A 144,179-nucleotide genomic window follows, 5' to 3' on the forward strand; every position below is an offset into this window, starting at 1 on the left:
CAGGAAAGGTGGTGGTGGAGGGGAGGATCGAGATAGTCCAGTTTGTGAAGTAGCCATTGAAATCAAGCATGTTATGTTCAGTCGCATGTTGTTCCACAGCACAGGCATCCATACTCGAGAGCAAGAGGGGGCCGTGGCTGCCACCTAGCTCTCGGGGAAAGGAAAAAATATGGAGTTATCAGATGTTTTCGTTCAAGAAAAGACTTAAAAGTTGGTATTATGCAGGTTTATAACATGGTTGGAACAGGAATTTTTTATGGCTACTTACAAGTTGCCACTCATCTTCCAAAGTACTAAAAGTACTCCACACCACTGGGTCTAACCCCTCTCACCCCCCTCCCCCACACGTACACACAAACTATCATATGGGCACCCCTGTGCCACAGTGTTTTCCACTTTGCTCTTGGCCACAGTTTGATGGGGGCCAGCCATTCATCTTGATGGACAGCTTGTTGGTAGATATATATATATATATAATGCAATGATTGTAGGAGAACTGGTGTATGACATGGCTGCTTTCACAGATAGCCTGACCTCTGATGGGGTAGGATTGGCCTGTAACAGGACTAGAACAGGACGTGCTGGGTAGGTGGAATGGGTAAGTCTTGCACCTGGGCCTTCATTGGGATATGATCCCAAGGGCTTGGTATTGGGAGTAGCATAGGGATGGACTAGGGTGCTCTGGAGGCGGGCAACGGAATACAATTTTAGAAGTGTTTGGAGGGGTCTTGGGTAAAAATGTCCCTCACTTCAGGGCATGACGATAGATAATCCTGGTGAAGGATATGGTTCAGTTGTTCCAGTTCGGGGTGGCATTGGTAACGAAAAAGGGAGCACCTTTGTATCAGGTTCTTTGGGCTGGTGGGAGGATTGGGGGAGGGGGGGGGGGGATATGGCATGGGAAATCTGTTTGTGGACTAGGTCTCGGGCAAGGGAGTTGTTCTCACCGCAGATATACCAGGCCCCAGGTGACTAGGCTGTACAGGAGTAATTTTTTGGTGTGGAAGGGATGACAGTTGTCAAAATGCAGGTACTGTTGGCAGTTGGTGGGTTTAATATGGACAGAGATGTGGATGCAGCCATCGGAGAGGAAGTGGTCAATGTCCAGAAAGGTTGCACGCTGGATTGGTTGGTTGTTGGATTAACAGGGAGAGGAGACCAAACAGCAAGGTCATTGGTCCCATCGGATTAAGGTAGGATGGGGACGGATATCAGCTGTGGCCTTTCAAGGGGACCATCCCAGCATTTGCCTGAAGCAATTTAAGGAAATCACAGAAAACCTAAATCAGGTTGGTCGGATACGAGTTTGAACTGTTGTCCTCCCAAATGCGAGTCCAGCGTGCTATGCACACTGGGTTGAGGAGGGCGAGGTGAAGTGGATGGGAGAGAAGGTGTTGAGGTTGTGAAGGAATGAGAGTAGGGTGTCTTTGCCCTGAGTCCAGATCATAAAAATATCATTAATGAGTGTGAAACAGACCATGGGTTTGAGCTTTTGAGAGGCTAGGAAGGTTTGCTCTAGATGCCCCATTAACAGTTCGGCATACAAGGGTGTCATTTGGGTGTCCATGGCTGTGTCAGGGATTTGTTTGTATACCCTCCCTTCAAAGAAGTATTTGTGATTTATGCTGACATTAGTAAGGTGTAGGAAGAATGAGGTAGTGGTTTTGGAGTCTTCAGGATGGTAGGAGAGCCAGTGTTCCATAGTGACAAGACAATGGGCATGAGGGATGTTGGTGTTAGGGAAGTGGCATCAAAAGTGACGAGCAAGTGTCCAGGAAGTGAAGGAAGTAGTTGGTATGTTCAATATGGGAGGCTAAATTTTGGGCAATAGATTGGAGGAGTTAGCCAATGAGGGCTGAAATGCTTTCAGTGAGGGCACAATAACCAGCTGCATTGGGTTGTCCACAATTGTTGAGTTTGTAGATTTTTGGGAGCATGTAGAAGGTGGGTGTATGTGGTGCCATAGGGGTGAGGAGGGAAATGTATTCAGTGCACAGGTTCTACGAAGGGTTTGAGGCATTAAGCAGGGACTAGAGGTTATGTTGGTCTACTAGGGTAAGATCATTGGCACAATTTATAGGTGAAGGAGTCAGACACTTGGCAGAGGCCTTCTGCCAGATGGTCGTGGAACCTGTGTCTGCAGGTAGGATGCTTAGTTCAGGATTGTTTTGAGGCTGTGTGTGGCTGTCCTTTCTCCTGCTGAAAGGATGGTGTGCTTAGGAATGGGTGTGCGGAAGGATGATAAGGCCACACTGGAGGTAAGGAATTCCTGGAAGGTGATCAGGGGTGCTTAGGTGGGATGGGGAGAGGATCATGGTTGGATGATGGTATGAACTGAAAGAGGCAATGTTCCATGTTGGGATTAGGTCGGTTTTGGTTGGAGAGACTGGTGGTAAAATAAGTGTTTCCATTGCAAGGATCAGGAGAAACAGAGTAGGTATTTGACAAGTCCAACATGGCTAAGAGCTGCCCGAGATTGTGGTCATGTGTGCGTGAGGTGGGCTTGCATGTGTGAAGGTGTGCACGTTTTCTTTTCTAAAGAAAGCACTGGCTGAGAGCTAAAAGTATAGCAGTAACTTCATTGTGCATGTCTGCCACTAAACATCTCATCTTTACCTATGTAGCAATCCATTCTTTCCTTACTCTTTGTCAGATAGGACCTGTGGTTTTAAAATTCAGGCCTTGCTTCAGGAGTTATTTAGTATTTACTTTGTTACTATTTAATTAATAAAGTGCCTTCAGTGCTGCATTGTCTATGCCTTCTAATAAGTATTTTCCATTCATATTTCTTAATATGAATATATCACTTGTCTGTCTGACTTCTCTTTATTAATAAAATACCATAAAACACTTACACAGCATGAATTTATGAAGAAAAAAGAACTTTTTTAAATTTATTTTTCAAGAAGCCTAGTACAGTCTTTTCTCTCAAGTTCTGTTAAAAATGTTCTTACTTTTTATTGGAACATTAGTAGCTATTAACAATAATAATCATTATGTCATAATAGATTTTGCTTGAGGAACTATTCAGTTGGTCAGTACTGAATAGTTACAAATAAATGTTATAACATAAGAAAAACAAAACACTGACATTTACAGTTGCAGTGTGTAACCCTCTTCAAATAAATCTAGCAGCCATTCTTAGGAACACCACACACTTTTCTCTTTGCAACCTATAATAAATTGGACTCCACATTGATACATAATTACAAAATAAATATTTTACAATCGCAAATGCTATTTACAGTTCAGACACATTATTTGAAAAAAAAAAAAAATGCTTCAAATAATTCTACAGTTAAATGGCAAATATCAGTCATCAATCATACTGCTATGCCTTGATCGTACCAAATTGAAACTTCCAGAGCGACTAGCTAATGCTTCTGTCCGAACAGTAACATTTTCAAACATGTTGTCAACAAGTGCAGTTTCTCCAACCACAGGACAAGCTTCGTTCAATGAAATGCCATTTTCTGACCTTTCAGAATCTAGTCTTTCATTAATAACAGAAACAGCTTTAATGTCAGCAAGGGGACACACTGTTGTGGACAAGATACTTACATCATCTGACAGAGATGCACTGTGTGAATACATACTATTCTCGCACATCCCTGGACCAGGGACTCCAGGTGTTCTGTTCTGTTCCAAAGTTAATACAGTATTTGGACAAGAGACATCATATTTTTCAGTCATATCCACTTCAACATGGTTGCTGCCTTCATTGGCTGTTAAACTGTTACACAAACTGTCTACACAGATAGATTTCAACACTGGTGATACAAGGATACTACTAACAACATCACCATTCACAGTTTCTTCTTTTAAATCTTCATCGTGTTGTGTGCTGTGCCTTTCTCTCATTACTTCACCTGCTAAGTTTCCAGTACTCAGCTCTGATGGTAACTGAATTGCTTGTAGAACATCAGCATCATCATCAGAACAGATAGGAGCAGGACCACGAGCTTGCCAATTCTGTAAGAATTTCTTCTGGCCTTCATCAGCTGAACTGGTTGCTTCAGGCTCTTGCACCATAGCATTATGATATTTATTCTTATTAGAAAGGATGGGTTCAGAGCCAACATGGCCTAAGTTTCCACAGACTCTTTCCTCACGGAAATCTGAAACTGTTTTCCTGCCATCCTCTGACTTCTTCATCTCATGGTATTCATCTAAGCCTTTATCTAAGGAATAACTGAGAGTACTGGGTGTAGTTGACGATCCACCAACATGAGTATCACTTCTGGCAGTAGTGCCATTCTGGTGGACGGAACAAATTACTTTTGACTGCGCAGGAACCTGAAAATGAAGTTCTGTGCTGCCCATTGATTTTGATACCCTATGCCCTTTTCGAAAAACTGTTTGGACACTTCCAGGTGAACTTATATTTTGGGAGGAGCTACGAAGATCCAATGAGGAACTTGACACTGCATGATGGGTTATGTCAAAGCTGAAAAGAAACGAAACATATTTTAAGAAACCTGAAATGCCGACATCTCATTTATTATATTTATTTAAATATAAAATGAAAACCAGTTAGCACATTTTACACAAACAAAAAGGTATCAGCACACTAAAATACAGTTACTCTGTTTCAAAATCCAATTAACAATAAACATTAGCTTACTGACCTATTTGTTCTAATGTAACATCCTAAAAATTTTAGCAGGTTCATATAGTTTAATCTAATGGTACTCAAAAATTAAATTTAAATCTAACCTATTTCAGGATCTAGTGGTCAATATTTGAATCTATCAAATATCGGAGTCTTTGTAACAACTCGTAATGTAAGGGCATATACATTTTAAAGTTTTCAAAAGAGCAATATTAGCAACTGTTTTCTGGAAAAGTACCTAGGCTACAGATTTGAATCACTTCTCCCACAATATAACTAACAAAGTGTCCACCATAAAAAAAGATATTTTTGTGTCCTCAGTCCATGGCTGAAGGCATCACTACCAAGACATCAAAAAGCCTGAGCACTTTCATCAGCTCAAACTTCAGACTACTCATGAAAAATCAAGAAAGACAACCAACCACCAACATCCAGGTCCTAGAAAGGGATAATACCAGTGCATGGTCAACAGTTGAGATGGTCAGGACAAGTTTCCTACTTGAGGCTGCTTCCCCCAGTGCATTACAGAAAATGGTTCACAGTACAAAACACCTGTCGGGCACCTATGTGGTACTACAAGATGCAGGTTAAATATATTTGAAATGACTAATGTATAGAGGACAAAGTGAACAGGAAGGTTCCATCAAGTAATAGGTTTGTTTATAAATAACTCATCTGCTACCAGTCACGATTTTCTTTATTTTTATTTTTCGCACGACGCGTTTCGGGAAATGATTCCCATTCTCAAGTGCATTTTTTGTGTTTGTTATGCCATGTTGTCAATGTGTGAGAGTCTGCTGTATTTAGTTGATTTTAAGTTTCAGAACCATTTATAATAAATTAAATCAGGTTCCACCAAGATTACCATGACTGTCTTCTACAACCAAGTACTCTGTCATCTCTCATTCATTACCAAATTGGAATTTATCTCCACCTACATCTACATGGATACGCTGCAAATCACACTTAAGTGGCTAGCAGAGGGTTCATCGAACCACCTTTACAATCATTCTCTATTATTCCAATTGCGAACTGCACACAGAAAAAACGAACACCTATATCTTTCTGTGCAAGCTGTGGTTTCCCGTATTTTATTATTATGATTGTTGCCCCATATGCAGGTTAGCATCAACAAAGTATTTTCACATTCGGAGGAGAAAGTTGGCGATTGAGATTTCATGAGAATATTCTGCTGCAACAAAAAACGCCTTTGTTTTATTGATGTCCACCCCAAATCCTGTATCATGTCAGTGACACTCTCTCCTCTATTTTGTGATAATACAAAATGTACTGCCCTTCTTTGAACTCTTTCAATGTACTCTGTCAGTCCTATCTGGTAAGGATCCCACACCATGCAACAGTATTCTAAAAGAGGACGGACAAGCATAGTGTAGGAAGTCTCTTCAGCAGTTCTGTTACATTTTCTAAATGTCCTGCCAATAAAACACAGTCTTTGGTTAGCCTTTCTTCCCCACAACATTTCCTGTGTGTTCCTTCCAATTTAAGTTGTTTGTAACTGTAATTCCTAACTGTAATTTACAGCCTTTAGATTTGACTGATTTATCGTGTAACTGAAGTTTAACAGATTCCTTTTAGCATTCATGTGGATGACCTCACACTTTTCATTATTTAGGATCAATTGCCAATTTTTGCACCACACAGATATCTTTTCAAAATTGTTTTGAAATTTGTTTTAATATTCTGATGACTTGACTGGACAATAAATGGCTGCATCATCTACAAACAACCTAAGATGGCTGCTCAGATTATTTCCTAAACCATTTATATAGATTAGGAAAAACAGAGTGTTCTCACAATACCTTGGGGAATGCCAGAAATCACTTGTTTCACTTGATGACTTTCTGTCAGTTACTATAAACTGTGACCTCTCAGACAGGAAATCATGAATCCAGTCACATAACTGAGATGATATTCCATAAGCTTGCAGTTTCACTACAAGCCACTTGTGTGGTACAGTGTCGAAAGCCCTCAGGAAATCTAAAAATATGGAATCTATCTGAAATCCCTTGTCAATAGCACTCAACACTTTGTGTGACTAAAGAGCTAGTTGTGTTTCACAAGAACTGTGTTTTATAAACCCGTATCGACTTCCAAATATGCATCTTCATGTTCTCTTCGAGGTAATTCATAATGTTTGAACACAATATATGTTCCAAAAGACTGCTGCATATCGACACTAATGATATGGGTCTGTGATTTAATGGATTACTCCTACTACTTTTCTTGACTGTTGGTGTGGCCTGTGCAACTTTCCACTCTGTGTGTACAGATCTTTCACCAAGTGAGTGGTTGTATATGATAACTAAGTATGGGGGTATTCCATTAGCATAGTCTGAAAGGAATTTAACTGGTATGCAGTCTGGACTGAAAGACTTGCTTTATTTAAGTTGCTTCACTACTCCAAGGATATCTACTTCTAAGTTACTCATGTTGGCAGTATAGTAAGTTAAACAAAAAAGACAAGATGTTAAAAACTTGGAAGGTATGTATATTTTGATATAAGGCACAGGCCATGACAAACTGCTCCATTCCCATTAAATGTCCCACTATTACTGCCTTTACTTTCAATGTCCTGTTTCCAAGACACCCATATTGCTTAAGTCCTTTAAAATTAGTGTGTTCTGGAGATAGGTTTACAAGGTTTCCATCAACTTCCAAATATGCATCTTCATGTTTTCGTGCTACTACACTGCAGCTAATGATGATTACATCCTTATCCAAGCAACGATTGACTGCACAGTCACAGATACAATATATGCGTACTATTTGCCGCTGATTGTCATCTGTGGCATTCATGTATCAGTGGTTTCAATTGATGGAACATATACTGTAGCTTCAGTCTGTCAGCTCACTTTGAAGATAGCTGAAAGGCATGCAGCTAAAGTATTATAAAAAGAAGAAGAAGAAGAAGAAGAAGAAATGGAGCTGCACTCCTGAAATTTGAAGGATCAACTTTCAAATGTTCCTTTTTTTTAATATTTGCAACTAGACCCTAACTTGAATATTCCTTCAATAGTTTATTCATTATTCTGTTTATACCTGTTTCATTTGAGGTGACTGAATTCATATGTCTGCAAATGAGAGAATATATGGATAATTTTGCTTATTTACATAGCCCCTTTTTCAGTTTTCTTTCAAGAGTTTCTTGAACATAAATTTGAATCAAGAGGGATGACTAATGAAATTTTTATTTTGTATAGCTTGTATAGTTCTTTCACATATATTTTTTAACTTCAGATTCATCCAAAACTTTTGGCAATTATACGGTGGTACAATGTTGTTAGCTACTTTCCCTTTAAATGGGAATCCACATCATTTCTAATTGTTTCTCAACTTGCCGCCTCAAGACAAACATATTATGTAGGCATGACCTGCTGGCTCATAAATCACTTTATTCTTCAGTATCTTATTTTTCTTTCCAATCCTCTTTTTTTATTACCCTGTGATCCAACTTCACTATAGAGTTACTGGCACAACTAACAAGTTCTACTACGTACAGTTATCACAACCTTCCTCGTAGTAAATAATTTATTCCAATTTTCTGGAATGTCACTGTTTACTGTCAAAGACTTATTAGAAATTCATAAGAGTACATCTGCTTCAGTCTCTACTAACTCGATAAGCATATCAACAAACAACTTTCCTGCTTTTATTTTCTTTTACAGTTTTTGTTATACCTTCATGCCAACCATATGGAAGTAATGCATGTCATAAACAATCCTTTTCATGTTGTTATCTTTAAACTGAGCAAACTGGCCACTTTCATAAACAGTTACTTCACTATCATTTCAACAGAACTTTCCAGAATCTTACACATTGCATTCCAGAAGCTATTCATTGAACTCATTGGTAGTGTTACCTGCTACAGAGCAGGAAGTAAGAAATGTAGTGCACAAGTTAAAAAAATAAAAAATCTCCAGGCTTAGGTGAAGTTCCATTGTGTGCACTCAAGCATGCATAGACAGCATAAAAAGAGCCTTAACATACATTACAAATGAATCATTCAGCTGAGTACTTTACGCAAGCCAGGGTTCTGTCATTACACAAGAAAGGTCATATCAAAACAGGAAACTATGACCACTTTCATTATCACATTTTCAAATGTAACAGAGAAAGTAACGATAGACTTATGGGCCAACATAATAAATACAATGAAGAGCCAAAGAAACTGGTACGCCTGTCTAATATCGTGTAGGACTCTGCAAGCATGCAGAAGTGCTGCAGCATGGCATGGCATGGACTCAACTAACGTCTGAAGTAGTGCTGGAAGGAACTGACACCAGAAAACTTGCAGGGCTGTCCATAAATCCGTAAGAGTACAAGGGGCTGGAGATCGCTTCTAAGCAGCATGTTGCAAGGCATCCCAGATATTGTCAGTAATGTTCATATCTGGCAAATCTGGTGGCCAGCAGAAGTGTTTAAACTCAGAAGGGCATTTGTGGAGCCACTCTGTAGCAATTCTGGACATATCGGGTGTCACACTGTCCTGCTGGAATTTCCCAAATCCGTTGTAATGCACAATGCACATGAGCGAATGCAGGTGATCAGACAGGATGCTTACGTATGTGTCACCTACGAGAGTCATATCTAGACTCATCAGGGGTCTCACATCACTCCAACTGCACAACCCCACACCATTACAGGGCCTCCACCAGCTCAAACAGTCCCCTGCTGACATGCAGGCTCCATGGATGCATGAGGTTGTCTCCATACCTGTACATGTACATCGTCTCCGTACCTGTACATGTACATCCGCTCAATACAATTTGAAACGAGACTCGTCTGACCACGCAACGTGTTTCCAGTCATTAACAGTCCAATGCCAGTCTTGATGGGCCCCGGTGAGGCGTAAAGCTTTGTGTTGTGCAGTCATCAAGGGTACACAAGTGGGCTTCTGAAATCCCACATTGATGATGTTTCAATAAATGGTTCGCACAATGACACCTGCTGATGGCCCAGCATTGATACTGCAGCAATTTGTGGAAGGGTTGCACTTCTGTCATGTTGAACGATTCTCTTCAGTCATCGTTAGTCCCATTCTTGCAGGATCTTTATCCGGCCACAGCGATGTCTGAGATTTGATGTTTTACTGAATTGCTGATATTCATGGTACACTCTTGAAATGGACATATGGGAAATCCCCACTTCATCATTACCTTGGAGATGGTGTGTCCCATCACTTGTGTGCCAACTATGACACTCACTTAAATCTTGATAACCTGCCATTGTAGCAGCAGTAACTGATCTAACAACTGCGGCAGATGCTTGTCGTCTTATATAAGTGTTGCCAACTGCAGCACCATATTCTGACTGTTTACATATCTTCGTATTTGAATACGCATGCCTATAACGGTTTCTTTGGCATTTCAGTGTATAAATTAGTAACGAAATCACAACTTGGATTCAGACAAGGCAGTAAGTAGTACACAATCAGCAATAGCGGAAATTTCTAAAAACATAATAGAGACACTGGATAGAGGTGGCAGATTTGATCAAGGGGATCAACATGATAGACTACAAAATACTTATTCATGAATTAGAGGAACTAGGAATATGAGGGGTAGTAAACGAGCGATCCCAGTTCTTTCTCATGAAACACAGAGATATAGAAATATCACAGACTTATAGAAAACTTGAATGCGAAAAGAAACATTCTTCAGATGCTAAACATAGGAGTCCCAAGGGGAGTATTGGCCCAATTGTATTTTTTTATCCTATATTTATGAATTCCCAGAACATGTCATGCAGGGAGAAAATTGCAACATTGGGTGCATTCCCTATTTTGCTGCAAGTGAATAATCTGGCATTACCTAATACATCAGGAAATTTTAGATCCTACAATACTGTCGCTCTTCCAGATAAAAGCCATATTTCAGCACAACAATGTTCAGTCACAAAAGTGAGCAACATGCAACATCTTATTCTGAGAAGGTCAGGTGTACCACTGCTTCCTTAGTCTGCACATATCCTGACACATTCCCCATTCAAAGTCTGATATACTAATGAATCCATTAATGGTGGTTGTGGTTCATTGCTATGGATTATATTTCTTTAAGAAATATAGCAATCAGCCACTTTTTATATAACTTTATTTATGCAAAGAGGCATTTCGGGTTTTTGTCCAACTGCAGTTTGCATAATACTTTGTTGAAGATGTAAATGTATTATGCCTACTGAATGAAGGTAGGTGAAAACCAAAAACACATGTTGGCATAAATAAAGTTATACAGGGTGTTACAAAAAGATACAGCCAAACTTTCAGGAAACATTCCTCACACACAAAGAAAGAAAAGATGTTATGTGGACATGTGTCCGGAAATGCTTACTTTCCATGTTAGAGCTCATATTATTACTTCTCTTCAAATCACATTAATCATGGAATGGAAACACACAGCAACAGAATGTACCAGTGTGACTTCAAACACTTTGTTACAGGAAATGTTCAAAATGTCCTCCGTTTGTGAGGATACATGCATCCACGCTCCGTTGCATGGAATCCCTGATGCGCTGATGCAGCCCTGGAGAATGGCGTATTGTATCACAGCCGTCCACAATACAAGCACGAAGAGTCTCTACATTTGGTACCGGGGTTGCGTAGACAAGAGCTTTCAAATGCCCCCATAAATGAAAGTCAAGAGGGTTGAGGTCAGGAGAGCGTGGAGGTCATGGAATTGGTCCGCCTCTACCAATTCATCAGTCACCGAATCTGTTGCTGAGAAGCACACGAACACTTCGACTGAAATGTGCAGGAGCTCCATCGTGCATGAACCACATGTTGTGTTGTACTTGTAAAGCCACATGTTCTAGCAGCACAGGTAGAGTATCCTGTACGAAACCATGATAATGTGCTCCACTGAGCATAGGTGGAAGAACATGGGGCCCAATCAAGACAATGCCTGCCCAAACGTTCACAGAAAATCTGTTGCATGTCAACACAAGCACCGAAGTCAACATTACCTTCCTTCAATTGGGCCAACTGGCGGTGAATCGAGGAAGTACAGTACATACTGACGAAACTAAAATGAGCTCTAACATGGAAATTAAGCATTTCCGGACACATTTCCACATAACTACTTCTCTTTATTTGTGTGTGAGGAATGTTTCCTGAAAGTTTGGCCATACCTTTTTGTAACACCCTGTATAAAAAGTGGCTGGTTATACAGGGTGTACCATGAAAGATGCCTGGGAGGGGTCTATGGGTCACGCTGTGTGTTTACCGGCTGTTGCTGCTGCGTCTGCTGGTAGGCAGTATGCATAGTTATCAGACACCAGTACCTTGCGCATGGCCCCTGCACTGTGCGACTGAGTGTACTGGTGTTTTCTTTCTCTCTCTCTCTCTCTCTCTCTCTCTCTCTCTCTCTCTCTCTCTTTTGTGAAGTTTAATCCCTTCAAATATTCTTGCTGGACATCGCTGGGCCCAGCCTCACACAAAAACACTGCGCAAATGTCTTCTACACTGTGCGACGGAGTGTTCGGGTGTTTTGTTTTGAGTTTGTTATCATGTTTCCATTTGGTATCGTATACACAAAGGATCAATGAATATTTCTTGTGTTGAACTACACAAAAACTGAATTGTATGTGGTATGTTGGCATGAATTCATATGAAAATTTCCTGGTGTGAATGTTTCCAATGATCTGATGATACGCATATTAGTGAAGAAATTTCAAGAGACTGGATCTGTGTTACACAAATGAAGGCTAGAAAATGTAGTGTTTTAACTGAAAATAAATTACACGAGATAGGGGAAGCCTTGGAAAGAGGCTAGTGAAAATCCCTACACCATTTGGCACTTCAGATTGGTGTGTCAAGAGCAGCTACTCACATACCTGTGCACAAACTGAAACTGAAACCATACAAAATTACAGTAGTGCATCAACTGAGGAACTCAGACACTATTGCTTGACATTATTACAGCAGCTGGCTGTTACAGTCTATGCACGAGGAGAAAGCTGATCCTGAGATGCCTCTTTTTTATTTTTTATGGAGCACAGCTGCATTTGTCAGGGTACATAAATTCTTAGAACAATTGACAATGGAGCTCCGAAAATCCTCATGAATTACATCAACAACTTCTGCACGAGGTGAAAACAGGAGTGTGGTGAACAATTAGTGCAAGACAAATTATTGGAGCAATCTCTTTTCACAAAAAAATACATTCTGACAGGTATGTGAGCAATATACTGCAGCCTTTTTTCCAAGAACTAACACCTTACAAATAGATGTATGGTTGTTTCATGCAGGACAATGTAAGACCACATGTTGCCAATGTTTTTATGCCATCACTACAAAGTATTTTTGATGACAGGATAGTTGACTGGCCTCTTCATTCTCAACATCTAAATCTGTGCGATTTTTACCTTTGGGGAATGTTAAAATGCAAGGTGTATGCAACCAACCCCCACACACTTGAAGAGTTGGAAGACAAGGTTCGGCTAGCCATTTCCATGATTTCGGCAGCTGAAATTTGAGAAGTGTTTGTTACTATGTTTAGGAGATGTCAAGATGTTCTTACCAAAGAGGATCATCATTTGAGCACCTACTGTAAATAAAGGTAACCTTAAGTTAATTAGACAGCAACATTGTTTAAGTTTAACTCAGGGGAAGCACACAGGCAGCCGCCTACTGGCAGATTAGTGTATGAGAGTCGGGCATGGCGGCAGCCAGAGGCCATGCCGCGTGACCTGTGGACCCCTTCCTGTCGTCTTTCGTGAGGCACCATGTGTATTTCTTCATGTGACATTTGTCCAAGATATGAAAAATGATGATGCTTTGCAGATGAGCATACAAAATTCAGTGAGGTGAGGGAGATTCACCAGGGACATATAACTATATTATTAACTTCCATGTTATGATGTTTATGGACTGATTGCAGCTCATAGAGTTCCACAGTTATAAATCATGTACAGTTCTGTGATTGTATTTTACAATCATGTTCCATGAGATAATTTATGGTGTATGTTCCATTTCAGCCACATAAATACATTTCAGTGTATGTCTGGACAGTCAATAATGGCCATAAGCATTTTGTACATTTATCTGACATTTACGTGTAATTTGCAGCAAAATTTACATTGGGCCTGCTTTTTAAAGAGTTTCAGGACAGTCTTTATACATTTCGGATCAGAATACATGATGCTGCAATGTTAATACTTCAAAATTATACACAATCGCAGCTCAATTAAAACTTCCAAGTATCTTAAAGTCACAAAATGTCACCATACCTTGACAGCCATGTGTTGACAAGGTTTATTCAAAATAATATGCTCTTTTTCACTATAAGCATATGCACTGTAAAGTCAGTGATGGTGAAAATGCAGACCATTGTGATAAATCAACTGTTTTACATATATAATTTTTTGACAAATATACAAAGTGAAGATAATAATAACTGGACACTTCAGTTTCATATCCGCTGTCTACTGAGAAATGTAAAAAGCCTGAATTTTGCATAAAAGACTTAAGCACATTAATTATTACTATTCTTGAAGCCTAAGCTAAGACTAACAGCAGGAATTTAAAACTATCAGCTGATGCACGGCACATTTCATAAATGTGACATATGATAGAAAACACACACACACACACACACACACACACACACACATACACAGAGAGAGAGAGAGAGAGAGACAGAGACAGAGAGAGAGAGAGAGAGAGAGAGAGAGATATCTTACAGCAAGTTATTTCCCTGACTGTCATTTAATTTCTTGGATATCCAGAGTTGGCCTCTGTTCACAAAACAGTACAGATCTACGTTGCACTATTTGGTAAGTGAAGCTAAGTTTCATACAAAAAGAAGAAAACTTAAATTAAATAGTAAAACAATTATAAACAATTACTTGTTAGCTCCTGGACCAAGCTGAAGAAGTGCTGCCATGTTTGGTAGTGTGGCTCTAAGATCCTGTGTTGGTAAGCCAAAATACCATCTAAGTTGAGCAATGTTCTTATTTAATAAATAAACACCATAATTGAACTGAAGTTTGTCCTTTCCTCTTGAAAATAATGGGAACCTATGACATGGAGAAATTTTACTGTTACTGCTTGAGGCAGGCTACAAATACTGCATAACTTACTATCTACATCTCTTAAAAACATCATAGCTGCAGTTCTTTTACAATTAAGGGTAAGATATTATAAAGTTCCTCAAAATTACTCAGATACGATGTCAACAACAAAATTATACTCCAGAAATTATCTATGAAGAGTAAAACGCGTGCGCGCACCTACACACACACACACACACACACACACACACACACACACACACACACACGTATGTTTGGGCAAGGCTGGTTCCAAGTATGAATGCTCTTAGGCCACTGTCAGATTTTGTACCACATTGTCAACATGATTAACCTGTACCGTTTCTGTTCTAGACTGCCAAAAACAAAACCAAAATATACCATGCAGGAAAAAAGGAGGAAATGGAACAAAATAAATATGACCAAGGCAATTCATGCCATCAGAAATAGAACTATATACATACACTGAAGTCTGCTAAAATATTTAACATGCCACAGTCGGTGTTGCAAGCATTTAGGAAAAAATTTCACAGAAAATTGAGAGAAAACTTGTATGCAGTGCAGAACTGGGAAAGGAACAAGTGTCTTTCCAACTTCACATAGAAGAGAAATTTTATGTCTTCACATGTGATGCCCTACATTGATTGGCTTACCAGTTGGCGACAAGTAGTAGTCTACAAGGTCCATTAACAAAGAGAGGCAGGAAGGGCTTGGGTCGATCTGTTTTTGCAACATTATAAGAAATGGACAAGAATCAATTGCTTCTATGATATAATGTTTGGGCTATTATATGACTAGTAGAGAATCCTCTAGTGTAATCAGCCATTGTTGAGGGAAAAATTTGAATATATTTGAAGTTTTCTGAACATGGATGATTAAAATCATATGAGGGTCCAATACTAAGCCTGCAATGAATGCTAGTAATTTGTTTTCCTCTCTTGCAGGGTTTGACATTACACTAAACTTATGTGAACTCAGTCAGTTTGTGATTGCTGCATTGGCGCAGCTTAATAACTCACGTCTACTTCTGAAAGATGATAAATCAGTGTCACTACCATTTCAAAAACTTCTTTGTACTTTTATCTATATTTCACTTGCCAGAATGTGTGGCCTGGGACATAGCAATTGGTAAGCTGCACGTTATCACACTTTTTCAACACAAATTTGTAAATCAGGTTTATATGCTACATAAATAGCATTATTTCACAAAGACTACAAAGGTAAATGGTTTGCTAAGAGGCTAAGATTTCACACTAGCATGTGCAAAAAATTTAACTATTTACATTCTTCAAAATAGATTGTGAAAAATTACCGTACTAAAAGGCACGTGAAATAAAATTTAGCAGTTTTCTATTTTCACAAAGCAATTAAAGCTTTTGATGAAGGAATAAGTTCATAAAATGAAGTGGCTTAGTTTTACATACCTTCAAGTGCTTTTACAGAGTGAATATCGGAGAATTTTTCCCCTCTTCCCCAGAGTTGACTGTCGAGTCATACAAGCATGAAGCAAGTCAAACACAGCTGCTCCCAGCATGCCAAGGGACTACACTAAACTATGTGCACCAAAAAATTTGAGCATGCACACACATGCTGCTGTATTAATCTGAAGCACTTTTCACTATGGTAAGTGATGTCCCTACTAACACTTTAACTCAGGGTAGTCAACCTGGTCCATACCACCCACTCGTGGGTTTTCAAGTTTTCATACAATTTTCACGTGAATTATTTGGTATGTAATTACTATTATATGCTTTAACTTGTTGCAACTCTGCTTTATAAATTTTATAATGTAAATATACTTCTCTATTTTATAAATCGCCATTACTGCGGAACTAGTGAGTGGTTAGAAAATTTTACTAGAAACTGAGTGGACGGCAGGGGAAAAGGTTGACTACCCCTGCTGTAACTTGTTTCTAACAAGGGAACCTCCCCATCGCACCCCCCTCAGATTTAGTTATAAGTTGGCACGGGGATAGGCCTTGAAAAACTGAACACAGATCAATCGAGGAAACAGGAAGAAGTTGTGTGGAACTATGAAAAAAATAAGCAAAATATACAAACTGAGTAGGCCATGCACAAGGTATGCAACATCTAGGAGAGTACCAGCTTGCGAGCGCCATGGTCCCGTGGTTAGCGTGAGCAACTGCGGAACGAGAGGTCTTTGGTTCAAATCTTCTCACGAGTGAAAAGTTTAATTTTTTATTTTCAGACAATTATTAAAGTTCAGGCACTCACACATAATCAACTTCGCTCTCCAAAATTCCAGGACATGTTTAGATTTGCTTGGACATATGCAGGATTTGACGGTCTACACACGGAAACATTTGAAAACGTAAAAAACATATGTTTCGACAGAGCACAGGGAAAACTGTGCGACTGTGAAACTATTGCATTCATTTGTTGCAGTTTATGTGACAAACTCTTATGTTTTCATCACTTTTTTGGGAGTGATTATCACATCCACAAGAAAACCTAAATCGGGCAAGGTAGAAGAATCTTTTTACCCATTCGACAAGTGTGCAAGTTAGGTGGGTCGACAATATATTCCTGTCATGTGACGCACATGCCGTCACCAGTGTCGTATAGAATATATCAGACATGTTTTCCTGTGGAGGAATCGGTTGACCTATGACCGTGCGATCAAATGTTTTCGGTTCCTATTGGAGAGGCACGTCCTTCCGTCTACTAATCGCACGGTTTTGCGGTGCGGTCGCAAAACACAGACACTTAACTTATTACAGTGAACAGAGACGTCAATGAATGAACGGACAGATCGTAACTTTGCGAAAATAAAGAAAGTAAAATTTTCACCCGAGGGTGGATTCAAACCAAGGACCTCTCGCTCCGCAGCTGCTTACTCTAACCACGAGACCACGGCGCTCCTGAGCTGAGATTGTCCTTGATGTTGCCTATCTTACACATGGACTACTCATTTTGTATATTTTGCTTATTTTTTCATAGTTTCACACAACTTCTTCCTGTTTTCTCAATTGATCTGTGTTCAGTTTTTCAAGGCCTATCCACTGCGTCAATTTATAACTAAATCTGAGGGGGGTGCGATGGGGAGATTCCCTTGTAAGGAGGGGGGTGGGGTATAAGTTACTCACTCTCTGTCTTTATCTGGTATTTTATCTGATATATGATCCACAATTTTGCTTCTTGATCCAAAATGTATAATGGGGTATCGTAACGGAACTTGCAGAAATACTGAAATCATCTGCACAACATGGGCAACATATCCCAGAGCAACAGAAATGGTGTTTTCTTCATGCCCTGCGAAGTCCTCAGAATTAGGCAAATGGACACCAGCAATTGTGAACTTGTCTGTTGATTCCTGTTAGGATAAAATGGAATTAAGTTTTTCTTTAAAATGACCATGAAGTATTTAGAAGTACTAAATCAAAGTCACAAAAGAATAAACAATAACATTTTTTTGAGCTCTTTTGTGTTGATTTGCATAAAAGTAACATTTAATACTAGATTTCTGAGATCTTCATAGACACATTTCGGAAACACAGGCAAGTAGACCAAGTGAAGTTTACAAGTATATGCTAAAAACCTGATAATGACCCATCAATTTCACTATATAAAATTTAAATTCATGTGAAAATTTTTTATCGTGTAATACCTATAAAAGGAAGGACACAAATTTGCATTTTTCAGAGTGTTAATAGTACTTGATTTGAACTCATTTACTTTTAGAATTACAGCAATAACAATTGCCTTTTATAACGAATGGCATCTACATGAAGGAAGACAGACAAGCCTATATCCACAAGCAATGAAAACTGCAACCAAGCCAATAGCAACATTCTCCCTTTGTTAAAAGTTTACATACTGCTTTGTCAATTGTTAATGCAATTTCATTTAACAAGATTTGTTGCTGAAAGATTTCGTTGTGTATCTTCCACAAAAGCCAGCAAAGAAAAAGAATGAAAGAACTGACACTATTACATGCTGGTAAAAAAAAGAAACAGACCTGCTTAACACAGTATGTAATTAAGGACATACATTTCTCTGTGTGACAGGGCCATTTATCAGTATTTACTCAACAATGGCTGATGCAGATGAACAGTACAGTCTTAAAGTGTACTGGATCTGCAATAATGTGGTTGCTTCATAGAGCAAGATTTCATATTTTTGCTTGTTAGTAGATGAACACATCACAAAAACCAGAAGTTCATTGCCTAATCATTTGTGTACTTATTACACAACATTAATTATTCATCAGTGATTAAAAGCAGAGCACTAATTCTACACAGGCACTTATTTGTAGTAATTTTCTTGAGCCAAAATTCATATATACACTCCTGGAAATGGAAAAAAGAACACATTGACACCGGTGTGTCAGACCCACCATACTTGCTCCGGACACTGCGAGAGGGCTGTACAAGCAATGATCACACGCACGGCACAGCGGACACACCAGGAACCGCGGTGTTGGCCGTCGAATGGCGCTAGCTGCGCAGCATTTGTGCACCGCCGCCGTCAGTGTCAGCTAGTTTGCCGTGGCATACGGAGCTCCATCGCAGTCTTTAACACTGGTAGCATGCCGCGACAGCGTGGACGTGAACCGTATGTGCAGTTGACGGACTTTGAGCGAGGGCGTATAGTGGGCATGCGGGAGGCCGAGTGGACGTACCGCCGAATTGCTCAACACGTGGGGCGTGAGGTCTCCACAGTACATCGATGTTGTCGCCAGTGGTCGGCGGAAGGTGCACGTGCCCGTCGACCTGGGACTGGACCGCAGCGACGCACGGATGCACGCCAAGACCGTAGGATCCTACGCAGTGCCGTAGGGGACCGCACCGCCACTTCCCAGCAAATTAGGGACACTGTTGCTCCTGGGGTATCGGCGAGGACCATTCGCAACCGTCTCCATGAAGCTGGGCTACGGTCCCGCACACCATTAGGCCGTCTTCCGCTCACGCCCCAACATCGTGCAGCCCGCCTCCAGTGGTGTCGCGACAGGCGTGAATGGAGGGACGAATGGAGACGTGTCGTCTTCAGCGATGAGAGTCGCTTCTGCCTTGGTGCCAATGATGGTCGTATGCGTGTTTGGCGCCGTGCAGGTGAGCGCCACAATCAGGACTGCATACGACCGAGGCACACAGGGCCAACACCCGGCATCATGGTGTGGGGAGCGATCTCCTACGCTGGCCGTACACTACTGGTGATCGTCGAGGGGACACTGAATAGTGCACGGTACATCCAAACCGTCATCGAACCCATCGTTCTACCATTCCTAGACCTGCAAGGGAACTTGCTGTTCCAACAGGACAATGCACGTCCGCATGTATCCCGTGCCACCCAACGTGCTCTAGAAGGTGTAAGTCAACTACCCTGGCCAGCAAGATCTCCGGATCTGTCCCCCATTGAGCATGTTTGGGACTGGATGAAGCGTCGTCTCACGCGGTCTGCACATCCAGCACGAACGCTGGTCCAACTGAGGCGCCAGGTGGAAATGGCATGGCAAGCCGTTCCACAGGACTACATCCAGCATCTCTACGATCGTCTCCATGGGAGAATAGCAGCCTGCATTGCTGCGAAAGGTGGATATACACTGTACTAGTGCCGACATTGTGCATGCTCTGTTGCCTGTGTCTATGTGCCTGTGGTTCTGTCAGTGTGATCATGTGATGTATCTGACCCCAGGAATGTGTCAATAAAGTTTCCCCTTCCTGGGACAATGAATTCACGGTGTTCTTATTTCAATTTCCAGGAGTGTATAAATCAAACAAATGTCTCTCTGTTTAGAAAAATGGAAGCAACAATATTCTGTGATGTATGAGCAATTAAATACTCAATCACTATGTTATTACTCATTACCTCCATTCCATTAAAAGTGGAAAAAATGGGTCTTGAAGCAGTGTCCCATTGAGGTGATATGATGGTCATCTCATGCTCCATTAACAGAGAATTAGAAGAGAAACAATTTCCAATTGAGGTAGTCATGAACTTGTATTTACCCACATTTTAATTTCGAAAATGTATACATTTAAAATGTTTAAAAATCAGTTTTACTGATATCCATTTATTAAAATAGTGTAGAATTGTGTTTATTAAATATCAGGTAAAGCCCTCAGCCAAAGAAGTGATTATTCCACAAAATCATCACGAAACAAAATGGCCTGAAAGAAAAATGAAGATTTACTTTATTGCTATGGATGTTTTGAAGCTTTGAGGTGAGTATTCTTTGTCAATACACGAAGAAATTTAACTGAAAAAAGTACTGTCACAAATAAAACAAAAATGTAATCCCAAAATGGAAACCTTCATTCTTTAAGAGTAACGTCTGTGAGGTAAGCATGACAATCACAAATTATAAGTCAGTCAACCAGCTACAGTGTCAACATACAAGTCTATTTTATACAGTTACCTTTATAGACAATAAGTTATTAAATGGAGTATCTCTAATTGACATTTCTCTATACAAAAATCCACGCAAATATGTAAAAATAAGTGTAACTGTGGAGTTAACAATGGGAGTAGCTACAAAGAGCTGTGTTGTCATCCCACCCAATTTTTTTCTTTTTTTCCTGTCAAAGGTACAAGAGACCAAGATGAGTCAAATGGGTGAAGAGCAGGCTTAAGTCTCTAAGTACATTAAGAAGACAAACAAAAATTTTATTAACCTGGACCAGCTAATTTGAAGACTAAATTTTGAACACTGATACTGAAAGCTGTTGCATACACATGATCAGTAATTAATGATATTGTAGGATTTCATTATGGTCCATGATTTTTTAAAATATATTATTAATGTTCCACATGCTAGCTGTCTATAAATTTCAACCTGTAACGGCTTTCAATAGAGGTTTGTTACCAACAAAAGTGATCTGTGTATTTAAAACTTGGTGTCTAACAACATTCATGAAATCTTAACGAAGGTACGCAATGAAAACCTCATAACTCCATTTTGTTAAATTTTATAGGAGGATCAAAAGCAGTTTCTTCAAAAATATATAAAGTGACACAGAAAATGTTTCTATATGTCTAGCTACATAGTAGAAGTCTAGTTATTGCTGGATTAAAGAAATCCATGCTCTTTCAAATCTGTCTTTGATAATGGAGTTACTGCTTACTGGAATTACAAGTTTTTCAGACAGATGGAGTTACAAGGTTTTCATAGCTTACCATTGATAAGTAAGATTTGTAACTATGAAATAAAAACTTCAATAAGGTTTCAGTCTAGTGAGATTAGCATACAGTTCGTGAAACACATAATAACAAGTCCCACACGAACTGTGCAGTGGAGTAGCTCAAATGCTTCAACCATGCAGATAGCCACATCAGATGGCTATCTACAGAGAGGCTAGCTTAATGTATGGTCCCTGACAAGAAGCAGCAGCTTTTTCAGAAGTTGCAGAGGCAACAGTCTAGACAATTTGACTGATTTGGCCTTGTAATATGGTCATGTCATTTTCATACTGCGAAGAGCTGAAAACAAGGGGAAACTTCAGCCACAATATTTTCTGAGGACATGCAGCTCTGCTCTACTCTACTGTTTAATGACAATGACATCTTGTTGGATAAAATGTACCAGAGGTAAAATAGTTCGCCCTTTTAGTCTCCACATCGAGACTACTCACGAGGATGCTGCCATTGGGAAAAAAATGTATCTGCTACATTACAGGCAAGCATATGGAATATTACATCTCTATAACACTGTATATGCTAGAAAATATGAAAATAAAAATGGATAGATAAAGTTAGACAGGTGAGGAAGACATGTGAGCTACTATGAACAGCACAAGAATGCCCTATCATAGCCAAGATAAATACAAAGCCAACACTCTTCATAATAGTACTAATTCATATTCGTACTATCTCCCACAGCTGAAAGACTGGATTGAAAGAATGTGTGATGAGATACAGGAAATTATTCAGTTCATAAGGGAGGTGATAATGTAATTGTATTGGGGGACTGGCATTTGATAGTGGGATAATAAGAAAAGGAGAAATGTAGTAGGGTAACATGGAGCAGAGAAAAGGAATGAAATGGAAGGTCACTAGGTAAAATTATGTGTTGAGTATAATTTAGTCGCTGGTAATAATCACAAATGATGGTTATGTACGTGCAAGAATCCTGGAAACACTTGAAAGTTTAAGATGGGTTGTGCTAGGGTCATTCTGAAAATAATGCCTTCTATTTATTTTCATAGACAATATAATAGATACAGAAAGGACAATAACAATGTTGAATACTTCAAGTTTTCAGCTACATTCTGTTCTTTCTACATGGAGTCACCAGTCTTATTTATGCACTTTTGGGCTAGTGTGGCACATAAAGCTGCATGTCTTCCGTAAGCCAAACAACACAGAAACTGGACTGTAGTCGACTCAAAGCATGTATTTTTGTCCGAAAAGTTGCAATTTTGCCTGTTTTAAAAAACTGCAAGATGTCAGTTTCACTTAATACCCAGTGAGGCCTTTAATCCACAGTTTGTATGGAGTGTGTGGTTCATGCCAGAGGAGTTACTGTTATGTTCTGGTTTATTTTTCACACTATGACTAGAGCCCACTCATTCAGGTTACCACAATCGTGGACCACATTGTTTATTTCAACATTCCTGGTGACAAAGTTTACACTTTCTTCAACATCTTGCTGATGAATATACTATGTAAATTTCAACATTCGAAACTGAGAACTATCTCGAACACCGCATGAAACATACTGATCAGTATACCAAAAATTTGGTAGCTCCAGTCATCAATGAAGGGCTTCAGCTGAATATGGCATATGTGAGGAAACTTGTGTATTTTCTTCCTTGCTGAAATGAGGCCATTATAGAGGTTAGAGATCGTCTCACACAGTATTAGCATGATTTATTCTTGGGGGGGGCAGGTGCGACCTCTTGTAAGACAAGAACTAAATGTTTATCCCTGCATCAAAGTACTACAAATTGGTCGTGGCATCTATATTCTACACTATATTTATTATGTTCAGCGTTGTTCACAATTTAACAGTAATGCACTATATGAAACAACACAGAACCATCCAATAATACTAAAAGTCTCTAGCAATAAGCAACATTAACACGATAACATACCTGTACGATTGGGTATATGAAACTTAACTCCGAAATCAGTTGCCTTCTGCGAAAATTAAGCTGGGCATTTATATGCACAAAAGATTCCCGAGCATCTAAATAGCTCTTTCTCCATTCTTTTAACTGCTCTGTTTCTTTGTACAGGTGTTCATATTTGGCCATTAAGTTAATTCCTTGAAAGTGCAACAGCAAACATCATTTATAAACACTCGAAAACAGAATAAAACTGATCAGGAATTTAAAAATAATTCATCAGTGGTGACACAAACAAGAAAATTTTGAAAATATTCTGAAAATTAATAAATAAGCTGTGAATCAGTTATTGATTGCCAACAATGTAGTTCCCTGGAACTCTGTGAACTGTATCTTTTGATACTGTAATACCACATAGTAATTCAGCTGATATCATTACTACAGGCACAAAATGGTAGACAATAAGAAAAACTATTTTTCTTACAGGTATCTTTCTATGGGCAAAAAATGAACATTCTAGAATAACAACAGGAATATTTAAGAAGACAAGCCTTTTCTGTAAAATGGCATAGTGATATCACTGCTCATCTGTAGTTATTGGCTACCCTTTAATTCACTCAAATGAAAACTACATAGCATTGTAAATCCTATTTACTGCTGGTTGTATCACATCTGTACTGACCTCATCATTCTAGGCATTTTTCAGTTAACATCACTCTTTTAACAATAATGACAGAAAATGGCATTATATTGTAGTATAACTGTTGTTTGTTCTGATGTGGACTGCAATAACTTCTTGCAAACATCTCCAGTCAGTTTTCCTCCTATGTTTATAATAGAATTAAGATGTTACAATAGTATACTATAATCTTTAGGCCATTCTGAAATACATTGTCATAAGTTTCTCTGTTTTCTTCACATTTATATATGACAATTCCTTAGAATGTCTTACAGTTTTAAGCCTTTGATTATGTTTCTATGATAAAGCAAACATAAAACAGCTTTCTTAGATAAGAAGGAACAAAGGTGAAGACGGAGTAGAAGCTTGAAATGGAGAAGGATGGAAAGGAAATCAGCGATGTGTTTTTTAAAGGAGACATACCATCATTTGCCTTAAACAATATAGAGAAACCACTGACAGTTAGTCTGGATGGCCAGACAGGAATCAGAACACTACTTTCATGAATGTGAGTCTATTGATGACTTTTTAGTGTTACTGTATCAACTGAAATAATGCAATGTCATTATTTTTTGCATACTCTTCTATTATCAGAGATATTTTTGTCCATCACTCTGGCCTTGTCTCTGCTTAAGAATGAAGGGAAAAAATGTGTTATATTCAAAGCTAGTTGTACATAATTTCTAATGCTGAATACGCTTTGGTTCACTATGTTCCCAGTCAATCTTAGAAAAAATTAAGGGTAATAAATCTGAATTGAAAGGAGGGCATTCAAGTGGTGATTAATGAATATCACCCATTGTAACAGATTTAAAATCAATGGTAAAGTTATGGAAAAACAAGAATGGAATAAATTCATGAGGGCAGACCACTCCGCACCAAACAGAACAGGGAGTGAGCAACACACAGGTGTATAAAAATGGAAATGTTGTTAATCTTTTGGACAAAGTCTTATCACACACGCACATACTAAGCAGCTCAAAGGCATGCATAATTTCAGTTCTCTTTTTGTAACATTCTATACACTCTTTCATTTGTGATAATAACAATATCTTTATAATACAAGGAACACAACTACTTTAAACCATTATTTTAAGTTAAAAAAGGAAATAAAACAGTTTTTACCCCGATCTTGATTTTCTTCAGTTACGGCAATACTCGTTTTTTCAATTTGTACAACTTGTTCCTGCTTTCTCCTTTTCTCTTGGCTGAGTAATGAGACTTTAAACTTCAATTTTTCTATTTCCTGCTTAAGTTTTAAAATCTCCTGTCGACGGTTTTTGGACTGGCTAACATTCAGTAGCCTAAAGAGTGACTCGCCTTCATTTGATCTGAGAGGTACCAGACCACCAAGAGTAATTTTTTCTCTCAAACTTTGTGCTGAGAGCATTTGTTTCTTTATTGCTTGTTGAACAGTATGTAGCCTGGAATAAAAACACTACGTTATTCCTTTTTATTATTAAGCTAGTACAAATAAATTATTGTAAGCAGTAAATACCAGGAAGGAAACAAGAAGACAATGATGTTCCCCATCCAATATTTGCAAAGAGGTCACAAAATTACATTTCTGAACAATTATCACTTCAACAAGCAAGCCATGTCCATACTTTCATATACCCTAGACCACACAGGAAATATGTACATGAGTGGACTTCAACTACAGAACCACAACTATGGATGTTGTGTGTAGAAAGGCTCACTTTTCTGGAAATGGCAGCACAAGGAAATTTCACTGGCATTGGACCTTATTATAGATGCAATCGCTGCATTGTAGGCCAGATGATGATATGTACACTACAATAATGACCTACTAAATTATTAATATATACAGCCACAGCAATGCCTACACACACCTGTACTGCAGATTTCTGTGTTTATGTGCCTATCAATTGAAGAGAATATAGGAGCTACCATAAACATCTTCTGTTAATGTAACTGATGTCTGAAAATGACAGTTCATAGTCAGAACATATGTGACACACACAAAAATACATCTGAAATATTCATCATGTTACCTTCCATTACGAATGTGGGTGATCTGATATAAAGTGCAGCAATCAGTCATCCTTTTTTGCAGGTTTTATTTGGTAAATCCAGATTTCAGCTGGAGAAATGTTGCAGCGATTCAGCACTCCGCTCTCACACTTGACTAATCCTGTTTCCCGACAGATGGACAGTCGGCTTGTCACTGTCCTTGCAAAGTTGTCACCACCACCACCACCACCACCACCACCATCTTCCATAGCTTGCTGCATTCAGGTACAAAACTCCAATCGGAGTGCATAATCATCGGGGGTTAGGTATTGTAACAGCTGCAAATGGTAAGGTGTGAAATGCAAAAACATTCCACATTGTTTTCTGTGAAATGCCCAGTTCACTGCTTGAGCAAATTGTTGATTTTTGTGGGCTGCACACAAAGCTCTGTTTCACACACTCTGCAATTTCCTCTGAGACACCTGGTCGCCCCCTTTCTTTTCCCTCCACAAAGACAACCAGTGTTGTGAAACTGGCAAAACAAATGCAAAATGCACTGGTGATCAGGTGCAGCATTTCCATACTTGTGTATGAATACATGCTGAAAGCTCATAACGGATGCACACTTCACACATTCTGACAAACAAAAGCTCTACTCCTCCACTGCTGCCACCTTGTCAATTGTGGCCACAGGCATCTGATATAGCATGCACATGATCAACAAGGCAAGCTTCGTAAACTTGGTGAGTGTATCTATCTTTTCATGTACCACCCATCTTTGTATGTCATTTACTTCTCAATAAACAGTGATTTGAAGCCTGATTAATCATTTAGGCTAAAACTATACTGTTACGAAGAAGAAGAAGAAGAAGAAGAAGAAGAAAGGAGAAGATAAAAGAGACAGGATACAGCTACCTGTGAAGATTAAAGATCATTAACCATTCATCAACAGGGGATATGTATACATATACCCATTAAGAACATTTTCCTGGAAATTGAGGTAACATGTACATGTAGTGTCCTGAGGTTGGCAGGAGAGAACTAACAGTCAATTTCAACACACTTTATTATAATTAAAGAAAAACACCTTCTTGGCATACACTAGAACAAGAAAACCTCACACCTCTTATGGTGGTATACCAGATAAGCAAACAAGAAATGGCAGAAAATACCGACCAAAATCTACTCTACCAATTACAAAACACAACGTGCTACTACAATGCTGTGGCAAGTGTATACAATGCTTGGGCCGGCAAAGGTACTGGCCGGAGCTGTTCCTAACAATAGGTAAACACTGCCGGTCTGACTGTCCAGGCATGCTTATAAAGCCAAGTTGGCAGAGTGCTACATGAGTCATACGAGTTCCTATTCATGGAACACTGTCATATGTTGTCTGGTGAAGTAGTTCCGCGTTTATTTGGAAAGGCTGTTATTGTTTATATCCGCTGGCGATGTTTCTCTCCGGTTCCTGAAAGGAGGTCAGAAGCCCATCTTGCATGTCGGTCGTGCAGGCCCTCTAACTAATAAGGAGTCACTACGACACCCCCCTGGGAAAAAAATTCCCCAGCACCACAAATGCCCATAGGAGTAGGGGCATCCTGGTTGACATCCATGGATTCATAGCCGGCAGGGGCAGGACGTAGTGACGCAGCATGGACAGCTGGTGGCGGAGACAGAGGCTGAGGTGGAGGTTCCGCCACAGGTTGGCCAGCGACAGGCACTGGCAGCTCCCCCAGGGCATCTTAGTCCACCAGATGGGGGCAGAGCTGGTTGAGGTGCTTGGGGGGGGGGGGGGGGGGGTGGAACCATCAGCCCACCAGAGAGACGCCATCGCCCGGCCGCAGAGCTTGGTGATGACCGCAGGCACCCAGTATGCCCGTGGATGAGAGAATATCCACGCCCAGACCACCTGCCTGACATGAAAGGAGTGCGCCGGCATGTGGGCAGGGGGGGGGAGAAGCCTCAAGAACCAGGACAGATAACCAAGAGGGAAATGGTCAACTGTGAAATATCTTCACTGGACTTTTACCAGCATGGGGGTTGGCATGGTATGTAGCCAAGAAAAGCAGCACGGCCTCCTCCAGTGGGTGATGGCTGAGCAGCTTATTGGGCTGAGTCTTGAACATCTACTCAAAATGTTCTGCCTGGTTGTTTGACGCAAGGTGAAAAGGAGCAGCACATAATTACTTAAACTCAGTTGACATAAACTGCGGACCATTATCCATAACAATAGTTTTGAGGAGTCCCTCAACAGCAAAGAGGCACCGGAGAATTTTGATAGTCTCAGCAGAAGTCATGTGGGAGACACAAGGGTATCCCGACCCTGAGGCTATCAGTATGAACCTCTGGGAACCATGAAATGGCCCTGCGAAATCCAAATGGAGACGTTCCCACAGAGCAGCTGCATCCAGCTGCGAAAAATACTGGCAAGGGGTGCTGCTGGACATGTTTGGCATGTGGTGCACGCTGACACGAGGGAGGCAATGTCTTTATCCAAACTGTGCCAATAAAGGTGTCAGTGGGTCAGCTGTTTAGTGAGGACAACGCCCAAATGGCCAGCATGGAGGATGTTCAGGACAGGGCAGCACAACGCATGTGGTATGACCACCCACGGAACATCGGAATCACTATGAAAAAGGATGACGCCACTGCGGAAAGAGAGACTGTGCAGAAGATCCCAAAACTGCTGGGCCTCTGCATCACAGATGCTACGACAGCTTGTCGGCCAACCTGCAGTGATTTGGTGATGGAGAGCTTGCAGTGTCTGATCCTGAGCGGCGGCCTGCCAGACCACATCGGCATCCAACAGAAGTGCGAACAGATCTGCGTCCACGTCCAGTTCCACATTGAAACAAACCAAGGGGGAGGCGTCAAGGATTGTAAGTGGCCAGACACAGAGGGTGGTAGAGAGCTGACTTGGAGACGTGTGAAAGCCTGCTCATATGCTGTGGTGAAAGTCTCCTCATATGCCGTGTCTCAAACTCAATGCCCCCCTTGCACAATAACCTGGTCAGGGGCACCAAAATCTCGGTGGCGTGGGGTATAGAACACTGATAGCAGTTGATTTGACTGAGGACAGATTGCAGCTGCTTCACATTGGTGGGAGCAGGCAGGTTTGGAATTGCTCCGACATACTCCTTAGAGGCATGTAGGCCGCGGGCATCAACCGTGAACCCGAGATAACTGACCTTTCGTGCAAAAAAGTTACACTTTTCCTTCCGGCAATGCAGGTTAGCCTCAGAAAAAAACCTGAAACAGCTGATCCAGCTTGTCCGCGAGGTCCACCGGGGATGAGCAACCGACAATGACATCACCCAGATAATTGGCCACACTGGGCGCCTGGCTTGTGATGCATTCCAAATAACATTGGAAAAGGGGGGGGGGGGGGGGGTGCTGGCAATGCCAAACAGAAGACAGTTGTACTGGAAAAGGCCACACAGGGTATTTGATGACTAGGATCTGCAGTGATTCCTCATCCAACGGCAGCTGCAAATAAGCACTGCGCAAATCAATTTTGACGAAAATGGTTGAGCCCGCAAGACGTGTGAGTATGTCATCCATTGATGGGACAGGATATACATCGGAGACGGACTGAGAACTGACCGTAACCTTAAAATTGCCACAGATGGGTAAAGCACCATTTGGCTTCTCAACTATCTTGAAAGGCATTGCCCAGCGACTGCGCTCGATCGGAGAAATTATGCCTTCGTCTTGTAAGCGGTGAAGTTCTACCAGGAGCCTGTCTCGGAGAGCAAAGGGGACCGAGCGGGCCTTAAAAAAAACGAGGAACAGCTCAGGGAAGTAGCTGAACATCCGCGGTAAAACCCTTCACCCCTGGTGTGGAGGATGAGAAAAACGTTTCATATTCGCTGAGCAACAGGGCGAGGAAGGTATCCAAAGAGGGAATTGACACTGCCTGTACTGTGTCCTGCACTGATAAACCCAGACAACCTAAAATGTCCACATCCAGAAGGTTAGTAGTGCTGGGGGATCCGACCACCAAAATCTGAGCAGTGAAGGAATGAACATTGTAAGAGATTTGTGTGGAAAAAACACCGTCAAATGATTTAGAGTGATTACTGAAACTGTGCAAGGTGCATGTGTATGGGAATAAAGCCGGCAAGCCCAAGCGTTGGTATGTGGCACCATCCACAATAGAAACGGATGATGCCGTGTCAATTTGGAAGGCCACCGGAATAAGCATGACCTGCAAGGTAAGGACAAAACAGGCACCCGACTGGAGAATGATGAAGAATACTTGGGCCGTCAATGGAATGCGAGGCTTCCAGGTCCCGAGGTGACGATTTGTGATGAGAATGTGCGTCCACAGGAAGCGTGGCATCTATGCTATGTCTCTGCAAAGCCTGACACACCACGGTGATATGGCCCGCTTGGCTGTAAGCAGTGCATCTTGCTCGCCAGTGGAGGCACTCCAACCATTGGTGAGTCTGGAAACAGTCTGGACAGGATGGAAGCCGGGTGAAACACTTCCTGTCACGGGATGAACCAACAAATCGACGAGACTGCCCTTTGGCACTAGGCAACTAGCGAGCTGCGAAAACAGCCGTATCAAGATGTGGTGCCAGTAAATGTTGTTCAAACTGTTTGACATAATTTGACCATGGTTCGACAGACGTATCGAATGCCGGAAACGTCGGTGGAGCCACGTGCAAAGTGTTCAATTTACTTGCAATTGAATAACCTCTATGGGCTACTTCTTTCAACATTGGTGAATGGGGGCAAAGTTCTGAATGCGTGAGCACTGCCTGAATCCACCAAAGACTGAAGAAGTTCCTCAGAAGAGGCCATTTCGTTCGAAAATTAAAGTTTTATCCTCGTTGCTAATAACTGTAATGTTCTGCAGTCGACAGGAGGGAACTAACAGTCAATTTTAACACATTTTATTTTAATTAAAGAAAAACACTTTCTTGGCATACACTAAGTTTTAAATGCAAGAACAAAAAAAAAAACCTAAACTCTTGTGGTGGCAGACCGTTAAGGAAATAAGACAATGGAAGAAAATACTGACCAAAATCTACTCTACCAATCACAAAACACAACAAACCACTACAATGTTACGGCAAGTGTATACAATGCTAGGGCCAGTGTAAGTACTGGCCAGAGCTTTTCCTAGCAGTAGGTACTCACAGCTGGTCTGACTGTCCGGGCATGCTTATGAAGCTGGGTAGGCCGAGTGTTACATGACTCATGTGAGTTCCAATTGGTGGAACACTGTCACATGTTGTCTGGTGAAGTAGTTCCGTGTTTATTTCGACAGCCTGTTATTGTTTATATCCTCTGGCAACATCTCTCTCCATGCTCCTGAAAGGAGGTCGGCAGCCCATCTAGTGTGTCAGTCGTGCAAGCCCTCTAACTAATAAGGGGCTGCTATGACAGTACATATCTTCAAGATGCTCATCTTATAATGAAGCATCACAGCACAAGCCTAGCTTTTTGGTATTTGTCTTATTCATATACTTCTGGCAAGGACTATCCTGGATTTATCTGAGAGTTGTAGTCCTCAAGATATTACACTACTGGCCATTAAAATTGTTACACCACAAAGATGACGTGCTACAGACGTGAAATTTAACTGACAGGAAGAAGACGCTGTGAAATTCAAATGATTAGCTTTTCAGAGCATTCACACAAGATTGGCGCCGGTGGCAACATCTACAACATGCTGACATGAGGAAAGTTTCCAACTGATTTCTCATACACAAACAGCAGATGACCAGCGTTGCCTGGTGAAACATTGTTGTGATGCCCCGTGTAAGGAGGAGAAATGCGTACCATCACGTTTCCGACTTTGATAAAGGTCGGATTGTAGCCTATCCCGATTGCGGTTTATCGTATCGCGACATTGCTGCTCATGTTGGTTGAGATCCAATGACTGTTAGCAGAATATGGAATCGGTGGGTTCAGGAGGGTAATATGGAACACCGTGCTGGATCCTACTGGCCTTGTATCACTAGCAGTCGAGATGACAGGCATCTTATCCGCATGACTGTAACAGATCGTGCAGCAATGTGTCGATACCTGAGTCAACAGATGGGAACGTTTGCAAGACAACAACCATCTGCATGAACAGTTTAACGACGTTTGCAGCAGCATGGACTACCAGCTCGGAGACCATGGCTGCGGTTACCCTTGATGCGGCATCACAGACAGGAGTGCCTGCGATGGTGTACTCAACGACGAACCTGGGTGCACGAATGGCAAAATGTCATTTTTTTGGATGAATCCAGGTTCTGTTTACAGCATCATGAAGGACGCATCTGTGTTTGGCGACATCGCAGTGAACACACATTGGAAGCGTGTATTCGTCATCGCCATACTGGCATATCACCCGGCATGATGGTATGGGATGCCATTGGTTACACGTCTCGGTCACCTCTTGTTCGCATTGATGGCACTTTGAACAGTGGATGTTACATTTCAGATGTGTTACGACCCGTGGCTCTACCCTTCATTCGATCCCTGCGAAACCCTACATTTCACATTTCAGCAGGATAATGCACAACCGCATGTTGCAGGTCCTGTACGGGCCTTTCTGGGTACAGAAAATGTTCGACTGCTGCCCTGGGCAGCACATTCTCCAGATCTCTCACCAATTAAAAACGTCTGGTCAATGGTGGTCGAGCAACCGGCTCGTCACAATACGCCAGTCACTACTCTTGATGAACAGTGGTATCGTGTTGAAGCTGCACGGGCAGCTGTACCTGTACACGCCATCCAAGCTCTGTTTGACTCAATGCCCAGGCGTATCAAGGCTGTTATTAAGGCCAGAGGTTGTTGTTCTGGGTACTGATTTCTCAGAATCTATGTACCCAAATTGTGTGATAATGTAATCACATGTCAGTTCTAGTATAATATATCTGTCCAATGAATACCCATTTATCATCTGCATTTCTTCTTGATGTAGCAATTTTAATGGCCAGTAGTGTAGATCTTCCAGACTACTGTACTTTCTGCCTAAGTGATTACAGTTGAGAAGCCTTGATAGCAATATAACATGTATTAAAGTCAACTAACATATATTCAAAAAGTTTTGTTCAAGTGTTACAGTAGCAAGTGTAATATATTCTTCATAAATTTTTATTTTTGTTTGAATTTGAGACCCTGAATGATGCAACATTCCTCGAGCAGTATCTTCACTGCAGAAACAACATATGCTGAGTTAGCCACCACCATCAATTATGCCACAGTGGGCAACTGCCACAAGATCCTGCCATTCAGTGTCATAGATATTTTACTCCACTGTGTTAATTATAAGTCAGCTAAAAAATAAATAAATAAATAAATAAAATAACTTAATACCAATGTGAAGAAACTAATAAGAGCAGAAAGCATTCTATGGTAGACAGGTGGGAGGGAGGGAGGAAATAGAGGGGTCTGAAAAGAAAAGGAAAATGGAGTGAAGAAGGGGAATATTTATTGAAAAGAAATGCTGAGACCACTGAAATCAATGTAAATTTAAGTCCGGTGGGTGGCGAGAATGAAGCACATGTTGCAAGGCCAGTTCCCACAGTGGAGTTCTGAGAAACTGATGTCAGTCCAGAGAATCCAGATGTCATATGTGATGAAACAGGCACCAAAGTCATGACTGTCATGTATAGTGTGTTTTGCAACAGGATATTTTATGTTTTCAGTATACGCCCTTTGTCTATGCCTATTTATACTAACCAGTGACTTGGAGGTAGGCGTATTAATGTAGAAGATTGGATGATGTTTAATGGTGTGAAACAACATGTCACATACCAACTGTTAAGTAAACACTGTCTGCCATCTACCAAGTTATAAGTTCAAATGAATGGGAATAGACACAGGGTGTATACTGGCTACACACAGTATCCTGTTGCAAAGCACAAACTTCAACATGACAGTGATGAACTCAGTGTCTGTTTCACCCTACGTGTCATCTGGATTCTCCCTCCTGACACCAGTTTCCCCACAACTCCGCAGTCGGGAGCTGGCTTTCCAACATGTGCTCGGTTTATGCCAACCACATGACATAAATTTACCTTAATTTTATTGGACCCAGCATTACTTTTCAATAGCTATTCCTTTTCCTCATTTCCTTTTACTTTTTTTTATTTTCTGACCTGTCTATTTTCCTGGCTCTTCACCTGTCTACTATCGAATGCAATTAAGTTTCCACTCTAACTCTCTCTCTCTCTCTCTCTCTCTCTCTCTCTCTCTCTCTTTTCCAGTTGTCTGTTTTGCTTAATACTCCTTCCACTTTTAAATTCTGTTTTTCAAATCTCATTCTTTTCTTCCGATTCCATAAACATCTATATCTACAAACCAATGTGAAGTACATGGCACAGGATACATCCCACTGTACTGGTTATTAGCATTTTCCCCCATCACATTCGTGTATGGAACACAGGAAAAATGACTGTTTAAATGCCTCTGTGCATGCTGTAATTAATCTAACCTTATCCTTCAATCCGTATGGGAGCAATACGTAGGGGAGTAGTTATGTATTCATAGATTCATCATATACAGCTCATTCTTCATGTCTATTTCCATGTTTAAATGTGTTAACGTCAATTGTTTATGCACACATATACAGCTGTTAAGTTTTTTGTTACTCTCTTGTAATTGATGCCTTTGAATGAATAAACTAAGCTGGTTCTTGAAACTTTGTTAGCACACTTCTCGGGATAGTAGTGCCTATTTTCAAGAATCTGTCAGTTCTGTTTCTTCAGCATCACTGTCACATTCTCCCACAACTCAAACAAACTTGTCACCCTTTGTGCTGCCCTTCTCTTTATACATTCAATATCCCCTGCTACCCATGGTCTAGCAGTAGTGTCTTTGATTAGATCAAAACATAATCGGTTCTGGGTTTGAAACCCACCACTGCTTAAATATTGATTAATAATCAGCATTGGTGGCCGAAGACTTCCGGCATAAGGAGTCACCCTCATTCTGCCAACAGCCTTGTCAAAGAGGATGGAGGAGCAGACAGAGGTTCACAGCACACTCTTGTCCTTGGGGTGGGAAACTGCCCCTAAAGGCAGAAGAATTGGCAATGATCAATGGCATGATGATGCAGAAGGCAATGGAGACCACTGCATTAAAGACATACAACATGTATCCACAGGACATGTGGCCTGTAATTGAAAAAGTGTCATGATGATTTCTTCATTGGCAAAAGATTCCGGAATAGTCCCACATTCAAATCTCTGGGAGGGAACAGCCAAGGGGGAAATGATCATGAGAAAAAGATTGAATAATCAACAAACGGATAACATTCTATGAGCTGGGGCGTGGAATGTCAGAAGCTTGAACGTGGTGGGGAAGCTAGAAAATCTGAATAGGGTAATGCAAAGGCTCAGTCTAGATGTAGTAGGGATCAGTGAAGTGAAATGACAAATAATTCTGGTCAGATGAGTATAGGATACTTTCAACAGCAGAAGCAAATGACATAATGGTAATGGAAGTAGGATTCATTATAAATAGGAAGGTAGGGCAGAGATTAAGTTACTGTGAACAATTCAGTGATAGCATTGCTCTGATCAGGACCGATAGCAAGCCAATACTGACAATATTATAGGTATACACGCCAATGTTGCAGTCTGAAGATGAAGAGAAGAGAAGAGAAAGTATATGTGGATGCTGAAAAGGTAATGCACTACATAAAAGGACATGAAAATTTAATGACCATGAGGGATTGGAATGCAGTTGTAGGAGAAGGAGTAGAAGGAAAGCCTACAGGAGAATATGGGCTTGGGACAAGGAATGAGAGAGCAGAAAGATTAATTGAGTTCTGCAATAAATTTCAGCTAGTAATAGCGAATACTCTGTTCAAGAATCACAAGAGGAGGTGATATACTTGGAGAAGGCTGGGTGATACGGGAAGATTTCATCGTGGTCAGGCAGAGATTCCGAATCAGATACTGGATTTCAAGGCTTACCCAGGAGCACATATAAACTCAGATCACAATTTAGTAGTGATTAAGAGTAGGTTGATGTTTAAAAAATTATTCAGGAAGAATCAATATGCAAAGAGGTGGGATACGGAAGCACTAAGGAATGACGAGATATGCTTGAAGTTCTCTACGGCCGTAGATACAGCACGATTGAACAGGAATGGACGTCTCTAAAAAGAGCATCACAGAAGCTGGAAAGAAAAACATAGTTACGAAGAAGGTAACTGTGAAGTAACCATCAGGGAAATTTATGAATATAAAATACATGTCGCTGAGGAATGAATTAAATAGGAAGTGCAGGGAAGCTAAGATGAAATGGCAGCAGGAAAAATCAAAAAAGAAATGATTGTCAGAAGGACCGACTCAGTGTATAGGATGGTCAAAACAATCTTTGGTGAAATTAAAAGCAAGGGTGGTAACATTAAGAATGCAACGGGAATTCCACTGTCAAATTCAGAGGAGAGAGTGGATAGGTGGAAAGAGTACATTGAAGGCCTCTGTGAGGGGGAAGATTTGTCTGATGTGATAGAAGAAGAAATAGAGGTTGATTTAGAAGAGATAAGGGATCCACTATAAGAATCAGAATTAAAGAGAGCTTTGGAGGACTTAAGGTCAAATAAGGTAGAAGGGATTGATGACATTCCATCAGAATTTCTAAAATCATTGGGGGAAGTGGCGACAAAATGACTATTCACATTGGTGTGTAGAATGTATGAGTCTGGCGACATACCATCTGACTTTCGTAAAAATATCATCCACACAATTCCAAAGACTGCAAGAGCTGACAAGTGCGAGAATTATTGCGCAATCAGTTTAACAGCTCACACATCCAAGTTGATGACATGAATGATAAACAGAAGTATGGAAAAGTAAATAGAGGATGAGTTAGATGTTGATTAGTTTGGCTTCAGGAAAAGTAAAGGCACCAGAGAGTCAATTCTGACTTTGCAGTTGATAATGACCACAAGACTAAAGAAAAATCAAGACACATTCATAAGCTTTGTCGACCTGGAAAACATATTCAACAATGTAAAATGGTGCAATATGATCAAAATCCTGAGAAAAATAGGGGTAAGCTATAGGGAGAGACAGGTGATATATAATATGTACAAGAGCCAAGAGAGAATAATAAGAGTGGACGAACAAGAATGAAGTGCTCAGATTAAGAAAAATGTAAGACAGGTATGTAGTCTTTCACACCTACTGTTCAATCTATGTATTGAAGAAGCAATGATGGAAATAAAAGAAAGGTTCAAGAGTGGAACTAAAATTCAAGGTGAAAGTATATCAATGATACGATTCGCTGATGACATTGCTATTTTGAGTGAAAGTGAAGAAGAATTACATGATCTGTGAAATGGAATGAACAGCCTAATGTGTACAGAATGTAGATTGAGAGTAAATAGACGAAAGCTAAAAGTAATGAGAAGTAGCAGAAATGAGAATAGCACGAAACTTAACATTAGGATTGATGGTCACCAAGTAGATGAAGTTAAGGAATTCTGCTACCTAGGCAGCAAAATAACCAATGATGGACAGAGCAAGGAGGACATCAAAAGCAGACAAGCACTTGCAAAAAGGGCATTCCTGGCCAAGAGACATTTACTAGTATCAAAAATTGGCCGTAACTTGAGGAAGAAATTTCTGAGAATGTACGTTTAGAGTACAGTATTGTATGGTAGTGAAACATGGACTGTGGGAAAACCAGACAGAAGGGAATCAAAGCATTTGAGATGTGGTGCAACAGACGAATGTTGAAAATGAGGTGGATTGATAAAGTAAGGAATGAGGAGGTCCTGCGCAGAATCAGAGAGGAAAGGAATATGTGGATAACACTGACAAGAAGAAGGGAAAGGATGATAGGACATCTCCTAAGGCAACAGGGAATGACTTCCATGCTACTAGAGTGCAGAAACTGTAGAGGAAGACAGAGATTGGAATACATCCAGCAAACATCTGACATGAAGAGCTTGGTACAGGAGAGGAATTTGTGGTGGGTCACATCAAATCAGTCAGAAGACAGATGACTCAAAAAAAGACCGTTCTGTCTGGTATGGGTTACACATACTTGAGCAATATTCAAGGATGGGTCACACAAATGATTTGTAAGCAACCTCCTTTGTAGACTGTCTGCATTTCTCTAGTATTCGACAATAAACTAAAGTCTGCTACCTGCTTTACCCACGATAGAGCCTATGTGATCACCCCACTTCATGTCCCTGCTAAGTTTCACATTAGAGTATATGTAAAAGTTTACACATCACAACTGTGACTCACTGATATTATATTCATATGATACTACATTTTCTTCTTTTTGTGAAGGACAAAATTCTACATATCTGAATAGTTAATGCAAGTTGCCAATCATCGCAAAACTTTGAAATCTTATCAAGGTCTCACTGAATATTTGTTCACCTTTGTGCAGACTGTACTTCATTGTAGATAATAGCATCTTTTGCAAAAAGTCTTGAGTTACTATTAATATTGTCTGCAAGATCATTAGTATACAATTTGAGCAGCAAGGGATCCAACACACTTCCCTGGAGTACATCCAAAGTTACTTCTACATCTGATGACGACTCTAAATCTAAGATAACATGCTTCATCCTCCCTACCAAGAAATCCTCAATGCCGTCACATATTTTGTCTGATACGCCATATGATCATACTTTTGATAAGTATAGGTGTGGTACTGAGTCAAATGCTTTTTGTAAATCTGGAAATACTGCATCTACCTGACTCTTGAGCCATGCCTTTCAGGATGTCATGTGAGAAAAGTGCAAGTTGGGTTTCACATAATCTATGTTTTCAAAATACATGCTAGTTGGCATGGAGGTAGTCATTCTGTTTAATATCCTTCTTTATATTTGAACTCAGAATATGTTCTATGATTCTAAAACAAATCTATGTCAAGGTTATTGGACAGTAGTTTTGTGGATCACTTCTGTTACCCTTCTTGTAGACAAGTGTGACCTGTACTTTCTTCCACCTATTGGGCACAGTTTTTTGTTTGAGGGCTCTACAAGAGTTTATAGTTTACAGAGGGGATAATTCAGCTGCTAATTGGGTAAAGAAACTGATAATGATTCCATCAGGCACTGGGGCTTCATTTAATTTTAATGATTTCAGCTGTTTCTCAGTGGCACTGACACTAATATCTATTCCACTCACCTTTTCAGTGGTACAAGAAATAAGTTGGGGTAATTCTGCTGCATTTTCCTCTGTAAAGGAACATTTGAAAATGGAGTTCAGCATTTCAGCTTTTGCTTTGCTACCCTCAATTTCAATTCCAGTCTCCTTCTTCTAGGGACAGGACACTAACTTTGGTGCCACTAACAGTCTTTACATGTAACCAGCATTTCTTTGGGTTTTGTGGAAGTTCATTTGACAATATTATGCTACATTAGTCACTGAAAGCTTCACACATCGCTCTCTTGACTGTGAAATGTGGTTCATTCAGCATCTCCCTATCTATAACTCTGTGCTTTGTTTTATTCCTGTTATGCAGTAGTCTGTTTATTTAAAAGTTTCTTTACAGTGACTGTGTACCAAGGAGGATTTCTACAATTACAAACTGTCCTACTAGGCTCACAGCATGATCAACTATTCTTTTGAACTTGAGTCACTTCCTCTATGTGCTCCTGCCCTGAGCTAAACATTTCAAGTTCCTCATTATGGTATGGCACTATTGGTTCTCTGTCTAGCTTACTGAACATACAAATCTTTCTGCTTGTTTTAATTGCCCTTTGTGTTTTGGTATTCATTGTTGCTGTAACTGGCTCATGGTCACTGATTTGATGTGGACTTCGTCAAAGAGGTCAGGTCTGTTTGTTGCCATTAGACCTAAAATGTTTATATCGTGTGGAGTTCTGAACTATCCATTCTAGGTAGTTTTCAGAGAAGACATGAAGCAATGTTTCATAGGATGTCTCATCATGACCACCACTACCAAAACTGTAATTATCCCAACTGATTTTTAGAAGATTAAAGTCTCCTCCAATGATTACAGTATCATTAGGGTACTTATTTACAAGTGAGCTGAGGGTTCCTCTAAAGTATTCAATTACATCATGAGGAGAATCAGGTGGTCAGTAAAAGGACAGTATTGTAATTTTTTGCCTACACTTGATACTGAGTCTTGCCCAAACAATTTTGCATGCAGTTTCAACTTCCATCTAACCACCTTGATGGATTTGAGTTTCTTGTCTACTGCAACAAATACATCACTTCCATTTCCCATGTCACTATACTTCCAGATTTCATGTAAATTTTCTCCAAAGATCTCACTACTAAAACTTCAGTTAATGGGTCTAAAATTATGTGAACTTCAGCATTTTCAGGAGCACCTTGAACTCTGGCACTATGTAGCAAAAGTTTCAGTATTTAACCACTAAATTCTGATACTCTCATCTGCAGGAGGGATTTCTTTGGATCTTACACTGCTTCATGTGAGAAAAGTGCAAGTTGGGTTTCACATAATCTGCTTTTGAAATCCGTTCTAGTTGGCATGGAGGTAGTCATTCTGTTTAATATACCTCCTTACACTCAGAATATGTTCTGAGCTGTGTCCCACAGTTATCATCATCTGCACTGGATGGACAGTTGCCTGATCTTAAAAATCATCCAGTAAGTTCTCCCTGATGCATGGTTTTGGACAATCTTTTTATAACTCTATACAATTCCTAAATCTCACCATTTCTTTTCCTTCCTCCTCTCTCATTGAGCCTTCTGCCGGGAGCTACTCTGTATGCTTGTATGTTACCACATCTTTTCGTGTGCTTTTCCTGCCGCTGCTTGGTAAGCAGATTTCTTATCTATACTGTTTCTTATATTTTCAAACGCTGATTATATTTGTTAATATAACAACAAAAATAATCAGCTATTGATAATAGAATATAAATGAATAGACAAAAAATCTACTCATAAAGTGGTGACAGCAGAACACACAAACAGAAGGCTTTAACTTTTACAAGCTTTCGGAGCCAGTGACTCCTTCTTCCAGTAGATGAGTCGATGAGGAAGGAGGAGGAGTGAAGGTAAAGGAATGGGGATGTTTAGCGAAAGGGTTACAGTTTAAGAAAGTCACCAGGAACCCCCAGCCAGGGGAGATTTACTGGATAGGATGAGAAGGAAAGATAGATTGTTGGGGACTTCCTTCTCATCCCATCCAGCAAGTCTCCCCTGACCCAGGGGTTTTTGGTGACTTTTCTGAAATGTGCCCCTTTCCCCAAACCTCTCCAGCCCCTTTCCTTCACCCCTCTTTCTTCCCCTTCAACTCTTCTGCCACAAGAAAGAGCCACTGGCTCTGAAAGCTTGTAAAAGTTAACCCCTTTTGTGTGCGTTCCCCTGCCACTGCTTGGTGAGTAGATTTTTTATCTATCCATTTTGATTATATTTGTTGAATGACTAATATGTATCATGCTGAAATTGTTCACTTCATTTCCTGCCTTATTCAAGAACAGACTTCTGATTTGTTACATGCAAGCTGTATCTCTGTATGACAAAGTTATTAAATGATGTCATATTGACATTATTTAATTGTGAAAGATTTTAAAATATTTATTGAGAAATTAAATTTCTATTTGGGTAATTCATGTATGTAGTATTAAAGAGCGAAAGGCTAATATTAAAATTTACTGAAAGGCAAATTATCAGAATGGACATGTAAAAGGGTAGGAGAAAATCCCTGCACAACTGGGAAAAAAAAAAAAAAAAAAAATATCAAAGAGCAAAAGGGAATCTTAATTCTAGATTCATGACTGATAAATGAACATCTTTATTCTTCTTATGACCACAACAAATTTCCTAAATACTTAACATACTACCAATTAATATGGTTAAATGATGATGGCATCTTCTTGGGTAAAATATTCCAGATATAAAACAGTCCCCCATTCGGATCTCCGGGTGGGGACTACTCAGGACAACATCATTATAAGGAAAAACGAAATTGGTGTTCTACAGATTGGAGCATGGAATGTCACAGATCCCTTAATCAGGCAGTTAGGTTAGAAAATTTAAAATGGGACAGGGATAGATTTAAAGGTAGATATAGTAGGAATTAGTGAAGTTTGGTGGCAGGAGGAACAGGACTTCTGCTCAGGTGAATATAGGATTCTAAATACAAAATCAAATAGGGGTAATGCAGGAATAGGTTTAATAATGAATTTAAAGAAACAGGATTGCGAATAAGCTACTACGAACAGCATAGTGGATGCATTATTACAGCCAAGATAGACACAAAGCCCACGCCTACCACAGTAGTACAAGTTTATATGCCAACTAGCTGACGAAGAAACTGAAGAAATGTAAGATGAAATAAAAGAAATTATTCAAATAGTTACGGGTTACAAAAATTTAATAGTGATGGGGGCCTGGAATTCGACAATAGGAGAAGGAAGAGAATGAAAAGTGGGAGGTAAATACGGACTGGGTGTAAGGAATGAAAGAGAAAGCTGCCTGGTAGAGTTTTGCACAGAGCATAACTTAATCATTGCTGACACTTGGTTTAAGAATCATGAAAGAAGGTTGTGTACATGGAAGAGACCTGCACACACCGGAAGGTTTCAGAATGATTATATAATAGTAGGACAGAGTTTTAGGAACCAGGTTTTAAATTGTAAGACATTTCCAGGGCAGATGTGGACTCTGACCACAATTCATTGATTATCAACTGTAGGTTAAAACTGAAGAAACTGCAGAAAGATAGGAATTTAAGGTGATGGGATCTGGATAAACTGAAAGAACAGGAGGCTGTTGAGAGTTTCAGAGGGAGCATTAGGGAACAATTGACAACACAGGAAAGGAATACAGTAGAAGAAGAATGGATAGCTTTGAGAGATGAAATAGTGAAGGCAGTAGAGGATCCAGTAGGTAAAAAGACGATGGCTAGTAGAAACCCTTTGGTAACACGAGGTATTGGATCTAATTGATGTAAGGAGAAAATATAAAAACGCAGTAAATGAAGTTGGCGAAAACGAATACAAACGTCCCAAAAATGAGCTCGGCAGGAAGTGCAAAACACCTAAGTGGGAATGGCTAGAGAACAAATACAAGGATGTAGAAGCATGAATCACTAGGGATAAGACATCTGTTGCCTACACAAAAATTAAAGAAACCTTTGGAGAAAAGAGAACCACATGTATGAATATCAAGAGCTCGGAATGGTAAACCAGTCCTAAGCAAAGAAGGGAAAGGCGAAAGCTAGAAGGAGTATGTAGCTCTTCCATCTGGTGGGCAAGATGTAAGAGACAGAAGAAATACCCTTAGACTTCAAGAAATAATATAGTAATTCCAAGCCCAAAGAAAGCAAGTGCTGACAGGTGTGAGATTTACCAAACTATCAGTTTAATAAGTCATGGCTGCAAAATACTAAAACGAATTCTTTGGAGACGAATGGAAAAAGTGGTAGAAGCCAACCTTGGAGGAAGATCAGTTTGGATTCCGTAGAAATGGAGGAACACGAGAGGCAATACTGACCCTATGACTTATTTTAGAAGCAAGGTTAAGGAAAGACAAACCTACATTTATAGAATTTGTAGACTTAGAGAAAGCTTTTGACAATGTTCACTGGAATACTCTCTTTCAAATTCTGAAAGGGACAGGGATAAAATACAGGGAGTGAAAGGCTATTTACAATTTGTATAGAAAACAGAAGGCAGTTATAACAGTCGAGAGGCACAAAAGGGGAGCAGTGGTTGAGAAGGGAGTGAGACAGGGTTGTAGCCCATCCCCGATGTTATTCAATCTGTACACTGAACAAGCAGTAAAGGAAACGGGAAAAAAAATTGGAGCAGAATTAAAATCCAGAGTGAAGAAATAAAAACCTTGAAGTTTGATGATGACATTGTAATTCTGTCAGAAACAGCAAGGACTTGAAAGAACTGTTGAACAGAATGGACAGTTTCTTGAAAGGAAGATATAAGATGAAAATCAACAAAAGCAAAATGAGATAATGGAATGTAGTCAAATTAAGTCAGGTGAAACTGAGGGAATTAGATTAGGAAATGAGATACTTAAAGCAGTAGATGAATTTTGCTAAGGGCAGCAAAAAACTGAGGATGGTCAAAGTAGAGAGGATATAAAATGTAGACTGGTGATGGCAAGGAAAGCATTCCTGAAGAAGAGAAATTTGTTAACATTGAGTATAGATTTAAGTGTCAGGAAGACTTTTCTGAAAGTATTTGTATGGAGTGTAGCCACGTATGAATGTGAAACTTGGGTGATAAACAGTTTATAGAAGAAGAGAATAGCAGCTTTTGAAATGTGGTGCTACAGAAGAATGCTGAAGATTAGATGGGTAGATCACGTAACTAGTGAGGAGGTACTGAATAGAATTGGGGAGAAGAGGAACTTGTGGCACAACTTGACTAGAAGAAGGGATCGTAGCATCAAGGGATCATCAATTTAGTACTAGAGGAAGCATGGAAGGTAAAAATCGTAGAGGGACACCAAGAGATGAATACACTAAGCAGACTCAGAAGGATGTAGGTTGCAGCAGTTAATTGGAGATGTAGAGGCTTGCACAGGATAGAGTAGCATGGAGAGCTGCATCAAACCAGTCTTTGGACTGAAGACAACAACAACAACAACAACAACAACAATCAATTTATTCAAACAAAGAAAAATTTTCTGACCTACATTCTGGAGGAAACCATTATTCCAAGCAGCAATTAGAAAATAAAATCTTCAAAAATTCACTGATACAGCTTCACAAAGTGTATATAGAAGAACATATGTTAACATGAGTGCCTGTTACTTCAAGTATGAGCTGCTTATTTGAGCTGCCTTACTGTTTACAGTGTGACACACACACACACACACACACACACACACACACACACAGCAGCCAACCATAGAACCTGTTTGCTACTATAACCAGTTGTAAATGATGATTGTGGTTGGTAACCTAACAGTTGTGACCCATTCTGTTGAGTGCTTTTAATCCTCTCCGTGTAGCTTGTTTATTTTGTGCTATAGAATGTCTGAAGCCTGGAGCAGAAGTGTGCAGAGAAACGTGGTTGATAATGGAAAGTTCAGTGATCTGGTCATATTTTGCACGATTAGATATGTGAGACTGTGTGCCCAGCATGGCAACAGTTTGAGGAGGAGGTGAAACGTTACTGCCCCTAATGAAGTTAGCCGAAAGAACTGCAGAAACTCTGAAGATATATACAAACACTGTTGCCAAAGTTTGAAAAGAAAAACACTATGCAGAACATCAGAATATGAAGGGGCTGGTTCATCTCAGCTATGAACACCTGATAAAAAGAGGCAGCCAGAACAAAGAGTAAGAAACAATATTAAGAGTGAATAATGCAACTATAAAAAAAAAAAAACTGTGTTACTCTTTGTGAGGCAGAATTAATCAGAGGCACCAAGACTTCTATGTTAACAGTTGTTAGACCCAAAATTATAATGGAGAGTGGCAACATTGTTTCATGGCATTGTCAACTTTTTAGAAACATTATTAACATGATGTTTGAAAACATTGTGTGACTCAATGAAATGTAGATAAATGCCAGTCATTCCATCAAGAATACTGGACAGATGATAGTATATGTGGAAGTTCAGCTGTTCCCAAGGGAAAGGGGCAAGAGTTATTGTCTTGCAGGATGGAACTTCATATGGTTGCGTACCGAACTGTCTCCCTGTTTACAAATCAAGGAAAATAAGCGATTACCATCAGGAGATCAATCATAATAGACTTTTGAAGTGCTTCAAAGGGCAACTATCAAAAAACATAAATCAGCTATATGTCATTATAATCGATAAGGCTCATACCATTCAGTTTTTAAAGATAAAGCTCCAACGATGGCAACGAAAAACAGCCAACGTTGTTGAATGGTTCAAATGCCACAATGTGCAGTTCAGGTTGATTTAAGTAGGAAGAGCACCTGTAACTAGTAAAAAATCCACAGTTTCAACAGTATGTTGACGAAGTGGCTGAAGAACATGGTCACAAAGTTCTCAAGTGTCCCCTGTACCACTGCCACATCAATTCCATCAAAATGATATGACTGCAGATCAAACACTATTTGACAATAAATAACAAAAGCTTTACTGTGACAGAGATTCATGAACTGTTTGAAGAAGGAATGGTACAGATAATGCCAGAGAAGTTGAGTAATGTTCTACCACGCACAGAAACGGTTGACAAAGAAGCATGGAAAAAATAAGTGTGTGTAGGAACTAATACAGAAAATATCATTATGTCCTTGGGCAAATACAGTGACTTTTCCAAAGATGCAGAACAGTCCAGAGAAAGAAAGTGACTGAACTAAATGGCATCTACCCTTTCCCATACCTTGTGTCTTTTTGTGTTTGTGTTTCATATTTTTGAGTGAACGGTGTCTACTGCATTGCCACAATAAATCTCATCCCGTTAGTAAGGAATATGCCTCTCCATAAGTATGGCGTACTACAGGAATTGATAAGTACTTAAGCAGTTTATATTATTTTAATGTAGTTAGTTATTGTGTTCACGTGAATGATTTAGCTCCATTTCAGTGCCCTTTTGTACTGAATAGGGCAACTAAATGTCAATCATTCAGTTTACTGCGCTTTTGTTGAGATATACAAATAATAGGAACAAGGCATCATTTTATTCATAGGAGTGCATCCACATTAAGCAACAAGGAAGTTACAATTCTGAGAAGTGAGCTGAATACTGCACTTTAAAATGCAACATGAGAAAGTATTCAGTACACAACTGTGCAGCATTATTGTTGTTATTTCCCCAACATTTCTAAATATAAGCATGGGATTTCTTTTTCTTGTATAAGCAAATGACACTGCACAGCCTTATAATTCCCATATAATTACTTACACTGATGACATCTCTCTGCTGTTTCATAGTGACAATGAAGAAGAAATAACATTTTTCAACACGAGACATCAGAGGTGACTAAATATTTTAGTAATCAGAGCCTAAAAGTCAGTACCACAAGATCACAGGTACTGGAGTTCAAAGTAGGCAATGCATACCACAGATGTTTAAGAAATATTTGTGGAATTTTATGCATATACAATGAAAACTAAATTCCTCGGTCTGCACTTGGATAGCAGTCTTCAATGGGGAAACCACGTTAACCTTGTATACATGAAAATCAGAAGTGCAATGGTCTTGCTCAGCCAACACCCTAAATTGTTTGTAGCTTAATGCAGAAAACAGTAAACTATGGGATGTTTGTCCATTTGTAAGTTATGGGATAGAGCTATGGGGACATGCAATTTATATTCACTTTAACCGAATACTGATGCGACAAAAGATTGATGGATGGATGGATGGATGGATGGATGGATGGATGGATGGATGGACGGACTGATTGATTGATTGCTGGGGTCAAAGGGACCCAATTATGAGATCATTAGTCCCTTGATCCCTTCCAGGAATAGTCCTCAGAGAGGAAGTACACCAAAGACAAATCCTAATGGATTCAGTTGTATCCGTGACTCAAGAAAACCAAGAGGTAGAAGTGAGGGAGGCATAAAAGGGTGAAAATAGGAGTGTTGCCCTGCTCAGAAAGCAGCTGAAGGCACCAGGGCCTGTTACGTGTCTGGAGAGACACACACTGCATCCAACCAGTGCTTCCACATGCTCCATAACCACAAGCAAACTAGCTACATGAACAAGAAATAAAATCTCAGGAAAGAGGACAATGATGATGAGTCTGTCAAACAATTAAAGATGTAAAGGAATAAAAATAATTTAATAGATGGGAAGGTCAGGAGCCAGGCCAGACCACCAAGCAAGGGCAGCCATGGGCCCCTCAGGTCGGAGCAGGTGACAGGGCACCCTTCCAATCTCTCAATCAGCTGATGAGGCTAATGTGTCCTACATCACAGAGAAGAGTAAAAACCTCTTTCACGGGTAAAACATAAAACCAAATTTTCTGCTTTTGCATTATCTGCTAGCACCAGAAGTAGCATGTCAGCAAATAAGTTTCAGCATAAGGTGGCCAAAATAGGACAGTCCAGCAGCTTGTGGGCCATTGTGAGATGGGCACCACATTGACAGTCGGGTGGATCCTCAAGTTGGAGGATGTGATCATATGTCAGCCAAGTGTGGCCAATGTAAAGCTGTGAGAAGCATGAAAGGGAGACTGCCACATGGCCATGGTCTCCTCTATGTTTCACAGTTTATTCATAGAAATCACTGCACACCAATCTGCATTCCAAGCCTCCAACAATTGTTCACATAGAGTCAACAGAATGTCCAGTTCCAGTACCCCTGTCTCCAAAGTCAGCAACCTGGTAGCCAAACTGCCCAACTGGTTAGCACGTTCATTCTCTGGGATCCCAATGTTATCAGGGATCCATACTAAGACAGCCAACTGTTCATCATGTTGGAGTTCATACAGTAGATCCTGGATAGTTACAACCTATGGGTGTCAAGGACAGCACTGGTCAACAGCCTGCAGATTACACTCAAGGAATCACTGCCGATTAAGAACTATTTGACAGCGCAAGAACGAAGGTGGCTGAGGGCTCGAGCAATGGTCACCAGTTCTTCAGAGAATACACTGCATCGATTCAGCAGGAAACATAGCTCAGCATCTTGCAAGAGTGTAGGCAAAACTGATTTATATGTTGACTGTAGAGCGTCAGTGTGACTTTGTCTGAGCCTGGAAATGCTTCAAGGATGAACAGAAACAGGCAGTGAAAAATCATAGGGTCTATTGAGTCATTCGATTCAAAGGAGAGGTTGAGGGAGATCCGAGGACAGGGTACCCTCGTGGGGGCACATGCAATTTCTCACTGACAAGAGGCAACATTGGGGAAGGATGGAGTTTAGAGTAGACACACTGTATGTGAACTGCAATCCTGACTCCAGACCTTGGTCTCTTTTGTGGGTGGTAGATCTCCCTACTAGGAAAAAGGACATAGTAGTTCAGATGCCCAGGGGAGCAGTGAATGTGTACTGCACAGCTGAGTAGCAATTGTTGGTGCCTGATCTGTAGGGGAGGGACACTAGCCTTGATGAATAGGCTGTTCACAGAGCTGGTCTGAAATGCACTGTCACAAGTCTGACCCCACAATCAAGTATCGGATCCAGCATCCACAAAGGTGAAGGTGCTGCTGACCCACATAATCAAGACATGACAGGATCAGAGCTTTGTATAGCCGCAAAAATGCAGAGCGGTCTGCACCCCATCTGGTGTAACTACGACAATGAAGAGTATTAAGATGTGACCAGCTGATCTGCTTAGGCTGGTGAAGATGGTACAGTCACATCAACTGGGCATCAAAGACCAATTAAAAAAAATGATAAGACTCCACTACATTGTGCATTTGGTCCTCGAGTTAGAGTTCTGGTTGGGGATGGACAGTACAATGGTGGCAGAATTGCATGACAAATGTCTTGGTGGTGGCAAACCAGAAACCATGAGTGAGAGTACAGGACTGTCCCTTTTACATGGCACCCTGCAGTTGGAATTCAGCAACACCCATAGTTGAGGAGCAGTAAAAGACACAAAACTCATCAGCATACAGGAAGGCTGATACTGTAGATCCCACAGCTGCAGCTAGGCCATTGACAGCCACTAGAAAAAGGGGCACACTCAATACAGAGCCCTGTGGGACCCCATCCTCTTGTATATGAGATGTAACGTAGAAAACAGCAACTTGAACCTGGAAAGTATGGAGAGAAAAGAAGTTCAGGATAAAAACTGGGCATTGACCCTGAAGACTCCACTCATGGAAGGTAGCTAGGATGTGGTGATACCATTGGGGTTATATGCCCTGTCTAAGTCAAAGAGTTTTTTTGACTGTGACAGGATGTTGACACCGGGAAACAGCTGGCCAAATAGTGGACTGCAGGCAGGCCAAATTGTCAGCAGTAGAGCTGCCTTGCCCAAAACCTCCTAGAGATGGAGCCAAAAGACCCAGCTGTCCATCTCAAGGGGGTGTTTACCCAGTTTCAATACTGGGACAATCATGATTTCTAATCGCTGAGACGGGAACTCACCCTAACTCCAGATGTGATTGAAAATGGCAAGGATGTGATGTTAGCAATCCACTGATAAGTGGATGAGCATTTGGCTGTAGATGTAGTCTGGTTCTGGCATTGTGTCAGGACAAAGGGCTAGGGCACTGAGGAATTCCCCTGTACTGAACGGAACATTATGAGGTTCCAGGTGATGTGTAGTAAATGGTAAAGGAAGTCACTCTAACCACTGTTTGAGGGCATGAAATGCAAGCTGATAATTCTCAGACACAGAGGCTTGATCATAATGAAAAGTAGGAGACTCGCAATAGTGTCTGGAACAGTGCAAACGTCACCATTCACAGAGAAAACACATACATCTGTGGGGTACTGATGTCCGTAGAGGTGTCTAAACTTCACGCAAACCTGCAAAGGAGGGGCATGTGATCCAATAGTAGCAATGTACCTCACTCAGCTTTCTTCTTTCTGTCAATTTATGAGGTGGTAGATCTGGACATATAGCTGTTTAAAGGTAGCGAGATGCTGCATCAACGGAAGTTGTTTATGGCATTGGAGAGTGCGCCTGCAATCTCTAATGGCCATGGTAATTTCAAGGGTCCAACAAGGTACTGTTTTCCAATGAGGGGATCCCAAAAGAAGAGGGGATCACTGGGTCAGCTGCCAATAGAATGGCTGCAGTTGTGCTCTTGACAACTGCATCGATACCTCCATGTGGCAGGGTGTGAAGGGTGAGGCAATGGTGAAAGCATCCCAGTCAGCTTTGGAAACAACAGAGCCCATCTATGTGGACACTCAGGCAAGTGACACAGAGCATTAAGTTTCCCCTGACCCATGGTTCTGGGTGACTTTTCTGTAATTATTCCCATTTCCTAAACATCACCAACCATTTTCCATCACCACTTTTCCTTCCCCTTCAACCCTTCTGCCAGGAGAAGGAGCCACTGGCTCAGACAGCTTGCACATTTCATTAATTTTTATGCGATTTGTCCTGCCATCACTTGGTGAGTGGATTTTTTGTCTATCCAACTGTATAACATATATTTATGGTACTGTCACAGTACACGGTAGCTGTTTATCACTTCAACAATACTGCATTATAATCAAATTCATATTCCATTAATTATAACTCTGGTACACAGTTTTGACTAATGATACTAGCTCAATGCCTGGGTCTGAGCTATGATGAAGCTGTTATCATAGACTGCTGTCACAGACTGGGTTGTATGGTGCTGCACTCTGACATAAGTAGACTTCGGTGTTAGGAACCTCTTGAGGACATGCCTTCTCCAACGACTCTCATTCATGGCTTCATCTGACAGCGACTGCCCTTAGCTTGAGTTGCTGTCATGGGGTATACAGGGTGGTCCATTGATAGTGACTGGGCCATATATCTCACGAAATAAGCATCAAACAAAAAAACTACAAAGAACAAAACTCGTCTAGCTTGAAGGGGGAAACCAGATGGTGCTATGGTTGGCCCGCTAGATGGCGCTGCTATAGGTCAAACGGATATCAACTGCATATTTTAAAATAGGAACCCCCATTTTTATTATATTTTGTGTAGTACATAAAGAAATATGAATGTTTTAGTTGGACCACTTTTTTTTGCTTTGTGATAAATGGTGCTGTAATAGTCACAAATGTATAAGTATGTGGTATCATGCAACATTCCGCCAGTGCGTACTGTATTTGCTTCGTGATACATTACCCGTGTTAAAATGGACCGTTTAACAATTGCGGAAAAGGTCGATATCATGTTGATGTATGGCTATTGTGATCAAAATGCCCAACGGGCGTGTGCTATGTATGCTGTTCAGTATCCTGAACGACATCATCCAAGTGTCCGGACTGTTCGCCGGATAGTTACGTTATTTAAGGAAACAGGAAGTGTCCAGCCACATGTGAAACATCAACCAAGACCTGCAACAAATGATGATGCCCAAGTAGGTGTTTTAGCTGCTGTCATGGCTAACCCACACATCAGTAGCCGACAAATTGCATGAGAATCGGGAATCTCAAAAATGTCGGTGTTGAGAATGCTACATGAACATCGATTGCACCCATACAGTTCTGCCACTGGGCACAAGAGAAATTATGAGACAATGACAGATATTTTGCACGCATTCTATTTAGCGATGAAGCATCATTCACCAACAGCGGTAATGTAAACCAGCATAATATGCACCATTGGGCAACGGAAAATCCACAATGGTTGTGAGAAGTGGAACATCAGCGACCTTGCCGGGTTAATGTATGATGCGGCATTATGGGGGGGAAGGATAATTAGCCCCCATTTTATCGATGACAATCTAAATGGTGCAATGTATGCTGATTTCCTACGTAATGGTCTACCGATGTTACTACAAAATATTTCACTGCATGACAGAATGGCGATGTACTTCCAAGAAGATAGATGTCCGGCACATAGCTCGTGTGCGGTTGAAGCAGTATTGAATAGCATATTTCATGACAGGTGGATTGGTCGTCAAAGCACCATACCATGGCCCACAAGTTCACCGCATCTGACATCCCCAGATTTCTTTCTGTGGGGAAAGTTGAAGGATATTTGCTTTCGTGATCCACCGACAATGCCTGACATGCGTCAGCGCATTGTCAATACATGTGCGAACATGACAGAGGGTGAACTACTCGCTGTTGAGAGGAATGTCGTTACATGTATTGCCAAATGCATTGAGGTTGACGGGCATCATTTTGAGCATTTATTGCATTAATGTAGTATTTACAGGTAATCACCCTGTAACAGCATGCGTTCTCTGAAATGATAAGTTCACAAAGGTACATGTATCACATTGGAACAACCGAAATAAAATGTTCAAATGTACCTATGTTCTATATTTTAATTTTAAAAAACCTACCTGTTACCTACTTTTCGTCTAAAATTGTGAGCCATATGTTTGTGACTATTACAGCACCATCTAACACAAAGCAAAAAAAAGTGGTGCAACTAAAACATTCATATTTCTTTACGTACTACACGAATATGTAATAAAAAAATGGGGGTTCCTATTTAAAAAATGCAGTTGACATGCGTTTGACCTATGGCAGCTCCATCTACCGGGCCAACCATAGCGCCATCTGGTTCCCCCCTTCAAGCTAGACAAGTTTCGTTGTTTGTAGTTTTTTCGTTTGATGCTTATTTCGTGAGATATTTGGTCTGGTCACAATCAATGGACCACCCTGTATACTTTAACCTGGGACTTCACACTTTGGAAGACACCATAGTACATATTTCTCAACTGATATTTTGTAAAATACATGTTGTAATGTGTAATAGCTCTTGTAAATGTGTAAAACTCGGAATGTATAGAATAACACAGAAAATAAATAACAATGTACATTTCATGGGTTCTATCTCTGAAACCATTGATAATGGGGCACATGTCTATATGAAGGTTTGTGCCTCAAAGGATGGCTCCTGTCATATCCCTGAATACTGACCACTCCACCTGGGACACCCTTTGTATAGACTTATCAGATTATTGTAAGCCATCAGAGTGACACACTCAAATGTTAAGGTGTACATAACCAAAACACAAGGAATAAGCACAATTATTACAGACAAAGAACAAAACTAATTAACAGATGACGATCCATATTTCAGCGGCTCAATCTGGTATTACAAACTGCCAGAAGAACAAACACTGGGGACCCATTTAAAATAATGTTAAAATGTTTTCTTATAAATATCTGTATTCTTTAAAGAAATCTAAATTGTATCTATTATGTACTAACCTTTGTAGATTAAATATATTTAACCTTTGTAAGCAAATACGATAAGAGTATCTACTACACCTTTGTAAACAATACAACATTTGCAAAAGTCATTGTGTGATTACTACATGGAAAAATGAATGTAAAGAGACAAATAAATAAATAAAAGTATGGTGGAACCATGTTGCCATCAGGTGAGACTGCTGTTGGCCACTGTCAATCCACAGAAGCTCAGCTTGTCACTGTCACGGAGAAAAAAGTTAGGATAGAACACTCAGACTCGTTGCCGATCTTTATTGTATACAACTGAAATTGTGCAACATATACAAAGAGGTAATGTCAGGACAGGTTCTGCAACATCCTTCATGAACTAATTAAAATACATATGTAATATTGTAGGTCATAAATCAATGGTAGTCCTCCACGGAATTGTCATTTTTTATTTGGTAGCAGTCATTAAATGTCAGACTATAAATACAAATGTTTGGGTTTCAAACCTCATTCAGCCACAGCCTTTTTCCCAGCATTTTTTGCTTCTTTCCCTAAGGAAATGATTTGTTAAACTGAAAAATATTCACCATAGTTCAAAGACTGCATTAAACCATAGCTCCCAGTGTAACATGCTGGGTAAGTCTGTTTAAAGATTTGAGGATGGCAAGAGCATATCACTTGCATAACACATCCATGCCTAGTAAAGCACTGTGATGTTGAAATCAAATTTCAGGTTGAAGACATCTTTGCTATCGCTAGTAACTTATAACAGATTCTATATGGAAGATCATTGGAAAGTCTTGCCTCAACACCTTGTGAAGACACAATTGAGTGTTACACTTATTAATTGGTGAGAGCTCCGTTGTACACATAAGAAAATAAGAGTAAATAAAATAGAAAAAGAAACAACAAAAAAAAGAAAAAACAGTAAGAGGAAAGGTACATTTCTAGCAAAGCAGTGTCAATTAAGTTAAGAACCAACAACATCTTAACTTTATACTTACCTTAGCAAAAGACTGACAGTATAGCTGGGGCGTACATCACTTTGATTGAGTAAAATCCTAGAATTTCTAATCTTTTGGGGCTGCTCCTTAAAACATTCAGGAGCAGTAAAATAGCCACCGTGCATATGAAACACGATAGTGTTAATACAAAATGAAGATGGATCTGAGCAGAGCTTGGGTCCCAAGTAAATTAAACCATTGAAGTAAACACCCCAAACAGTCAAAACTACATCCTTCTCTTGTTTCCGGTGTAACCAGAGACGGATGACAATACCTGTAAATTGAAATCATCTGTTAGGTGAAGTACAAACTACAGTGATAAAAAAAAGAGTAGCTTGTATACCTTACATGTTTAATAGTTTGACCAGGATAGCTTCAGGTTCGTGGTTATTTTTGTTTTTTTTTTAAGCAACTGTCACATGCAAATGAACAAAAAGCAGTCATGACCTAACAGTAGAGCATTGATTGGGTGGAGGGGGTGGGGGTTGAGTAACTGATTTTTTGATTAACCAATCATTTGATAATTTATAAAAGCATATTGCACCAATGCTCATAGAAAAGTAAAACAAAGAAACAGTGAATTAAATGCAAAACTGTACATATGTATTACACATCTTACAATTAACATAGACAATTGACTAGCAAGTTCAAATGACTATTAAATCAGGCCCACATTTTAAGAAAAGAAGACCAAAATTTGTTTTTGTTTCAGAGCTAAGACTCATTTCTTGCCACCAAATGTTGCAAATGTTTTAAAGACAGCACTCGGAATGCATTATGTTCTTCTTCTGGTTGTAACCAGTTCATAGTCATCTCAAGACAGTGAAAAGCTTTCTCAGTGGATGGTCCTTTTTCAGCATGACTGTTGTCGCTAGGCTATTCCCCACCCCCGCAAGGCTCTTGGTCATTGATGACCAGGGTAAGACTTACATTGTCAAGCAATATGTGACAGCCAGAGTCATCAATGCCACATTCAAGTCAGTCTTTAATTTATACAGGATGAGGCAGCTAATTCATAACACCCCTTGTATCTCCCCAACCGTAATAGATACAAAGATGCCGCTTGGACAGTGAATTGCATGGAAAGGGGCTACTTGAATACATCACATTTTATGTTTGTGCTATTTTTTATTACAGAGATATGAGGCTATGTTTGTTTTTTGTTTTTTTAAATGGAACCCTATGTTAAATTTTAGTGTAACATAATGGGCTTAAAAAGACATCTTCAAATATGTGTATATCATAATATTTAGGCAAATAGTTTTTGAGACACAGATACGTCTTAATATCGTGTTCATCCTTTGAAGCAGCGCTGTCCAATGCAACCTTTCCTGTTGTGTAGAGTACATGGTAAACATGAAAAGTCTGTCCTTACACAAACACACCCATTTCCTGACAATAGTAATACATACTGCGATATTTTGCGCAAAAATTAACTGATGATGCTGTGCAAATATTATTCAGTTATTTGAAAACGAAAAAAGAGGCTGTATCATCTTGTAGGTGCTGCAGAGCAAACCAGCAAAATTCCTGGCGCTGTTTGAAATCTACACCGGAGAGTGCTTGATGTAATAAAAGGTGAAATGGGTGAAATCTATGCCGGTGCAATGTGCGCAGAACACTTCTCTGACTTATACCACATTCCAAGGCGATATGTCACGATGAAACAGTAGGGTCGTTATGCGCCGACGCCAGAACACCCTCTTCATATACCTTGCCAGTTGCAGTTTTCTGCCTTGTCCTCTGTATGGCATTCCATGATCCCGATTCAAGTAGTTTCTTGCAAATATGTGCAAGAAGCTGGCGCGTAGTACGCTCACAATCAGGATACAGCTTTCCATATTGCTTTAACAGTATTTCTTCTGCTTTCGCCACACACTAGAAGCATATCTAACTTTTCTTCATTGGTGTACATGTCTGCTCCAAGAATCTGTGACAGAAATGCGATGTCTCAATACCCCAGCAGCACATTTATACCCTTCTCTCCAGCTACCTCGTGTGTCATCTTGTGAGTTATCGAGAAGCAGGAAAACAATGCCTTCCCTGTTAAGTTCCTCCGTGGACAACAGGAAAGGTCGCATTGGACAATGCCACATTGAAAGATGAACATGATATGAGAACATATCTGTGTCTCAAAAACTATTTGCCTAAATATTATGATATACACATATTTGAAACAGCCTTTTTTAGCCCATCATGTTATGCTAAAGTTTAACATAGGGTTCCATTTAAAAAACCAAAGATGGCCTCATATCTCTGTAATAAAAAATAGCACAAACATGAAATGTGATGTACCTGTATTTACTCGAATCTTAGTCGCACTCGAATCTAAGCTGCACCTGAAAAATGAGACTTGAAATCAAGGAAAAAAAATTTCCCGAATCTAAGCCGCACCTGAAATTTGAGACTCAAAACTCAAGAGGAAAGAAAAGTTTTAGGCCGCACCTCCAAATCGAAACAAAGTTGGTCCATTGTAATATGAGACACAATTAGGTCGAATAAATGACGATACAGTTACAGTAGTTTGTTTCGAATCGTAAGCTTGGCAGGTAAGCTTTACCAGGTAGCCATTGCTATGCGTCAGGCGCTCCATCCGTATTTATACAGATACCCTTCCTTTTTTACGTGCTTTCACGTGCTTGATTGCTTATTTTTCTTTGATCTGATAAGTGCCGTTCTCTTTGTTATAGGTGTTTACGTCACTCTAAGCTGAAAATGCAGTGCTGTACTGTGTCATGCATTGTTTGTCGCATTCTGATAATGAGTGTTTACGGTCTGTCGCCGCTAGAGGCATGGCTTGCTTTTGTGCACACTACTGTCGCTTACAATTAAGAAGAGAGAGAGAGAGAGAGAGAGAGAGAGAGAGAGAGAGAGAGAGAGAGAGAGAGAGAGAGAGAGGAGGGGGGGATCGTGTCACTAGCGAAACAATGGCAAGAGACTGCTATTTGTTGTTACTTACACTGCTGCTTTCCTTGATAATGATCAACAAGAACCAAACAATAGACTGCACATGATAGAAGATGTTCTGAACGAGAGTTTAGTGAAAATTTTTCTCCGTTTGAAAATCTTTGCAGACACCTCTTTAGTACATTACATTCTGCACTGAAATTAGAGTCATCATAGATTTGAAAATCTAGTCAATTGCCGTGCTTCACTTCTGACTGTATCACTATTAGGCATAAGAATAATACGAATTTAAACATGACATGATATGTATATTCTTCTGTGTTTGCTGTTGCCTCACTCTAGTTTCGTAGTTTATTAGACAGCAAAGACGAAAGAATACATGGTAAAATGTTTATATTCATATTATTCTTATGGTGAAGAGAATACTGCATGTGATTCACAATTCATAAAAGTTCCTATTAGCAACCATCTCTTCTCACAGGTAGGAAAGGATTCAGAACGTAGAGTTGGCCATACTGACAAGCATCCCAAACAGTCTTGCCAGTCGGATTTTCGTAGTACATTGAAATGCTGTTACATTCGAAGATGAACAATACGGAATTTGCATTTACTTCGTTGGATAATGTACGAAAATGCAGTGGTCGAAACTCGGAGGGGGGGGGGGGGGGGGGGGGGGGAAGCTCTTCTTCCTCCTTTTTTTTTAATTTATTTACTGACGCAGAGGTTTTGGCGCCAGTATTTATCTTTGTGCCTGCAAAGCTTGCCTGTGTAGCGCTACATATATTCGACGGCAGAAGTTATTTGTGGCGGCACCTACCAACATTTTTCAGAACTTCCGCTTACTTTACACTCGATTCTACGCCGCAGACGGTTTTTTGGATCACAAAAACCAGAAAAAAAGTGCGGCTTAGATTCAAGTAAATACGGTATTCAAGTAGTCCCTGTCCCTGCAATTCACTGTCCAAACGGCATCTTTGTATCCAAATGGTTGGGGAGATACAAGGGGTTATGACTTAGCTGCCTCATCCTGTATGTGAACACTGAACTGACATATGAAAACTTGTACCAAGGCTGGAATTCAAACCCACATCTCCTGGGTCACTAGGCAGATGCACAAACCATTACACGACCTTGACACAGTGGCTTTCCACAACTGCATCAACTACCCCAGCACGCCTCCCCCCTCAGTCCACATTCCCGGCCCACCTAGTATTCCCCCTAACTTTAGCAGCATTGCAGAAGCTCTACAATTGAATTGGGGTAGCACCTCAGCATCAAACCAAATGGGGGATTTCAACTGAAACCCAGGCATAGGGGGCTTGAATGTAATTGATTCAGTTGGTTGGACTACTAACTCATTCTTTTATGTGAAAATAGTCTGTAGGAGCAACCAAATGAAAACATTCGAGATTGTTGCAGCTTCGCATAATGACTCAATTCTTCCTTCTTTCTTTTCAATTGAAAACTGTCAGCAGTTTTTCTGTTGGTTGAACCATCTAGTCACTCTTTCAACTAACACCACACTATAGTGTTTTAACTAAGCTATCCACTCATTCTTGTGCGTGATACCAGCCTACAGTGTTTTCATTAGTTGAATTAAAGCAGTGCTACCTTACACCACCAGAGGGTAGCCTTACCCTCACGGATAAGTGAAGACATACCTCAGAGGGTATATCAAAGTTAAAATAAGCATTATACATGTTCATTTAATTATGTACTGAATGGACTAATTTTTCTTTTCATTTATACATTGCTGTGGATTAAGTTGTTCCAGATGTTATTAATACTTAGTTACTTCAGTTGATGTATCACTTAAATTGCTGATTCCAGAAAAAGAACTTTGAAAATCCTGGACATCTGGGTCAAATCAGATTAATTTCCCAGACACACATAGTTTGTAGATGGTAAGTTGGACAATGGCCATGATTTACAAGGGTGGTCCCACAAGTACCTGACCCAACAAAGAAAACACAAAAAATTTGAAAAAATGTATTTATTTTTCAACATAATCTCCTTTCAGCTCTATACACTTTTCCCACTTCGATACCTTTTTTATAATGAGAACTAACTCCTCAAAATAGCCATCAACTGCCAACATCACGTCTTCATTTGTTGAAAATCGTCAACCACCAAGCCATTTTTTCGAGCTGGGGAACAGAAAATAATCCGAGGGGGCTGAATCTGGTGAATAGTGTGCATGAGGTAGCAATTCAAACTTTAATTCATTAATTTTGGCCATTGCAATAATGGACTTGTGAGCTGCCCTGAAGAAACGTGAGCTGCCCTGAAGAAACAACACTTTCTTGTCCAAATGCAGCTGTTTTTGCTTGATTTCTTCATTCAAACGTTGCAATAAGTTCGCATAATACTCGCCGTTGATAGTTTTTTCTTTTTCAAGATAGTCAGTGAAAATTATCCCACATGCATCCCAAAAAACCGCGCTATGACCTTGACTGCAGATGAAACGGTCTTCGTCTTCTTTGGAGTTGGTTCTCAAATTTGTGTCTATTGTTTTGATAGTTCTTTTGTCTCAGGAGTGAAGTGATGGACTCGTGTTTCACCCATGATTATGAAACAGCACAAAAAAATCAGCTTGGTTGCTGCAACTTCGCTAACCAGTCAATTGAAACATCTTCACGACACTGTTTTTGCTCGAGTGTGAGCAAACGTGACACAAATCTGGCACACAGTTTTCTCATGTCTTTTTGAAATGTCTACTATGTCTTCTAACTCGTGCACTTTCAGTCGACAATCATACAGTACCGCTTTGTGGATTTTCTTCACCATTTCTGGAGTCGTCACCTGAATTGGTCGACACTGCGATGCTCGTCTTGGCAGCTCATACGGCCTCGTTTAAACTCAGCTAACCAATATTTTACTGTTTTCAATGAAGAAGCACACTCTTCCAATGTAGAATCTAGCTCAGCTTTAATATTGGTTGCACTGAGGCATTTCAAAAATTGTATCACATGACGATGACCAATTTTCTCCATTTTCACAAGTTCACTCACAATGTTCACAAGTTCACTCACAATGTTCACTATTGACAGCTGCCAAACAAATACTACGCAATGTGGCATCTTCAAACTTTAAACATGTGCTTCATGGATCGTATACTTTCGAGTCCAGAGATATTTTTCAACAACAACTCCCATCTCTTGGTTAGGCCAGGTACTTATGGGACCACCCCATACCATGGGGAGTGGGGACATGAGAAAGAGAATGTTTCTTCCTTGCTTGCATGTCAGTGCTGACAACGCCAGTGGGCATGCACCTCCTATCAATCATCAGACGTAAATTACACATGTGAGTAACAAGGATTCATGAAAGCACATTACAGAGATGTTCACGTTCAAGCAAAGAACTCGTTTACAATAAGGAATATGAAAGTAAATGAAGTAAGTTTTAATGCAGTTCAATGAGTAGAAAGCAAATGACATTTAAAATATTGAGTAGAAAACAAGTGACATTTAAAATATTGAGCTGTCTGGCAGGTTGGGTGGCATCACGGTGTGTGTGATCACCAATTGTTGGCAGTTTCCCGTTATCCCAATAAAGAAGTATGAAAATACAGGGCGTTCTAAAATTATCTTTACAACTTTAATCAGATATTTTACAAATGGGGAGAGGTAGAAACATATGGTTTGCAGTGTAATGTTCATAGAAACCTAAGGTTCTAGTTTAGTGTGTTAAGGTAACCGTATTTTCTAGATCCTAATTCAGTACAAATAAAAAATTTTGATATTGCAAATAAAAGTCTTAATTAAATGTAATAAATGCAAACTCCTGTACCACTTTAATTCATTACAAAAAGTACATTAATTTATATTTTATTAGTACCTCCTAAGATGAAGGAATGCCAGAGGGCATACAGTATTTGTCAGTGATGTAAATTTTCACCAGCATACCTGTATTTTTCAACAGCATATGAAAACATCCAACTCAGGTTTCATCATAATTCACTCTAGTCACTAACATTGCTTTCATAGTTTCTACGACAAACCTTGTTTTGTTACTGCTCAATACCTTAATCATTTGGCAAAATACTTTTCAGTAGCAGCATACTAATACTGGTGAAATGAACACCTAATTTGAGATAAATGGTTGCATAACTGTTAAATCTGGGCAAATAGATGTCCCAAACTGGTTTAGAAAAATTTCTGGACAGACTTAGATAAATTGTGACTGTCACGAAGCAAGGGGGGGTTGGGGGACAGATGATGATGATTTATGGCGGAGGGCACTAAACAACTAGGTCATCAGCACCCTTGCATTAATGTTATACCGAAGAACATTTTCATGATCTATGGAAGGAGATCAATAAACTGGAAAACTATGTTTGATCGCACCACAGGAAACATAAAGCAACCCCAAAAAGGTGAAGTTCAGAAAAGCCCGTAATAAAAGCCCAGTGAGACACAGTGGGATAACTAAATAAAATCATGGAGAAAATACCTAAAAAGATGCTGTTAAAAAAAAAAAAAGGACAAATAACTGTGGCTGGATGAAGACTTAGAAATAATATGTGACCCTGCCATGTTAATAGGAGGATCAAACAACATCTACAGAATGAGACATACAAGGGTATTACAGAAATGAGGAAATGTTTAAACAATTTAACCCACACAAATGTACTCATTGTGAACATCCCACATTGTCATGATTTACTACCCTGATGGCGTGTGAACTGCGAAATTTATGTTGAAAACGAGGTTATTACTGAAATATGCACTAACTTTAAGAATGTTGAAATTGTAGATATAAACAAATTGGAGTGAAGGTTCCATACAGTCCATGGACTTCATTTAAATATGCCAGGAAAGAAATTACTAGCTGAAAAAATATGTAGTCACATTTCGAAGAAGAGTGAAGAAAAAAGTATAAGTGACAAACAAACGGAGATTAAGAAGTGCTTTAGACGAGTTACAAGCTGTGCCATCAGCCAAACACAAATTACCAAGGGGTTTAAACTGATTAGGTGAGAAATAAGCAATCAAGTCATCAGCCAAACGAAAATTATGAAATGGTTTAAACCGAAGAAGACAGATGTGGATGAAGCAAAATTTATACAAGCTCCAGAAGTTAACTCACCTGCTGATTGTGACCAGCAAACGGAAGCCACACACAAGAAAGATACCAAAAAATTTTTAGGGTAAGTACTGTATTAGAAATTCCATTAGATAAAGAATCAGAAACCAATTCAACTAAAGTTACTAAATTCCCAGATTTCGCTATACTACACCATAATGTTCAGTAACTCACAAATAAAATTTCCATGTTGGGAGCACTACTCCAGTATGCACTAAATGTAGACATAATTCGCATTACTGAACATTGAGTATGAAATGATGAAGTAAAATTAATCTCAATCTCAGGATATAGATTAGCAAGTCATTTTAGCCAAGAGTTTTCCAAACATGGTGGCTCTGCTATCTTTGTGAAAGAACAAATAAAGTTCTGTGATGTCAGTAAAAGTTATATTGACTCAATTGAAAAAGACTTTGAACTTTCCATTACTAAACTGCCAGAGCTTAATTTCATAGTTATTAACATATATAGAGCACCAAGTGGAAACCTGCCAGTCTTCATGAATAAACTACAGGTTCTGCTGAACAGTATCAATACACTAAATATGAAGGTAGTGCTTTGTGGGGATTTCAATATTGATTTTTCAAAAGACAGCAGCACCAGAGATACTTTGATAAATATAACCAACTCATTCAATATGATCCCCACAATACACTGCCCAACAAGATTAACAGAATGCACTAATTCCATTATTGACCAAATATTCATCTCAGAAACAAATTACAGATTCACAAGCAGAGTACTGAGCATGGGTTATAGTGATCATGAGGCGCAGATGCTGTGTATAGAAATGCCAACAAGGAGTAGCAGTTCCGAAAAAGTAGTTGAAAAAAGAAACTTTTCTGAAGATAACATTAGAATTTTTAATCTCTTACTGGCGAAGAAAAACTTGGAAAGCATCGCCACTCAGAACAATGTTGATAGCATGTACGTGAGTTTTCAGAGCATCTTTCTTCACTATTTTAATGTAGCATTTCCAAAAGTAGTAAAAACAGTAAAACCTAACAATAATAAGCAATGGGAAACTAAAGGCATAAAAATTTCCAGTGAAAGAAACAGATTTCTGCAGTACTGTTGTAAGAAATATAGAGTAACCCAAGAATTCGCAGATTATTCAAAAGCCTACAACAGAATCTATGGTACAGTAGTCAAAGAGGCAAAAATTATGAAGGAATGACAATTTGATAAGAAACTCATCTAACAAAATGAGATCCACGTGGAAGTTATAAAGAAAGAAACTTTTAGTTCAGCGCCAAAGAAAAAGAATGTATCAATAACACTAGAAGGCTCAAAAGCCACAGACCCAAATTCATTTGTGGAAAAATGCAATGAACACTTCACCTCACTTCACTTCACTAGCTGAAGACCTCATTCAAGGACCAGTCCCAAGTTTCTCCAGCAAGTCAGTGATCTCGACTGCTTCTATGTATGTCTATGAAACAAACCCCAATGAAGTTATAAGTAAAATTAAATCATTAAGCAATAAAATGTCAAGTGGTCTTGATGAAGTACCTGATTTTATATTAAAAACATGTGCTCACCACATAGCAAACCCCTTGGCAAAAATTTTCAACCTCTCTTTAAAACTGGTGCATTTCCAGATTTTTTAAAATAGCAAAAGTTTCACCACTGCCAAAAAAAGGTTCTTCTGAAAAAATATCAAACTACCGACCCACGTCACAGTTAAGTTCCTTCTCAAAAATTCTAGAAAAACTCTTCTACGACAGGCATTTAAGTTTCATAAATAAATATGCACCTCTTACAGTACAACAACATGGTTTTAGAAAGTCTAAATCTACACAGATAACAATTTTCGAATTCTTAGACTGCATTTTAAAAATCCCTTGATCAACATAAATTACATAAATTAGCTGCAGGTATTTTTCTAGATCTATCAAAAGCCTTTGACATCCTGGACCATAACATTCTGCTCAAAAAATTAGAAAGACAATGAGTAAGAGGTGTAGCACATAGCTGGTTGTGTTCATACCTAAAAAACCGCAGGCAGAAAGTGTCACTTCAATATGAATTCAACAAAATGAATAAAACAAGAAACAACTCCTTTCTTTCTAGTGAATTACCAATAAAATATGGTGAACCACAGGGCTCAATCTTAGTTCTATTACTCTTCTTGATTTATGTGGACGACTTAGTTGAATATATGAGCCCCACAAAAACTATCGTGTTTGCTGATGACACCAGCATACTGCTCACTGGAACCAGTCTCTGCAGTCCACAGCAGAAAATTCTATGAAAAGACTTTCTGAGTGGTTCACAAAAAACAGACTCATTATAAATATTGAAAAAACTGTGTGTGTTGATTTTCATTTAATTCCTCCAACTAATCAAATGTCTATTCAAGCACAATTAAAAAATGATCCCCTAGAAAATGTGTCACAAAATTTTTGGATCTCTGGGTTCAGCAAGACTTAAAGTGGGACACACATATAAATAACTTGTCTAGAAAACTATAGTCTGTGTGCTACGGGCTAAGAAATTTCAAGGCTACAACAAGCAAAACAACAGTACTGCAGGCATACTATGCACATTTCCACTCAATAGTCCAATATGGGATCTTTTTCTGGGGATACTCAACTCACAGTGTAAAGGTTTTTAGAATGCAAAAAAGAGTTCTAAGAATAATTTGTGGCCTTCGAAAGATGGGAGTCCTGTAAATCCCATTTTACTGAGCTTGGTGTTCTAAATGTTCCAAGTTTATTCATTTATGAAACTATCTTGTTCACTAGGCACTACCTCCTGAAAACAGGCAAACTGCTATGGAACAAAAATGTACACAACTATAGTACCAGAGGGAAATCAAATATACATAAAAAATATCACAGAACAATCACCTATCAGAGGAGCATAATTAACATTGGTGTAATACTACACAATAAGATACCAGAGGAAATAAAAAACGCTTGTCATCCAATATTTAAAGCTAAACTAAAGGCATTTCTAATAAAGCACTGTTTCTATCGTGTCAGAGAATTTATGAATATGTACCAAAATTAATTGTAATGGGTAACTTTCTTAATTTGCCTACTATTTTGCTAATACTATGTATTATTGTAACTTATCTTTGACCTGTCCAATAACAATTGTACAATTTGTGCTGTATGATAAAACTGGACCAATAAAAAAATCAAATCAAATCGCTCTGTGACCCATTTTTAGTATCACACACCAAGTATTTTGGGAAGAATTCCAGACATCACACAAAATTTTAAGACACAAATAACACTCGCCTCATTATCAGTTAAAATAGAAGGAAGATCCTGTGGAAGACCCAGTTCAAGCCTCAGGTCGACATATAAAACACACTCAATTAAAAGATGTTGTACTGAAAGCTGTGTCCTGTATCTCTGACATACTGGGGGCTCCTCCCAACATAAGAGAAAGCCATGTATCAATGGACAATGTCCCACTCTAAGCCGAGTACGGGCTACTTCTTCACATCGTAGTGAGCGGAAGGAGGTGATCCATGGTCGCACTGAAGTCTTGATGGAACGTAGTTTATTGTTACTCACTTCCAGCCACTGGGACTCCCACCAACATATGACCTTCCTAGTCACAAATGAAGTGGCAGCCCGCAGAGGGACTGAACAGTAGGCAGGAGGAGGAAGGGAGCAAGCCTCCTTAGCAGCATCATCAGCGAGTTAGTTTCCCTGGATGCCTATGTGCCCTGGAACCCAGCAAAAAATGACATCCTTCGCAGGAGAAGGAGAGTGTCCCGCACTTGTTGCACCATCCGATCTGCTGGGTACATCTGTCCAACAGCGAGAAGGGCACTTTGAGAATCAGAGCAGACGATAAATTTTTTGTCATGGCGTTGTCTCATCTGCTCCATTGCCCTCAGGATAGCAAACAGTTCCGCGTAATAAACTGAAAACTGCTCTGGGAGCCACATCCCGAGGACAATGTTGGGAAACATGAAAGTACAACCGAAAACATCTCCCTGCTTAGAACCATCCATGAAGACGGTAATAAAATCTGGATGGTTATGTAAAATTTCATTAAATTTAATTTTAAAAACATGATCTGGGGTACAATGCTTCTTGTAAGCTGCCAGTTCTAAAACCAATCTGGGCCTTGGTAGTAGCCTGGGGGATGCCCTACTTCACTCCTGGCTTTGGACCTTAATGCCCCCGACCTGTAATAATTCAAGGCTCTCCCAAATGGCCGAGTTGCTTGTGGTCGATGATTGAACAGCAATTCCAGTGGCGGCTGAACAACGTAACTGGATGCTGACAATGTAGGAATGGGCAATGCTCTATATGCTTGGCATACCACGAGGAGAAGACGTCGAATAGACAACGGAGGCTCGTGTGACAGGCCCCTGTTGACAGCCTAATACCATTGTGGTGAACTGCATCCAGCATTTTAAGGTACGAAGGCCTTGCTGACCCATAAATCTGGCATCCGTATTCAATCCGGGGTCACAAAAAGGCCTTATAATGTTGGATGATGATGATGGTGATGATGATGATGATGATTATTGGTTTGTGGGGCACTCAACTGCACAGTTATCAGTGCCCGTACAAATTCCCAATCTTTGCTCAGTTTGAATGATGAAATGATAAGGACAAAAAGAACACCCAGTCATCTCGAGGCAGGTGAAAATCCCTGACCCCGCTGGGAATTGAGCCCGGGACCCCGTGCTCGGGAAGCGAGAATGCGACTGCGAGATCACAAGCTGTGGACTATATAAAGTTGGAGCAGATGCGCTCTGTCGGCTACCCAAGACCTGTGACTGACACATTTAAGGATGTTTAAGGCCTTGAGACATCTCAGTTTCAGTTCTTCAAGGTGTGGCAACCATGTTAACTTCTCATCAAAGATACGACCCAGATACATCACCTTTTCCTTAAAAGTGAGAATGGTGTCCCCCCAGTTTTAAAACTGGCAAATTAAACAGACAGTGGGAACAATTAAAATCAACACGAACTGTTTTCTCTAATCATAATTTAAAATCTGTGGTGCAAGATGATTCTTCCAACCACCTGGTCATCAGTTGCAATTGCTGAGTAGCCGTGGCAAGGCTGGAGGATGCACAGAAGATGGATAAGTCGTCCACAAACCAGGACCATAGTACTGGACATCACACTGCGGTTGTAATACTATTGATTGCGATGGCAAAAGCCGTGACAGTTAAAACACTCCCTTGAGGGACACCATTCTTCTGCTTAAAATGGTCAGATAAGACATTCCCAACCCTGTATCTAAAATATCTGTCTGAGAGAAAGGACCGTATGAAGGTCGGTAGACATCCATGGAATCCCCACTGATAAGCTGTGACAAAATATTATGCCTCCTGGAAGTGTCATAGGGCTTTTCCAAATCGAAGAAAACATCGATAAGGTGTTCCTTACAATGGAAAGCTTGTTGAATTGCAGCTTCGACCAGGGTCAGGTTATCGAGAGTGGAGTGATACCTCCTGAACCCACACTGGGAGCGACTGAGTAGGGACCTGGTTTCCAGAACCCACACTAGGCACCAATTGACAATATGCTCCAGTGTCTTTCCTACGGAGCTTGTCAGGCTAATATTATGATAACTACCAGGATCTGTCCGATCCTTTCCTGGTTTTAAAATTGGGATTAAAATAGATTCCTTTCATGAATTGGGAAAGTCGCCAGTTACCTAAATTTTATTGGAGAGCTGGAGGAGGACTTCGTTCGACCATCGGTCCAACTGTAGGTCATCAGGTCATTTCCAGATGTCGTATCATAAGCAAATGACAACACAGAATCCAGCTCCCTCAGACAGAGAGGCTGGTTGTATTCTTCCACATTGGTGGAACGGAAATGAAGATCAGCCTTCTCCTGTGCCTCCCGATATTGATGGAAGGTGGGATCCTGTCTGGAATCAGCCATAATGGATTTGTATGATTCAGCCATTGTCTGAGCTATATTCCTTGTCGATGTTACAAGAGACCCCTGCATTCATACAGCTTGGTCGGTTGGTTTGTGGGATTGAAGGGACCAGACTACTAAGGCCATCAATCCCTTTTTCCATGAACTTGAAACACCCACAAAGAATAAAAACAAACAATGGAAATGACAAGAGACAACACAGGACAAGAAAGACACATACAGAGACCAGAAAAAAGGAATTAAGATCACATCGAGTGTGACAGTGGTTGGCTGATCACAGAAACAAAAAAGGAAAAGCCAACCACTAAGAAACGCACTAAAAACCCCACTCTAAAACCATAGGCCAAAGGCCAGACTCAACACAAAAAAAGGACAAAAACTTAGATCAAGCGATAAAAACCCCCTGCACAGAATAAAACTCAAAACTAAATCTGCCATCGCAACGTCATCTGATAAAAGTGCAGGAAGCGTATCATGCAGCACAAACGTCTGCCTGAGCGGAGTTAAAAGCGGGCAGTCCAACAAGATGTGGACCACTGTCAAAGCTGACCCGCAGCGACCTAGAGGTGGGTCCTCGCGGCGCAATAAATAGCTGTGTCTCATCAAGGTGTGGCCAATGCACAGCCGGCAGAGGACAACAGAGTCCTTGCGAGAGACCCGCAAGGAGGAGTGCCACGAAACAGTAGCCTCTTTGATGGCCCGAAGATTGTTGGGTGAAGGAAGGGTGCGCCATTCTTCACCCCAGGTGCGAAGTACCTTCTGCCACAAAACTGACCTGAGGTCACTCTCCGAAAGGAGAATCTCCAAGGCTGGTGCACCGATAGCCAGTGTGTGAACACGTTAATTTCTCAGGATGCCGACATGACCCGGGGTCCACACAAAGACCTCAGAGCGGCCGCAACAGGCAAGAGTATGGAGGGACTCCTGGATAGCCATCACCAAACAAGAGCAAGGGAAATACTGGTCGATTGCTCGTAAGCTGCTCAGGGAGTCACTACAGATAACGAAGGACTCACCTGAGCAGGAGCGGATATACTCAAGGGCACGACAGATGGCAACCAGATCGGCAGTGAAAACAGTGCAGCCAGCTGGCAATGAGTGTTGTTCATAATGATCGCCTAGAGTAAGAGCATAACCGACACGACCAGCAACCATCAAACCGTCAGTACAGACAACGTCACAGCCTTGAAACGCGGCAAGGATTGAAAGAAAGCAGCAGCGGAGAGCCTCAGGAGGGACTGAGTCCTTCGGGCCCTGTGCTAAATCGATTCAAAGGCATGGGCGGGGCACACACCATGGGGGTATACACAGAGGGGCCCGGAAAATAGGTGGAAGAGGGAAAACCTCAAGCACAGAGAGAAGAGCTCTGATGCGAACCACGATTGTACACTCTTACCAGGGCCGCCATTCCGGAAGATGGACGACCGACTGAGGGAACAGGAGACGATAAAATTGGGATGCCCAGGCAAGCTACAAATGTGTCAAGCATAAGCGGCCAGTAATCATTGGCGCTGGAACTGCAATGGAGGGACACCTGCCTCCACAAGTATGCTGTTGACAGGGCTTGTCCGGAAAGCTCCAGTGGAGAGTCGTATCCCACTGTGAAGGATGGGGTCCAGCAACCGCAAAGTGGAAGGGGATGCCGAACTGTAAGCCAGGCTCCCATAATCTAGACGGGACTGAATTAACGCCTGGTACAGCCATAGAAGGGTAGACCGATTGGCATCCCACCTGGTGTGACTCAAGCAACGAAGAGTGTTAAGATGACACCAGCACGTCTGTTTAAGCTGCTGAATATGAGGGAGCCAAGTCAACCGGGTATCAAAAACCAATCCCAAAAACCGATGCATCTCCACCACAGCAAGAGGTTCGCCATCAAGATAAAGCCGTGGCTCAGGGTGAACAGTGCGTCACCGGCAGAAATGCATAATGCAGGTCTTGGCAGCCCAAAACTGGAAGCCATGCACTACAGCCCAAGACTGCACCTTGTGGATAGTGCCCTGCAGCTGCCATTCAGCAGTTGCAATGCCAGTGGAGCTGAAGTATAGGCAGAAGTCAGCATACAAGGAAGCCGAGACAGACGTCCCCACCGCCGCAGTGATCCCATTAATTGCAATTAAAAAGAGGCAGACACTTAAGGCAGATCATTGCGGCACCCCATTCTCCTGAACTCGGGAGGAACTATGGCAGGCCACAACTTGCATGTGGAAGGAACGAAGCGACAGGAAACTTTGTATGAAAATCAGGAGCGAACCCTGAAGACCCCAACCATGAAGCGTAGAGAGGATGTGATGTTGCCTGTCGTATCACATGCCTTCCGCATGTCAAAACAGACGGCGACAAGATGCTATTGGCAGGCAAAGGCCATATGGATGGCAGACTCCAGGCACACCAGATTATCGGTGGCAGAGCAGCCCTTATGGATCCCACCCTGAGACGGAGCCAGAAGGCCCCGAGACTCAAGTAGCCAACTCAACCTCCGGCTCACCACGGGTTCGAGCAACTTGCAAAGAACGTTGGTGAGGCTAATGGGGCAGTAGCTGTCCACCTCCAGTGGGTTCTTGCCATGTTTCAACATGGGGATTACAATGCTTTCCCGCCATTGCGACAGGAACTCACCCTCAACCCAGATACGGTTGAAAAGGTCTACAAGGTGTCGCTGGCAGTCCACCGAGAGGTGTTTGAGCATCTGACAGTGCATGCGATCTGGCCCGGGAGCTGTATCAGGGCAAGCGGCTAGGGCACATTGGAATGCCCACTCACTAATGGAGCATTGTACAATTCAGGTTGGTGCATGTGAAATGAAAGGCTCCGACATTCCAACCGCTCTTTCAGGGACTGGAAGGCCAGTGGGTAATTCGCAGAAGTGGAACTCTGAACAAAATGCTGAATTAAGCGGTTTGCAATTGTGTCAGAGTCAGTACAGACTACTCCGTTCAGTGAAAGCGCAGGTACGGTGATGCGGGTCCGATAACCATAGAGTCATCTAATCTTGGCCCAAACCTGCGATGGAGAGGTATGGAAGTCAATGGTGGAGACATACCTTTCCCAGCACTCCTGCTTGCATTGGCGAATGAGGCGGCGGGCTCGCACACAGAGCCGTTTAAAGGCGATGGAGTGTTCCAATGAGGGATGCCACTTGTGATGCTGGAGTGCCCACTGGTGATCTTTAATTGCCTCAGCGATCTCGGGCGACCACCAACGCACAGTCCTCCACCGAGGGGACCCAGAAAAACAGGGAATGGCAGATTCTGTGGCAGTAATGATGCTGGTGGTGATGATGACTGAGTGAACCACCGCATCAATGGCGTCATTGGAAAGAGGTTCAATAGTGGTATTGGAGGTGAACAAGTCCCAGTCAGCCTTATTCATACCCCATCTGCAAGGCACCCAGAAGAGTGACGCTGTGGCAGTGACAGGAAGATCTGAAAGTGGTCACTACCGCACAAGTCGCCATGCACACTCCACTGGGCAGATGGTAATAGGCTAGGTCTGCAGACCGAAAGGTCGATGGCTGAGTACGTGCCATGCGCCACACTAAAATGTGTGATGGCACCAGTATTTAAAAGAGAAAGGTCGAGCTGCGCCAATACTTGCTCAACGATGCTGCCTCGGCCTGTTGCCGCTGATCCACCACACAGAGGGTTATGGGCATTGAAGTCGCCCTGTAACAGGAAAGGTGGCGGCAATTGGGCTATCAGCACAGCCAGGACATGCTGCAGGACATCACCATTTGTTGTAAGATAGAGACTGCAGACACTAACGGCCTAAAGCATTCACACTCAAACAGCAACAGCCTCTAAAGGTGTTCATAGAGGGACAGACTCGCTGTAAAGAGAGAGAAGGACGTAGATGCAGATGCCACCATATACCCTCTCATAAGCTGACCAGTTCTTATAATAACCCCGATAGCCGCAGAGGGCGGGAGTTCGCATCACCGGAAACCAAGTTTCCTGAAGAGCAATGCAAAGGAAAGGGTGACGGCTTAGAAGTTTTCGGAGCTCAGCAAGATGGTGGAAAAAACCACTGCAATTCCACTGGAGGATGGCATTGTCCATGGCCGAGATAGGCGTGAAGAGACTGAGGAGGCAGATTATGCCGCTGGGTCACTTGCTGCCACTGATTGAGTACTGATGGGAGCAACAACCATCATGTCTGAGGGACTGGTGAGATCTAGGTCCTCAGTGTATGCCAGAATCTCCACCGCATCCTCAGACGCAGAGCTTGTAGGTAGTGGTGGAGTGGGTGCCACTGCAAATTCCTTGGTCTTGGGGGTCTTCGATTTCATTTTCTCATGCTGTTCCTTTGGTTGCCCTTGCTGGGAAGGCTTCTTTGATTCAGTCTCCGGGACTGAAGAGGACTACGAAGCCCTATGAACAGCTACCTGGGGCTTCTTCAGCCCCTGTCGGGTGTCTGGTTTGCCACTGGTAGGAACCTGGGAAAGGAGTGACCCAAGGCATCCCTTCCTAGCAAGAGAAGACGAAGAAGACTTATGCTTGTCCGGCTTAGAAGTGGCGACTGGTGTCCCTGATGGTTGGGGGGGGGGGGGGGTGCTGCTGCTCCTGAGGTAGGGGGTGCGGGAGCAACAGGGAGGGAAGTGCCTCCCACCATCAAGGGGGCAGGTGTGGTCCTTCGGCTCCGAGAGCTGACTGTATGTGATGCAATGGAAGGAGCAGAAACAGGAGTGACAGTGGCGGCATAAGATGACGTCACGCACATGAGATGAAGCTGTTCAAATTTCCGTTTAGCCTCAGTGTAGGTCAGTCAGTCCAGGGTCTTGTATTCCATTATTTTACGTTCCTTCTGTAGAATCTTACAGTCTGGCGAGCAAGGGGGATGGTGCTCTCTGCAGTTGACATAGACAGGAGGTGGGGCACATGGAGTATCAGGAAGGGATGGATGACCACAATCGCGACATAAGAGGCTGGAAGCACAGCGGGAAGACGTATGGCCGAACTTCCAACACTTGAAGCACCACATAGCGGGAGGGATATATGGCTTGACATCACAGCGGTAGACCATCACCTTCTCAGGTAATGTGTCACCCTCGAAGGCCAAGATGAAGGCACCAGTGGCAACCTGATTATCCCTCGCACCCCAGTGGATGCGCCGCATGAAATGGACACCTCGTCACTCTAAGTTGGCGTACAGCTCGTCATCGGGCTGAAAAAGAAGGTCCCTGTGGAAGATAATGCCCTGGATCATATTTAAGCTTTTATGGGGCATGATAGTAACAGAAACATCCCCCAGTTTCTTACAAGTGAGTAATGCCCGTGACTGGGCCGAGGATGCTGTTTTTATCAAGACTGACCCGGACTGCATTTTTGACAAGCCCCCATCTCCCTGAACTTGTCCTCTAAATGCTCTACAAATAACTGAGGCTTCATGGACACAAAGGATTCCCCATCAGCTCTCTTACAGACTAGATACCGCGGCGAATACATCTCGCTGTCATTCATAGCCTTTCGTTCCTCTCATGGTGTGGCCAGGGAGTGGAACGATTTGGAGTCATACGTGTTTGCATTAAAGTGAGCCCTTGAATGCTTAGATACTGCTGGTGGTTGGCCACCAGCAAGAGAACATGTGCCACACTTCATTGCGTGTCATCCATCCTGATGCCATCTACTGCGACCAAGGGCCCTCCCCATGGGCGCCACCCAGCCACAGCAAGGGCCACCTGGCAGGATGGCCATTGCCGGGAGTCCCGATGCTCCAGGGAGATAGGCATCTACTCCGTGGCATACATGGGGAGTTAACGGCGCAGGCATCAGTAGAGTGATCCCTGTGTTGTCAGGGAGCTACAACCAACTGGGTACATGGCAGCCCCATCACAACGGACTGGCTACCGTGCTGGATATTAGGTGGCAAGTGGTCCATGGTCATCGTCAACACAGAAAGCAACACTGCAGAGTGCATGGCAGAAATCGCACCCAGGAATGTATCCTCGCCCAAGAGATGGAGAGCAAGTGGGACTCCAATGCAACGATGAATAAGCTTTGCTGAAGGTCTCATTGCACGATGGACACAATGCACCAAGTAAGGCGCCCTTCCCCAATTGGCTCACTCTTCAGAATAATTCTGAAATATGGTGGCCAAACCCAAGAGGGGACCACCACATATGGGCCGAAACGTTTGAGACTCCTTTTAGTCGCCTCTTATGACAGGCAGGAATACCATGGCCCTATTCATACCCCCGAACCTGCAGGGGGGATTCATACAGCTGCTATTGGTGGTCGAGAATTGTGCCTTGAGATCCTCCTAATGGCTTCCCATACTTTATATGTGGGTGTGGACCTATTGATGAGAGTTTAGGGACTGCTGCTTATTCTCCCAAATTATTCTCCTCACCTTTGCACGTGCCATTCGAAAGTTGGTAAGATTCTCATCTGTAGGGCATCGACTGAATCTATGCATTGATGCCCTCGTGTGCCTGACTGCAAAACAACACTCATCGTTCCACCATGGAACAGGTCACTTCCTACGTGTTTCCACAGACTTTGGGATGGATGCATCAGCGGCATGGTGAATCACAGCTATAATGTGATCCATCCAGTCCTGTATGCCGTCACATTGCTCAAAAGCAGGTAACTGCCTGTAAAGCATCCAGTTAGCCTTTTTGAACAACCATCTTGGCGGCTTTGTTTCAGGATCTGCTCCATTAGGTAGATGGATCCTGATACAGAAATGGTCACTACCATGAAGGTCATTGTCCACTGCCCACTGAGCAGTGTCCCCAAGAGCAGGACAGCAGAAGGAGAGGTCTATGGGGGTAGATGAACCTGCAGTGGTGCTAAAATGTATGGCTTGACCCATGTTCAAAAGTATAACTAACAAGGAAAAATAAGAAAAAAAAAGTTTCAGGTGTACATGAACAATATGCCGCAAATCGCACCTTCCTTTTCACCTATTCACACTTCTGAAATATATGTGATCAAAGTTGTAAAGATCTTTTGGAACATTCTGTATGTGTACAGTAAAGTATCTGAGTGTGCTTGCCACTGGGTTTTTAATAGACTAAAACAAGGAAACTATCTATGGCCCGGTCCTCATGAATTTTAACTAAACATTATTACAGTCTCTTTATTTTCCAATCAACCAAATTTCTGCAGATATGAAAAAAGGTTCAGTTTTAGCCCAGACAGTTGCATAAAAATCCCTCCAGTAACCTCTGGATGCCCTCAAAACTAGGACCAATGTGGGAAAACCTAGACATACGGAAGCCTGAGTTGGGGGTGCAAAGGTGAGTGTAACGGTTCCCTTAAAGATATATGAAGAAGAAAGGCCTTGTTTTAGCAGCTGTTTGCATTTGGTTTTATAAAAAGTTTGATGATGTCCAAAAATTAAAAATAATTTGAATCTAGTCCATAAACACTTATTCAGCCATTTGTTTGTGTGGAAGGTAAATATTTTGAACTGAAAATATATGATATGTACAAATTACACCCATGCATACAATGCTGTTTATATTTCACAGTCTGTGAAAAGTAACATGTACAGTGTTTCACAGGTATGACGAAGTACTACTCACCTTCAGACAATAGTACTTCAATTTTCGAGTTAGGGCTATCTCAAGGCAGCATTGTAAATAATCTGCAAATGTGTAACCAAGTTTGCACCCCTCTAGCATCCTGGGAGTGACAACTGGACTCCCTGGCCACCAGTGCATTCAATTCTTAGCAGAAACAATAGATCGTTTTGTTGCTGTTAATTATTGTTGACTGCACTCTGTGATATCCTGTTGTTAGTAATACTTTCATTTTGACTTTTGCAGGAGCTTTTAGTTCAGTCTTTAATCCATGTTGGTTAATAGTGTATTCATATTACAATGAATTAGCTTTGTGTTTACCATCTGGATCAAAATTCCGAACTGCTCAGTTATGTGGGAATTTTAGACACAAAATGAAAGACATTGTGGTCTGTATGATCTGTAAAAAGAAAATACATTTTCACAGTTCATCCAGTAGTGTTACGGACACCTTCAAAAGGAAACACCATCAGTTTTTAAACATTGTGTCTCGTGATAATTTGTTAGAAGATGCAACGGGCAGTCAGCTCGCCCCATCCACTGATGATACCATGCCAACCTCTTCTGTCTCTGGCTCCACAACACGCACTGCCTCGTCCTCATTTAGTACTGCTACGGTCACGGATGTAGCAGATACATCAAGTATGCAACCCGATTTCACAAAAAGTATTAAGACTGAAACAAACATAATAAACCAACCATCTAATTGACCAAGTACTGCAGTATCACAAGCGTCGAGAAAAATACCAAGGTAGGGGACAATTTTTGGTACCATGAGGGGTAAAAGAACTATCTAGTAGTAAAATTAAAGAGATTGACAATCTCCTCATTGATATTGTGGCTGAGTGTTACCTTCCATTTTGTTTGGTGGATAATGCCAAATTTATGAAACTAATTAAGACAATAGTACCATAATATTCATGGCCTTCCAGGAAGAGCCTGACAAACAAACTGTTAAATGATCGTTGTCTCAAAATTAGGGAAGTTATTGGCAATATAATGACTGAAATAAAGTATGTCACACTAACTATGGACATGCAGACCAACATAAATACACAAGAATTTTTGACATCGACAGTGCACTTTATTGAGCAGTACACAATGCAGTGTGGTGTTCTGGTCTCTTTGCACATCGCTAATTGGCAAATTTCTGAAAACATTGCCAAAAGCATTAAAACAATTGTATCCGACTGGGGAATAGGTGCCAAAGTGTTATCTATTGTCACTGACAGCACAAGTGTTATGATGGATGTAGCAAGGATAATGAATGTTGTTCATTTGGCAAGCACTGCTCACACACTTAGTTTAGCAGTGTCAGATGTTTCCAACCATACTAAATCAACAGCACTAAGCTTCTTGAAACAGAAAGGTTACAAAATCACTGGGTTTTTCTGATAGCGGTATGATAGCCACTACAAAACTAGTAGACTGCCAAGTTTGGCTGAACAAAAAACAGTTAAAGCTGAAACAGGAGACAATCAACAGGTGGAACTCTTGTTTCATATGATGTTGCACCTAGTGCCGGTCAAAGATGCCCTCATAAAGACATTTTCACATGTTAATTGAAGTTTTGATGGCAGACAAGCAAGGCTGCCTTCCTCTACCGGAACCTTTGAGTTAACAGAATGTCTACGGAACAGTTCACAACAGCCTCCTCTGTAGTGCCATTAGCTCAAGGATGCCTAAGAGCAGTGACAGAGGCAACCCCAAAGACTAAGGTAGGCACCGCTTTGAGAAAACCTCTTCTATCCCTCTTGAAAAGGATGATGCCTTACAAAGAAGACAGCATTAGCAAGTGTTTCAAAGTGACAGCTAAAATTGTGGTTTTGGAGTTGCTGAAAGAGCTGAAAACATCATAAATGAGCTCACACCAGAGATTAGGCAAACTCCACACAATGGCAGAGTTGTTGTTGACAGTATGGTGACTCAAGTATAAGATGGTGAAATGCAAGAAGAGGAAGAAAAAGAAGAAGAAGATGATGATGAAAAAACTATATTAATTACAAAAATTTAAAGGAAATTAATGGACAATGCATTTTTTCATGAAAAAATACTTTCCACAAGTGGGAATATATTTTTAAAATGCAACTGATCAACTCACCAGTAATAAAAATTGTTTCATATGTGGTTCATTTTAATGTTACCTCAGCATTTAGCAAAAAAGAATTATCAGTGATGGGTGCTAACTGACAGGAAGAAAGAGACAGAGCTTCAGTAAATGTGAGATGCATGCAATAGATAATAGATGCATAAATGCTACGTCACAAACCATTTTGTTGCACTTCCAACAATATGAATTATTGTGTGACTTTTCTCCATGATATATAAAAACAAAGATGAGGTGACTTACCGAACAAAAGCGCTGGCAGGTCGATAGACACACAAACAAACACAAACATACACACAAAATTCAAGCTTTCGCAACAAACTGTTGCCTCATCAGGAAAGAGGGAAGGAGAGGGGAAGACGAAAGGAAGTGGGTTTTAAGGGAGAGGGTAAGGAGTCATTCCAATCCCGGGAGCGGAAAGACTTACCTTAGGGGGAAAAAAGGACAGGTATACACTCGCACACACACACATATCCATCCACACATACAGACACAAGCAGACATATTTAAAGACCATTTCTCCATGATAGCTACTCTCTACACTGCTTACTATTATCTGTGCCTTGCGCTCGTGTTTTCTGTTTTCAGTTTTACAGGTATTGTCATAACTATTAAAAATCCATAAGCGCTAATTTTCAGGATTATCTATACGGCATTAGGAATCTGTATGGGGCTAGGAGAGAGAATTAAATACTTTTTTGTTCATTTTAAAAATGTGTTATATTAAAAAGATTTTAATTAAATGGTTATTTTCTGCTTTCTTGTATTGTGTGTGTGTGTGTGTGAAATTTTTCAATTGATTTCACACATTTTGATGAAATTACAAAAACGTTATGTGGTAAATTCAGGTTTATTTCGGCTTCTTTTCAACTGAATCAACCAATATATTGCTTCTTCCTAAATATATCTCACGAAAAGGCTGCAAATGTAAAAATTAGGGAGAACAGAGTTCACACAGAAGCTTAACAGCAGTCATTCTTAACAGTGAAACATTTGTGAGGGAACAGGGAAACAGAGAATAGAAGTGATACACCAAGCAATCTCTCTACCATGAACCGCAATATTGCATTCCCATCCATTTCTGAGCTAAGCTGAAAGTTCAAAGCGTTTAGCTTATCAGAAAGTTAGTTTAAAATCAACTGCATAATCTGCACTGAACAACTTACAAGAAACTGACCTAATAAAAATGTTCTAAAAGGTTATTGTTCAATTACACAGACATATAAATTTACTGTGCAGCACCAGATATTAAACTTTTAAAGCAAACCAAGAACTGATATTTAATACCATTCATATTTAAATAAGTACATACATTTTGAAAATATTTTACTTTTTAGGAAGATTCTTTTTATTCCCACTTCCTTGAAATAAGATATTTCATTTGTCTCTAAAAAAGATGTCAACTCTAGTCATGGTTCATTTATAAACAAAAAGGCTGAAAAAGTAAGTAAATAAAATCACTCAAACCCAGAGACTGAAAACATTCATATAATTGCTACAACCATTGGAGACGTGTTTCAGTCAGTTGTCTTGCATTGAGTGAAACCATTTAAACAAGGTGAGTGAGAGAAAACATTCATACAGATGACAAGGCCGCAGAGACTAACCAATAGGTTGTTAAAAACAGTTGGTTGTCCCATCACTACATTAATGTGAATGCAATTGTGCAAAGTCACTGTGACAGGGTAGCATTGTGGTTAGAGCATCTGCCTAGTGAGCAGGAGGCCCGGGTCTGAATCCTGGTCTTCATACAAATTTTCATTCATAGCTTCAGTCTGTATATACACTCCTGGAAATTGAAATAAGAACACCGTGAATTCATTGTCCCAGGAAGGGGAAACTTTATTGACACATTCCTGGGGTCAGATACATCACATGATCACACTGACAGAACCACAGGCACATAGACACAGGCAACAGAGCATGCACAATGTCGGCACTAGTACAGTGTATATCCACCTTTCGCAGCAATGCAGGCTGCTATTTTCCCATGGAGACGATCGTAGAGATGCTGGATGTAGTCCTGTGGAACGGCTTGCCATGCCATTTCCACCTGGCGCCTCAGTTGGACCAGCGTTCGTGCTGGATGTGCAGACCACGTGAGACGACGCTTCATCCAGTCCCAAACATGCTCAATGGGGGACAGATCCGGAGATCTTGCTGGCCAGGGTAGTTGACTTACACCTTCTAGAGCACGTTGGGTGGCACGGGATACATGCGGACGTGCATTGTCCTGTTGGAACAGCAAGTTCCCTTGCCGGTCTAGGAATGGTAGAACGATGGGTTCGATGACGGTTTGGATGTACCGTGCACTATTCAGTGTCCCCTCGACGATCACCAGTGGTGTACGGCCAGTGTAGGAGATCGCTCCCCACACCATGATGCCGGGTGTTGGCCCTGTGTGCCTCGGTCGTATGCAGTCCTGATTGTGGCGCTCACCTGCACGGCGCCAAACACGCATACGACCATCATTGGCACCAAGGCAGAAGCGACTCTCATCGCTGAAGACGACACGTCTCCATTCGTCCCTCCATTCACGCCTGTCGCGACACCACTGGAGGCGGGCTGCACGATGTTGGGGCGTGAGCGGAAGACGGCCTAACGGTGTGCGGGACCGTAGCCCAGCTTCATGGAGACGGTTTCGAATGGTCCTCGCAGATACCCCAGGAGCAACAGTGTCCCTAATTTGCTGGGAAGTGGCGGTGCGGTCCCTTACGGCACTGCGTAGGATCCTACGGTCTTGGCGTGCATCCGTGCGTCGCTGCGGTCCGGTCCCAGGTCGACGGGCACGTGCACCTTCCGCCGACCACTGGCGACAACATCGATGTACTGTGGAGACCTCACGCCCCACGTGATGAACAATTTGGCGGTACGTCCACCCAGCCTCCCGCATGCCCACTATATGCCCTCGCTCAAAGTCCGTCAACTGCACATACGGTTCACGTCCACGCTGTCGCGGCATGCTACCAGTGTTAAAGACTGCGATGGAGCTCCGTATGCCACGGCAAACTGGCTAACACTGACGGCGGCGGTGCACAAATGCTGCGCAGCTAGCGCCATTCGACGGCCAACACCGCGGTTCCTGGTGTGTCCGCTGTGCCGTGCGTGTGATCATTGCTTGTACAGCGCTCTCGCAGTGTCCGGAGCAAGTATGGTGGGTCTGACACACCGGTGTCAATGTGTTCTTTTTTCCATTTCCAGGAGTGTATATATCAATGATGTCTGAGACCTGAAAGCATCTCTGGGCTCATATACTTTCATTTGATCTGACTTTGATATTTTTTCCTGGTAGCGTTCTTCAAATCCTGAAGATTTTTCATTCAGTCAGCCCAACCAATCTGGACACAAATCAGCTGTTTGATGGCTCTTCAAATGTACTGATGGACATATCTGAAGGAAGGAGTTGATCCCAGCTCTTGCTAGTACAGTGTCTTTAACAGCAATATAAGCTTTTGCTGCTGCATACATAGCATCATTCAAGTCAGTTTACTTGTACACTTACAGAGTAATTTTTTTCCTACTTTTTCCTGATCCAATACCTTATGCTGTAATGCCTTTCTGTAATGAGACTTGAAGCTCATAATGATACCCCGCTCCATAGATTGGAGGACTAAAGTAATGCTGGAAGACAAAACAACAACTTTAAACTTTCCATTTTCTCTTACAAGTAAAAGGTTTGAAGGATGAATCAGCAACAAAAGATTTCTAGAATTTCCAGTTGCAAGCTGATGCTTTTTGACTTGAGGGATAAGTAGAGTTTTATAACATTCTACAAAAATGTTTACATTCATCTGTGAATTCTGTTGGACTTTTAGATTTCTAGCTGCATTTGTATTCCCTTAATGTACCACAGATTTTAGGACTTTCCAACAATTAGCAAGAATTGCACGTGTGTGCTCCAGCTATGTTTTCACATACCCCAGCTGTTGTGTGTGATTTAGTTGCTTTAAAACCAGGCACTGATATTTTCTTCTTGAAAACCATGGGACTTACTTGGCATTTTCTTCCAATATAAACAACTTTTCTCACTGTAGACTTTTTTGTAGCCTTACTTATTAATAATGTTTTTAAAAGACACCGTGAAAAGTTTAGCAGCTTCGGTATTGGCTAACAGTTTTCCACTCTGACTGTCTAATTCCCTATTTTGCATGTCTCAATTTGAAATATACAAGTCAGCCAATAGTTACTTTAAAATGAGTGTAATACCCATGTTTCTTGTCCATTTAGAGGGCAGTTTCACAATTCAAAAGACCATTTATCACTTACCTTTGGCTATGTACTTCATGAACAATATGTAAAATGCAGTGTCTAAATCCTGGTTTTCTGCCATTTTCATCATTTTCTGGTACAAGCTTCCATCATCATCGTCAAACACACTCTCATATTTTGTAATGGCATCACTGATCTTTTACATGGCTGATACTGTGTTGCATTTGTAACTTCATACCCAGACTAAGCTTAATCAACTAGAGATTTCTTTTCAACTGTACTATTATTTTAAGTTTATCAAAACTACTAAGAACAATGGACACATTTAGTTGCAATTACGAATGGCATAACAACACTATGATCTGTCTCAAGAAAACATTCAGTGGTCACACTGAACAGTGACAATAGACTGACAGGGAGGGAGAAACTGCTGAATTGGCCAGCCCAGTACCAGCAGAACTACTACATGGTGTGCACATGAGTTTTAATTTGCCAACTGGGAAGCAGTAGCATTAATTAGATAATCAGTGTTCATTCTACTGCACATACTGAAGAGAACACATATGAGAAAATGTGGAAACAATTTTTGTACAAAAACGTGCTGTCTTTTGCTTATAAATTTGCTGGAGGAGGAGGAGGAGATTAGTGTTTAACGTCCCATCGACAACGAGGTCATTAGAGACGGAGCGCAAGCTCGGGGTACGGAGGGAAGTGGAAGGAAATTGGCCGTGCCATTTCAGAGGAACCATCCCGGCATTTGCCTGAAACGATTTAGGGAAATCACGGAAAACCTAAATCAGGATGGCCGGAGACGGGATTGAACCGTCGTCCTCCCGAATGTGAGTCCAGTGTGCTAACCACTGCGCCACCTCGCTCGGTATAAATTTGCTGAACTAGTGGTATTACCTGACAAGTTCCATGACATGGAGAATGGCAAATAATTCGAGCAGACAAATACTTCACTATCAACAAGTAGTTGTGGACAACAATGGAGCAACAAGCCTTGAAGCAGTCTTATAGAAACATCACAGTTGATTGGCAGTGACTTGAAAGTTTCTGTTCTGCATTTTCTGGTGCAACGAGATCCCACAGATCCACACAGATAGCAACAGAATTCTCCTGATTCACTGTAATCCCATTATTTTTAGTATGGATAGTTGTGCATAAACTGTTGCTTCAAAATAATCATAAATTTTGCACTTAAAGTAATACACAGGACTGATATATATTGGGTTTTGCTAATACACGGGGTGCAGAAAAACAACTGACAAAAATTGTAAAGTAGAAAGACAGCATCAAAAAGAGAAATTTGAGTACAGGAACTAGGTGCCACGGTTGCAGGTATTCAAGGCTACAGGAATGTAATTGGAATCTGACCTATGGAAGTCTTTACTCAAAATTATATGTAATCCACTGAAAATGTATACATAAACAAAACATTTGGACTAATCAATCATCACAATGAGAACAAGAAAAACTTAAAGCTTCACACACATATGTATTGTACTTAGCTGATGTGCCATACAGCACTTCTTTAGAAAAGAAAACAATCACATATCCTGGTTTCATGTTTCAACATGTCCTAAAAAGGTAAAAGTACATGAAAAATTAGTATGCTCTTGTACACAGACTTGCCAATACTAGTTAACATAAGCATATCATAACAAATATCCCAACTGACCATCATTTTCACACTGCCATAATGCTGTAAATATAGAACTATGACCCCTTGTTCCTGTACTCAAATTTCTTCATTTGATGCGGTCTTCCTGCCCTACTCTTTCGGTCAGCTTGTACTTTGCAGCTTGTCATGTTAAATTGTTTGCAAATTTACTAAATACGTTCATAAGATGCTGTTGTAAAATAAAGAGATTCATAAGAGATCTCAAATGTGGGAGATTTTGTTAGATATTCTGAATCACAATGGAATCTGGTTTATATGGACTAGGTGCTCCTAAATCATGCAAATTATTGAAAATCCAGATAAGCCAGAAATTCACAAAAACTTAGAATGACATGGGTTAAATGCCATAAACATACACATTACTTTTATTCACAAAGTGGCTGCAGAACACACACACATAAAAGACTGTTGTAATTTGCAAGCTTTCGGGCCCAGTGGCTCCTTCTTCAGGCGGAAGGGTTGAAGACAAAGGAAGAAGGATGAAGGAAAAGGACTGGAGAGGTCTAGGAAAAGGGGTAGATTTCAGGAAAGTCACCCAGAAGTGTGGTCAGGGGAGGCTTACCACACTTACTGCACATACTGAAGCCTGATATATATGAGAAAATGTGGAAGCAATTTATGTACAAAAAAGTGTTGTCTTTTGCTTATAAATTTGGTGAATTGTTGGTATTACCTGACAGGTTCTATGACATGGAGAATGGCAAATGATTTGAGCAGACAAATAGTTCACTATCAACAAGTAGTTGTGGACAACAATGGAGCAACAAGTCTTCAAGCAGTCTTATAGAAACATAACAGCTAATTATCAATAACTTGAAAGTTTCTGTGCTGCACTTTTTGGTGCAATGAGATCGCACAGATCCGCACAGATAGCAACAGAATTCTCCTGATTCATGGTAATCCCATTCTTTTTAGTATAGATAGTTGTGTATAAACTGTTGCTTCAAAAAATCATAAATTTTGCACTTAAAGTAATACATAGGGCTGTCATAATGGGTCATATACTGTCTGGCCCTCTCATCCCGTATGGCAAGTCTCCCTTGACCACGGTTCCGGGTGACTTTCCCAAAATGTACCCCTTTTCCAAGACCTCTCCAGCCCTTTTCCTTCACCCTTCTTCCTTCACCTTCAACCCTTCTGCCTGAAGAAGGAGCCACTGGCTCTGAAAGTTTGCCAATTGCAACAGCCTTCTATGTGTATGTTCTGGCGCCACTTGTTGAGTAGATTTTTTTATCTATCTAATTAAATAATTTTGTCAATAATTGATTGTTTTTGTTGTTACATTACATTTGTTATCAAACACAAATTATACATTGTTTTTGTTGTTACATTACATTTGTTATCAAACACAAATTATACATGATTTCTACATAAATGTTGACCAGATATTGAAACCAAAATGTAGTGAGTTTTATATACTTATAACAGGAGCATCAAAGAGCATTACTGTCAGCCCAAAACATTTGTTCCATTACCTGCAATTGCTGGTAAAGTTGATTCTCATAATTATTTTTTATATGAAGGAATAGTACTTCTCCTCAGTGAGATCAATTCTGCAAATTTCTCCAATAAATTATCATGGCCTTCATCCCTTAGATACATGCAAATCATATCCATACATACTATAAAAGACATACGAACATATATTGCTCTATTTCTTACCGTTTACTGCAGTATTTACATTGCCCACAAAATCATTCACTTCAATTTCTTCCCACTTTGGATTTTCACTCTCCAGCTTTTCACTGGTATAAAATGGTGATGACATTGTTGTCAAGTGTAAAGTGTAGTAGAAAGAAAATTTTTTGTTGTCAGATTTCTGCTTCTGGAGAATGTAATCTGGAGAACAGCACGTCCTGACTGGTTTCTGTTGGTGTGCCCAATCTATTTTCACATCATGACTATCTTCTCCATTAATACCAACATTGTAGGCAATAACTTGGATTAAATTTCGCAAACGTAACTGAAAAAAAAAAAGGTAATTTGGAACATAAGTTCACAATCTTTGTATAAAGCACATTAACTACAAAAATACATCTGATGGGCTCAGAAAGAAACGTTAGAATATCAATCAAAACTGAAAACCAAGTAACTTCAAAACATCACATATACCAGGTGTGTATAATTAAACTTTCTCTATTTTAACATGTCATAACACAGAAACTAATCACCATACGAGAACCAAACTTGGTAGCATTTATCTCAAGGACATGGGGAAGAGAAATAATACAGAATTAATTCAACTGAAACACTTTTAATGTGCTGCTACAATACATCATACCCTTACATACTGGTATCATTACTGCTACAAAAGAGGCTCATTATGGTGCCCATCAGTGTCCAGAAGAGCCTGAACATACAGGATTGCATTCTTCACAGCAGAACAAATCATGTCCGTAGGTATGCTGACTACATCTCTTGATATGCTGCACTTCAGATCAGCATATGTGTGAATGTTCCCCTGGAAAACACTGTCCTTCAGGCAGCCGCACAACCAGAAATACCACGGAGATCAGGTGATCATGCTGACCAAGCATTTGGAAATGATCGGCTGATAATTCGATCGTTTCCAAATGTGTCTCTGAGAAGCAGGTGAACTTCACAAGTAATAGGTGCACGAAATCTGTTGAGTTCAATGCGTCTCTCTCCTGTAGGGCGGGTATGACATGGTGGCAAAGCATATCACAGTAATGCTGGACAGCCAGACTGCACATCCTTGGTCCTTGAGCACCAACCTCTTTTACAAAAAAATGCCAATGATGAATGTAGCTGTGAATGCACACCATATGGTGACACATTCACCTCACAGGGGAACTTTATGCACAGTGACTGGAGGTGAAGATCCCCACACTCGGAAAATCTGTGTGTTCATTTCACCAGTCAGAGAAAAATGAGCTTTGTCTGTCCATAGGATGGTCGTGGGCCAGCCCTCATCAACTTAAATTCTAGTGGGAAAGTGGAGACCAAAGTCAACATAGCATCATATGTCCTGTGGTGCAAGCTGCTGTGCAATCTGGATCTTGCACGGATACCATTTGAGAATTGGCAAACGTACAGGGGACCACGGGATGTTCAACTGTCACGACACAGCATGCCACTGCCTGATGATCGGGAATTGTGTGCAGTGTTGTCTGCCAAAGCAATAGCAATTTCATCAACCACCTCAGATGCAACCAGTCATCGGCCTCTTCCCAAAGCGATGCCCAGTTCTCCAATTGATTCAGATTTCTTCATCGTGCTCCCCACAGCAGGTGGAGAAAACAGACCCTTCCTCAATCCTTTCAGCCAGTGATATTTCTGAAGTGCAGATGCAGCACTACTGTTGTTTTGATAATAGAGCTTCACCAATAATGCCCTGCTCCTTTTTTCCAAGCTCATGTTGACACATCAACAAGTGCGCTGCGACTGGTCAAGTGTGTGAGACTATGAAGCACAATGTCTGATCACAGCACCTGGTGGTCATAGTTGGAACTGGATGGTGGCACTGTGACACATGGAAATCATGCACCCAATACTCTGGACATTAATGCTACCAAGTTTGATAATTGTACGGTAATTAGTTTCCATGTTATAACATGTTAAACAGGGAAAATTTAATTATAACTATCCGGTATACTGGATGAATGTCACTAATGAATATAATAAAATAAACTGTTCTTAAAAACTGTATAAATGATCTTTTGTCAATAATTTTAATTATCTTTTCTAAATGATATTAATTCTACTTCATAAGTAAAATTATCTTTGATGAACAATTTTCATTTCCTCTCACAAGTAAATTTCATTATGTAAAATACTTACACTTATAAAGTACATTTAAATACAATGCAGTTTTTACTTAATAATTCTCATTTATAAATTATTTTAATAAAAAAATGATTTTAGGAGTAAGGATAACTACTCAAATACCTGAGCTTTTTTATAGGTACATAAACAAAATTGATAATGTTGTGGGAAAAACCATTCTCAGAGCTATAAAGTGAAGTGAACACACACACACACACACACACACACACACACACACACACACAGTATTTGTCCAAAAGCTAATAATGTTCTATTTATGTGCCTGTCGATGGCTCAGTGCCTTAACTATGCAACGAATTGCTACCTTTGCTCGCTAAACAGTACAGTCTATCAACAACCTCCCATTTCCATATTTTATCGAAAATTAAATTTATAAATCCCTTAAGTGTTACATTTCATTGCATAAAGCTTTTTAACTGATTACCTTATGCAAAAATCGACTGTCAAAATGGAGAAGTTTGCAAAATTCTGCAGAACTGTCAAGAATGGCAATCAGTGAGAGTAACGTCAGTGTTGTTTCTTTGTGAGATCTTGTAATACAGCCTATGTGAGGAAAGACGCTGGTCCTTTCTGGAGATCCAGTGATTGTCACTGTCACTACGCAATAAAGCAGAAAGAGCAGCTAATCTTGAAACACTGAGGGTATTCAGACGTAGTGCAAGAACAGTTAGCAGGTTTGTGAACTGCAGTCTGCAGTATTACTACTGTTATGGCTAGATTAGACAAGCCTTTCAAATTGGTGAAAACATCCAGGTGATGCTGGGAGTTTGATAGCTCCAGTTACCTGTCTCTAACAGGTTAAATGTTATATAACTGGGCAAACAGATTCAGAATACCCAGGGAGTTCAGAAGCAGTATGGCAGAACAAGGCCTAAGGTGCAAGCTAAGCCTAGAAAGAAACATTTTAAGATGAACAAGAAAGTCTTATTGCTGGTAGTAGTCACAGGAGGAGAATATAGAACCGATATATAAACCTTTATGAAGTAATTACCAGGTAACTAATATTTTTAAACATAGTACACACTTCAGAAATGTTACCTACGATTTACATCCTGCGGAGGAGAATTTTGGAAAAGATGTGTCATAGCAGTAGGAGGTGCAGGGAACAGTTTGCACCACAACTTTAATTACACAACTGAGAACATCAAACAATGTGAGGACTGTGTCACTCTTTGAACAGTATGATAAACAATATATTATCATGTCACTGCACAGTTTGGAAAAATTGCTCAGGAAAGGGGGATGACGTTTACATATGGGCGTGATAGTTTCATTGTTCCTCAATATGCGCTTTCTGTATGGTGTGGTTAGCATTTGAATGCTTTTTGTGAGAACCTAATTGTACGGCAAATTGTCAGAAGCACTCAGTTTGACGAAAGCAGTATCTATCATATCCTAATAATTTCCTATATGTTTCCTAAGCCTTTTAGGGTAAATTAATCCAAAAGATAGAGCTTCAGAATATAGTAGATAACAGCTCAAACAGTTACAAGCAAAACAACATACAGCAGTAGGACAAATTCATCAAAGTCAAAGAAAATGCATTTAATATCTCCCATCAGAACATCAGAAGTCTACTAAATAGAGTGAACTTCTCATATCCATACAACAAAATGAAAGGATAGATGGAATGTCAGCAAATTTGTTCTGCAGGATGTATCTTAAGATTCATACTGCAACTACAGACAGTTATTAAAAGTTCTGCAGATTTAACTGGAGAATCATTGTTTAACAGACACTGGCAGTTTCTTTTTAGACAAAGCAACCTGTAGCAATGTAGATGCAAAAACAACTGCCAATGGTTTTTCTGAGCATTATGGCCAAATGTTAATAACAAAATATACTGACCAGTTAAGTACAGATCGTGGAATAAAGGTACTATCTTGTAGAATCATAAAAAATGACTATCACAGTGTTTAGAGAGAAATTATGTGAAGAACACTGGGGAGAAATTTTTAAAGCAGACACCACTGGTGGAAAATTGAACACTTTTTCAAATACATGTCTACAACACTATGAGTCTTGTTTTCCCCTAAAACAAACAACATTAACTTCAAACAAAACCAAAGATAAGGATATAGGTACAGAAAAGGACAAGTGTCTTATGCTGTGAAGAGAGAGCTTTGCCTAATTCAGAGTGCAAGCTGTAGTAAAGAGTTTAAATTCCATTACCACCAATATTGCAAATTCTTCAGTCTGTCATTAAGTAATGGAAACATGCACTATGCTCAAAAATAAAACACTGCTAGAATAAAGTATAGCCCATTTGGAACATTAACAAACAAGAAACACACAATAATGGTGACCAAAAGGAAATTGCATTCCTAGTGTCAAAAATACTACCCCTATGGAGATTAAAAGAAATCCATCAGATCATTAAAAAGTATATAGCAGAATATTAAAATTTTGTGCAAACTTGATAAGATTACCCTTAAGATGCCTTTGTAATCAATCAATGACTTAGGTCACATTTCTTGATATATTTAAATATGCTGTAGTAACACCGATCTATAAACTGGAGGTATGGTGACCACCTAACTACACACATATTTCTCTCCGCTCTTTCCATAAACGTTTGAGAAAGTGACCAATTATAGATTATCAATTCATTTAACTGAGCTGAACTAGATAAGGGCCCCTAAGTTTCGGTTTAGATTCTTCGCAAAGGTGCAACACAGTACCTCACAAATTAAGTCCCAGCAAAGCTTAACAATAAAAATTATCCAGATGGTATATTTATGAACCTGTCAGAGCCTTCTGAATGTGTGGATAACAAAATTCTCCATGCTAAACTAGAGTGTTGTGGCATTAATGGCATTTACATTCCATTCACAACAGAGTGCTTCATTGACAAATGGTGTCACAGACTTAAAACTAATCTCAGAATAGGGGAGCATAAGTTATGGGGTACCCCAAGTATTAATACTAAGCCCACTTGTTCTTAATCTACATAAATGATCTTCCAATGATTTTAAAGGTAATTAAAAATTGTTCTGTTTGATAATGACAGGCACAGTAAGCACGAGTCCAAACTCTATGATTGCTGAACAAACTTATAGGTGGTTCACAGCTGACAGCTTAATTCTTGATCTCACTACTCACAATACACAAGCCAAAGTGACATGTTAGCACCAGAAGTACACATTAATGGTTAGACATTAAATGGAACATCCTGTGTAAAATTCCTTGGTGTAAAGCTCGACAAGTTAAAATTGAGGTAAAACATACCAAAACTAATCAAGCAGTACGGATCAGTATCTATTGCCCATATAAGCATATCTCATTGTGCTGACCTGACAGCAGGAGTGTTTACTTATTCTGGTTGGTTGATTGGTTTAAAGACTGAAGGAACCAAACTACGTGGTCATCAGTCCCTTCTACCTAGAACAGGCAAGTCAACAAAACTATACACCAAAGAAGGTCCTAGTGTACGAAAGCCAAGGAAAGAAAACCACAAGATCTCCCACAGGTCAACAAAGCCTACAGACAGGAACCTGGAAGAAGAAAAGGGGTAAAGGAAGAAAGAGGGGTGAGTTGGCCCATCCTGGGTGCAGCTGGAGGCCCTCACAGGTAGAAAGTGCGACTGGGGGGACATACCCACAGCCACTTAACACAGGCATCCCACCCAATAATACACAAAAAAAGACTAGCAACATGGACAGAGCGGGAGAAAAACAGGAAAAGCACCACATCAAACAGAACACACGATAAGTGGGAAGAAGAGAAAAAGAACGGGAAGGACAAATGCTGCTGCAGGCCACCAAGCCCACACAGCCATTGCCCTGTTGCAGCAGAGAAGCCAACAGGGCGTCCTGACAATTCCTCAATGGAACAACAAGGCTGAAGCACTGTAAGAGTGATAAAAGCTCTTTCATGAATAAACTGTAAAACCACGTCAGCCACTGAGGCATCATCCACTAACACCACGGGTAGAGACTGAGGAATATTAAAGAGTGCAGCACAGGGTAGATTTCGGACAGTCCAGCAAAATGTGGACCATCACCAAACGTACACCACAACAACTGTGGTGTGGATCCTCGTGATGGAGGAGATAACCACGAGTCAGCCAAGTATGGCTGATGCAGAGCCGGAAAAGGACAATGGAGACCTTGCGAGAGGCCCGCACAGAGGACCTCCACATATCCGTAGTCTCATTTATCACCCATAGTTAGTTTGGTGAAGTCAGAGTGTCATTCAATATTCCAGATCCTTAGAACTTAACAGCATAATAACGATAAAAGAACCAGTTTAGGAATAACAATATCAAGAGGCGGCTTGCTGATAGCCTATTTGACTATCAGGAAGTTCATTCCCCAGGATCCCAATCTGACCCAGAGTCCGGTGTCCACATTGTTTGAGGGCAAAAAAGGGAATCCTGGATAGTCAGGACCAAGGGATGATGAGGGTAAAACTGGTTAAGAGCTTGTAAACCAGTCAAAGAACTGCTACAAATAAGAAGGACTCACCAGTGTAGGAAAGGATATGCTCAAGAGCATGAGAATGGCTACCAGGTCCACAGTGAAAACACTGTAGCCATTTGGCAAGGAATGGAATTCATTACATCCTGTTGAATGTAAGCAAAGCCACTGCGACTGGCAACCATCAAGCCATCAGTATAGACTACTTCTGAACCTCGAAACATGATGAGAATGGAGAAGAATTGGCAGCAGAGAGCCTCAGGTGGAGTCAAGTCTTTTGGACCTTGTGATAGGTCATGGCAGAGTTGTGGATAGGGAATGCACCACTGAGGAATACATGAAAAGGCCCGGAGAAGAGGTAGTAAAGGGGAAAGCTGTAATTCTGAAAAAATGGGCCAGATGTGGATGGTGATTGAAACCCCGGACCTGGGCTGCTGTTGTAGGAGGGGGATCTCTGTATCTGGAAAGAGGAGATTGTAGGTCAGGTGCTCTGAGGAGCTGCAGATGCATAACACTTAAGCAATAAACTGCAGTTGATGCAGAACCCAAAACAGTGGAACCCCTGCCTTGGCTGGGAGGCTGATCAAGGAATAGTCCCCTAGGCACCACCTGCCAGCCACACCCCACAATGGTGCATCGGGTCAAGCATGCCATGCCATATGCGAGACTCCTGTGATCCAGATGGAACTGGACCAATGCTTTGTGGAGTTGTAGTTGACCAGAGAGGCCCACATCTCAGTTGGTACTGCTGAAGCATCAAAGAGCGTTGAGGTGCGACCAACATATGCCACAGTTGACAAAGATGGGGAGGTCATGTCAATGGGGCATCAAAGACCAGTCCCAAAAAATGATGGGAGCCCACCAAATTGAGGGAATGGCCATTAAGGTATAGATCCAAATGGGGGTGGACTGTACAGAAATGACAGAAATGCATAGTGCAGGTCTTGGCAGCCAGATTTGGAAGGCATGAGTGAGAACCCAGCACTGCAGTCAGTGTATTGCTCCCTCTGGTCCGCATTCAGCAACGCTCATCATGGACGATCAAAAATCACAGCCGCCACCAGACCATTGATAGCCACTACAAGGAGAGGGACAAGCAAAACAAAATCCTGTGTAGCCTTTTTCTCCTACAGATGGAAGGTGCTATGGGAGGTGCCAACCTGTACCTGAAAAGCGTTACATGAAAGTTCTGGATAAAAACTAGAAACGGGCTACAGAGGCCCCACTCATATAAGGTACCAAGGATGTGGTGGCACAATGTGGTATCATAAACTTTATACAGATTGAAGAAGATTGCAACAAGGTGTTGATGCGGGCAAAAGCCATTCAAACAGCAGAATACAGGTGGACTAAATTATCTGCAGCAGAACGGCCTTGTCGAAAACCACCCTGCATCAAAGCCAAAAGATCCCAAGATTCAAAGATCCAATACAGCCTCTGACTCACCATAAGTTCAAATAACTTGCAGAGGTTATGGGTTAAACTGATCGGATACTAGCTGTCCATCTGAAGGGGTGGTTTTCCCAATTTGAAAACTGGAATAATGACACTTTCCTGCCACTGGGAAGAGAATTCCCCCTCACTTCAGAGATAGTTACAAAGGGCATGTACATAACATTGGCTGGCCACCAGTAAGTGTTGAAGCATTGGTTGTGCATCTGATCCTGATCCAGTCCACAAGCCATGTCAGGGCAGAGAGCAAGGTTGCTGTGAATTCCCATTCACTAAACAGGGCACAAGGAGGCTACAGGCAAAGGGGAATGAAAGATAAAGGGAGTGGTTCCACACAGTGTTTGATAAGCTGGAACTCTGAGGCCTGGATGAAATGCCGAGCAAAATGCTCAGTGATAGAGTCCGAGCTGGTAAGGACAACACCATCCAGGGAAATTCCTGGGACACCCTCAGGAGTGCAGCGACCAAAAATATGCCTGATCTATGCTGACACATGTGAAGATGGAGTGGGCAGCCCTATAGCGGCAACATATCGTCCCCAACAAATCTGTTTCTACTGTTTAAGAAGATAAAGGGCCGTGGCACAAAGCTGTTCAAAGGCCAGGAGGTGGTTGGGAGATGGATGCTGTTTGTAGCATCGGAGGACGCAGCTGTGGTCTTTAATATCTGCAGAAATTTCAAGGCCCCACCAAGGGGCAGTCTTCCGCCAAGGAGACCCCGACAAAGACTGAATCACTGAAACAGCTAGTGGAAGGATGGCATTGGTCAAACTCTGCACAGACTCATCAGTGCTGTCATGTGATGAAGCGGTTGGGATGGCAGCCAAGGAAAGGGCATCCCAATCCACATTACTACAAGCCTACATGGAAGCGTGCCCAGGTGAGTGACGCTGAAGATAAGACAACCACAAAATGATAGCTGTTGCACAAATAGTTGTGAATGCCCCATAGAATGGAGGGGAGGAATTCAGGGCTGTAGATCAATGGCTGAGAAAGAGCCATGTACCGCATGAAAGTGTATGGAAGCCCCAGTGTTGAGGAGGCAGAAATCAAGCCCTGCCAGCAGGTCTTCAACAATCCTGCTGTGGTGAGTGGTCATGGTACCACCTCACAGAGGGTTATGGGCCTCAAAATCCCCAAGGGGAAGGAACGAAGGAAGGAGCTGTGTAAGGAGGTCAAAAAGAGCAGGAAGCATAGGAGGCCAGTCAGGTGAAGATAAAGATTGCAAATCATTACCACAGAGTCTAAATGGTTCCGATGGCCACTGCTTCTAGTGTGGTTTGAAGAGGCAGCCAGGGACTAAATGTCCAAGCAGACCAAGTTATAGACACTACCAGAGGCTCCCAAAAGGTTGACCTCGTTCCGACAGATGGTTTGGAAACCATGAAGAGTCGGTAAATGACTATCCACGAAACGAGATTCTTGCAATGCAACACGAGCTACTGAGTGGAGACAAAGAAGAGACTGCAATTCTGGAAGGTGACAGTAGTAACCATTACAGTTCCATTGGAGGAGAGTAGTACAAGAATCAATCATTGTGTCGAGTCAGTGTCCATCATCATTAATGACGGAGGGCAAGAGGAGGTGTGGTCAGGAAGAGGGCAAGTCGAGGGAAGGAAATGGTAACTGCCACAGAGGAGGAAAGAGAAGGGGACAGAATGGAGGTATGAAGGAAGGAAGAGAAGGAAGGGACACAACAGAAGAAAAGTTAAATTTTAAAGATACCAGGCGGAGACAGTCAAATTTCTGTCAGGCCTCAGAGTAACAGACGTTCAAGAGTTTTGTTCCTGAATCTTCCTTTCCCTTTTGTAGATCAGGCAGTCTGGTGAGCAATAAGAATGTGGTCTGGAACAGTTCATACACTTGGACAGTGGAGTGCAAGGACTCCCAACATGGAGAGGGCAGTTGCAGTCACCACAAATAGGACTTGCCTCACATTGTGAAGATGTGTGACCAAATGGAGACACCAGAAACAGTGCTTGGGAGATGGGGCACAGGGCTTCACATTGCAATGGCAAACCGTAACTTTCACTTTTCCAGAAGGGTACCCCCTCAAAATCCAGGATGAAAGTGCTGGTATCAATGCGATTATTCTTGTGACCTCTCCAGACTCACTCAATGAAATGTATACTGGCATCGTGCCAGATAAGTCCCAAGTTCCTCATCAGATTGAAGGAGCAGGTCTCAGTGGGAAATAATGCTCTGGGTAATATTTAAGGATTAGTGAGGAATAACACTCACTGGGACGTCTCCTAAGTGCTCACACACACAAAGGGATGCCAACTGGCTGGCAGAAGAGGTTTTAATCATTACAGAATCTGATCACACCTCAATAAGGGAGTCAACTTCACCAAATTTATCTTTGATGTGTTCTACAAAAAATAATGATCTGGTAGCAGCGAAAGTTTCCCTGCATGTCCTGGAACAAACCAAGTAACAGGGAAAGGGTTTCGCCCCAAGCCACCAGGCCAGGCCCTATTCCTGGGGAGTGCTCAGGCAGGGGAAGGCCGGAAGAGCAAAAGCAGGAGTACAAAGAGTAGTGTTCCTATCGGAAGAGACGGCCGTAGAAGAGCCACTAGGAATGCAGAACTTAGCACATTTCATGTGCAGAGTGTCCACCCATTCCAATAAGGTGCTCACTCCATGGGTACGATGCAGCTGTTGCAATGGCTGCCTGGTGTGGCGGGAGTTCCAATGCCACAAAAAGATGAGCAAACTACTACTAGGTACACACAAGGCGGTGACAGCTCAGGTACTAGAAAAGAGCAAGGAGCCAGGACAGGAGGCAGAGGAGTTAGTATGGGAAGGAGTGGATATGGCAAAGGGAGTGGAGCCTGGGAGAAACGAGAGGTTGCAATACCTCAGGGCCCCATGTGTACCACACACATACCCACAAAAGAGCTGTGGACTCCTTGGGGGCTTGTGGAAAAGGAGATAAGTAAAAAGACTAAGGATGTGTTGGTGGAATAGAGGGCTGTGTAGTGCTGGAATGGGAACAGGGAAGGAGCTAGATGAGTAAGGACAATGACTAACGATGGTTGAGGTCAGGAGGATTATGGAAATGTGGGATATATTGCAGGGAGAGTTCCCACCTGCACAATTTTGAAAAGCTGGTGTTGGTCGGAATGATACAGGTGGCACCGGCTCTGAAATTGTGACTGAAATGAAGAACTTAGTGTTGGGAGATGTGCTCAGCAATGGGGTTGTCCAGCTGTTTCTTGGCCACAGTTTACCAGTGGCCACTCAAGCACACAGACAGCTTGTTGGTTGTCATGCCCACGTACAATGAAGTAGTCCAGTCACTAAAATCACCTATCCCGTCAAAGGCGGGGCACCTGCAAAATTAGTCATATGATCTGCAAGCTAAGCTGCAAGCACTGTGCTTCCTTCTACATGGGCATGACAATCAACAAGCTGTCTGTCGGCATGAATGGCCACCAACGAACTGTGGCCAAGAAATGATGGATCACCCCATTGCTGAGCACCCCTCACCCAGCACGACGTTCTTCATTTTAATGACTGCTTCACAGCTTGTGCCAACTGGATCCTTCCCACCAACACCAGCTTTTCTAAACTGCACCTGTGAGAACTCTCCCTGCAATATATCCTATGTTCCAGTAACCCTCATGGCCTCAAACTTTTTTAGTCATCACCCTTACCCATTCGTCCCTTTCCTTTTCCCATTTCAGCTCTACACAGCCCTCTATCCCACCAATGCACTCACAGTCTTTTTAATGTTCTCCTTTTCCACTACCCCCCCTCTTCCCCCTACCTTCTGTCTAACCTCCTGACTGCACCTAGCTGCCCTACTCTGTCTCCAACTCGTCCCTGTACACTCCCACGAGCAGCACCTTACTGCTCCTACCCCTTACCCCTACTCTGCTATCCCTCCCCCTCCCCACCCTAGCCTCCACCTTACTCCCACCACCCAGTTGTCTCTCCAATCCTGCACTGCTGCTCACAGTCTGGCTTCAGCTGCCAGAGACTGTGGTTGTGTGTGTGTGTGTGTGTGTGTGTGTGTGTGTGTGTGTGTGTGTGTGTGTGTGTGTGTGTGTGTGTTATCTAATTTTAACAAAGGCCTTTTTGGTCAAAAGGTCACTTTCCGACAGCCTTTTTGTTGTGCCTATCTGTGACTCAGCATCTCAGCTATTTGGTGAGTAGCAACTATTCTTTTCATAACTCAAAATATTATGAATACAAATATCATTCATGCAGATGGCGACACAGATTAGGAATGTACTACCGTTTATGATAACATCACCAGCCATGTACTGTGAGCCACTGGCTGCCATAGGAAACCACCACCAACATCATTCACACAGCAACATTATTCAACTGTTCAGCAGTTACAATCTCCACAAAATGCATTTAGGCAAGTGTACATCCACATCCCTGTCTATATCTTTACTCCACAAGCCACTGTACAGCTAGTAGAAGATTGTACATGTTGTACCAGCATCATTCCCCTCCCCAAAAAAAGGATGGGGAGCATGAAGTAATATGTTGGCACCATGAGTGTACTTAATTTATGGAACTTTTCTATACTGGTCACATCAGAAACAAGTTAGAAGAAGTAATTAGTTTTTTCATTTATACAAGGCGCAAGAAGTCCAAAATACTGCTCTTTTGCTTGTACATTCAATAGTTACATTTACGCCCTTCATTAAAACCACTATTTCCTCACTGTGGTCTATATTTTAAACTTTTTTAAAATGTTTCACAGAAAAACAAGAACATGCTTGCCCAAAATCCCCATTTCTGCAGTGGTCCCTATACTTTGTTAGTTAAAATACATGTGCTTGCATGACATTACAGTCACCATACTGGCCAATAACATAAAGGTTCAAAGCACATTGGTTGTATTATATTCTTCAATACATCCCCAGGTACATTTACACAAATTCTGGTATGGTTGGTGGCACTGCTCCAGTATCTTAACTACTGTGCCAGTTGATCAGCTGCTGATAGGAAGTTGGAGGTCTATTTCCAATGGTGGTGTTTGAAAAACATGAAAGTACTTTCCGAAGATTATTTTAATAACTGTCTGAACCTGAGTTGAGATGGCAAGAACAGAGCATGGCACAGTGTTAATTTGGAAGGGAGTGATGTGGTTGAGGCACTGGATTTGTATTCCATGGGTGCATTTTCTTAACTCCATCTAGTCATTTGATTTACATTGACCACATTATGACCACCTACCTAATAGGTGGTAGGTATAGCCACCTTTGGCATGGACACAGCAGCAACACATAGTGCCATGGAAGCAACGAGGCCTTGTTAGGTCACTGGGAGAAGTTTGCTCCACATCAGCGTACACAAGTCACCTAATTCCTGTAAATTCCAGTGGGGGACGATGAGCTCTGACACCAAGTTCAATCACATCATAGATGTGTTCAGCCAGTTTCAGATCTGGTGAGTTGAGGGGCCAGGAAATCTATTGGAACTCGCCGCTGTGTTCCTTGAACCCCTCCATCACACTCCTGGTCTTGTGACATAGCGCATTATCTTGTTGAAAAATGCAACTGCCATCGAGAAACATGATCATCATGAAGGGATGTACATGTTCTGCAATCAGTGTATGATACTCCTTGGCCATCATGGTGCCTTGCACAAGCTCCACTGGACCCACAGATGCCCACATGAATGTTCCCCATAGCATAATGGAGCCACTGCCAGCTTGTCTCTGTCCAGCAGTATTTGTATCAAGGAGCTCTTACCCTGGAAGAAGACAGATTTTCGCATTCCCATAAGCATGACAAAGAAGCTATCAGGATTCATCAGACCATGCAATGCTCTGCCACCGCGCCAACGTGCAGTGCCAACGGCCATATGCCCATTTCAGTTGTATTTGTCAATGTTGTGATGTTTACATCATACATGGGTCATTGGCTGTGGAGGCCAATCTTTAAAAGTGTTTGCTCCACTGTGTATTCACACACACTTGCTCTCTGCTTAACATTAAGGTCTGATGTTAGTTCACCACAGTTTGCCAATGGTCCTGTTTTACCAGTCTGCCCAGCCAATGACATCTGACATCTCTAAATGGGGGTGGCTGCCCAGCCCCACGCCATCTGAACGTGGATCACCTGGACAGGTTTATATCAACAGTGGGTTGGTGGTCATAATGTTCTGACTGATTTCCTATAGTTGACTTGCATCACTTCAACTGAAAGTCGGGTTGACTATTTCAACATGCTATGGCTGATTTGTTCTACATTTCCTGTACCTAAGTTAGCACTCAGTTTCAAATGAACTCAATGTCACCAAGATGTTAAGCCTCTATCATAAGGATCACTCTACTTCTGCACATTCTCTCTAAGATACATTTCTCACTCCTTATTTGAAACTTTGACAGATTCAAACTGTATGCTGGACCACAATAATCACAACCAGCACTCACAATGTCAGTTCTTTCAGTACCTTTCTCATACTTTCCAAATCTTCCAGTACCTTTCTCATACTTTCCAAATCTTCCAGTACCTCTCTCATACTTTGCAAACTTCACGTAAGTTCTCTGGATTGAAACATTGTACATTTAAGGAATTCGTGGATGATTTTGAAGCCAAATATGTCAATGTTCAATACCACTCCAAAGTTCAATAGTTAAGCTGTGGATAATCTCTGAAGAGGTTCCTTACTTTGTGAGAAGAGATTGCAACATTCCTAGAGATGAGCAGAAAAGAGAATATGTATCTCTGTGATCCTCGTTGGACTGGTGTACAGTTGTGACAAAGAATTGTTTATGACTAATTCTCTGAGAGGTGATTGCACTAGAATTTTAATGCATCTTTAGCTGCCATTTCTTAAACAATGTTCTGAAGGTATAATTTACTCTTTCAATTCAACTCTAAATGCCATATTTACATGTAAAAATTTTAGTGCAGCTGAACTATCTTTCACACTCAAAAAAATAGTAAAAAAAAAACTCTATCATGTGATGTTTCATAATGAATGACACATACTGACAAATGTAAATTGCTGCCTGTTCAGTTTAACCGAGGATAATGATTTAATCCTGATTATACGGAAAAATCTAATTACTACCAACAAGTTAAAATTTCTTCCAAGCAGCAACTAAATTAAGTCTTCCAGTACTGTTAAATACGGATTAACTGTCAACAACTATGAAAAGGATAGAGTGCTTTTCATCATAAAGATGACACGTTGAGTTTGTGACAAAGCAAGCTGGGATCTTTTTACTTCCTCTCTTGTTTTGCCATCTGCCTCCTTAAATTCATTTTATTTTCAGTTTTTGACTAATTACCATTAACAATTATGAGTATAATCTGCATTTTCATAAAATAGAAAGGCTGGCCCTCAATCTTAAGGACTATACCACCAGATCTAATTTTGTGTGTGTCATCAATTTCCTAATTTATTTTGATTATTCCTAGTTAATATATTTTGTTACAGGGTGAAATCAGTAATTGTTCCATGACTTAGATTCTATTGTTGACTTATAAACAAATATAAATTCTATACTGATTATACATATTTGGAAGACAAACCACTAGCAGTCTTTAAGTATTTATTTGGCTCTATTCCAAAACATGTTAGCAAAGCCAGCCCTTAATTAATTCCAAAATAATTACCAGATTTGTCAAAAGTATTGTTTGTATAGCACTATCTTTTAATTTCATCATTTAAACAAATAATTCAGCCTAACCCTTGTAGTAGAAGAAACTATTAAAAAAGAAGGAATTTCTCTATATATTCAGTTAGTGGAATGAGTTATGTTTAATTGTAATTTCTGTAAATTAAACATCGAACAACGTATAGTTTCAGTACCTACTATTGTGAGGATATAATAATGACAGGCTGTTCAATAGTGTCACATGTACCATATTATTCTGCAAGAACTGTGTGGCTAGGTTTTTACTGCTCATAAATGTTCAATGGTAAGCTATTGTAGCAGTATGCTGATGTTTGCCTGCAAACTATTAGTGAGGCTTATCAAAAGTTAACCAATAGTGAACTGGCCATATTAACTGTTTAATTTTGGGGAAGGCGGGGGAGGGGGGGGGGGGGGGCGGCTTGTGAACAGCGAAAATAAAGAACTGCGGAATGCAACTGTCATCACAAGTTGTAGACAGGCACAACGAAAAGACTGTTACACACTAAGCTTTCAGCCAAAGCCTTCTTCAGAAAAGAAAGGAAAACACATTTACACAAGCAGACATTTCATGCACACATGACCGCTATCTCCAGCTGCTTTAGCCGGACCTCCAGCTATGTGTGTGTATTCCTTTCCTTTATGAAGAAGGCTTAGGCCAAAAGCTTAGTGTGTAACTGTCTTTTTGTTGTGCCTGTCTCCAACCTATGTGTCATCTTTATAGTGAGTAGCCATCTATCCTTTTCATAACTGTTGATATTCCAACCTGGATTTTCCATTGCTCAGTTTCATATTTAATTGTCAGTTTTGTGTTCTTGTTCCATTTATTAATTTGTCTTGCATATACAGCATAAGTCACATACCAAGTTGTTATTTTAAAAGCCTGCTCATCGGTACGAACTGTTACTGTGTCTGCAAATGAAATAAATGTTGCAATGCCGTAACTGATGAAGCAAATTTACAACGCTAAGGTGGTCGCTGTGAGCACCCTTCTGTAGCTCTTTTTCTTGGGGAAAGGGGGGGGGGGGGTAAAGTAAGGGTTCAAGGCTTGCACATAGTGGAATCTGCATACACGCACACAAGCTGCCACTATCTTGGAATATTGATGAACTACTTGTGTCAGTACAAGTGGACACCTGCTGCACAGTCCCTCCGCAGTGAGTTGCTGGCTGCTGTGTTAACTAGCATGGCCTGGATGTTGAGTAGGTGTCTTTTCATCTCACAAGACCCCAAAAAGTCCATAATTATCCGGTGCTAGGGTGACAGACACAGCAAAGACAGGTCAATGTAGTGTGTGTGTGTGTGTGTGTGTGTGTGTGTGTGTGTGTGTGTGTGTGTGTGTGTGTGTGTCACTGTTATTAGGGAATAAACTCATGAAGGTAGATTACTGTGTGTTCACATAGTTCTGTACCCCACAGACCCAAAGCCTACATTTTCTAGGAATGAGCATGTTGGTTCCCAGTCGAGGGCAACCCCCCCCCCCCTTCGCCCCCATATACCCTCAAGTATATACTCATATTTAAATGTAAGATGAAGGTGTGGAAGAAATTCAAACAGATGGATGACCTACTTGATATTTTACATAGCAATGTGTTACTGGAAAGATAAACAATGGCCATTACTTCCAGATCACGCAGATGTAATGTGTGTTTCCAACAAGTACTAGTACAGATACTCTGGTTCACAAGATACCCAACATATGATTTATAATGAGAAGTTCATAAGATCCTGAATATTGATTTCTCAAGAAATTGTCACATTAAACTTGAATCTGACACACCTGCTGAGTGACAAGAGGTATCCATTCTTTCCATCGCGGAGCTGAGCGCTGATGTGCCATCGCCTCATTCTGCTTCTGCATCTTTCAGCCCATCCCTTAACTGCGCAACTGTGCATCACACCTATAAAATTTGGAATAGGCCTACATTGTATTAAAATAAGTAAAATGACAAATATAAAAGTAAAACATTAAAAACTTACTTTTCATCACAAAAGGAAGGAAGGTCTCTATTTGGTAAGGAGACACATATGAACTGGATTATTATTTTTTCCTAGATGAGTGGAGGAATAAATAAGAAGAGAATTTGATAGTTAAAAAAGATGTCAGTCCAAATGTTGGCATATAACACTGAACCGTTAACATATGCATGGTCTTACATGAAGATTTTGCCTCCTCTTCTCCAAATGGCTCATTCATCTAGTTTTATACTATCTAGAGTTTAACAGTGAATTACAACTACAACAAATTTCGGAACTTTTAAAACTCACATAAAGCTTTGACAAAAACTAAACACATCAGAAGTGCTAAAACAATTTTAATAGTATCGTTAGCTGAAATAGATGGGTAAACATGCAGTTATGTTGTCTTCTTCTTTTCCGTTGTGTGCTGCTGTGGGTGACAGTTCGTGTGAAGAATTCTGAGAAGTTGGCACACTGAATCGTGGGTGAGATGTACGTAGTCAATGAGATCCTCATTCATAATTTGCCTATGGTTTGTAAATAAAATTAGCTGGTATTTTGTTATATAAGGCTAGAATTTAGCCGAATGATTGATATTTTTGGCAAAATTGGTAATAGCACATACAAGTCTGTTATTCCAATGACAAAATTAAGTTTAATGCTACATTACACATTGGTCTACTACAGCAGTCTAATTTTTGGGGTGAGACTGCTTTCACCAATTCACAAGCAGATTATCACATTCCAACCTAACTTAGACTTCAGGCTATGCTACAGATCACACACACACACACACACACATATATATATATTCATTGGCTTTCCCAACTCACAACCAAACTGTCACACTCCAACCTAACTAAGCTCAGGTTTTGCTAGTGGTCAGTCTGTCAGCACATCTTTGTTTTACCAACAACCAAACAAATAAGAAAAATCAGCCAGCAACCTTAAAATTCATAATAATCAGATCTGGAAAAATTATTCTGGCATTCTACATATCAAAAACAAATGTAATCAGTTCCTACTTGCCGAAAGAAATCATTAGATACAGCAGTTCTCATTAGCTACTGTATACTGTCGCCAGGTTGCCTATGAGCAAACATCAACTAATAGCTAACGTTTGCACAAAATGCGAAAGCAGCCATCACCATAAGTAAACTTTGGCCGATAGATGGCAATGAGCCTTTTGATCACCAGTTGACAGTCATCATATAAGTAGACACTTTGATGTTACAGGTTTGTATCTTTTTTTCTGTTTCCCAATGCTCTACTACAACTGTGGCTTTCAAGAGACAGTCTCGTGTCAAATACAGTACCTGTGGGATCAAATAAGAGTCATCTACCACAAAACCCAATGAATCTTGACTTTCAGTACCTAGGGTACTTAATTTGAGAAATACTGAGATAAGAAGAAGTGAAGTAATGTGGAAGTAAACGGTAATATTCACATATTACAAACCATTTGCGTGCAAACACATGGAGAAGAATCAAAACTTGGTTCATTTACTGCTGAAAGTTTATACCCTCTTACACATAATATAGCCTACCATAGATCAAACAAAAACACTGTGCCCACAAGTTGGTAAAAAGCACAGAACACAACTATCTACAACAATGGTAGAAGTGAGTCACAAAACAACTGCTCAATATCACCACACTGTAGAATCTGAGAAAGTATTCTGAGCCCAAACACAGTCAGGTACCTCTAACAATATGAACTCTTATGTGACAAATGGCACAGCTTCCAAACACATCAGTCATGCCAAACTCACACTTGCTTTCCTCAAATGACATCCTGAAAACCATGGAAGAAGCAAATCAGTTCCTACTGTATTTCTTGACTCCTGAAAAGTATCTGATGGCATCAACTTTTATTAACAAAATGCGGTCATTTAGTGTATCAAAATTTGTGACTGGACTGGTGGTTCTGGGTCTGCAACATATTGTTTTGGATGGAGAGTCACCAACTGAAGCTGAGGTGCAAAGACTGGAGGCTTGCTTTAAACATTCATACATGTAAAACTGTGCACTTCATAAAAACAGAGTACCTGATGAACGCAGTATCAATGAGTCATAACTGGAATCAGCTGATTCAGGCAAATATTGGGATGTAACAATTTGTGGGGATACAAACTGGAATAATCCCAGAGACACTATAATAGGTGAAGCCAGTGGCAGACATTAGTTAATTTGCAGAATACTGGGAAAACACAGTCAATCTACAAAGGAGGTTCCTCGAACACTTGTGCAACCCATCCTAGGCTATTGGTCAAATTGCAGGAGCCATACCAAATAATAGAGCTAAAGGGGGTTCTGTCTGTATATAATGATGGGCAGCATTAATGGTCACACGTTTTTTAAGTCAAAGAAATGCTGAAAAGCCTGAACTGGCAGTTGCTTGAAGGTAGAGCCCCACTGTCCTGGTAAAATCTGCTTGCAAAGTTTCAAGAACTCATATTAAAGTAAGAAATTTAGGAATATACAACAGCTTCCTATGCAGTGTCCCCCACACACATGGCAAAGACAAAATTAGACTAATTACAGTGCAAGCAGAAGTATTTAAGCAGTCATTCTCCCCATGCTCCTTACGTATGTGGAACACGAAGAAAATCCAATACAATGAGAAGTCCATTCTGCACTAAATTTGCAGTGGTTTGCCGAGTGTGGATGTAGCTTCTCAGAAACATTGCATTGTTGTTAATAGCTCATGAATCAAAATACACACAAGCATCACTAATAAATCCACAAAATAGGAAATTACTTTCTGCCAAACCATATCTTGTTATGTATTTGTTTAGATCATCCTATAAACAACTGGGTGGCGTGAACAGTATACTATCTCAAACTGAGTTACAGTTACAGTCATTAAAGTTCTGTTATGGTTAAGGTCAGCATCTGGATTTATGGCAGGTTTATTTTGGGTACCTATTTGGTTCCAAATATCAGATATCAATTTAATCAGTGGTTGGTGTTATGAGGCTAACTGATGGTGACATGAAGTGGACGAAAACTTTTTGACTATTATAACTTCCTGTTACCTCATAAACTAAACTGCATTTTCAGAAATCTAAACTGCAATAGACAAATGAAATAAACTACCAACGGTGGGTAAATAATTATGAAAAATGGTATTTTTTCCTGCAAATACAGTAAGCAGTCGTTAGTAAAATTTCAGCTGTTCTGGGCAGCAATTACGAAAGTTGGAATTGGGGAGTTAGTAGTTTGGACGTACAGCACAAAATATCGTAATAACGATTTCCTTTCCTCCCCTGCCCTCCCCCCACCCGCCCCAGCACCGACCCCCTCAAATGGCTGATATTTTATAGAATACAGCCCGACGGGCACTACAAATTATGGAGTCCTTCCTTTTCAATGCTGGGCAACGACTATATCATCGTAATCGTTTACTTTCACTGTAGTTACTTTCTGATATTCCCGTATCTCATGCAACCACTGCGGTATTCACATTGGGTGCAGTAAACAGCGAACTTAAGTATTTTCAGCAGATCAAAAAATAAATACAGTGGTAGCGTTAGTTGCCCTTCGATCACCTTTTACCAAAATTAACGTATTGTCAGTGTCGGTACTGACTGATATGTGAGAAAATGAAAACGCTAAATACTAAGTAGCAGGAAACTACATAATATTGTTCTTACCAAATAGTAAATATACAAATTTCAGTTGTCATTACAGGGTAGTTATGTATCTCTGCACACTGCAGCGCCATCGAGACCTTCACACATCAAACTACTTGGCTGTCACAAATGCAGACATATCAGACACCCTATCGCTAGCCACAGCAAGTGTTTGTCACGTGAGGACGAGCGTTAATGTATATAAGGCCATAAGTCTTCAAATCAGTTACTATTTCAAGTTGTTGATACGTCATAAAACTCTCGCAATGGAAAAATAACCATTCACATATGGCAATCACACATTTTCTTGTTTTGACAACTACAGGTTAGCAGAAAACTTAAAAACACAACATTCACAGATGTTACACAGCTACCAACCAACTACCAAAGATAAACGTAATCATTCATAAGTTTCAACGATAACAATTTTTATGTATAATTAGTATATTTTCCAGTTATTTGATCCGTTCTTTCATGCATCGTAATATCATAATGAGTGAAATCATTAGAAAAATCTGTCAGGTAGTTTATACATTACTAAAGTGTTATACTTAAAGAAGTACCAACCAATGGTGCTTCTACCTAGCAGAAATGTTCTACAAAGGCGTTGTCTACCGACGCTCACTAAGAAATTTTTAGAAAGATTTGAAACAATGATATGTAAATGCTTCAGGAATAAAGGACACCACCCACCAAAAATCAGAAGCATTGAGTTGTCAACAGGCACACACAAAAGAAACAAAACTTGGTAGCTTTCAGAGTTATACTTTGACGAGCTGGAGAAAATTGAATACACACATACACACGCCTTTGTCCCTGCATGTTGCCAGTTCGACCGACCCCACCAAGGTTATTTTTCGGCAGGTGGACTGGGAGCTGTGGGGGTAGTGTCGGGCGGGGCAGGTAGAGGGAAATGGGAGCGGGAGGCAGGGATAGGGATTGGAGGTGGGTGGCTAGCAGCTCTGAGGGAGGCGGCCAGTTTGCCAGTTATGAATGCAGGAGGAAGGGGTGGCAGGTATATAGGCTGGCACAAACGTAGCAGCCAATGGGAAGCAGCACTTGCTGAAGTAGATATGGAGACATGAATTGGGATGTGTTGACAGGAAACAGGAAGGGTAAACTGATGGGTGGAGGATGCGATGACAGTAGGTTACCTGAGATTGTGACCACGACAATTACAGGAGTGGAAGATTTGTTGCAAGGACGACTCCCATCAGTACAGTTCAGAGGAGCTGGTGGTGCAGGGAAGGATCCAGATGGCTCAGCCTTTGAAGCAACCACTGAAACTGAGAGTGTTGTGCTCAGCTGCACGTTGTGCAATCAGGTGGACAATTTTACTCTTGACAACAGTTTTCTGGTAGCCATTCATCTTGGTGGACAGCTGGTTGGTAGTCATATCAATATAAAAAAAACTGTGCAATGATTTAACAGAACTGCTATGTGACTTGGCTACTTTCACAGGTAGCCTGACCTCATGAGGTAGGATAAGCCTGTGACAGGACTGGAGTAGGAAGTGCTAGGTGGGTGGATTGAGGAGGTCTTGCAACTTGGTTTTCACAGGGATATGATCCCTGTGGCAACTGGTTGGGAATGGGGATGGGCTAGGAGTTCTGTAGGTCGGGTGGGCGATGTAATACCCTCATTTGAGAGCAGAATGAGAGATAATTAAAGCCCTGGCGAAGGATACGATTCAGTTGTTCTAGTCCAGGGTGATATTACGTGACGACTGGGTGCCACTTTGTAGCTGGTTTTTTTTTTTTTTTTTTTTTGGGTGGTGGTAGGACTGGGATGAGTGCTTGTGAAGGGTTCTGCAAGACCTTCAGTATGCTAAGCAATGAGGGTTCTTGTCACTCCAGATACGTTGTCGAAGGTGGCTAGGCTCCTGTAAGTGCCCTGGACTCAATCTCAGGTAACCCACTGTACCTGCACCCTCCACCCACAAAGCATAGAAGTAAATAGAGGAGCCTTTTCCATGGCGAAGCACCATATGGCGTATGCCCATGCTCTCCACCTCTTGAGTGTATACTGCTTTTACTACAGCTGCAATCTAGCTGCTGTTAGTTTTCAAGTTAACGATAACCTATTATTGTAGAGTATCCGACATCAAAAAACGGAACTAAACTCAATTAACATACAGATAGGTCCAAAGGCATCAGACAATATTCAACAGTTTATGATTGACACTCATGGCTTGACAATTAACTGTCACATTGTAGTCATAGTGTGCTACTACTTCTGTGTATTCTTAGCGTCTGCCGAAATGGATAATCACTGTGCAAATATACGTTATCGAAGAGTATGCTTGGATGGAAAAGAGTTGATAAATAACTCAGTTCAGTTCTTTCGAGAAGAAAAACAGAAAGGTAAGCTTCATGTTAAAAATGTAAAAGTAGGTCTTTTCTGTTTGAGAGAGAGGGAATTGTAGCGAGGTGTGCACACTTTCTTAGAACAATCAGAGAAAACGAGAAAGGTGCAAAGAAACCAACAACTGTGATCAGAAGCCCAGTGCCAGTTATTAGATCGTAAAACAATAGTTTCTTTTAATTTCACACACTTCTCTCATGAAGAATGTATCAATAGTAAATGTATTACAATGTCCTTCAGTTATCAAAAATGTAACAAACGTTTTTTTTTTTCATTCCTATGCTTTCCTGTAGAAGAACATATTAAAAGCGAACGTATCGTTATCTCCTATACACACAATCGCATTGTTCGAACGCAATAAAGCTTTATTTTCCTGTTGTCTATTTCAGATGGTTTTTCTGTAGACATGTGTTAACAGAATGTACGTTTGTTTTACTTGCTTCGCATATATCAAGTACAGTTCTGGAACCATGTTATGGTTATACTGCTCTTGCATCATTTGAAACAACCAGTAATGGAGCACGTCAACAGTTGCAGCGAGCTCAGCTAAAATGGTAATTGTAAGGTGCACAATTCAGACATTAATGACCCAAAATATAAAATAATATACATTCTGAGCAAAATAATACCGGTAATATAGGTAACATTGTTTATGAAAACCAGGTAGCATAGACTGAAAAAACATACAGACAGCTTCATGAGTTGGGTTTTTCTTTCATTTCCAGCTTCAGTTTGTACCGGCAGTATATGAAGACAAAGAAGATAAAGCAGCTCTGCACTTGACATAGCAGGCAGCAATAGCCAAGCGAATGGCATGCAGCTGCCAAAGTCATCATGGAGAATGTGCAGTGCATCTCCCATATTTTCTCGAGTATGGAAAGAGATAGGACTCTCCTTCTACTGTTAAAAATAATTTCGATATGTTAGGTATATTTCGTATGCAGTAACGGTTGGCATAAAGTGAACCAAGTATAAACTGGCCAGCAAGTACATTTTTCACTGAATTCTTTCCAAAATTAGCGCAATGTTCTACTTTACCACAAAGTATCACAAGAACTATGAACCATAATGAAAAGTACAAAAGCTCATCGTTAAGCTGCAATACATAGCTATAAGGTGCAGAAAAGTAGTAGTTTCCTCGAAATCGAATGAGAAGGATTGCATAGTGGAGAACACATATGAATTTCAAAACAGTGGTATTCATTTTTTTATGCAAAAAGTAAAATTTTACTAAGAAGCTAACTACACTGATGGCTGCAGCTTTGCTTCATCTACACAAAACAATTTTTCGAAGCAAATCAGATGACTTGAAATTTCACTTGTTGGTAGCCAGAATGAGGGGGAAGCCTGACACACCTCATGTGGCTCAAACACCATTCTATTTAATTCTATGCACTTTGCCTCCACCCACCAGTTTCCCCTTCTTCAATTCTGTTATCCCCTCCCAATTCATATTCTCATATTGTCTTCTGTGTGTGTCGTTTCTCATCAGCCACTACAATCATGTCAGCCCATATACCTGCCACCCCTTCCTCCCACATTCATAACCTGCACACAAGCTGCCACCCTCGGAGCTGGGCCGGCCGGTGTGGCCGTGCGGTTCTAAGCGCGTCAGTTTGGAACCGCGTGACCGCTACGGTCGCAGGTTCGAATCCTGCCTCGGGCATGGATGTGTGTGATGTCCTTAGGTTAGCTAGGTTTAAGTAGTTCTAAGTTCTAGGGGACTGATGACCTTAGTAGTTAAGTCCCATAGTGCTCAGAGCCATTTTGAACCTCGGAGCTGTTAGCTACCCACTGCCAGAACCTCTCGCGGCCTTCTGCCTCCCTCTCTCTCTCTCTACTCACCTCATCTGACACTGTCCCCACCACAACAAGCCCACCTGCTGAAAAATAACAGAGGCACTGTCATATCTTCTGGTAAACCTTCCGGGATGTAAGGTCGTGGTCCATGAAACTCTTCAGCTCCTAATGTTTCGTCCAGAGCTGCGCTGGACATCTTCAGATGGGTGTTTCTCCCCATACTATGATCAGAGGCACTGTCAGCTGTACTGTGCCATCTTGCATAGTCTATTGTGTGAAATTTATTAGTTCGACTTCCAGTTGTATGTTTTAATGCTGTACCGTACTTTGCTGTTAATAACAATATTATCAAACAGTAATTACACTCCAAGAAGACGCTGGAATAAGATGCAGCAAGTGCACCAGAAAAAATTAATATTTTAATAAATAATGAGCTCAAGGGCACCTGCTATACTTCACAGATTCCTGCACATAGTACAATAATTTGTAGTTTCTGATGTGGAATTAGCTGAGGATTCTTAATCTATTGTTTCTCAATATTCTTTTTGTTAGAATTGCACTTACAGAATTTGTTACAGTTATTAATACTCGATAGACCTGTCACTACACAATCAAACACACCACTGCTACATGAATGGTTTTAAATTCTCAGGAATGATGTCTACTCGATGAATGAGTAATCCAGATAAAAATCACTGTAACATCTACCAGTTATTAGTAATTCATCGAAAAATCTACAACAGTTTTTATCACTTCAAAATTCGTGTGAAAACTACTAAGATAAATCTACTTCATATCAGAGTAGCTGAATGAGTTTGGTTTACCACTTCGTAAGTTCAAAAAATGGCTCTGAGCACTATGGGACTCAACTGCTGAGGTCATTAGTCCCCTAGAACTTAGAACTAGCTAAACCTAACTAACCTAAGGACATCACAAACATCCATGCCCGAGGCAGGATTCGAATCTGCGACCGTAGCGGTCTTGCAGTTCCAGACTGCAGCGCCTTTAACCGCACGGCCACTTCGGCCGGCTGTAAGTCATTAATCTCTGTTATTAATATACAAATAACTTGAAGTTTCTCTTCTATTTACTGTATACCTTGTTAAAACCAATGTCACCTTGTAGTAAATTTATTATTTTTCGTAATGTAATATTAAGTAGCATGAATATTTGATATAGATGCCCAGGTTCTTGGAATGAAAATTATCCCTTTGCCTTTTGTGTATTCCAGCAATGTTAATAGTGTATTTCGCTACTTCAGTTTATTTATATAAACAATATCTCTGAACTCTGAGTATGTATTATAAAAAGGAGATAATTCAATTTATTTCCTTATTCCGAATTATTAAGATATGTACATTGATATCGATAGTTTTATTTACTCCTGTGTTGTAGTTACTCGGTGGTTATTATATATCCTGAGGTGTGTAGTTGTTATTATGCACATACTGATTAAGTAATAAAACTTTGTTTCAAAAAGCTTTCACGTTTATATTAAAAATGCCCAACAAAAGTTTATGGGCTGAAGCACAGGTGTAATAGTAAGGTTTTATAAATGTTAAAATCGAAGTCGTGCTCGGAAATCCAGAGCCAGTTTGGCCTGTGCCGATCATTCATATTTTGCCGACTGGTCATTCTTGCGTGCATATTGTCAATATTTTCCCTCTCACTCAATGTTAAAAATGAGTGGTACAGCCTCAACTTGACTTCTAGCACTTGAAAAGTTGATTGGGCATGTAAATTACTTGATGTGGAAATTGGCCATTATAACGGACCTTTTATGTTGGGATAAATTTATATTATTTTTTGTTAGATGTTTTCGTTAAATAGCTGAATAAATTGTAATTAGGAATAATTTAATCAAGCAACGTAGAAAAGATAAAGTCAAAGATATTGTCATTGGGCGGACATTTTCGTAATGTAACGTCATTGCGTTGTTCGGTTGTTAAAACAAGTAGTTTGTGTTCCGTTCTGCTGTTCGGTTGTGCGCGTATCTGAAAGGAATTAATTCAGGAACTAGAATAAACTTTCACATAACAGTTACGATTCGATATTCCGACAAAGGAGTTAACGTCAGTGTTAATTTGAATTGTGGGCGAGAGGGTTAGTTTTGACAGATACGTGAAAACGGACGTAACGAAATTTGTTCGCAAAACATCCTTGAATGTGACTTTTTATTTAATTAACGATTGCAGGCTCATTAAAAGCTATTATCTCATGTTTAGGAACAATCCCTCTTTCCTCCTAGATAGTGATCATTCATTAACATTTACATCATAAGGAAAAGGATTATTAATAAAAGTGATGTTAAATGACAATTACGTGTTATTCCGTTAGTGTGGAACCGACGTAATATCTCTGAAATGACATTGATATATAATTTGTGTTAAATACTGAACTGAGATACGAAGTAAATTGAAATTAGTGAACATTTCATATTGAGACTATAGAAGCAGAAGCGCTTAGGGTTCTCTTCTCTAAATCGCAAAATAGGTACGAACTTTAACTCAACAGTCGGCATTATGTATTGCAAAGACATAAGCACTTCATACTTATTTTGACGACGCGCTGTTAAACAAAGGAACATTGAGTCTCTGTACGAGTAATAAAATTAAATCAAAAAAACATAATTAATAACGGCGAAGTCCGTTTTAACAAACTGCATTGCATGTCGCCATCGGGCAATAACTGCTCAACCCTGGAGACTTGTGTGGCGAAATTAGAAGTCGGGCATATAAAACAAACTTAAAAATCTATTCAAGCTACAGTGGTGTCGGCACAACACGACGTGGGCAGTTATACCATGTAGGCGTATTTGGTCCATGATGAACTGTGGGATTTTATTGAAAACCCTCCTTCGGATCCGACGAAACAGGACGATTCTTGGAAGATGAGAAACAAAACAGCACATTCCCAGATTATACTTTTCGTGGACAAGATTAATTACTCCTTTATAAGGGACACAAATACGGCAGCAGAAGTATGGATGGCCTTGGAAAAAGCATTTGTAGACCTAGGACTCACACGTAGAGTGGGTTTGCTCAGATCATTAATCACAACCAAATTAGATAAATGCAAGACGGTAGACGACTGCAGCGATCGAATAATAAGGACTATGTTAAAGTTAAATGAAACGAAGTTTTTGGTGAGTGAAGAGTGGGTAAGAACTTTGCTCCTGGCTGGATTACCTGATCATTATCGGTGTGCGATCATGGCACTTGAAAACAGTGGCACACATATAATGGGAAATTCTATTAATGTGAAACTGTTGCAAGACGTCAAACCTGAAGATGCAAATGGAAATGAAGAATCTGTCTATATACAAACAAGAAGATTCCTACAAAACGTATTATTAAGTGCTACAGATGCAATAAACCGAATCATATTGCTAAATATTGTTGTAGCAAGAACGAAAAAGAAGGAAGCTCTCAAAAAATAACCATGATGGATATGTATTTAGGAAACAGACACAACAAAAGAAAGCTTTTCTTGCTGCTGATGTTAAACAATATCACAGAAAGGATATGTGGTATTTAGATTCCTGTGCCTTGTCTCATATTACTAATAATGGAAAGAAGCTTCATATGTCAAGCCATGTAATAGTTTAGTGACCAGCAGGAAGGGTGATAGCTTAGTAGCAGAGACTACTGGAAGTGTAGATCTGACCTGTTATACTGGTGATAAAACAAGAGACATAGAAGCATCTGACGTCATTCATACCCCAAACTGAGCAGTAAATTTGCTCTCAGTTAATAAAATTGCAAGCAAAGTTTATGAAGTGACTTCTCTCAAAAAGATGCCTTGGAAGGGACAAATAATGAAGAATGGTAAATCAATGAAGAAAGAATTCTCATCTCTAGTTCGTAATAATAGATTTGAAGAAGTAGAGCTAGCCAGGGACATAAACTACTCAAGACTAAATAGGTATTTAAATAAAGCTGTGGACTAGTAGTACACCAGAATCATTTAAGGCACGCTTAGTGGTAAAAGGATGTGCTCAAGGTCAATGTGTTGAATGTGAGGAAACCTTCTGACAAGTAGTCCAGCATGCATTCATTAGATATCTATTGTCTATGGCAGCTTGAGAGAACCTGGAGATCGACTATGTTGACATCACTAATGCTTATTTGTATGAAGACTTAAACGAAGAAATTTATGTAATTCCACCAGAAAATTTTGCAACTCCTGGAAAAGTATGTAGTCTGAAGAAAGCTGTTTATGGATTCAAATGGACTGGTAGGGACTGGGATCAAAAAGCTGATGAGGTGTTTAGAAAACTGAAACTGAATAGCTCAAACACTGATCCACGTAACTATTTTCACAGAGGCAGCACCAAACTATCATCATAGCTTTATATGTCGATGATGTGCTATTATTATCAAATGATAGAAGTGTTTTGATCAATTCAAAAGTTCTTTGAAGACATATTTTGATAAAAGATTTAGGGCAGATATGAGGCATTGAAATTGCATGGCTTTGTTATAAAGGAAAAATTGAATCTCCCAGAAATCCTAAGCAAAAACAGGTCTGGAGAAATTTGGAATGAGTGAAGCTAACAGTGTCAATACCACTTGAACTTGGTTTGGACTTTGAAGTTGTAGAATCCGGTGATATCAAGGTACCATATCAAGAAGCAATAAGATGTCTTCTATCTAGATCAAATCTCCAGACCCGATATGTGTTTCGCTGTAAATGTCCATAGCAGATACAATCATCAATTTGAAAAGATTCATTAGTTATCAGTAAAAATATTGTTTAGATATTTGAAGAGAACCATGTACTACAAGCCAGAATTCTCTAAAGATGGAAACAGAGAAATAATGATCTTCAGTGATTGGGGAAGTAAAATCAATGTCAGACACTCTGTAACTGGCTCATGTATAAAATTACAAAACCCCTTAATTTCATGGTCTACTAGAAAATAAAAAACTATTGTACTTTCTCCTTGTGAAGCCGATTATATGGCTTTGGTATCAACTGTTAAAGAGTTACTGTGGTTAAGACAACTTTTTGTTTGAGGTAGATCCAAGCAGAGTCATAACCTCATTTACAGTATATTGTAGTAGTAAAGGTGCCATTCAGAGACCCAAAAATCTAGTGACAAGTTCAAGATCAAAGCATATAAAGTACCATTTTCTAAGTAGGCATGTTGAGTCAGGTGTTATTAATGTTGAACATCTGCCTTCTGAAGAAATGTTAGGCAATGCTTTCACAAAACCACTTAGCAACGCCAGACGTGAAACGTATGTAAGAAACTATGGCCTTGTGAAATAAGTGAAGGAGTGATTGTACATTTAGACTTCATACTGTGTGTCGATGCTAATTTAAGGGAACATGTTAAGATATGTAAATTGATATCGACAGTTTTTTGTTTACTCTGTCATGTTGCAATTACTTGGTGGTTATTACATGTTCTGAAGTGTGTAGTTGTTGCTATGCACATACTGATTAATTAATAAAATGTTGTTACATTAAAAATACTCAATGCGAATTATTTATTGTAGAAAATATTTTTCTGATATTTCTCAAGATGCTCTATTTACTACATGCAAGTGCGTTTTAGTCATAATTAAAGAAATCATGCAAATTTAACTGTAGGAGTCATTGTATGATGAACATACCCGAAAGATATTTCTGCAACTTTCTTATAACTTACAGACAGAAATGAAAAATTCTGATTTAGGGTTTTTGAATTCTATAAGATGTTATTTTTTGTTTGTTCTTCATATGTGCCAATTAAGTTCAGTATTTTACACCTTTTATAAGGAGTAGTGACCGAGTGCCAACAAATCAATTTAATTCCTTCTAACAGAATAGATAAAGCAACAGAAATAAAATAAAAGCTCTAAGTGTGACCACCAGTTTACACTGTTTACACTAACCTTAAGACAATAGACAAAGCTAAGGCACCTCAACTGTTGACTAATTAACTCAAAGCGAAAAACAATCACTTGTCGCTCCATCAATCAACAAATTACAGCATAGATATATGCAGTCTCCTTATATGGTTCCAAATTTCAAGGAACTTACCACTATTCGTCGCTTTCTGCACTCTTCCATCAAAAGTTTCCTGATTTACTCATTGCTAGGGACTGTTAGATCAAATATAATGACCACTTACATACCTTGAGACATCACCTCACTCGAGTAATCCCAGACAACCAACAACCATTAAATGAATAGAAAACTTGCACTCAATGTGCTTTGAGTGGGCCAACTGATCCACTAGCTTTACTTTAAAGGAAACAAATCAGATCCTCTGTCCGATAAAATCCAATATCAATCAAAATTCGAGAAAGGAACGGAAATTAATGACAACCATAGGAGCTAAACTTTTTGTATTAATCTGCTAATTCGCATCAGTACCTAAAAAGATCTTTCTAGCTTTAGTATGAACTATCATACAACAACATTCCCTATTATAAATAAAAGGAACCTGTTCTCTTGGAATCAGAGAAAATTTACAATAGGCAGATTCGTGAATAGCGTGCTAACCGCAGCCTTCATACATGTAGTTAAGCTTACCACTCCTGAACTTAAAGTTCTTGACCAAACTCACCTCCTCAGGATGATCTGCAGTGTGTAATGGTCAAGAAAGCACTAACTATCTCTTAATGTTGATTATATCAGGAACCATACTTTTAGAGAACCTTGTGTCGATACTGCAATTTTACAATAATCACTTCATTGTATTGGACAGCTGCTGGTCAGTCTTCTAGCAGTCAGATCGCAGTGCCAGTAGCTGATCTCAAGAGGCTGCAGTTGCTGTCTCACAGGCTCTCTGCTTTGGTGCGCTGGTTTTTTAGAAGCATCCATCCATGTACTGGATTTCTATGGCAGATTTTATTACAAATATATAAACAACTATCCGCATACAGTTTTGAATTAGTTTCCTTGGTGTGTCTCTTCAAGCTTTACTGGTGGATGTGTTGTAAATAGTCTTCACGGGTTTGCCGCCGGATCACATTGTGCAGATTCCCCAATATTTCCTCGAAGCAATTGCCCGACGTCTTCAGGTGGTTCAGCCTAGTTTCCTTGGTATTTTACGATCATTTATGTAACTTTGCAAACACATAGAGGCAACAAGTAGACCAAAAACGCGTCACACAATTTGGCGCAGTACAGGGCTGCCTCCTCGCCTTCACATATTTTCAAAGCTTTGGAGTACCTCAGATTTAATTATTTAAAGAACATTAGTCCTCCTCAGCTTCAATTTCACCATAAATCAAATCTTACTATTTGAATAATTAGGAATTAGAGTGGACTCCAGGTGTTTACAACAACTGATTGGTTTTTAATACTTCCATAAAAAACTCTGTAGACTGAATGTAACTTAGTGCCTCCTCCATCTCCTAAGCAGGATATTTCCATTTCCATAGTAACCACTAGCTTTGATATCCAAGATAACAAATATTCATTCCAAAAGAACTCCTACCAGTAAATATGTAATTTTATTACCAGATCTACTAAATTCAAGATGTAATCATCTTTCATGTCAGTTCTTATCCTACTCATTTTACCTGTCATGCAGTGGCCATGTTTAGCACTAAATGCTAATTCTGCACCCAGTTCATATTTATATATACTCTAAAAGTAAAACTTCATTCAGACATTCTGGACAGGCAGAAATATTAAAGAAAATTTCCTGCAACTAATAACTTGACAATTCTTTAAATAAATGCAATGTCTAGCTTCGACACTTTCATAATCATGGCTAGGTCACTGTCTAATAAATGGACAATTTGTATAGAACACAAATGCCTATACGATAAAACAAACAAAGAAATGAATATTCGACTCAAACAGTAAACAAATCAAACTTATATACTAAATTTGTGCAAAACTTTATTCCTATGTGTCATGTGCCATCAGTAAGTACACACAGTGCTCAACGACCCACAGCTATGATTTTATCTGTTTGGTGGGCTTTTGGCCATCTTCCTTCCACTTCAGATCTGTTCTTTTAGGTCTTTTGTCCTTGTTATGGGTAAATATACCTTATCTGCCTAGACAACTAGTTATCTCCTCACTTCATACCTTTCAGACATCACATCACCTTACCAATGTTCTCGTCTTCTTTGGTAATTATTTAAATCGACTGTTTACCTTCTGGTATCCTACTCCATTCAACCTTTCTAAAGACTGTTACGTAATATACTACGCTCTTCTTACATGTTACCATCACAGCCTCTGTGTAACATCTTTTACTTTCTATATCATTATTAACTTCTATGAATGTTTTCTTTTCCTCATTAGTAATAAGAAATTTGTACATTGCCACAGAAGACAGCAAAGATAGGCTTTTAAAATTATCTTTGTAACAAAAGAGAAATGTCAGGAGAATATTCAATTTTTTAAACAAATTTTGTTTCAGTCCCATTTGAGAGTACTTATATTTTAGATCTCACACAAAAAGGACATATCATTTTCACTCGTGTATCATCAATGTATGTAGTAAACCTGTGTGTGATAAAAAATGCAAGCCACAATAATATTTTTATTTACTACGCCAATATTCGTTCACAGCGTGATTTATGCCTGCAATCAGAAGAAGAGGCAGTAATTTCTTCTATCCTGTAAGACATCTAAAATATATATCTGCTAATCATCAAGATTCATTGGATGGACTGTACGATCAGCAACCACAGAAAATTAGAGATAAATTAATTATGTTACATAACTTAATAGTGACTTCTATTGAATGTATATATGTATAATTATAGAACAACTGACTTTTTGTTAAGCACCAAGTTTGCTGCAAAATACGGTTTGTGTGACTTCAGTATTGGTACATTGCATTTTATTTTTCCTACATTGCTAGAAAGACTGTTCATGGCACTAGATTCAGTTTCAACAAGAATCCGTGCTTTAATTCCAGTACTGCAAGTAGTAATTATCTCCCATCACGTAAATTTCATGCCTATACATACTCTCTGTGTTACCTGCTGGGCTTCCTCCCAACATGGTTATTCCAAAATCGACCACAGATCTATCACAATTGGCTACCGAATTTCCTAGGCAAGTCATAGCTAAACACAAACAGACTTTTTCTAGCGAATGTTAAATGAACATATGCAAGATTTTGTCATTATTTTGTGAAAAATAAAAACTAATTTTTGTCTATTTTCTTATTGCATGAATACGAGTGGAACAAAAACCATATTATATGAAAATGAGGAGCATAACATAAAAAACGAGAAGCAGAGAATTCAAAAGAGCAATTTATACATCAATGGGAGACCTAAGTGAGCTGCTTGACTACACAAAGAAGGTTTCTTTCCTTTTTCCTCACCGTTTCCATAGTAGAAAATTTATTAATCGAAAGGACTTAAAAAGTATACCAAACTTTGACTCATCAGTTTGGTTCAAATTATTACGAAATTTTTTTTCGACAGGAATTTCTCGAAACGTGATTTCACAGGAAATTGCAGGTTTCAGGAGCAGGTTGACCTGCATAAAATATTTTCTACTCATTTTTATTAATTATTTGGTAACTGTTACCACGATCAAAATAGCTTACAAAAATTACCCGTCGTTGATCGTAATACAGAAGGTGCAATCGGCCTAGATGGCGATGGTTTGCATGAACAGATAAATGAAAACGAAACGCCAGCCGCGCAGCTAGCAGAAAGCCGACATAAATCAGAGTTAGGTATCACAGATGTAAGAAGTGACACCACAGATACACGGACGATCTATGACGAGACCGTATCTCCCGAAGTGATGACAACAAAGGACGGACACCGATTATCGGTAATCCCCATATTAACATGCAAAGTACAGCTGACAGCAAAGATAATAGTACCACCAATGCGCTGTTACAGCAATTACTGACAACTACGAACACGAAATTCTGCACCCAGTTACACAACAACTTAGTAACTTGAACACAAAATGCAAGGAGTTATCACAAGATTTTTCAGATTTCAAAAGAGAATAAAAACAGGTGTTGGAAAAATTCCTAAACAATGTCCTACAAAAATTAAATGACCTGACAGAAAATCCACACATAGATATATCTGAAAATTAAAAAAAAAATGTAAAACATTTGAAAGAGGAGGTTATTACTGAATTTAAAGAAAATATTGATGTTTTGAACGAAAAGGTAGGTTAAATCAGTGACAATCAAGAACATGCAGAAAATGAATTACAGAAAATGACAGACATGAATAACAGTATAAGAGCAAATCAAAACCAAATTTGTAATACTATAAAGAAATTGACCATGACTGTCAACAACCTACACAAGGACTGTGAAGGTTTACCATTGGCTTTACCATTGGCAGTAGAGGAGCTAACATTAAGAGTAGAGCTTGGAATTAGAATCTGAATGTGCCAAAAGTGAAAGAACTCAGATAAGCAAAAATTTAGACAATATGACCAAAAGAGGAGAAGCAGGTCCCTTAGATCAAAGTAGTATATTAGCACAAAAGGTAGTATAAGAAAGCAAAGTATATGCAGATGTGGCAGAAGAGGCCATGAAGGAAAGGGAAAACGCATCATCAAATGAAATAGGTCAGGTTGATAATATTCAACTACCTGTGTCCAAGACAGATTTGTGTAATCGTTATCTACATCTTGTCACAAGTCCCATAGCAAGTGCAAGTGAAAATTTAAAATTAGTAATTTACCTACAGCACACACAATTGCCACACAGTACTCTGCACACTTGTAGCAACTCACAGATGTCTGATAATGCTGCATGCTTAACACACATCTTCGCTGATGAATGGCTGTTTAGACATAGGCAGTTTCCCACATGTTCGACAGATAGAAAGCGGATGAACCCGGTAGTTTTTATCAGTGTGTTCTGCAACATACTTCTGTGGGCCACTGAAATGGCAGAATGTCGTCACAGTTAACAGCAATTTGAATGTTGGTTCTTAGACAAGTACTGGTCGGAAGCCATTCAAGAGAGATTAAGATGTGACGTCTTTATCCCGGCTCCATTTAATAGCAAGCATGGAAGCTTGTGGGGTTATTTCGAAAAGTATTTAAATGAAACAAGATATTGGATCAATCCCATATCACAAGTGGATGTATTGAAGATATTAAAGAGCCGAATTCCGCCACACATAAGGAAAAAATTAGTAGCCACACCAGAACACGACACTGAGTGCTTTTTGTCAGTTTTGGATTCCATTGACCTGATTTATGAAGAGGCACTATGGCAACATAAAGCAGCAGATAAACAAACACCTCAACACATCTTTGGTGACCAACATGTAATTAGTAGTAATAGTAGCAATAGTAGCTTTATTCGTCTGTAGATGTCTTTTTACAAGGATATAGGACAATATAATACAATAAAAATATATATAACAATAAAAAATAAAGCGTGAGGCTTTTTATAGACATTGAATTAATGAGATTATTTTTTCACCACTTGGACAAGAACAATAAGCTGGGCTGTGTCTGTAAATGGGTAAGGAATTCTTTTATATTAGTTTCACATAAATGAAATAGTCTTTCTCTTGTGGTATATTTATGCCTACCAGTTAATAATATTATGTCCGATCGCAGTATCCACCTATAAATCTTCACTGTGTCCATGTTGCGTTAATCGGATCTTCATAAATTTTCCGAAGTACTCAGGTGGGCTTCAGTTCTTCTTATTACTGTACTACTTGAAATAATAACTCATACAATCTTTCCGTTGATAAAAAAACACTATATTCTTCTATTCGATGCACACTGAAAATACAAACTTCTCATTTATTCACATCACCCAAAATGGCGGTCTGCAACTACGCGCTAAGATAACGTGTGTCTACTCTCATTCATTAACAGGGAGCAAGTCCATACTCCTACTGAGGAACAGGAAATACATCTTACGTTTTTTGAAATGTTCAAATGTGTGTGAATTCCTAAGGTCATCATCAGTCCCTAGACTTACACACTACTTTAACTAACTTATGCTAAGAACAACACACACACCCATGCCCTACTGAGGAACAGGAAATACATCTTACGTTTTTTGAAATGTTCAAATGTGTGTGAATTCCTAAGGTCATCATCAGTCCCTAGACTTACACACTACTTTAACTAGCTTATGCTAAGAACAACACACACACACCCATGCCCGAGGGAGGACTCGAACCTCTGGCGCGAGGGGCCGCGCTGTCTGTGACAGGACGCCTCAAACGACATGGCCGTTTTTTGTAACATTTTAAAATCAAAAATACATGACACTAGGCACAGACTCTATGCTGGGCTACCGCTTCACCTTTTCTCTTTGCCTTTAACGATAACGAAAACATAAAAGCAAGAAATGCAAAAGGTTCATCATAAATGCCTCCCTACTGTATACTGTCGGAAATAAGTCTCTTTATTTGGGAAGCCAGTATACATTAGGCTTATTTACGTTAGGGCTCATAGTTTGGTCACTTGGTGCAAGTCAATGGAGTTTTAATACCCTTATGCTACTACAAGTATATCTACAAAGCTTCATTTCTTTGTCCATTACAGATTCATACACCTAAATACATTCATATATATATTTATATTACGTAATTGCATGTCCACGTTGTGCTAACGACTCTTTTATTTCTCCTTACAATTGTTAAGTCATATGGTATGAACAGAAGAAAAATTTTACATTTCTTAAATTGTCCTTCCACCCTATTTTAAAAATTGTTTTTTGCACTTGCTTTTGGTTCATTGGCAGTTCTGAGAAGGAGCCCTTTTGCCACACACTATCTCATTGTTCGCTGCACTTATGGCCAGCAGCAGCTCATTGTTTAACACACCCATCGTATTGACGCAGGCGCCACATGGGCAGCAGCACTGCCTCTCGCATCCATCGTAATGTCGCTCCTGGCTTATGAAGTCGGTGTTGTATATGCCTTCCAGTCCAGAGAATGGATACGACGGATTCAGCTCCAACGCTTAACCCGAAGAACGCCAATACATAATCTCACACCTGGACGAGGTTTTCAGCCAGTGGAATTGTAGGTAAGGGGCGCACTGCAGGATTCAGCATTATCCTCTGTTATGCATTGTAGTTCGGCGGTCCTCACACGTCACTTAGTGGTTATAAGGATTTCCTCTGATTTCTCCATCGCACATGCATCACATTCGCTGTATTCACTTTGCTGGATACTGTAGCGTTTAGTCTTATAATGGCTCAGCCACTATTTTCACTATTGTCAGGCCTTAATATTTTTGTACCACTTCACGTGCGAATGTTTAACTCGTCCATCGCTTTGCATTTCACATACATACACACATGGTTCTTCTTCAAGAATAAAATTTCACATAAAATTGACAGTAGTACATACATTTTACATAGGCATAGACATTGACAATAATAAAGTTGGCATATAAATTTACAATTCACATTCACATTTCATATATGTACTCCATTAAATGCACCATCTTACACACTAATATGTAAATCAGAAGGAATCTTTCATTTATTCTGAATATTTGGATTCTCTGTTCTTGTCTTGCAGGACCGACCTCCTGTGCATTTTTTACCTTCACAGCTACAGACAGAAAATAGTACATACATTTTTCATAGATAGACATTGACAATAATATAGCTGACAAATAAATTTACAATTCACATCCACAATTCACATATGGCCTCCATATTAGGTACCATCTTATACACTAATAAGTAAATTAGAAGAAAGCTTTCATTTACTCTGAATATTTGGATTTTCTGTTCTTGTCTTGTAGGACCGACTTTCTGCGCATTTTTACCTTCATGACTACATATAGATAATAGTCCATACATTTTTTGTAGGCACAGACATTGACAATAATATAGTTGACAATTAAAAGGTCAATTCACATTCATATTTCATATATGGTTTCCATGTTAGGCACCTTCTTTACACGCTAATAAGTAAATTAGAAGGAATCTTGCATTCATTCTGAATCTTTGCATTCTCTTCTCTTGTCTTACAGGACCAATCTCCTGTGTGTTTTTACCTTCACAAATACACATAGAAAATATGTTCCAGCACTACTCACTACATCGAGCGTGTTGGCGCAGTGGTTGGCACACTGGACTCGCGTTTGGAGGACGATGGTTCAATCTCGTGTCCGGTCATCCTGATTTAGGTTTTCCGTGATTTCCCTAAATCGCTCCAGGCAAATTCCACGATGGTTCCTTTGAAAGCGCGCGGCCGACTTCCTTCCCCGTTCTTCCCTAATCCGATGAGACCGACGACCTCGCTGTTTGGTCTCTTCCCCCAAACAGCCCAACTACTCACTACATGGAGAATAGAGGATTTGCTAGGGTCTACTTCAGAGATCAAGCTACTGCTAGGATTGCTACTTGTAGTGCGTCGTTTGTGTGTTTATTCTATCCTTGGCATTTGATAAACTTCATACTATGTACAAATTTACAAGTGCTCGTCTGTGAGAGAGTGTGGGGAATGTTTTCTCTCTTGACAATCCTGACTTCAACACTGCTTGTTAATCGTCATACTATTGTAACTAACCTGTTATTATGGGTTATTCCTTATTATTGGGAATGGAAATACTTATTGCTTATGAAATTAACGTGAGAAGAGTAGGGTCGCCACCGACTCTAACCATACAACTAATCAAAGATTTGGTAGAGTCGGAAAATAAATTAATTTGATCACAGACCAAAAACTCACAAAAATGCAGACGTTGTGATGTCGCTCATGGGGGATACGATGTAATTAATAGTGTTCCCCGAGCACTGTTCACGACAATCAAACATTTAAAATAAAATAGCACATGCAAGAACACTGTGCAGAAGATCAGCTCCCAGCAACACACCTGAAAATAAGACTTAATCTAAAGCATTTGTTATAAAATACAAGCGGAGACTAATAACTGGACCTGTGCATAAGGAAACGCATTGGATGTGCTAACGGGAAAGCTACGAGGTGAGTGGCTTAGGTGCAAAAACGTAATCTCGGAACACAGGAGAAAATTGTAGATAAAATCATTTATTCCTAAGATAAGGATGTGAGGCATGTACACGATTCCTGATAACACGTGGTTTGTGGAGACACAATTTCTAGGTATAGTGCCAAATTCCAACAATATCACATCACACAATCATGTTAACATTATCTAAAACAAACATGTGATCGGACAGTTAGTGATGCCGGTAGCCCAACAACTATAATGTTCTACCACGTGGTTGGCTCCCTATGGACGAAAGACACATAAAGCAAGGAAAATTTACGAGAAGGCAAAGCTCTAAATATTTAGAAAGGTGAAAGCTTATGCAGGCACAGCTGAAGGCAAACAGACATTCATACAGAAGCGAGTGCTCACTTCTTATCGACACCTTTGTGTGGCGCTCTTCCAGCGGATCCAAGTCTGCTACAGAACTCTGCTAAAAGAAAAATCTGCCAAAGTTTTGCATTCCTTGCTGCGACAAGGCAAAGCAATCTTCCAGATTTGAAAAGTGAGACCAAAAGCTAACAGTTCTCCCCTCGCCAAGTAACAGTGCGCCACGCGGTCCGTCTAACTTACCCTTTTTCGACTGGAGCACAGCTGCGGACGCTTCCCATACCAGCGGCAGACTGCCACTCTTTTTCCTATCCAGCCTCCTCCACGCTCCATGTGGACTGGAAAACCCAAAGATGTCATTTCCGCCACCAACCTAACGCAGGTGGATTTCTCACAAGTAGCGCAAACCTCTTTGCCTACTTGACCACTACGAGAGTTGGCTATTCTGTACAACTGCTGCTGAATCTGTATGACTATTGCAGACTTTCTGCAGCAGACTACGCCACCGTCTAGCAATGTGACACACAACGTCATTCATTCACTCACACCACTATGAGTTATGAGAAAAGATAAACAAGGAAAGAAAGAGAAATACTAGTGAAAATGGGCTACCGGACTAATGAAAGGTGGCTACAGGACCCTTTCATCACCCCAAACGTCCCGAAGAAGACTGTGCCGCGAATTTTCTCGCCATGCTAGGAGATTCGCCAAAACAGTCTTCGAAACAAACATATCCTAATGAGAATCAATTGCAACAGGCAAACAGCAGTACAAAAGAATTGATTAATCTCTTACATCCAAATGAGTTTTATCTGACATTAGTCAATAATTGTGACCTCATGCGGTCCGCAAGGCAAACAGAAAAAATTAAATTAAGTGTGATACTGTACGCTAACATCATGTCATCTGACCTACTACGACCACAAACATGAGATATTATTTTAAAAGTGCTTTAACCAATTATCAAAAATTAACACAGAGACATAGATGAACAGGTACACGAAGTATATACATGTATAAACAAATACAATGATGCAAAATCATTACCAAGAACCAAAGGAGTGTCAGCTGGTGCAGACATATATAAAAACATCTAAGTGAAAGTGCAAAACTCAACGTGCATAACAAATACAGTGACACAAAATCATTAATGAACCCAATGGAATGACAGCTGGTAAATAACCACCTATGGAAAATAAGAAATGAGTACAAGAACACATCCAGAAACCAGCTCGTTGACACACTGTCATATTTCAGTTTCATCACATGGTAGTTTCACTGGGTATTCTGTTTAGGTGCTGGGGTGGGCGTCTCTTCTAAAGGCGACTTGGAGGATAAGCTACTAGGGGACCACAACACTGAACTGGGGAGTTCGCCGCGACGTTGATTGTAATGTCCATTGTAACAAAGTTTGTTCATCCTAGACAGCACCCCGCGACATTGCCTCATGCCCGTTTCCACCCTCTGCGTCCATACTGTGGGATGGTTCGACGTTGCAGATTTGCAGGACATCGTCGCCTGTGGATCCTGCCTCATCATCGAGAAGGCGGCTTGGCGGTCGTCGTCCGTGTGTTGCGGAGGAATGAGTTTTACGACACGCGCCCCTGTCTCCTGTCGTGTCAATGGAGAGACACGTGCTATTCTCCGTCACATCGAGGCCGATGTAAACTCATGCGGGTGTCGGGCTTGAGACCCGCTTATCACCTCTTTGCACTGTCTCAGCTGATGCGTCAGTGGTGGGACCCATGTCCCTCCAGGCAGTGGGCTTCACCTCACCATAGCGGCCGTCTGGACTAGCGGCGCTCAGGGATCGGCGGCCTCGCCTGGTGCGCGTCATACTTTCCCTTTCGCTTGTCAGATGACTAGCGCATGGAGTGGAACGCCGGCCATCAGCTGGCGCTGCCGTGGTGGCACGCCTGCGGGCTCCGGCGTGAGCCTGGCCTTGGGGGAAGACCAGCATCCCCTCCCCTCTGATGGGGAAACAGCTGTGACCGCTCGCCGCACCACTGCTTCGCCGTTGATAGCAGGGTTCTGCAACGCCTGCCGGTGGACCAAGCCCTGTGCTTTCTGATGCGGAGGCTCACTAGGCGGCCTTGCACCCACTTGAGAACTGCGCTCACAGAGATCGTTACAAAATATCATGTGTACAGATTACCACAAAATCATCGGAGTTTCTTACTCCTGATCAATACATGGAATAGTGCCCAACATTAACTTGACAAAAGGGCCTTCTTAACATCACTAATAAAAACCAATAAGGAAAATTACATAGCCAATATTCAAACAAACAAAAAATCCTTTTTATAAAATATAGTTCCAGCATTACATCTACTATCTATCACTTAGGATAGATCTTGTACAAGATTTGGTCAGGGTTTGGATAGGATTTGGCGCCGCTGCTAACTACAGACACAAAACTATGCCTACTAACTACACCCTCACACACAATCTATAGAGCTCGTACTAGTCACCATCACCATATAGCCCGACTACAATTCCCACATATAAACAAAATATTCCTTTCAACACCAATACCCATATTGTTGTTCATTGACTGCTGCTCCAAGGTTTGCAGCACACGTTTGCTTATCTGTGAATCATTTCCGAGACTTCTTTTCTATGGACATTGCATAATATAAGTTGTGATTAATGAGACATAGAAGGTTCATTCAAGTCACATCTGGAATGGTAAATGTATCAACATCTATTCATCAGACTAATGCAAAAGATCAGTGGGCATAACAATGGAGATAAAAATCATTCTATCCTATTAGCAAACACATAAACACTTCGTCCTATAAGTACATACAAAAGACTGTCAAAAGAAATCCATTGTCCAGAGCCACGAGTACCCAACTTACTGCTGTCATAAGATACTCATAATGATTACACCATTACTCAGTGCATGTCCCCAGGGGGTCCTCACCTACCGTCATGTTATTTCAGCTTGGAGGCAGTCGCATTGATTCTCTAATAAATACAAGCTGCTTGAGTTTATAGGCTGTTTCCATATACGTCTTCTGGGGTTTCACATCCTGGTGCCCTCAACCGTACCTAGTAGTATGTGGGGGAAAGTGTTTTCCAAATATCTTATAAGATGGCAACTCTGAAAACCAAACACTATTAATCTCCCTTCATACACAAATCCTTCACCTACAAGTCACCAAGTCGCTTCATCAACATCGCAGTACATTTGAAAAATCTCACTGAATCATGCTCACCTAAGGGGAATAAGAACACTACAACTGTAATTTATCATCAAGAATTACCTTACGACCATTGACTCGCCACGCCAACACACCCGATATCTTTTTAGTCATCAAAAAACGAAAGCCATCTTACCGTAATAGGAAACACTTCATATGAGCCTCATAATCATTCACATTCAGACGTTTTGAAGCTGCACAACTCTACTCCTTTCTGCTGAGAAGAAGAAATAACTACACACATATTGGGGGACCCTTTACAACTCATAGAAAATATACACTTTAATTTTAATCACACCAGAGTGAATCAAAACACTGGAAAATGTGCATTGTAATTTTACTCACGAAATAATGAATGCAAGAAAAACATATGGGCAATACGTCATTCCGACCTCCGAGGGGCAAGATTTTCTGCTTCTTATTCAAGGTAAGGTTTTACGTTGGAGATGTGGTGCAGGCCCTTCGAATTTCGAGAGCGGAGTGTTTCTACTTCAAGCGCATTCGGATGTGGAATCCGCTTGATTCTGTATGGCCCGTTGAATAAGAAGAAGAACTTCTTTGACAACCCAACCCGTTTATTAGAGAGCTTGTGCGAGCGTACAAGTACTTTCTGGTCTACGTGAAAAGTTATGTTCTGCACCTTCTTTATGTAGGCTCTTATCCGAGCCTCGGCGGTACTCTTTATCTTTTTCAGGGCAAGCTCCACAATTGCAGATCTTCGTAACCTGGGTTCTGCTGGCCAGAGAACCACCTCTTTTATTTTACTCGGAGGCTTCCTGTTTTTCAGGACCAGAATCGGTGGCAACATCGTCGAGGCATTTGGCAACTCATTTAATATGTTCTGGAAACCGGCTAGTTTCGTGTCCCACGTCCGGTGGTCACGGTGGCAGTATAACCTACACAATTTTCCAATCTCCTTCGTCCACCTTTCACAAGGATTTTCTGAAGGGCAGAAAAGGGAGACAAAGATCGGTTTCACTTGCTTACTCCGAAGCATATGCTCCCAGTGACGTGACCTGAATTGTGACCTGTTGTCCGAAATCACACGCTTCACAGTGCCAACCTCCCGTAAGAAGTGATTTGCGAACGCGGCAGCTACTGCCTTCCCGGGGGCCCTACGCAGCGGGGTGAGGCAGACGAATTTTGACGTCAGCTCTACTGCCACAAATATGTACGCAAATCCGTTCCTAGAACGCGCTAGCGGACCGAATAGATCTACTGCTGCGAGATCCCTGAGTTTATTGGGAACGATCGGGTGTATTGGTGCGGCAAACGACACAGTGGGCGGCTTGGCTTGCTGACAGGGCTTGCGTACCCTAATTACTTTACGTATACGCCGAAGCATATTATTAAAGTAACAGGTTTCCCGCAGCTTCTCTAAGCATTTCCTTGCATCAAAGTGACCATAGCTCAAACGCACGTACCACACGAGCTTGTTCACCAGTTCCTCCGGAATCGCTAACAGCCACTTGGAGTCATCCAGAGATCGCCTCTTAAATAGAATGCCATTCCGGATAATATAATACTGCCTGATGGCCGCGTGGGATTTATCATGCCATTTCTCTTTGATGTCACGCAAGACTTCGTCCTTGTCTTGTTCCGCCCCGATATTGCCTAGTGACATAGTGACATAATTCTCGAATGCCACATTTTGAAGGTATAACACACTGAAATTGTTTTCCTCAATAGCGTTATCCTCAGCATGGGTGAGCCCGATAGGCATCCGAGATAGAGCATCAGCAATGATGTTCTTGTGCCCCGGAATGTACTCTATCGTGAAGTGGTATTCCTGGAGGAACACCGTCCACCGTCCGAGTCTACCGTGATTGATTTTGGCGCTCATTAAGAATTGTAGTGCTCGGTGGTCGCTGTACACCTTGGTCGTGCGCCCGAACAAATAATAACGGAATTTCTTGAACGCCCAGACAATCGCCAGGGCTTCAAGCTCCGTGACAGAGTAGTTCGTTCACTCCGCGAGAGCACACGGCTGGCGAACGAGATAGTTTTCCAGGTGGACGGATCCTTTCCACCATCCGTCTGGAACAACACCGCTCCCAGTCCCGTCAGTGAACTATCTGTCATCAGGCAAAACTCCTGATTCAAATCCGGATGGGCGAGCAATGGAGCGTTAACCAATGCATTTTTTAATTCGTCAAATTCGCTCTGTGCTTGTTCGTCCCACATCCAAACGGTGTTCTTACCAGTCAGTGCACATAAACGAGGGGTGGACAAAACATTGAGATTTATAAATCTCTTGTAGAAATTGCAAAGCCCCAAATAACCCCTGAGCTGACGCTTTGACGTGGGAGTCGCGCACTCCGCAATCGCTGAAATTTTTTCGGGATCCGGATGAATTCCATCCGCCGACACAGTATGACCCAGAAACTTTATGCTTTCGCGCCCGAACTGGGATTTGTCCAGATTCACTGTCACCCCCGCTTTCTCGAATACTTCGAGCAATCGATTTAGAACCCGGTTGTGTTCCTCCCATGACTTCTCTGCAATGAGAATGTCGTCCACATACACAGTTACGCGCGTTTAGGCCTCTTCTGAAGGCGGCTGAAGAAACATTCAACCCGAAAGGGAGGCGTTTAAACTGGTAGCAGCTCCCATAGCAGAGGAAGGCAGTGTATTGCCTGCAAGACGAATCGAGCATAATTTGCCAATAGCTGTTTCGGAGGTCAACAGATGACAAAACTTTCACGCCATGAAACCTTTGCAGCAATCCTTCTAGTCTAAATGTCTCGGACATGATGACCGTATTTATTTGCCGCGAGTCCAACACCAAACGCACGGACTAGTCCCGCTTTGGCACAACGAGTAATGGCGAGTTATATGAACTTCTAGCTCGCTCTATTATACCCTGCTCCAGCATCCTACTTATTTCGGCTTCCACACTGCTCTTGTGCACCAGTGGGATGGGGTAGGGCTTAACAAAGAAAGGATGATGCTCGCGCACCGTAAAGCGGTACAGAAATCCATCAATTGCCCGCGGTGAATCCGAAAATACTCGGGAATGGCTTCTCAGAACGTGACACAGTTCCATATGATTCGCTTCCGTGCTCCCGCACCAGCAGTACACCTTTCCACAGTGCTCGTGAAAACATCGTTCCTACCATACTCATTAGGTTGTGAATCTACGTCACTAATCAGATTGACCAAAACCTCCTGCCCAGGTCGCGACTCAGTCCTAACGTGAAATTTCAGACAGCTCACCTCAGACTCCTTGCGCAAAACACATTCCTCGAAAATTAGACTGACAGAGTTGCTCCTGGCAACGATAGTCATAAGACCGCCAGCCACGTCGATTACGGCACGGTGGGCATTCATGAAGTCAGTCCCCAATATCATCGCCACGCTCATTAGCGGCATCACAAAAAAATTGAATTCAAACTCATGTCCTTGACAGACGAAGTTTACTCGAGTCTGAACTTTAATTTTAACACTTTTTCCATATATCGCGCCCCTGACTGTGGTTCCTCTCACCTGGAAAGTTGGCCAACTCCCCGTTTCCTCAGACTTCCGAAACGCCGCCTCACAAATCAGCGAAAAGGGGCTGCCTGTGTTGAGTACACAGCTAAGACTGACTCCCCGAATGTAAACAGACACGACTGGGTTTACCGCGGGCACACCAATACTGTGGTCCTCCCTCAACAAATCTTCCCTAATATCGTCTTCCTCTATCAAATGCACATCAATAGCACTGGTCCTCATTAAGTTGACGCCAACCGAGTCAGCCGCTAGTCATTGATCCCTTTGATTAGGGTCATGTGGCGGATTGTGACGCGGGTTTGCGGGACGAATTTCAACACCCACTGGCGGACCACCCGTACTGTTTACGGCACCCCTGTTGTTGCTTGTTCGATAATTATTCTGTGGTCGATCACGACTACAGTTCCTAGGTCCGCTATAATTGCGCCCAAATCTCTGCTCATTATCATATCTTCTAAACTCCCCGGGGTGTCTCTGATTTACTCTCGGCGAATGATGACGATTGGCATCGTTTGTTCTGCCCGCGTTCCGTGAGGAGTCGCGACGCTCCCAACGCTCGCGCGCCCTGTAACTCTCAGGCGACCCGTTACGTCTGGAGTGCCACCTGTCTCTACGGCTGCGGCTTTGCTCGTGCGGCCGCTGCTCGTAGGCGCTCTGACCATAATTCTGTGTGGTGCCATTCGCATCGCACTCAAGTTCTAAACGTAGATTGCGAAACCCCTCTACGTCATCCTTACATCGTCCTGCAAGGATAACGTGCCGCAACTGCATTGGAAACTTCCCCAGGCATATGCGGATAATTTACGCAGGTCCATAAGGATCGTCAAGATGTTCATTCGCCTGCAGCATGTGCTCGAACATCTGCACAGGGCTGGAGAATTTTGACCTGTTTAACTCTGGTAGCATAATGAGTCCGTGTTTTACACGACTTTGCGCTGCCACTGACCAATAGATCGACAGGAAGTGTTGCCGAAACTCCCCGACAGTGTAGCAATTGCGTGCAATTGACCTCATCCGCGCCGCTTGCTCACCTTCGAGGTAGCCGCACATATACTCTATTTTGTGCTCACTGGGCCACGTAGGAGGAAGGGAGAACTCGAATTGCTGTAACCAGGCCCGCGGGTGAATCCCCGTAGCCGAGTTACGGAAGACTTCAAACTTCCTCACCGTTAGAAAATGTTTAAAGTCAAATTCGTGAGTTTCCCTTGGCGAACGTTCCTGGGGGTATCCGCGCCGTTCCCACCTGGTACGAGATCTGTTATCGTGACGATGATCAAATTCGCCATCATTCCCGGAATCATCGTCGGAATAATGGCCCTTTCGTTCATTTCTTTCAACTTCATGGGCTGTTAACCCTTTCAGGTGAAGTTCTAAACGGGCCATGCGCTCACATAGTCCCTCGGTAACCCCTCTTTGTTATATATTTATTGCACACTGTCCGCGCGGACATTTCGTTATCGACCGTATTTCGTCCGCATCCGCTGATGACGAGGTAATCGTTTCCCTATTATTGTCAGACTTATGAGCTACTGCGTCTGAGATCCCGGATATTTCTTCTCGCATCTCTAGGTGGGCCGTGTCTTGTTGCGTTTGCATAAGCCCTTGCTCTCGCTGGAGTGCTGTTATCGCCTGGCTGAGGGTTTCTACCTGTGCGCTAAGGTGGACCGGGCACTTAGCAGCAGTGTCCTATATTTGGGACACAAGAGCCGCGAGGTCACTCTGGCATCGTTCTGCTAACGCGCGGAGATCCCTGGCGGAATTTTGTCCTACTCGGGACTCAAGAGCCGCTTGTTCACTCTGGCATTGTTCTGCTAGCATACGTGTATTCCCAGCGAACCTTTCTTCTTGCTCCATCACCTGCTTGCTAATGACTTGCTGCCCCTCTTCTAAGGCAGAGATGCATTGGTCAATGATCGCCAGTTTCTCCCCAACACCCTGTACTATTTCACTACTCAATCTTTTATTTGCTTCCTCGATATCCCTTTTATTACTGTCTAGTAATTGCCGTAGCATAGTCTGTAATGAATTTGCATCTATCGACTGACTCGAAAACACTACAGCGGGCTCAGGATGGACAACACTTGTGCTTGCGTTTTCTGCGTTTCGTTCCTGGTCGGACTCGACGTTCTGATCTCGTCCTTGTTCAGAGTTGTTGTCTGACTGGTTTTTCCGATCGCGGCTCCCTGAACAGCTACGTGTCTCCATCATAAGGATAGTTACTCCGTGCTCCAAAGTGCAAGAATAGTACCAAAGTCTCCTAATGGACTCACGAGTCCCCACAAGGCACCCAAGATTTACTATATTACACCGATACACAACACAGGACAAGAATCAACCGACACAGGACAAGAATCAACCCACACTTTTAGCACAATGGAATACTAAATCACAATGTCTATACAGTAATACATAAACAAAATAAAACATGGAAGAAAATGCACACCTATATCCTAAATTCAAATAAATTTTGTGTTGCAGAAAGACAATATACCAATTAGCACATCCAACGAAAATAACTAATCCTCACTGGGCATCAGAAGATCTCTGGTTTACCGAAATCCGTGAGCATGGTAAGCCATGTGTAACTAACCTGTTACTACGGGTTATTACGTTATTATTGGGAATGTAAATACTTATTGCTTGTGAAGTTAACTTGAGAAGATTAGGGTCGCCACCGACTCTAACCGTACAACTAATCAAAGATTTGGTAGAGTCGGAAAATAAATTAATTTGATCACAGACCAAAAACTCACAAAAATGCATACGCTGTGATGTCGCTCATAGGGGATACGATGTAATTAATAGTGTTCCCCGAGCACTGTTCACGACAATCAAACATTTAAAATAAAATAGCACATGCAAGAACACTGTGCAAAAGGTCAGCTCCCAGCAACACACCTGAAAATAAGACTTAATCTAAAGCATTTGTTATAAAATACAAGGGGAGACTAATCACTGGACCTGTGCATAAGGAAACGCATTGGATGTGCTAACGGGAAAGCTACGAGGTGAGTGGCTTAGGTGCAAAAACGTAATCTCGCAACACAAGAGAAAATTGTAGATAAAATCATTTATTCCTAAGATAAGGATGTGAGGCATGTACACGATTCCTGATAACACGTGGTTTGTGGAGACACAATTTCTAGGTATAGTGCCAAATTCCAACAATATCACATCACACAATCATGTTAACATTATCTAAAACAAACATGTGATCGGACAGTTAGTGATGCCGGTAGCCCAACAACTATAATGTTCTACCACGTGGTTGGCTCCCTATGGACGAAAGACACATAAAGCAAGGAAAATTTACGAGAAGGCAAAGCTCTAAATATTTAGAAAGGTGAAAGCTTATGCAGGCACAGCTGAAGGCAGACAGACATTCATACAGAAGCGAGTGCTCACTTCTTACCGACACCTTTGTGTGGCGCTCTTCCAGCGGACCCAAGTCTGCTACAGAACTCTGCTAAAAGAAAAATCTGCCAAAGTTTTGCATTCCTTGCTGCAACAAGGCAAAGCAATCTTCCAGATTTGAAAAGCGAGACCAAAAGCTAACAGCTCTCCCCTCGCCAAGTAACAGCGCGCCACGCGGTCAGTCTAACTCACCCTTCTTCGACTGGAGCGCAGCTGTGGACGCTTCCTGTACCGGCGGTAGACTGCCACCTTTTTTCCTATCCAGCCTCCTCCACGCTCCGCGTGGACCGGAAAACCCAAAGATGTCATTTCCGCCACCAACCTAACGCAGGTGGATTTCTCACAAGGAGCGCAAATCTCTTTGCCTACTTGACCACTACGAAAGTTGGCTACTCTGTATAACTGCTGCTGAATCTGTATGACTGTCACAGACTTTCTGCAGCAGACTACGCCACCGTCTAGCAACGTGACACACAACGACATTCATTCACTCACACCACTATGAGTTATGAGAAAAGATAAACAAGGAAAGAAAGAGAAATACTAGTGAAAATGGGCTACCGGACTAATGAAAGTTGGCTACAGGACCCTTTCAATATTTCACATTCATGAATACATATTCCAAGCCATATTTCTGCCTTATTGGTGCGACGACATATACATGTTTACCTTCGTAATGTGTGAACGGTAATTTTACTGTATTTTTGTCATGTGTCATTCCACTCATAATTCATTCCCACTATAGAAGAACGTGCTTATGTTAAAGTACTGTTTTCGCTTCTGCGTATGTGAAGAACTAAGTGTAGAAAATATTGTTTCACTGCATTTTGTGTTCATTCCTCATATGAAATGTATATCATATTTTCATTTATATTCACCTTGTAGTTGCTCAAGCTGTAGCAGTTGGTCGCTAAGAAAATATTTTTCATACTAAGTTGTCTTACATTGTGATGTATATGTAGCAAATAACTGTATTGTGGTGTATGTTAAATGTACTGTGTACCTTTGTTACTATTGACTTCACTGTTTCTTCTTTATTCTTCGCTGCTTCTTCGAGATGTTCATTTTCATAATTACTTACCATACATGCATCATCATACTTCACTTTCCACACTCATACAACCATTCATTTAAGACTTAAAACTATATAGTCTATTATTTCTTATGTCACCTTCGTGTCCCTTTACTAGGTACCCCTGTAATATTAATCTTCATATTCATCGCCATATACCCATATAATTATTCATTAAAAATCTTCCACATAAATCTCCATTTATACCCATGTATTACGTGTGAGGTTCTCACACTGGAATCACCGCTCTATTTATTTCTTCCCGCAAATATAAATAAACTCATATTACTCTAATACACTTTCGTTCTTTTCTTAGTTTCACTTCATGTATGATATGTCACCACAAACGTAGATTAACTAATTAATACCCCCAATTGAACCCAAAATCTTTCACACTGTCTCTATTTCCAAGTATTATCCAGCAGTGAAAATCATTTATTTCTCCATATCGCTTTTTTAAACATACAGTACTTACTTCAGTTATTTTGTTTAAGTTCAAGTTATTACAATGTGTGCTTATTGGTTAGATTTCGTATTTGCTTAGCTTATCTCCTGCGTGTCGTACGATTCATGGTCACAGTTTCATTTTGCTACTTATGCTTTTCCTATAAGGTAATTAATGTAACTAATTAATAGCAACTAATATAATTGAGTTCTGTAATAGGAAATTTGAGGGTATGTATTCTCCCTGTACGTCAAGCTGGTTACTTCTAATGTCGTCTGTAAAGAAGTATAGTTCTATAAGTGCACAATGGCTCCTCTCACTACATCTTGTACGATATGCTGTTTTATAGTTTACGTCTCAGTCACACGCATTTTTCTGTGTGTATATTTCATTCTACCTTTCACATCATCGCTTACTCACGTGCTGTATGTAAGTCGCTTAGTTCTTAAGTTCTGTGCTAATCACTTTCTTTTAATGACTAACTGCACCAACGCCGATTAAAAAGCAAGGTAACCGAGGGTCCCATGATCACGGTTAAAACTTAATCACGGTTAAATTGTCTCTGTGCTGGACCAACGTTAAGAGCCAATTACCAAAACGTGGTTAGCTAATTGGGAGTTTGACTGTGGTTGACTCTGTGTGTTACAAACGCAAGCGCCCATATACACGCAAAGATAATGATATTCGCTGTCTGCCTGTGGCAAGGGTGTTGTAGCTGCCTTGGTCTGTGGTGCTTACGCGCGCTTTTGATATTGTTGGCATAACATGAGCATTGTTACTGCACCATGGAGCACAAGAAAGGACGCCGAATTTTTCCAAATTCGAATTATACATACTTTTGGAGTTGTTTGTCTCCAATTCAAGTATATTAGAGTGAAAAAACGGATGGTTGCACAGTTAGGGAAAAACTGGATGCATGGAAAATATAGCAACACAATTTAATTCAACTCCAAGTAAGATTAAATTTTATTTGAATCATAAATCAATAAATATCTCTTACTAGTGTAAATTAAAACAGTATTTTTCATGGTGCTTAGATTAATATTGAATAACAGTTCAGGGTACACACAACAAAAAAGATATCAGGTACTACAAAATATACCCATTTCAGGTGTAACAAAAAGAAGGCCTGAAAGACTTGAAACATGCAATGAGAATTTGATGAGGAGGTTGCAGAAGGATTTGGCTGAAGAGAAGGTTCAAGTCTATAAAACAGGAGGAGGGAAGGCAGTACCAGTACCTAAAAAGAGTCCATACAAGGCAAAAGTACCTGAAATAGTTGGCTCATCATTGAAGCCACTGGAAAATATTTTTGATTCGGATGCAAAGTACAGTGTAATAATGGATCTAAATGTAGATGTGGTTGATGATGCAGCAGTTGGCAATGCCAGCAGTACCATAAACAGTAATGGAACTGTAATTGCTGCTGAAGCTGGCGAATGCCTGATCCCAGCACAGGTTGTTATGGAGAATGTTCAACAACCCTTCTCCAAACCTTCAAGTGCAGGAACACAAGAAACATGTAATCAGAGAAGGATGCCACTGAGACTTAAACCTTCTTCCTCCTCTGCACTGGACAGTGTGATGCAGAAGAGGGTGGAAGTACTCCAGCAGCAGCTGGGAATGATGAAGAGAGAACATATGAAAGAAGTGAGAATAAAAAATCTCAAACTATTGGCACTAAAAGAAAAATTAAAATATTCGAAGCAGAAGAATTCTACCGAATGTAATGAAAATGTTAAAAAAAAAAACATTTTGTTATTTGTGCACTATAATGATTTCAAATAAAAATAATTGCGTATTTTACATGTATAAAGTAACAGTTTACCGCAGTGAAAATGTTCATCAAATACAGTGCGACGGACTGCTCGTCCTGGTAATGTGTCATCATGATACATTTGTTGACTGGGAGGTATTGGCTCATTATCGTCGATATCGGGGCCCATCTCGCTATGTAATAGCCTCAGCAGCCACATAATTTCCATAGCTTCTGGTGGCTCTTCCTTGCTTGTGCTCCTTGCAGTATAATGCAAGACAGCCATACTCACTATAATTGCCATTTCCTTTTGTGGATTACACCTCATTCCCATAGATAAAATGGGGAATCTCCTTTTCCACAAACCATATTGTCTCTCAACAGTGTTTCTTGTTGAAAAGTGAGACCTATTATGTCGGTGCTCTGCCACACTCTGTGGATTTGAAAGTGGTGTCAGTAGGTAAGACCTGCATGCGTAGTCACTATCTCCTAGTAAGTGACCGACTGGTATTTCGCCATTTTCAGACGGTGCCCTTCGAGCGCAATTACGAAATATTGTGCTATCGTGCACAGAGCCAGGCCACCGAGCCACAATGTCCCGTATTATTAAATTGTGGTCGCTGATTGTTTGACAATGAAAGGAGAAATACGATTTCCTATTGCAGAAAAGGTCTGCATTCTGTCCACCAGGTGACTGAATCCTTATGTGAGTGCAATCCATTGTACCAATGACTCCAGGAAATCCAGCCAGTGTGATGAAACCATCCATCACAGAGCGTACTTCCGCTCGAGAAGGAAACTTTATGTATCGACGAGACATTGTTGCTATGATTCCCGACACTTCACTTATAATTCTTTGTGCCATTGTAGAATGTACATTAGCACTGTCACCAATCACTCTATTATATGCTCCAGTTGTGTATGTCATCAGAAGTCTGTTCATGGGCGAGACCGGATTATTTTGGTAAGTTTGAAATTCTAACCTATCATGGATTTGATCCAATAACCACTACATTGTTTCTTTTGAAAGACGAAACCTCTCTTCAAATTTCCAGTCACCGTAATCTTCGAAAGGATTTCCCATTTCCACAAGTACACCAACACGGTTGCAACGACATATATGTTGAAGATATAGCATTTCTTCGTCTTCTGTGCCATCTAAAACCTCAAAACGCGCTGCCATGTTACGTGTTTACAATAAGTTAACCGCGATCAATTCAAGATAATCGACCCTTCGAGCTCAGTTAACTTTAATCGCGATCAAATCTCTCGATTAACTTTGATTGAGGTTGGTGCAGCCGAATATCGAGTTAATCAGGCTTAAATGCTGACTTTACCGCGCTTAACTTTTAATTGGCGTTGGTGCAGTCGGCCCTAAGTGTATATGTTGTTACTTCTCTTTCAGACTTCTCTTAATCCTGTTGTGTGTAGTCGGATAGGTATATACCTGTGTATATTCTCTTCTACTTTGAATACTTATACTTATTGCTAACTATATACATTCAATAGCCTGTGTTAAGTTCAAAAATTTAGCATACTCTATGCTCCTTATAGTTTACTTGCGTCAATGCGCTCCTTTTCTTAAAACTACATATGCTTAACCTAATGATATACTCTTAAAATTGGTGCTCTTTACAGTATAGTCTCCAGCTTGGAAGTAAATTCATTTTGTTGGTATAACTGTTTACGTCATAGTGATCAGCTGATAGGTACAACCTTTTCATACTGCTTGTTTTGTCCAGTTGGCTGCGCGCCATGGGTGCTTAAATTTTAAAATGGTTTCTGTCGCGTTGCGCAGTGTATCTTTTCGCATCTTTAAGGGGACACTGAACTCAACCTTGCTTTTTGCATATCTGACCCTACGAGCAGCTGTTAGCAGCTTCGCATATAATTGTTAATGTACGCTCCGCTTTAAGCACGACTGCGCGTCTCAGTACATTTCACCGCTCAGTACTCACTTAAGCTAGAGCACTGTGAATTCCTTTCTTTTCCATCACTCTTATTTAATTTTTTTCGCCTGATGTAGTATAACTACTTCATCTAATGGTTTTCACTCGTTCAGTATTATGTACAATTAGTGTAGTTCTTGTTGTATATTCAGTGTTTCCTTAAGGAATATCACACAAGGTTTCCTTTGCTTCTATAGACATTTAAGTCTTAAGAAAGTACAATACCAAAATTACGAGGAAAATTCCTATTCAGTAGGATGCATGTTAGATAGTAGAACAGAATTGAACATTCCTTATTGGCTTAACAGGATAGTAGAAGAGGGAGAGGGTACCAGAAATATAAATATTGTATCCGCTAGCTGGAGAGGAACCGAGCGTCAGTCGGTTTATACGTCAAAGAGCGACAAACCTCCTACCTTCTCATACGCTCTATTTCTTGTCTCCTCTTTCTTTGCCCAAGGAATGCCACATGACGTTCTACAATAGGTTTCATGTGGACACATTTCCATTTTATATTCATATCCATTGATAACACTGGGCTGTTTACGAAAAATGCTAGGGTACTTAAAGAGTAATTTTGTCAGTTCACTTCGCTGTTCATTGTTAAGACAAGTGGATTTACTTATTTTACCGCCTACCGTTTGCTAATCGAGGATCTCCCCACCCGCATCATCAAGTTCCTTTTTATTTGCCATTACGATTTGAGGGTAGATAAATTTAGCATTAATATCGGGTATATGCCTAGTCTGATTTGTCATTATAGTTCTTATTAAGTCCACTGTCAGTGTGCGCTCTCCTACGTGAAACTAACATTCCCCGCCGCCGATGTCTATTTTTACCCCGTGTCTTCTGAACACCTCCATACCAAGTATACAGTTCACTATACGTTTGTCTACCAACAAGAGGGTACACTGCAAAATTACAGTACTTATGCTAATGGGTATGCTGGCCTGTAATTTTATAACTTTATTTTACTTCCCATCGCCATTACGATCTTACAGTTCTCTAGGGGTAGTGTGGGTACATTTACTTCCCACGCTATTCCTTTAAAGAAGCTGGTTGATATCAGGCTTGTTGATGCGCCAGGATCCAAAACAACTGGTAGATCTATGTTCCCCACCTTTACTTTTACTGTTGTTTGAGTAATGTCCCTTACCTTGCGTGTTGTTTCTTTCTCTTCAGTAAACAAATCTTTCATTTCTGCTTCCTTATCATACCTTAAAAATAGATTCCGGATATGCCGTATGTGTAGGTTTGTTTCAGTGACTACTTCCTCTTTTCTATTTTTGTTCGTGCTAGTATTTATGTCGCTCATATTGGTACTGTGGCACACTGACAGTTCATTACCTTCTTCCTCTAGTTATGCTCGATTTCTATTTCACAGGGGCGGTAAAGGTATAGTTTCATTTTCTACCGTCACTTCTACTATGTTTACTGTATGTTCACGTGTTCGCCAGTTCGTGTCCCGGTTGTTTCGGTTTGACTGTACGGGCTGCCGGTTCTCTCTCAGCTCCCTGTGTTGCATATTTCGATCCTGATAATTAGCTTTTCCTTATCGCCTAGTGTCCAAGTTTTCTCTCGACTTTCTCCTGTCTCGTCCATTGCCGTACCTATGGGGCTGATATTTATTTTCGTACCTTCAGTCACCCTGTGGTTGATGGGTAAACCGATTGTGCGGATTACCATTGTGACGCGGCGGTGCATAAGGATTCCATTCGTTCATATGCACCTGACCATTAGAATTTCCAATGCCATTGACGTTACCATAGTTGTTCCACTCATTTGGGTTGTGTTCATTACCATTACGATAACTAGGCATGGCCTGCCCATCCTCATGAATTAGATCTATTGAGTCGAACACTGAAAGGAAATACCCGGGTCATATTCAGGAATGGTTACTAATTTTTCCCTAACATTTGCAGGTAACTTGTTCTTTAAGATTTTCAATACATCGACATGAGATATCGGATTATTCCAGTAGTGGGTCTTGTTTAAATATGTTTCAAAATAGTTGCTCCCCCCCCCCCCCCCCCCCGGAGTTTTGGATGGTATGAGACTGGGTTAATTACCTATCGTCTTTATCTCTCCAGGATAGCTGTTGACCAGTATTTATCTAAAAATGCATTCTCCAGTTGATCATATGTCTCGAAAAGTCCCGACATCCCTGTAGCCCACAAAAGGACGTCACCCTCGATGTGTCCTACCACATATTTGATTTTTGAGCTTC

The 144,179-nt window shown here is 40.8% G+C and overlaps 1 protein-coding gene across 1 annotated transcript; it reads right to left on the reverse strand.

Moving 5' to 3' along the window:
• Positions 1-2,865: 2,865 nt before the first annotated feature.
• LOC126458490 (UV radiation resistance-associated gene protein) lies at positions 2,866-107,591 on the reverse strand. Its single transcript, XM_050095584.1, has 9 exons — positions 107,251-107,591; positions 103,416-103,536; positions 86,010-86,310; positions 54,952-55,225; positions 25,487-25,785; positions 23,710-23,882; positions 17,764-17,990; positions 14,474-14,644; positions 2,866-4,447 (listed from the first exon to the last, which is right to left on the reverse strand). Exons 2-9 carry the CDS (start codon positions 103,494-103,496, stop codon positions 3,313-3,315), a joined length of 2,661 nt encoding a protein of 886 aa, XP_049951541.1. The 5' UTR covers positions 103,497-103,536; positions 107,251-107,591; the 3' UTR covers positions 2,866-3,312.
• Between the last annotated feature and the right edge of the window lie 36,588 nt (positions 107,592-144,179).

This window comes from Schistocerca serialis, chromosome 2 (genome assembly GCF_023864345.2).
Source record: "Schistocerca serialis cubense isolate TAMUIC-IGC-003099 chromosome 2, iqSchSeri2.2, whole genome shotgun sequence".
Lineage (NCBI taxonomy): Eukaryota > Metazoa > Arthropoda > Insecta > Orthoptera > Acrididae > Schistocerca > Schistocerca serialis.

Excerpts from the sequence above, each read along its gene's own strand:
- LOC126458490 (XM_050095584.1), bottom strand. The coding sequence starts at position 103,496 with ATGCAGAAGCAGAATGAGGCGATGGCACATCAGCGCTCAGCTCCGCGA. Across the intron at positions 55,226-86,009 it reads TGTAAATACTGCAGTAAACG|GTATTGTCATCCGTCTCTGG; the intron begins GTAAGAAATAGA and ends TTCAATTTACAG. Across the intron at positions 17,991-23,709 it reads TCATATACCCAATCGTACAG|GAATCAACAGACAAGTTCAC; the intron begins GTATGTTATCGT and ends TTATCCTAACAG.